Source organism: Panicum virgatum, chromosome 2N (genome assembly GCF_016808335.1).
Source record: "Panicum virgatum strain AP13 chromosome 2N, P.virgatum_v5, whole genome shotgun sequence".
In the NCBI taxonomy this organism is placed as follows: Eukaryota; Viridiplantae; Streptophyta; class Magnoliopsida; order Poales; family Poaceae; genus Panicum; species Panicum virgatum.
The window spans coordinates 9,662,216-9,805,038 of NC_053146.1; the positions used below are offsets into that span (position 1 = coordinate 9,662,216).

General features: G+C 47.6%; 5 protein-coding genes, 1 long non-coding RNA gene and 2 pseudogenes across 12 annotated transcripts; 4 read left to right on the top strand and 4 right to left on the bottom strand.

The window, feature by feature from the left end:
- Window positions 1–15,393: 15,393 nt before the first annotated feature.
- On the top strand, window positions 15,394–19,999 carry LOC120662365. Its single transcript, XM_039941527.1, has 4 exons — window positions 15,394–15,696; window positions 17,911–18,230; window positions 18,937–19,081; window positions 19,185–19,999. Exons 1-4 carry the CDS (start codon window positions 15,394–15,396, stop codon window positions 19,203–19,205), a joined length of 789 nt encoding a protein of 262 aa, XP_039797461.1. The 3' UTR covers window positions 19,206–19,999.
- On the top strand, window positions 19,358–20,001 carry LOC120662366 (annotated as a pseudogene). The gene has a single exon (XR_005670226.1). The product of XR_005670226.1 is annotated as a peroxidase 25-like (transcript).
- Window positions 20,002–45,763: 25,762 nt separating this feature from the next.
- On the top strand, window positions 45,764–48,318 carry LOC120659706 (centrosomal protein of 152 kDa-like). Of its 3 annotated transcripts, none has more exons than XM_039937924.1 (9): window positions 45,764–45,938; window positions 46,082–46,171; window positions 46,612–46,671; window positions 46,844–46,883; window positions 46,952–47,048; window positions 47,345–47,404; window positions 47,685–47,744; window positions 47,816–47,907; window positions 48,035–48,318. In XM_039937924.1, the coding sequence occupies exons 1-9, from the start codon at window positions 45,787–45,789 to the stop codon at window positions 48,122–48,124; spliced, it is 741 nt and encodes a 246-aa protein (XP_039793858.1). In that variant the 5' UTR covers window positions 45,764–45,786; the 3' UTR covers window positions 48,125–48,318. The 3 variants fall into 3 exon arrangements, with proteins under 3 accessions (XP_039793858.1, XP_039793860.1, XP_039793859.1); XM_039937926.1 differs by having other exon boundaries at window positions 48,064–48,318; XM_039937925.1 differs by having other exon boundaries at window positions 46,955–47,048.
- Window positions 48,319–48,668: 350 nt separating this feature from the next.
- On the bottom strand, window positions 48,669–52,268 carry LOC120659707 (annotated as a pseudogene).
- Window positions 52,269–53,598: 1,330 nt separating this feature from the next.
- Window positions 53,599–55,855, bottom strand: LOC120659708 (holotricin-3-like). Of its 2 annotated transcripts, none has more exons than XM_039937928.1 (2): window positions 55,519–55,855; window positions 53,599–54,132 (listed from the first exon to the last, which is right to left on the bottom strand). In XM_039937928.1, exons 1-2 carry the CDS (start codon window positions 55,622–55,624, stop codon window positions 53,879–53,881), a joined length of 360 nt encoding a protein of 119 aa, XP_039793862.1. In that variant the 5' UTR covers window positions 55,625–55,855; the 3' UTR covers window positions 53,599–53,878. The 2 variants fall into 2 exon arrangements, with proteins under 2 accessions (XP_039793862.1, XP_039793863.1); XM_039937929.1 differs by having other exon boundaries at window positions 53,599–54,129; window positions 55,519–55,850.
- Window positions 55,856–71,011: 15,156 nt separating this feature from the next.
- LOC120659709 (probable cellulose synthase A catalytic subunit 6 [UDP-forming]) lies at window positions 71,012–76,478 on the bottom strand. Its single transcript, XM_039937930.1, has 12 exons — window positions 75,972–76,478; window positions 75,749–75,860; window positions 75,482–75,647; window positions 74,602–74,868; window positions 74,169–74,514; window positions 73,939–74,076; window positions 73,666–73,791; window positions 73,359–73,571; window positions 72,990–73,275; window positions 72,592–72,788; window positions 72,158–72,508; window positions 71,012–72,076 (listed from the first exon to the last, which is right to left on the bottom strand). Exons 1-12 carry the CDS (start codon window positions 76,476–76,478, stop codon window positions 71,492–71,494), a joined length of 3,294 nt encoding a protein of 1,097 aa, XP_039793864.1. The 3' UTR covers window positions 71,012–71,491.
- Window positions 76,479–80,755: 4,277 nt separating this feature from the next.
- LOC120659710 lies at window positions 80,756–83,434 on the top strand. Of its 2 annotated transcripts, none has more exons than XR_005669149.1 (2): window positions 80,756–82,944; window positions 83,061–83,434. It is a non-coding gene; the product is annotated as an uncharacterized LOC120659710 (long non-coding RNA). The 2 variants fall into 2 exon arrangements; XR_005669148.1 differs by having other exon boundaries at window positions 83,068–83,434.
- A 12,632-nt stretch (window positions 83,435–96,066) lies between these two features.
- Window positions 96,067–102,444, bottom strand: LOC120659711 (cytochrome P450 87A3-like). 2 transcript variants are annotated; one of them, XM_039937931.1, is made up of 9 exons: window positions 102,201–102,444; window positions 101,427–101,751; window positions 100,674–100,826; window positions 99,840–100,092; window positions 99,243–99,331; window positions 97,283–97,361; window positions 97,003–97,109; window positions 96,521–96,871; window positions 96,067–96,476 (listed from the first exon to the last, which is right to left on the bottom strand). In XM_039937931.1, the coding sequence occupies exons 1-8, from the start codon at window positions 102,416–102,418 to the stop codon at window positions 96,560–96,562; spliced, it is 1,536 nt and encodes a 511-aa protein (XP_039793865.1). In that variant the 5' UTR covers window positions 102,419–102,444; the 3' UTR covers window positions 96,067–96,476; window positions 96,521–96,559. The 2 variants fall into 2 exon arrangements, with proteins under 2 accessions (XP_039793865.1, XP_039793866.1); XM_039937932.1 differs by having other exon boundaries at window positions 96,227–96,448; window positions 96,744–96,871.
- Window positions 102,445–142,823: the final 40,379 nt, after the last annotated feature.

Sequence of the window (142,823 nt, forward strand, 5' to 3'; positions counted from 1 at the left end):
CCGTAGTGGGACTTGTTCAATCGACAAACAAAGTCTGGGTGTGCAGGGTCTTCAAAACCATATTGCTGAACGCAGTATACTGTCTCGGACAAAGTACCATGCAGGAAGGCATTCTTCACATCAAGCTGGTGCACGGGCCACTGCCGAGATAGTGCCAGGGAGAGAACTGTGCGTACCATAGCTGGCTTCACCACAGTACTGAACGGGCCACAGGGGCGTCGAGGCCGCGCGTGGTGCGGGGGAGGACGGCGTCGTGGCCGCGCGTGGCGTAGTGGAAGCCAGCGCGCGCCGTCCAGGTGGGACGTGCAGCGCGGGCACTGGCACAAGGGGCGGCACCACAGGGTCCTCGGGCGCAAGTGTGGAGGCGCCTGTGGTGTCTATCGACGATCCGGAGTCGCCGGGAAGAGTTCCTGCAGGCAAAAGCTTGTGCTGTGGTCCAATAGGATCAGGCATAGTGTCAGAAGCATCAAGAAACTCGAAGGTAGCGGGGGAGCGTGGTCCATCGCGATCAGCAAAGGGAAAGGCAGTTTCATCAAAGATGACATGCCTCGAGATGATGATGCGATTGGAAGAGAGGTCAAGGCAGTTGTAGCGAAAATGGCCTCTCATGTTATATTTCAATATAATGTTTTGGCGATTAATGACACACACAACACTTGGACTTATATGATTGTTAAGATGACCATTCTCAAGCTTTTAGGTTCAAGAGATGACAAAGAGAAGATAGGCGTTAGGCCCGAAGGGCCGCCCCTACGGGGGTTCCGCCTCTTCGGTCCGAAGGATTCGAAGATTGAAGAGACCATGAAGAAACCAAGTCAAAACAATCAAGACAGAGATATTTTAGTAACACCGGTTGAACCGACGCTAAGGAAATTACATACGTCGGTGCATTGACTTGGAGCACGTCTGGAAGTTTTGGTAACACCGGTTGAACTGACGCCAGGAAAGTTGAATACGTCGGTGCAATGAACTCAGCAGCTGAGGCAAAATCTATACACCGGATGAACTGACACTAGATATTGGTGAACGTCGGTGCAGTTGTCTAGAGAGTTAGTTTTTCAGCAACTACACTCACCGGTTAAACCGACGCTGCATTGGTTGATTATGTCGGTCGATTGAGGTAGCTGTTGAAGTATAACGGCTAGTTGGAAAATGCACTCACCGGTTAAACCAGTGATGACAAAAACGAGAGCATCGGTTTAACCAGTGATAGCGCTTTTTGTTAGCCTTTTTCCAACGGCTAGTTTGGGGTGTGTGGGCTATATATATGCCACCCCACGGCTCATTTGAGAGAGCTGGAGACCAAGGAAGTATACAAGAGCCAAAGATCATCTCCAACCACCTTAGAGCTTCATTGTACATCATATAGGAAGGCATGGACGCCTGGAACAGCAGGGAGCGAACAACATTATTAATCGACTGAATGATGCGTTCAGTTTTACCGTTTTGAGGCGAGGTGTAGGGGCAAGACATGCGGAGATGGATGCCCTGGCTGAGAAGGAAGGTGCGGGCACTGGAGTTATCAAACTCGAGCCCGTTGTCGCATTGGATGGCCTTCACATGGGCACCGAACTGAGTAGAGGCGTAGGCGATGAAGTTCGCGAGCATGCTGAAAGTGTCAGATTTAACACGAAGAGGAAAAGCCCACAGATAATGCGTGCAATCGTCAAGAATGATCAAATAATATTTATAACCAGACACACTGACGACTGGAGATGTCCAGAGATCACAATGTATAATTGTTGGACACACGAGAGGCAGACGCATGAAAGGGCAAGCCAACATGGCGCCCTAGCTGACAAGCATGACATAAATCTGAGCAATCCTCTAAATGAATGGAGACACTAGACGCGAGCTTCGACAGAGCTTCATGGCCAGGATGACCGAGACGACGGCGCCACAAGGGGGAGGCGGCCTTGGTGACAAGAGACTGAGCTGGAGGAAGGCGCAAGGGATACAGAGCCCCGGAGCTATTGCACCTGATGATCACATTCCGAGTTTGCAGATCCTTCACAGAACAACCAGCAGGGTCAAACTCAACGGAGCAATTATTATCGATAGTAAATTGGCGTACTGAAATAAGATTCTTAATAATTTGTGGAGACACAAGGATATTATTAAGAAATAAAGAATGAGGTAGTTCAGTAGAGCTGTTGCCAACCACAGGAAGCAGGGAACCATTACCAACGACAATGGATGAGGGGTTAGGATACCGCGGGGAAAAAGTGTGTGAGAGACTGTTGGATGAAGATGTCATGTGGGAAGTCGCACTTGAGTCGAAGTACCACTCGGTGGATGGAGGCTGCTGCAGCGTTGCCATGCTGAATGCAGAAGCCAGCGACTGAGTGTCCCAGGAGGGCAGTCCGGCCATGGGATAGTAGAACCCCGGCGAGGCCCACTGGTCGGCCTCCTCAGTCGGTGCAGAAGGAGCAGGTGCCACAGGTGGCTGCTGCTGAGCGACGAAGGCCTGCTGCGGAGGACGAGGCTGAGGGATCGGCGCTAGTGGAGGACGTGCGCCAGGCCACATGTGGATGGTGCCCGTCCACGGGTTGTAGACCGATGGCCAGGGACCAGCCGGCGGTGCAGCAGGCTTGGCGCCAGGCTGCTGCTGCTGCGCACCACCCTGCTGCCCGCTGCTAGGGCACTGCTGCTGCTGTTGCCCGCTGCCGCCGATGCCGCTGCCACGGTTGCTGCGACACCTGTTGTTCCTGGAGTTGTTCCCGTGGCCAGCCCCCCCCCCCCCGGAGTTGGAGCCGGAGGGCTGTGGGGACTGCTGCGAGGACTTGGTGGCGGCGGCAAGAGCGGCAGCCGGAGAGGGCTGCTGGTTCGCCAGGGTGAGTTCCTCCAGAACAAGGACCTCGCGGACGTCGAGGAAGGAGGGGAAGGGTCAAGAGCGGCGAAGCAAGGCGCTGACGGGAGCGAAGCGCTCGTTGAGGCCGCGGATCACGTTGAGGACGAGGGTGTGGTCGGTGACGACTTCGCCGAGAGCGCCAAGGTCATCGGCCATCTTCTTGAGGTGGCGGCAGTACTCGGCGATGGAGAGGTCGCCCTGGACGAAGTTGCAAAACCTCGTCTCAAGCTGGATGGCGCGCATCTCCCGGTTTCCGAGGAACTGGGACTCGACGGCGAGCCATGTGTCCCGGGCAGTGCCGCCTTGGGAGGAGACGATCTCGGCGAGGTCGTCGGTGAGGGAGCCGAGGATCCAGGACTTGACGACGCAATCCATCCGATCCCAATCTGGGGAGGGAACCAGGGTGTCGAGATGGACATGATCCTGGAGGGAGAACTTGCCGAGGGTCAGCAAGAACTGATCGCGCCATTGGTTGTATTTGCCGGAGTCTGAAAGCATCTAGGCCCCTAATTCGAGTTTTGGTAATTAATGACAACGGTTTATGGATTAACGAATTCATTTGAGATAATGAGTATAGGTTGATCCACGAGTGAAAGAGATTTGGTTGTGAACGTATGGAGTTTTGGAGATGATAAGCAAAGCTCGGACTCAAGGCAAAGGTATAAAATAGGGCTTTTGCGTTTTACCGGTCACAAGGCGTTTAGTGGATGAAAAGTGACCGGATTTGTTGGATAGATAGCCGTACTATCAAGAGGGGTTGTGTACTCATGCTTGACGGGTCTTTAGTGCCATTTTGCTCAAAATGTCTAGTTGCATGCATGAGGGCTAACGGCGTTTTGAAAAGATTTGAAATAGACTAAGTTCGAGAGCTGACTGAGTAACGGCGGACAGTCCGCGCCTGAGGGGCGGACAGTCCGCGCCCGTTCCAGAGAGCTTGCAGAGGCTCTGGTGGGCTGGCGGACAGTCCGGCCCAGAGGGGTGGACAGTCCGCGACCGTTCCAGAGAGCTTGCAGAGGCTCTGGTGGGCTGGCGGACAGTCCAGCCCAGGTGGGCGGACGGTCCGCCACTGTATTTCAAATTTGTACCAGAAAGGGTGTCTAACTGGTGTGGGCTTCAAAGTTGAACGGCGGACAGTCCGGTCATGGTGCGCGGACGGTCCGCCGGCTAATTTCAAACTTGTACCAGAGAGGTTGTTTCTCTGGTTTGGGCTGAAAAGTTAAACTGCGGACGGTCCGCTCCTGAGGCGCGGACGGTCCGCAGGCTAATCTCAAAGTTGTTCCAGAGACGTTGTTAGTCTCTGGTAGGTTGGAACTCTTAACTGCGGACGGTCCGCCACTGGGGCGCGGACGGTCCGCCAGGGCTTAACGGCTAGTTCTGACACGCATTAAATGCACTCTGACTCACTGGTTTATAACGGCGGACATTCCGGTTTTTGAACCGCGGACGGTCCGCGACTTCGCAGAAAAGAGTGTAACGGCTAGTTTTTGAAGGGGTGTCTATATATACCCAATGCCCGGCCATTGGGTGTCTCTCTTGTCCATTTGGATAGCATTCTTGACACATTAGAGCTAAGGCATCCCTCTCTCACACACACTTGCTTAGAGATTGCATTTTTGAGAGTGTGAGAGCTTCCTAGTGCATTGCATCAAGGGTTTGAGCTTTGTGGCATTAGGGATACTTCAAGCAAGCGTCATCAACTTGTTACTCTTGGGAGTTGCCGCTCCCTAGACGGCTTGGAGAAGTGGATTTCGTGGAGCTCCTCCAAGGAGATTGTTGAGGAGCCCCGATTTCGGTTGTGAGAGGTTTTGTGCTCACCTCACCGGAGTGGTGAAGAGCAACTCTAGTGGAATCGAGGTGTGGAGCGGTTCCTTGATTCAAGCCGGCTCAAGATCAAGAGGTTCTTGATAGAGGAGCGGTTGATTCTTGGAATCCACCTCAACGTGGATTAGGGGTGACCGGCAAGTCATCGACACCATGGGATAATTTCTTGTGTCAAGCTTGGTTACTTCTCTTGCTCTCTTTAATACTTACTTTTACATTGAGCAATTTTTCTTTACTAGAGCTTGATTTGTGTCTTGTCACCCTAGGTTGCAAACCCATCTAGAGATAGTAATAGCATGACATAGGGCTTTCCTTTGTTACTAATTAAATTTCTCTAGTGTTATTGGTTTTAGATTTTAAACCGCCTATTCACCCCCCCTCTAGTCGGTGTTCTTGATCCTACAAGTGGTACCAGAGCTAAGTACTCCATTAATTAAGGATTTAACCATCTTGGAGTAGAACAATGACTAGTGATCATGGGATTCATGTTGGGAAGCTACCGTTCTTTGATGGGAACAATTATGATTATTGGAAGACTAGGATGTCGGCTCATCTCAAAGCCATGAGTAGAAAGCTATGGAGAGTAGTAAATGATGGATATGTCATTTTGGACCCAAAGAGTTTGACACCCCTAGATGAGGAAAATGAGACATTAAATGATCAAGGGGTTAATGTGCTCTTTAGTGCTCTTGATGTAAATGAATTTAATAGAGTCAAGAGCCTCACAAATGCAAATGACATATGGAAGAAGCTCATGGAAATTCATGAGGGTACATCAACGGTGAAAGAGGCCAAGCTATACTTGCTTAAAGGAAATTTTAGTGAATTTTCCATGAAGAAGGATGAGAGCATAGCCGAGATGTTCAACCGGCTAAATGACATTGTAAATGATCTCAAGGGACTTGGATTTGAGGTACCGGATGGGGATTTCAACCACAAGTTTCTTAGATGTCTTCCGGAAAGATATGACACAATTGTGACCTTACTTGTAATGTCAAATGTGAAGACCGCAACTCCCACACAAATATTGGGAGAAATTCTCACCCATGACATGTTCAAGAAATCTCAAGATGAAGCTCATGGTGGAGAAATTGATATGAAAAAGAAAAGTGTGGCATTCAAAACTCAAGATAGCAAAAATGAAGAAGAAAGTGGATGCCAAGAAGAAGAATCGGATGAGGAGATGGCTCTCTTTGTCAAGAGATTCAATAGAATGATGAGCAAGAAGAGCTTTGGCAAGAGAGGCCAATCATCAAGAAAAAATCCTTTTGTGGACAAGACTTGCTTCAATTGTGGTGAAGTAGGTCATATCATTGTCAATTGTCCAAACAAGAAAAAGGACAAGAAAAATGATGAAAAGAAGAAGAAGTTCATCAAGAAGAAGAAGAATGGCCAAGCTTATTTTGTTGAATGGGATTCCGATGCAAGCTCCGATGATGATGATGATGATGATGACAAGCCATCCAAGGGAGTTGCCGGGATCGCCATCAAGGAGGCTCCATCACTCTTCTCTACACCACATTGTCTTATGGCAAAGGGTGGTGCAAAGGTACAACAAGATGGTGAACTTGATGAATTTTCATATGATGATCTTGTTGAAATGCTTAATGATGCCGATGAATTCATGACAAAGGAAAAGGCTAAGTTGAAGGACTTGAAGTTGAAGTTTACTTCTCTTCAAGATTCCTATGAGGAGCTAAAGACTTCTCATGAGAATCTCAAAGAAACTCATGAGAAGCTTGAGGAAGCTCACAATACCTTGCTTAGTCATGAAAGAAAAGCAACATTGAGCATTGGTGTTAGTTGTGATTTAATTGATGATAAATCTTGTGGCTCTAGCTCTACTAGTTCTTTGTGCACTAAAATTGATAACCCTTCTTGCAATAAATCTCTCATTATGGAAAATGATTTGTTAAAGAAAGAGGTTACTTGCTTGACTAATGATTTGAGAAAATGCTATGATAGTAGAGCAAAGTTTAATCATTGTTGGGCAAGCCAAAAGTTCACCTTGAACAAGCAAGGGTTTGGATATATTCCTAAGAAAGGGAAGAAGGCTTTTGTGCAAACTAAAACTACTTTTGTGAAGAGTAGTGGCAAGCCATATTGTGAGAAATGCAAGAAGATTGGCCATATTGAGAAGAATTGCACCAACAAGAAAGTCATATCCTTTGATTCAAGTTACATGCTTATGAAAAATTCAAATGGCAATATTAGTGCAAAATTTGTTGGTATACCTATAAATGGTGCTAAAAAGAATGTCATTTGGGTGCCAAAAGTCTTGGTCACTAATGTGGTCACTAACGTTCAAGGACCCAAGAAAGTTTGGGTACCTAAAAGAGTTACTTCCTCTTTGTAGGTGAATTACAAGTCCGGAGGAAGACATTGGGTGCTTGATAGTGGATGCACTCAACACATGACCGGAGATCAAATGATGTTTTCCTCTCTAGATGAGAATGTTGGTGGCTATAGTGACATCATCTTTGGTGACAATAGCCGTGGCAAAGTCAAAGGAGTTGGTACAATTCCTATCTCAAGCAATCATTCTCTCTCAAATGTTTTGTTAGTTGATTCTCTCAAGTTTAATCTCTTAGCGCTCACTCAACTTTGTGATTTTGGATATAAGTGTAGTTTCACTAAAGATGATGTTGTAGTGACTAGCTTGGATGGAAAAGGTCACATCTTTACGGGATTTAGACATGAGGATGTATATCTTGTGGATTTTGCAACTAAAGAGGCAAATTTGTCCACTTGCTTATTCACTCAATCATCCTTGGGTTGGTTATGGCATAGAAGGCTTGGTCATGTTGGCATGAAACAACTCAACCGACTTTTGAAGCATGATTTAGTAGTTGGCTTGAAAAATGTGAAGTTTGATAAAGATAAGCTTTGTAGTGCATGTCAAGCCGGAAAGCAAGTTGCAAATACTCATCCCACTAAGAGTGTCATGTCAACCGAGAGACCATTGGAATTATTGCATATGGATTTATTTGGTCCTACAACATATAGAAGTATTGGTGGAAATTGCTATTGTCTTGTGGTAGTGGATGATTACTCAAGATATACATGGGTTTTCTTTCTTCATGACAAGGCCGATACATATGACACATTCAAGAAATTCTTTACAAGGGCCGAAAATGAATTTGAGCTCAAGGTGAAGAAAGTAAGGAGTGACAATGGAAGTGAGTTTAGAAACACAAGAGTTGAGGAATGGTGTGATGTGAAAGGAATCAAGCATGAATTCTCAACCAAGTACACTCCGGAACAAAGTGGTCTTGTTGAAAGGAAAAATAGAACCTTGATTGATATGGCAAGATCAATGCTCTCCGAGTACAATGTTTCGGATAGCTTTTGGGCCGAAGCAATCAACACGGCTTGTCATGCCTCAAATAGATTGTATTGCCATAGATTTCATAACAAGACCCCATATGAGTTGCTCATTGGAAGGAAGCCAAATATATCATATTTTAGAGTGTTTGGTTGCAAGTGCTATATTCTCAAGAAGGGAACTCGGTTATCAAAGTTTCAAAGCAAATGTGATGAGGGTTTTCTTCTTGGATATTCATCTAATAGCAAGGCTTATCGGGTCTACAACAAAACACATGGCATTGTTGAAGAAGCATATGATGTTGAGTTTGATGAAACAAATGGTTCACATAATGAACAAGAAAATCTTGATGATGTGAGAAGTGATAGTTTGAGAAATGCAATGAAAAACATGTCAATTGGTGATGTTAGACCAAGAGAAGAAGATGAAGATGAAGATGGTCCTTCTATCTCTACAAGAGTTAATCCTTCAACCTCTATCTCAAATGATCAAGCACAACAAATTGTACAAGATTCAAGTAATGATGATTTTCAAATACAAGATCAAGTTGGTTCATCTAGTGCACCTTCTCCATCAACTCAAGAACCCATTGCTCCTCAAAGAATTCATCATGTTCTTGCAAAGGATCATCCGGTGGATCAAATCATGGGTGATATTAGTAAGGGTGTCCAAACTCGATCTCGCATTGCTTCATTTTGTGAACATTATTCTTTTGTATCTTTTCTTGAACCTAACCGTGTAGATGAAGCATTGAGAGATCCGGATTGGGTGAATGCTATGCATGAAGAATTAAATAATTTCACCCGGAATCAAGTTTGGGATTTAGTTGAGAGGCCCAAGAATTATAATGTTATTGGCACTAAATGGGTCTTTAGAAACAAGCAAAATGAAGATGGAATGGTTGTGAGAAACAAGGCAAGATTGGTTGCTCAAGGATTCACTCAAGTCGAAGGTTTGGATTTCGGTGAAACTTTTGCTCCCGTTGCTAGATTAGAAGCTATTAGAATTTTATTAGCTTATGCTTGCTCTCACAACATAAAACTTTTTCAAATGGACGTGAAAAGTGCTTTCTTGAATGGCAAAATTAGTGAACTTGTTTTTGTTGAGCAACCTCCCGGTTTTGAAGATCCCAAGAAGCCAAATCATGTATACAAGCTCTCTAAAGCTCTTTATGGTCTTAAGCAAGCTCCACGAGCTTGGTATGAAAGATTGAGGGATTTTCTTATCTCTAAGGGCTTCAAAATTGGTAAGGTTGACACTACTTCGTTCACTAAAGATATTGGTAAACATTTGTTTGTTTGTCAAATTTATGTTGATGATATTATCTTTGGTTCAACTAACCCAAGTTTTTGTGAGGAATTTGGTGAAATGATGTCTAGGGAATTTGAGATGTCCATGATTGGTGAATTGAGTTTCTTTCTTGGACTTCAAATCAAGCAACTCAAGGAAGGCACCTTTGTGTGTCAATCAAAATATGTAAAGGATATCTTGAAGAAATTTGGTATGGAAGATGCAAAACCAATCAAGACTCCTATGGCCACCAATGGGCATCTCGACCTAGATGAGGGAGGTAACCCGGTTGACCAAAAGCTTTATCGTTCTATGATTGGTAGTTTGCTTTATTTGACCGCATCTAGGCCCGACATCATGTTTAGTGTTTGCATGTGTGCACGATTTCAAGCCGCACCTAGAGAATGTCATTTGACCGCCGTCAAAAGGATCTTGAGATACTTGAAATATTCTCCTAATATTGGTTTATGGTATCCCAAGGGTGCTCATTTTGATTTGGTTGGATTCTCGGATTCGGATTATGCGGGGTGCAAGGTTGATAGGAAGAGCACTTCCGGTGGTTGTCAATTTCTTGGAAGATCTCTTGTATCATGGTCATCAAAGAAGCAAAATTCCGTGGCTCTTTCAACCGCCGAAGCGGAATATATCTCGGCCGGAAGTTGTTGTGCTCAATTGTTATGGATGAAGCAAACTCTTCTAGATTATGGTGTGAAATTTGATGAAATTCTCTTGTTATGTGATAATGAAAGTGCCGTGAAGATTGCCTCTAATCCGGTTCAACATTCAAGAACCAAGTATATTGATATCCGCCATCATTTTCTTAGAGATCATGTGAACAAGGGTGATATCAAGATTGATGGTATTGGCACGGATGATCAATTAGTCGATATCTTTACCAAGCCTTTGAATGAATCTTGGTTTTGCAAGTTAAGAAATGAGTTAAATATCATTGACTTCTCAAATGTGGCTTGAAAACTAGCACATGTGGCATATGGTTCTTTCATGCACTTCTTGTTTCATTTTTATGAATTTTTGAGGTATTTTTGAGCAATTTATGAGTTTTCATGATTCTACTCGATTTATTTTTGAATTCTTGTTGAAACTTGCTCATATAAGTCATTTGAAGGTTTTCATGCAATATTTGAGATTTTTGGATTTTTATATGAGCAATGATCCAAAATTGGAGTTGGAATTGAGAAAATTGGCAGAATTCAGACTTGTCAGATTTTTGGTAGCGCGGACGGTCCGCGGGTAAGGGGCGGACAGTCCGCCGTTCATGGGACTTGTTCACTAGAGGCTCTGCAGAGAAGTTCTTAACCGCAGAAATACACTGCGGACGGTCCGCCAAAGGACCGCGGACGGTCCGCCAGAGGCTGTGCAGAATTCAACAGAGGCAGTGTCAGTCGGGCTGCAGTGTAAAGATTCAAAGGCGGACGGTCCGCCGGGATATCGTGGACAGTCCGCGAATGGACAGAAAGGTGGGGTCGGCCAGACTTGATTTATAAGAGGTGTCCCTCTCACTCTCCCCCACCAAACCACACATATCCTCCAAAAAGCTCTCTCTCTTTCTCTCTCAAGCACGTGGGGGAGACGACAAGGTCAAGCCTTTTTGGAGTGGTTCCCGGACGGTCCGAGCACATCCCCGGACTCTTCTCAAGATAGTGCATCATGTCCTCTCGGTATTTCAATGAATCCCTAACTCTGGTTCTTGGATTTCTTTATTGGAAAGAGTTAGGGTTAGATGCTCCGATCTATTTTCTGACCATGGATTCGTGCAAATACTTGGGGGATCTTATTCCTAGTGATGAGGAGTTGCTAGAGTTAAAATTTGGTTGGTTGATTTGAATCAAAACTCAAAATGTGGATGAATCAAAGATGAGGGCGATTTTGTGTTCCTGTGCAGAACAGATGGGTCGCGGACAGTCCGCCTGCTTGACGCGGACGGTCCGCCGTGGTAGTTCATGAACCGCGGACGGTCCGCGTTCAGAAGTGCGGACGGTCCGCTAGTATCAGATTTTTCAGAACAGTGCTGAATTGAGTTATATCATTAAGGATTGATTCTATGACTTTAGTAATTGTTCTTATGGTTAAATCTTGATCTCAGGCCACCCCGGAAGATCATCAAGGCCACTGCTTCAAAAATTAAGAAGGCAATGACTTCCAAGAGATAAAGGGACAGTGATGACTCGGATGATGTGGACTATGCTCCAAATGTTAGTGAGATGGCTGCTGCATCTTCAGTGGGAGATATTGGTGATGAGTCTTCAGAGGAAGATACTGAGGGGGTTGACAATGATGTTACAGATTTGATGGGGCTAGATCTACCTAGCCGACAGTGGACTGCAGAAAGCTATGCAAATGCAAGAGCAGTGGATCAGTTCAGCTTGCCTCATGACACCAACATTCTCTTCTTCAAAACCGAGGTACAAAAAGATGTTTACTTTGGTCATCTAGTTAAGAAAAATATATTCAAACATCAGACCATTGACCTAGGCTATATGAGACAACATCAAGTCATGTCTGATCTAGTGGATAGATTTCAGCAAATGGGGATAGCTAATTTTCTGCAGCATAGGTGTGATTGGAATGAAACGGTGATACGCCAGTTCTATGCCACTCTAGAGATAAACATGGTTGAGGAAACATTTAGGTGGACAACTGGCAAAAGAACCTATGGTGCTACATTTGCACAATTTGCTGAGGCAAATCAATTGGATTATAATCTCATCAATAGTGAGCAAAGTATGAATGTTGTGTTAGAAAACCCACTAGATGAGAATGACTACCCCATGTTCTATGAGCCTGCACATCTTGGAATTGCTAGAACTTTTGGGGGTACGCAGGGTCTGAGGCATCATCCTGCAGTGATCAATAAAGTTGTCAGAGTCACATTCATGCCTAAGAGTGGCAACAAGGACAAGGTTAGAAGGCACTATTGGAATGTGATATCTCATATCATGAATGGAAATAGAATCAATGTCATTGCTCTTATCATGGATCAGCTTGCAGACTTGAGGCTTAACATGGAGATGAACTTGTACTTTGCTCCATACATTATGTCCATCATCAAGGTTATGACTAGCTTCAGAGGGTTATGTGAAAGCAAGCACACTCCTTTCAGGCCTTTCAAGAATGACAATGCTTTTCTCTTGAGGCCTTTGACTCCCTTCCCTGGAGATGATATGGATGCCGAAGCACAAGGGCAAGATGATAGTGATGATGATGCTCATATGGGAGCAGCTGCAGCTCAGCATGCCATGCCACCACCGCATCCTCCAGCACAGCAGCAGTGGGCCCCTCCAGCTGGCTACTTTGAGCCATACTTTGCATCCATGCAGGAGAGCATGTCCTCTCAGATTGCGGGGTTGGCTAATCAGATGCAGAGTCAAATGAACCTTAACTTTCAGAACATGCAGCAGCAGATGTTCCAGCCTATGATGACTCAGATGCAGGGGTTTCATGATAGTTTACATTCAGATATAGCAGCTCTTGACTCACGTTTTGAGGATTTACCCTCCTCTGAGCAGTTTGAGCAGCTTGAGCAGAGACAGGAGCAGCTAGAGCAGCGCTTTGATGCCTTCAGCACAGCCTTCACAGGGTTTACTGATCATTTCTACTCAGTGTTTCCGGCTCCAGTGCCGCCTCCAGAGTTCTACCCGCACCAGCCGTTCTACCCACCACCACCACCTCCTCCACCAGCCACTTGACCTTATTGGAAATTGATGCCAAAGGGGGAGAAGGAGCTTTGGAGTGTATGATCTAGGCTTTGGAGTGCTTGATCTAGGGGGAGCTCATGGACTTCTAATGGAGATCATTCGTTTTCGGCTTCCGCTTGCCACTCTTGTTTATTTGTGTCTTCCATGAACTCTATTTAAGACTTGTGTTTGGATTTGATCATTTGGTTTGTATTGTGTGATGAACTATGTTAGTTTATGCTACTCTTATCTATTTATGTTCATCTTGTGGTTGTGAGGTTGTGCTAACCATGTTAAAGTTCATATCATATATATCTTCTATCTTGTATGCCTCGATTTCCACTTGTAGGGAAAACTCCGTCAAAAGTTTCAAATATATATATGTGTACTTGGTATTCATGAAAATTAATATGCACATATCAAGGGGGAGTTCTCTCTACTCATCGAACTTGGTGAATTTATTCATACCATATTCTGAAATTTTCAAGAAAATGAGTAAGTTCTTCCAAAGTTCAATTCCAAGTCCACCTTATGCCTAGTGTATAAAGTTGACTTGAAAACTTTTATCACTCCAAAATTTAGTGTTGTCATCAATTACCAAAAAGGGGGAGATTGAAAGCATCTAGGCCCCTAATTCGAGTTTTGGTAATTAATGACAACGGTTTGTGGATTAACGAATTCATTTGAGATAATGAGTATAGGTTGATCCACGAGTGAAAGAGATTTGGTTGTGAACGTATGGAGTTTTGGAGATGATAAGCAAAGCTCGGACTCAAGGCAAAGGTATAAAATAGGGCTTTTGCGTTTTACCGGTCACAAGGCGTTTAGTGGATGAAAAGTGACCGGATTTGTTGGATAGATAGCCGTACTATCAAGAGGGGTTGTGTACTCATGCTTGACGGGTCTTTAGTGCCATTTTGCTCAAAATGTCTAGTTGCATGCATGAGGGCTAACGGCGTTTTGAAAAGATTTGAAATAGACTAAGTTCGAGAGCTGACTGAGTAACGGCGGACAGTCCGTGCCTGAGGGGCGGACAGTCCGCGCCCGTTCCAGAGAGCTTGCAGAGGCTCTGGTGGGCTGGCGGACAGTCCGGCCCAGAGGGGCGGACAGTCCGCGACCATTCCAGAGAGCTTGCAGAGGCTCTGGTGGGCTGGCGGACAGTCCGGCCCAGGTGGGCGGACGGTCCGCCACTGTATTTCAAATTTGTACCAGAAAGGGTGTCTAACTGGTGTGGGCTTCAAAGTTGAACGGCAGACAGTCCGGTCATGGTGCGCGGACGGTCCGCCGGCTAATTTCAAACTTGTACCAGAGAGGTTGTTTCTCTGGTTTGGGCTGAAAAGTTAAACTGCGGACGGTCCGCTCCTGAGGCGCGGATGGTCCGCAGGCTAATCTCAAAGTTGTTCCAGAGACGTTGTTAGTCTCTGGTAGGTTGGAACTCTTAACTGCGGACGGTCCGCCACTGGGGCGCGGACGGTCCGCCAGGGCTTAACGGCTAGTTCTGACACGCATTAAATGCACTCTGACTCACTGGTTTATAACGGCTGACATTCCGGTTTTTGAACCGCGGACGGTCCGCGACTTCGCAGAAAAGAGTGTAACGGCTAGTTTTTGAAGGGGTGTCTATATATACCCAATGCCCGGCCATTGGGTGTCTCTCTTGGCCATTTGGATAGCATTCTTGACACATTAGAGCTAAGGCATCCCTCTCTCACACACACTTGCTTAGAGATTGCATTTTTGAGAGTGTGAGAGCTTCCTAGTCCATTGCATCAAGGGTTTGAGCTTTGTGGCATTAGGGATACTTCAAGCAAGCGTCATCAACTTGTTACTCTTGGGAGTTGCCGCTCCCTAGACGGCTTGGAGAAGTGGATTTCGTGGAGCTCCTCCAAGGAGATTGTTGAGGAGCCCCGATTTCGGTTGTGAGAGGTTTTGTGCTCACCTCACCGGAGTGGTGAAGAGCAACTCTAGTGGAATCGAGGTGTGGAGCGGTTCCTTGATTCAAGCCGGCTCAAGATCAAGAGGTTCTTGATAGAGGAGCGGTTGATTCTTGGAATCCACCTCAACGTGGATTAGGGGTGACCGGAAAGTCATCGACACCACGGGATAATTTCTTGTGTCAAGCTTGGTTACTTCTCTTGCTCTCTTTAATACTTACTTTTACATTGAGCAATTTTTCTTTACTAGAGCTTGATTTGTGTCTTGTCACCCTAGGTTGCAAACCCATCTAGAGATAGTAATAGCATGACATAGGGCTTTCCTTTGTTACTAATTAAATTTCTCTAGTGTTATTGGTTTTAGATTTTAAACCGCCTATTCACCCCCCCTCTAGTCGGTGTTCTTGATCCTACAGAGTCGACGTCGAGGACGATGTGGATGAGACTCCGGATGTTGCTGACGGCAACGGCCTGGGCATGGAGGTTGTGGAGGGCGGCGGCCTCCTGCAGCAGCATGGCGCCATGGAGATCCAGAGGCGCGGATGCAGGGGATTCGCCCTCATGGGGCGAGGGAGTGAGGGCGGCGGCTGCAGCCTTGGCGGCCGCCCGCTCACAATCTGCGCGCGCCAGGGCGGCGTCCCGGGCGCTGGTAGCCTAGGCGGCCTCCTCCTCTGCCTCGGCGAGACGGGCAAGGGCGGCGTTGTAGGTCTTCTGGCGCTCCAAGGCGACGGCGCTGGCCCTTTCCTTGGCCAGGCGGGCGGCAATCTCGGCCTGCTGGAGGTTGGTCGAAGCAGACGGGTCGACGAGATCGCCAGCGGCAGCAGTCGCCTTGTCCTTGCCGGCGTCGCCCTTGGGCGACGGTGGTGGAGTGCCAGGCATCGCGCTGCACGGCAGGAAGGCCGGCGCGCGGGCGCTGCACGGCAAGGGGCCGGCGCGCTAGGTGAGCGGAAGCGAAGAAATACGAGGTGCAACCCGGACTCTTGATACCATGAAAGACTATGGATTGGGAATAATTGTGATTAGATTGATGGGAGCAAAGGCTCGAGTACATATAGGCAGAGATGTTCACGGGAATAGGAAACAGCCCTATCACGGAAGATCTTGCCTATTATAACCAACTAACCAAAACAGGGGAGGCGCACAAGGCAACATGCCTGTGCAGCCGTACCACCCTAAACCCAAGGATCCCAAGGATCACGCCTAAAATAGCTCACGCTGGTCCATGCTATACGGCAATTGGCTTGCTGACAATAGTCTGTGATCCCCATGTTGAGAAGGCAGTAACCAGCATTCATGTTTCTCATGCAAATCTTGCAGATACTGCAGTGTGACCCTTCCTTCTTCAGATCTACTTCGAAGCATCATTCTCTTGTGACAAGTATCAGGGGTAGCTCTAAGATAGATAAATCCATCAGGGATAAGGCCAGGGAGAGATGACAGCACAGGGTCAAACCAAGAGTCATAAATGCTAAGCTCCATCCCATTCAACCAGTTAGCTTCATGAACAGCGCGAACAAACACCTGCAGAAAGGCATGCACAAAAAAATAACTGCATGTGCACAAGATAGAACAGGAAATGAGTAAAGACAAATAGCAAGATTTCTTGCAGAAATAATTTCCGAAGAGAACAGCATTATGCATCTCCATTTCTTTTGAACCATTGATTAGAAGTAATAAAAGATAAACATCACTTTTGAGCTACTCTGAAAGGCTGCTGGTTATAAGTCTACAGAAAATTAAGGAGCCAAAAGAAAAAGGCATACCATTCGATCACTGAAGATGCTCCGTTCCACCAATCTGAGCGGCTTTATTCCTCCACAGGACTCCTTTTCTTGCATGAGCCTTGTTACAAACACATAGTTTTGGAATGTGTAGGCATACCTCTGCGGTTCAGCATAAAAGGCCCCCAAAATGTTGAAATGGTCAGGACCAACATCCTGCCATTTTGAGACTGGCTCAGGTACAATCTCCACAAGATCATGCAGCTCAACTGTCTCATTAGCAATCTTCTGTAAGAAGGTAGACTTCCCCACACTGATGTTTCCCTCAACACAGAAGGTTATTCTCCTGTCCTTGGCCGGTTGCATGACAGGAACCTCACTTTCCTCTTTCAGTTCCCGAACAACATTGTCTTTCACGAAGGATGCTATGCTCTCTGCATGGCTCTTATGAATGATTCCAATAGAACTTTGCAGAAACTGAACCATCTTCTCAGTAGACCCACCCACAAGCTGCAGTGATAAAGAAAATCTGTTAGAGCTCTCAGGAGACAAGCAGAACAAGGAACTTTTCAAAAGGTAACTATTCAGCCAAACATTGTGCCCAAAGCATGATATAACAGATAGGACATACCGAACAGTCGAACACGTCATTCATACAGTTTGATTGTGTTAAGGTCTGGAGCCAACTCCTGAATATTCCTAACTTCCTAATTAAGTGAGCCAATTGGAACTTGAACAAACTCAGTGATCAACATTGGCAATCCCAGCCAATGAAGTGGCAGGATTACACAATGCAACAAATGATCTTTACGCCTTATAGTTGAGATTTTAATTTGCATCTCGGAACAGAGAACGGGCACCAAAACTTGATAGGAGAGAGCAACTCCTGATGTTAGACATTGAGCAACTAAACACTCTTATAACTAACCTTTAAGGCCTAGTTTGGAAGCAGCCTTCCCCGCCAGGATCCCGGCCATTTCCCCGCGCCCGCAGCCCACGCGGGATTCTCCCCCACGGAGTCCACAAGGTCCCTTTGGAAGCCCGTTGCTTGGGGTTTTCCGGCCCGGGTGAGCCCAATTCCCGCGGGGAATAGTTCCCGGCCTGTGGACACCGGGGAGCCCTCCCCGTCTCTCACGACTCGAGGAGTCCAGCGGGAGAGCGCCGCCACCGGCTGCCGATCTCCTCCGGCTGCCGATCTCCTCCGGCGACCTCGTGACGGCAGCGTCTCCTTCGCCGGCGTCTCTACGGCAACCACATCCTTTGCATCAGGTAGTTCCCCCTCCCCTTCCCCTCACCACGCATCTCCCTGTGCCTCCGGTTTCTTTCACCCGCTAGGGCGAGTCGGCGCCGCGGGGGAGCCGTCCGCGTAGCGGAGCTCGCCGGGCACCACCGCCCAGCCGAGCCGGACGCCCGTGAACCCCGCGAACTTGGAGAAGGAGCAGATCTCGATGGCCACCTCCCGGGCGCCGGGCACCTCGTAGATGGACTGCGGCTTGCTGTTGTTGCCGCCGCCGCCGCCTTCAAACTGACCTTGCGCAGGTTCTGCGCTCCGTCCGAGATGAACACCTCAGACTCCTTTATCCCCATGTTTGGGTACACTTTCTCAGCTATGACCTTGCGCAGGTTCTGCACATTTTCGTGAAGCAAATCAGATCGTGGTTCAGTGAACTGAAACATGGCCTTGCTTTAGGTAGCTGTAGCAGGATTAACTACACTTTAGACTTCAGTGTAGAGGGTTCTTTGCATTACCATTTGACCTTGCTCCGGTCCGTAACCCTGTTATCCTTCTGGGCTGGATAGTAATTATTCTACATATATGCAGGAATTAAAGCGTACATGCATTCAGAAAAAAAGATTGCTTTTGCTTATACTCTTTGTACTACATGACTATATTCTTTGCATGTGTAATGAGTAATGGTGCTGGCAACATGCTTGTCGCGGCCTTGCTTGCTTGCCGCTTGCTTGCACTGATTAGTAATGGATTGCCATTGCATCCGGACCTGCAACTCTGCATACTACCTGTAAACCACATCTTTCAGTAGTGCATGATCCACTAGCTACTGCACTACGATCACGAAATGGCTATAGCAATTGGATGATAGAGAGTAGCACAAGCTCAGTGACGCTATATAACGAGCTATCAGATCACAAAGGACTGCCACAATCAGAATTGTTCCCGAGTGATAACTCGCACTGATCAGAGATTCAGAGCTGAGCTGACCATGGCAGCATCAGAAATGGTGGCTCTTCTCTTTCTGTTCACTGCTCTGCTCCTGCTGAGAGGGACCTTTGTTCACAGCCAAGGCCTGCAGATCAGATTCTACGACTCCTACTGTCCTGACGCCGAGGATATCGTGAGGTCGACCGTCGAGCAGTACTACGACAAGGATGCCACTGTTGCCCCAGCCCTGCTCAGACTCCATTTCCATGACTGCTTCGTTCAGGTTAGCTCCATCTGACAGTTGCTCAGGCTGCTGCTGCTTCTGGGTTTTGGGGATTCTTCGGTTCTTCCTGTCTGACAATTGTTAATTGTGATTACTTTTGCAGGGGTGCGATGCTCGATCTTGATCTCTGGAGCGTCCTCTGAAAGGAGTGCGCTGTAGAATTTTGGTCTGAGGGGGTTTGAGGTGATAGATGACGCTAAATCTCAGCTGGAAGCCGTGTGCACTGGGGTGGTGTCCTGCGCTGATATACTGGCTCTCGACGCTGTTGAACGCTAAATCTTCACGGCGACGGGCAACGCGGACCCGACCATCAGCCAGGCGTTCCTGCCGCAGCTCCGGGCGTTGTGCCCGCCCGGCGGCGACACGGGCCGGCGGGTGGTCTGGACAAGGACAGCCCCGGCGCGTTCGACGTGAGCTTCTTCAAGAGCGTCCGGGACGGGAACGCCGTGCTGGAGTCGGTCCAGCAGCTGTGGAGCGACGCCGCGACGCAGAGCGCCGTGCAGAAGTACGCCGGCAATGTGCGGGGCCTGCTCAGGCTCCGGTTCGCGTACGAGTTCCCCAGGGCCATGGTGCGGATGAGCAGCGCCGCGGTGAAGACCGGCGGGCAGGGCGAGGTCAGGAGGAGGTGCTCCAGGATCAACTGATGCGGCGCAGGCGGCAGAGTTCTACCGGCTTGGCCGTGTGCGAACTGGAACCGCTTCGTGTGTTGGCACGTCGTGCTCGGCTGGGGACATGAAACAAATGGTGCCAGCATGCAACGATTCTTTGCTAGTATTGGCTGCGACCTGTGGTGTATGCGTGTGTGGCTTCTTGCCTGTCACTTTCTTGCTCTGTGTCTGAAGGTAACCTGCATAATTCGGCCAACATCTTGTGCCTAATCGCTAGCATTTGAGAATATACGCATGTCCTATTGATTTCCACCACTTGTCTTCCAAATGGCTATAGAGAATTAATCCCAAGCGGGAATTTCTCCCCCATGGAATTGAGGGGGTTCTCAACTGCCAGGAAAATCCCCCTCGGGGGTTCCCATCCCTGGGTAAAATGCCTCTTGCTGCCAAACTAGGCCTAAGTGCTGGGCTCTCCATGGGGATTTACCAAAAGAAGCACTAGGCATCATACCAAGTTAAGGCAATCTGAACTTCACAGTGCAAAATGCCGAAATAAAAGACAAACCCCACCAATAAAGGGATCAATTTTGGATTTCAGTGTATTACACGCTGCGACCACTGATTCGACTATTACCAAACTACTGAGCATGCACACAGGAGATATAGAAGGGAAAATTCCACCTGACTACGTATGTTTTCCTCATTCCCAAATCAACACCTCCAGCCCAAGGACCCCAATCGCAACCTCACATTGTGCGGTTCTTCCTCTTCCCAAGAAACCCGTTCACTAAGCGCCCCATTGTAACACCTCAGGTGTTAATTACTTGTCATTAAGACTAATTACGGTCATTAGCGCCACAAACCACTGGAGGGAAACTTTTTAGCAAATTCTGCCCAGTTCAGCCCGGACCGGTCTGACCGGTCTAGGCTCCGGTCTGATCGGTCGAGTGCGAGTTGGTGGTTTTGGGCCCACAACATTTAAATCTCTCTCTCACTCTCACAACAGCACACCCTCTCTCTCTCTCACGCACGCCCAGCTCTCTCTCTCCCTCACCCTCCCGTGCCCTTCCCCCCTCTTCCTCAAACCCTCACCTCCAAATCCCTCCTCTCCATTGGATTCCAAGGGCGGGGAGAGCCTCAAATCGGTTGAGGACCAACTTCCCCAAGTTCTCCTCCATGGGGTGACGCGGGATCCCAAGTTCTTTGTGGGGGACGAGCTATTCAAGGTAAAAAGGTTAGGGTTGGATCGATCTCTTGTTCTAGAAGATTTTAGGTGGTTTCCTCTTGTCAAATGCATCCACATGAACCCCTAGACTAGATCCTAGAAGGTTTTAGAATTGGTGGACGATTTTCACCGCGTCATGGATTCTAACTTCTGTTCTGGTTGGGGCCGGTCTGACCGGTCGGAGTGACCAGTCTGACCGGTGATGCGGCTGGGTTAGCGTGACCGGACTGACCAGTGGGGGTTGGCTGAGAGGGTGCAAAGTCGGGGTAGTGGGTACAATCGGTTAGAAATTATTTTGGCTATTAGTTGCTAGTAATTTGTATAAGTCATGCACGCATTCTCATGTCATATGCATATGCATACATGTAGCAGCCGCGGCGGATGAGTTCGTATACGAGGTGGTTGCGGAGCCGCAGGGGCAAGCCCTACAGGAGGAGGTTCGCGGGGAGTCAGCCCAAGGCCCAACTCACCCCAGTGTTGAGCAGCAGACGCAAGGCAAGCCCCGGAGCACAACCTATTAATTTAAATTATGACATCTATATATATATATATATATATATATATATATATATATATATATATATATATATATATATATATATATATAATTTGTGCATTACGTATAGAAATTGGTTGAAACCCTAGTTGCGTGGTCTCTAGGTTTCCTTGAGTTTATACTAGTATGATAGGATGATAGTAATGCTATGCTTAAGAGTTCTCGGTAGAAGTCGAGTGACTTCTTGTCACTCGCGAGATATAGGATATATAGAAGTCGAGTAATTTCCAGTTACTCGCGAGACATAGGTTATGTCTACTTATATTACAGTATTGAGTATTGAAATGGATATGGAGATATGAGACCGGGCGGGGATGATGTATAGGTATGGCCGCAGGACAGGGTTCCTAGGTGCCTTAGCCCCGTCTGAGTCGATTAAGGACCGGTCGTTGTCGACAGTGCTGATCGGGGATTGAATTGTACTAACCGCATGCCGGGAGTAGGAGGTAGTCGAAACCAGTAAGCCGAGTACTGCCTTGCTTCGAAAGTACAAAACTTCTACCCACCCCTTAGGGCGAGTCGAGTGGCCGCGGAGAATCGGGATGCATATGTTTACTTTTGGTGGTCTCTCGTAGGGCTCGGCTGACTATATGCAAGTGGGGCGGTTCTGTAGTTCGAGGCAGGGAGGGGAATGGTTGGCATGTATAGTCCGACGGGGCAAATGCGTGCCGTGTTGGTTAGGTCCACCTTGCAAGGTTAAATCGGATCGATTCGCCGTGTCTCGTGGTTATGAGGGCCTTGATTTCTTTGCTGCATCATAGCAAAATGTTAGAATGTGAGTTATGTATATTTATATAAAATATTGAGTACATTGAATTATTTTTGCTTGCACCACCATGATTGTTATAATGGGTCTATGCAAATATTAGATGAGAGTTCATTTATATAGAACATGGAGCTAAAATAATGAAAGTAAGGAAACTACTTTAGTCGCTCTTTCTGCAAAAATAACCACTAGCCAAAAGCCTTGCATGTCTAGTTATGTGGGCTAAGTTATACCCACTGGTCGGGTAAGCCTTGCTGAGTATTAGAATACTCACGGTTTGTTGCCACATTTATTATTACAGGACACCCGGACGTCGACTTCTGCCTCTGTTGTGTCAAGTTCATCCGCCGGGATGCAGAGGGGAGGCAGGTCGAGGAGCGGGACCCTTTGGCTAGGGCTTTGTTGAGTTGTACACTTGGGGCTGAGTGTGCAGCCTTTCTATTTTGCACAGACCGGTCTGACCGGTCTGTGGGACCGGTCTGACCGGTAGGGTCGGCAGGTAGTGCTGATTAGTCCGACTGGTTGGTAGAACCGATCTGACCGGTCTTGAAAGTGCTGAACTGATGGAAGCTAGGGTAGATGTAGGATCTTTTGATTTCGAACTTCAGACCTTCTATTGTAAAGTTTTGTAAATTAATGGCATACATTTGAACTCGGTTTGTAAAACTTATTGTTCATTTTCTTTGAGTTTATATTTTCAAGTAATATGGCGTGCTTGTACCATATGCGCCCACCTTCGCGTGGGACTACCGGTGATGTTTCGATCGGGCCGTGGGTTGAGAAAGGATCGCCAAATTAAGCCGTTAAGCTAGTGTGCCCGATGTGTTCAAATGACGGCCATTACGCTTCATTAGAGTTTTAATTTGGCGGTTCTGTCACAGCTGGTATCAGAGCCGAAACGCACTGGGGATGGTACGAGCATGATTAATTTTTGAATATTACAAACTAAAAATGAAATTCTGACTTAGGGTGAGAAGTAGTTAAGTAGTATGGTTGGGAATTATGCGAAGTAAGCCCTAGATATATATTAAGTGCTAGAGTCATAAGTAGGGTTTCAGTTTTGGTCGAGAGGTTAACGTAGGACGCTCATGCATCATGCATCATGGCATTTAAATTTTTGGTTGGATGTGAAAGTTTGGCACGGGAGTTCATGTATTATATCATGCATCATGGCATCGTGATTTCCAAATTTGCAGAAAATAATTTGAATTATGGGGTTGGTGCACAGTTAGGACTTAGAAGTTTATTTCTGCTGGGGACCGGTCTGACCGGTTGATCTACGTAGAGCCCATGCAGAGCCAAGCAGACCGGTCTGACCGGTCGGTTGCACCGGTCTGACCGGTTGAGCGCAGACAGAGACCCCTAAGTTGTGTTCAAATAATTGATTTTCAGCGATTTCTTCCATGATTCAGATGTTAGCTACAGTCAAGATTTTTCTTAAGTAATCAGAAAAATGTAACTAACCCAATCATGGTTGAATGCAGAATGGGAGAGCCACCAAACCCTCCTGAGTTGGCCCAGGCCATTGCGGCCATGCTCACCGGACGCGATGAGCAGACGGCACTCCTCTGTGAGCTTGTGGCGCAGGACAGAGCGCCGCAGCCTGAACATCACCACCAGACGCCTGCTCCTGGATATCTAGAGTTCCTGGCTACTCAACCACCGCTCTTCCATAAGGCGGATGAACCACTGGAGGCAGACAGCTGGCTTCGGACTATCGAGTCCAAATTCACCCTGCACCCGTACAATGATGGGGACAAGACAGGATTTGCCGCTCAGCAGCTTAGGGGCCCAGCACGCACATGGTGGGACAATTATGTGGCAATATTCCCCGCGGACACCCGGTTCACTTGGGCATAGTTCAAGGAAGCCTTCAGGGCACATCACATTCCAGCGGGGGTGATTAGAAGGAAGCTCACAGAGTTCTTGGCCCTGAAGTAGGGCAATAACAGTGTGCTACAATATTCCCAGGCCTTCAACACTCTATCACAGTATGCCGGGTACCATGTGGACACCGATTAGAAGAAGCAGGCCTGTTTCAGGCAGGGGCTTAGTAGCAAGCTCCAGGATCGCTTGGCAATGGTCAGGTTCGACAGTTTCAGTGAGCTAGTCAATGGGGCTATCATTCAGGAGGACACCCATCTAGCTCACAAGGCGGAGAAAAAGAGAAAGACACCGGCTGTGGGATCTTCTGGCAGCGCTCCTCAGAGGATCCGCCTAGTACAGTCGGGCCCACAGAGAGCCCCTTTTCAGCACCAGCCACAGCAGCAGTGGGGATACAGGCCCCCTCAATACACATCATCACAGGGGACAGCCAGACCTCCTGTTCCTCAGCAGGGTGAGCAGAAAGTATGGGTGCAGCAGCCGGGGATGCGCCCCAATTTATTCCCGTGCTACAACTGTGGGCAGCCTGGACATTTCGCACGCAACTGTCCGATGCCACCGAAGCAGGGCCAGCAGTCCAGCCAGCAGAGTCAGAAGCAGCAAGTGGCTCATTTCAAATCAGGACAAGTGCACTATACCACCTTCGAGGCCATCCCTGAGGGAGCACCAGTGATGTCGGGTACATTCTCTATTAACGGACAACCCGTTACTGTGCTATTTGATTCTGGGGCATCTCACACATTTATTAGCAAAGAATGTATAAGCAGACTGGGGTTAGAAGTGGAGAGCATATTTAGGCCATATAATATTCACTCACCCGGGGGGCACTTGATTACTAATCAACTCGTTAGACAAGTTCCCTTGCAGTTACAGGGGAAAAAATTTGCCACCCAGCTTATAGTGTTGCCAACCCAGAAGATGGATATTATTCTCGGCATGAATTGGATGGGATTTCATGGAGTTATTCTTGACACTGTTTCTTCATCTGTGCACATTAATTCTCCTGTCCATGGTTTGATGACTTTGTCTCTCGCGAGCTCCACCCCGTTGGTCCATACGGTGAATCACGCCGAGGACAAGAAGTTATCAGATATACCCATGGTATGCGAATATCCGAACGTCTTCCCGGAGGATTTGCCGAGAATGCCACCTGATCGCGATGTGGAGTTTGCCATTGAGTTGCAACCGGGAACGGCACCAATTTCCCGAAGACCTTATCGGATGCCACCCAATGAGTTGGCGGAGTTAAAGAAACAATTACAAGAACTACTTGATAAAGGCTATATCCATCCTAGCACGTCACCTTGGGGCTGTCCTGCACTCTTTGTGAAAAAGAAAGATGAAAGCCTCAGGTTGTGTGTGGATTGTAGACTTTTGAATGCCGTCAAAATCAAGAATAAATACCCACTTCCCCGGATTGACGTCCTATTTGATCAGCTATTCGGGGCCCGGGTATTCTCAAAAATTGATCTCCGCTCAGGTTATTATCAGATAAAGATCAGAGCTGAAGATATTCCCAAGACGGCTTTCTCCACCAGATACGGGCTTTATGAATATCTGGTCATGTCTTTCGGGCTAACCAATGCCCCTGCTCATTTTATGTATCTCATGAACTCGGTATTCATGCCTGAGCTAGATAAGTTCGTCGTGATTTTCATTGACGACATTCTGATATTTTCCAAGAATGAGGAAGAACATGCAGAGCATCTCCGCATTGTGCTTCAGCGCCTGCGGGAGCACAAGCTGTACGCCAAATTCAGTAAATGTGATTCCTGACTCAAGGAAGTCCAGTTCTTGGTGTAAGCATCTAGGCCCTCAAGGTATGTTTCGGTGATTAATGACAACCATTATTGTGACTAATGAGTTTGTGCAGCTTAATAGATCATTATCGCTCATTTGGTCATATGTCAAAAGAGGCCCCTAAATTTCTTTATTCAAAAAGGCGATCTCGGTATTCAACTCAATTATATGTCAAGACTAAGGATCTTTCTAGTCCTAAGTGTCATAAGGTTGATAAGGACACTTAGGTTAGTATAGGTTTTATAGTTTTATAGTGATCGCACTATTAAGAGGGGTTAAGGCCAAGTAACTTGAGCATGGACATGGTCATTTGAAAATGGATGCACACTATGGTCACTCAGGTTCCTAGAAGTTCAAATAAGTGGTTTTCAACTTATATCTCAAGAATATTTGGATTTCATTCAAGACTCAAATCAGAAAAGGCAAAATCAGAAAAAGTCTTTAACACCGGTTTAACCGACGCTTTCACTTTTCTATACGTCGGTTAAACGAAGTCAGCAGAGTCTGGACAAGTCAATACACCTGTTAAACCGACGTGTTTGAATTTAACGTCGGTGCATTAGTCCAGAGTTGGTTTTTCCAGGGTGATTCAAGGTTCTATACACCGGTTAAACCGATGCTATTTGAAATGAGATGTCGGTGCAATTGACCAGTGAGATGGTTTTTCCAGGGATTTCTGAAGTAGTACTCACCGGTTAAACCGACGATGGTTTTGAGTTAACGTCGGTGCAGTTATCCAGAGACTTGGTTTTTCAGTTGATCAGTGGACAACTACACTCACAGGTTAAACCAATGATACGTCGGTTAATCTGCCCAAGTTGTAACGGCTAGTTTTCAGAATGGGCAGTTTGCATTCATCGGTTAAACCGACGCTGACTATTGGAGGTACGTCGGATTAACCGGCGCTACGCAGTTTTCTGGCAGCTTTTCTCCAACGGCTCTATTCGTGTGAGCTGCCTATATATACCCCTCCAATGGGTCATTTTGCACTCTCTTGACACCAGGATATATTCATACACTCATACATTGTTGAGAGCCACCTTGAGCTTCATCTTTCAAATACTTGTTCATTCAATCAATCAAGAAGCAAGACTAAGGACTTGAGTAGAGAGAAGCTTGTGTGCATCCGTTCTTGGTGATCGGTTCTTGCTCAAGTGAAGGCCCTAGCTTGTTACTCTTGGTGATTGGCAGCACCTAGGCGATCTTGGTGATTGAAGGTGTTTCTTCCGGAGCTTGCCAACGATTGTGGGAGCCCGAAGAAGTTTGTACGTGGCTTGAGCTCCACCACGCCGGGATGTTGAACGGAGACTCTTAGTGAGCGCCCTCGTCTCGGTGACTTGGGAGGTGACAAGACTCTTAGTGAGTGTCACAATGTGGATTAGGGGTGTGTGGCAACACATCGACACCACGGGAAAAAATCCGGTTGTCTCTTGCCCACTCTTTACTTTCAAGCACTTACTTTCATGCAATTATTCATGTGCTTGACCTTAGAGATCATAGCTTAGCTCTACCTTGCTTAGTTTCTTATCTAGTTGAATCTTTGTAAGCTTGTGTAGTTTTGCTTAACTGGCCGATTGGTGAATTGAGCCTTACTAGTATTGCATAGGTTAAGGTTGCTTTACCTCGTTTTAGAAATTTGAAAAAGGTCCAATTCACCCCCCCTCTTGGTCCATCGATCCTTACAATTGGTATCAGAGCCTCATTGCTCATTTGGATCATTAGGCTTCACCGCCTAGAGCTATGGCCAAGATGGGTGGTTCGCCGCCTCACTTCGAGGGCAAGAACTTTGCCTATTGGAAAGTTCGCATGGCCGCATACCTTGATGCGATTGCCCCCGAAGTGTGGTTGGCAACAAAAACCGGGTTCACCGGAACTCCCACCACGGAACAACTAAAGTGGAATGCAAAGGCTAGAAATGCAATTTTCGAAGCCATTAGTGAGGAAGTCTTTACTAGAGTAAATGACATGGACTTAGTAAGTGATATATGGAAAGAGCTAATTGAAATTCATGATGGCTCTACAAAAGTTCGTGAGCAAAAATATCACTTGTTTAGAGCTAAATATGATTCCTTTAAGATGTTAGCTCATGAAAATTGCAATGATATGTATTCTTGCTTGAATGTCATTGTCAAGGACATTAATGCTCTTGAAGTTTCTAAAATTGACAGTGGCTCCATCAACCGCAAGATTCTCATGCTCCTACCGAAGCCCAAGTATAACATCATCAATGCTATGCTTCAGAAAGAGAATCTTGATACAATGGAAGTGGGAGAGCTTGTGGGCGAAATTCACCCTCATGAAATGGGTATCCTTGGTATGTCCGAAGAGCCAACTACAAGCAAGTCAATTGCTCTCAAAACCAAGGCAAACAAGCACCGCAAGCTCAAGATGGTCAAGCAAGAATCAAGCTCAAGCAATGAAGAAGAAGATCATCATGAGAGCTCATCCAATGAAGAAGATGATGGAGAACTTGCTCTCATGATGAGAAAGTTCACACGCTTGAATGACAAGATCAACAAAAAGGGTTTCAACTTTGACCCTAAAAGAAGAATGTTCCGGCCATCAGGAGATGTCAAGAATAAAAATTGCTACAATTGTGGAGAGAAAGGTCACATTGCTCCAAATTGCCCCAAACCGGACAAAAGAAAGAAGGACAACAAGAGCAAGCATCGCCATGATTCAAGCGATGATGATGAAGATGAGAAGAAGAACAAAAACAAGAAATTTGGGAAGAAGAAGAGCCAAGACAAGAAGACCAAGCTCTTCCCGAAGAAAAAGGGCAACACCAAGAGAAGCTTCTTGGTAGAAAAACAAGAGTGGGTGACCGATGTCTCGTCAAGCGAAGAGTCAAGTGATGAGGAAGAAGATATCGTCACCATCGCCCTCACCAATGAAGAATCATCGCTACCTCCACCTCCCATGTGCCTCATGGCAAAAGGTAAAACAAAGGTATGTGAGGTGGATAGTGACAATGATAGTGATAAAGAGCTTGACCCTTATGAGTTCACTAACCTCATTAATGAGTATACATCCGTTATCAAGAGGGAAAAGGGCAAAGTCAAGATTCTTGAGAGCACTCATGCCAAGTTAGAGCTTGCCCACTCCGATTTCCTTGGCAAGTACAATGACTTGCTCAAAAAGCACAATGAGTCAATTGTACTTGCTAAGCAAGTTGAAGAGAGCCACAAAAAGCTTAAACAAGAGCATAGAGAGTTGGCTCACAAATATCAAGAACTTGAATTTGCCTATGAAACAATTGACCCAAGTCTTGAGAACTTTGTCAATGAAACTATTGAAAAGATCAATGCTTCTACTTCATGTGATGACCTACTCATTAATGCAAATGCCACTAATATTGTGCCCGAGCTTGCTCCTTCAAGGGAAAAGGAATTGATGGATCAAGTGGCAAGCCTCAAGAGTAGTGTGGAGAAGCTCTCAAGAGGAGAATACATCCACAAGGAAATTCTCTTCAACAATGCACGTGACTATGGCAAGAGAGGTCTTGGTTCATTTCCGGAGCCAAATCAAGGCACCACTCCTTCTCCGTAGATCAAGACTACCTTCATCAAGGAAGTTGGTTCATATTGCCAATATTGCCAAGTCACCGGGCACCACACTAGGGAGTGCACCTTACCATCACGCCCTCTTCCCACTTTACCTAAGAATTACTCATCAATGTTTCAAAATAACCATTTTCTCTTGAGTAAAGTGAAGGGCAAGGTGAAGGCCAAATTCATTGGCAAGATTGCTAAGGAGTCAAAGAGGAAGCTCCCCAAGCAACTTTGGGTCCCAAAAGCTCTTGTCACATATGTGCAAGGCCCAAATCTTGTTTGGGTTCCTAAAACTCAAAAATGAATTCTCATGTGTGTAGGTGAACTACAAAGCCGGTGGAAAACATTGGGTACTTGATAGCGGTTGCTCTCAACACATGACCGGCAATGATAGTATGTTCACCTCTCTTGAAGACCCCAGCGATCATGAACATGTCACCTATGGTGATAACTCAAGGGGGAAAGTCTTAGGTTTGGGTAGAATAACTATTTCTAAAGATTTATCTATTTCTAATGTCTTGTTCGTAGAAGCACTTAGCTTTAATCTTATTTCTATTGCTCAATTATGTGATCTTGGACTAACGTGTACCTTTGACAAGAATGGTGTTGTAGTAACTCATGAAGAAGACAAGTCATTGGTATTCACGGGGTTTAGGCATGGCAACATTTACTTGGTGGATTTCTCTTCAAAGCAAACAAGCACCATGACATGCCTCTTCACCAAGTCGTCTCTTGGGTGGCTTTGGCATAGAAGAATTGCTCATATTGGCATGAGCAACCTCAAGAAAGCCCACAAGAGAGGGATGATCACCGGCTTGAAGGACGTTACCTTTGACAAGAACAAATTATGCAAAGCATGTCAAGCCGGGAAGCAAGTTGCAACACATCTTCCCATCAAGACGATGTTGTCTACCTCCAAGCCGCTCGAGCTACTTCACATGGATCTCTTTGGTCCAACTACATACAAGAGCATTGGTGGTAATCTCTATTGCCTAGTAATCGTTGATGATTTTTCACGTTACACTTGGGTCATGTTTCTAGGCGATAAAGGTGAAACTCCGGAAGTCTTCAAGACATTTGCAAGAAGAGCTCAAAGGGAGTACAACTCCCCAATTGTGAAGATCCGGAGTGACAACGGCACCGAGTTCAAGAATATGAAGATTGAAGAATGGTGCGATGAAGAGGGCATCAAGCATGAGTTCTCCGCCACCTACACGCCTCAACAAAATGGAGTGGTGGAAAGAAAGAACAAGACACTCATCACTCTAGCAAGAGCAATGTTGGATGATTATGGCACGTCCGAGAAGTTTTGGGCAGAAGCAATCAATACGGCGTGTCATGCATCCAACCGAGTGTATCCCCACCGACTCCTCAAGAAAACTCCATATGAGCTCATCACCGGGAAGAAACCAAATATATCCTACTTCCGAGTCTTTGGTTGCAAATGCTTCATCTATAAGAAGAAAAGACTCGGTAAGTTTGAGAGTAGATGCGATGCAGGTTTCTTTCTTGGTTATGCATCAAACTCCAAAGCATATAGAGTATTCAATCAAACCTTCGGGTTAGTTGAAGAAACATGTGATGTGGAGTTTGATGAATCTAATGGCTCCCAAGAGGAGGTTATTGGATATGACAATGTAGGTGATGACGAGATTGATGAAGCTTTGAAGAAGATGTCCATTGGGGATATCAAGCCGGAAGAGGTGCATGAAGGCAATGATCAAGGGGGAGGACCTTCCTCATCTACACCAAGCACCTCCACGGCACCCCAAGTGGATGAAGATCAAGACAAAGATGATACACAAGCTCAAGAAGATGTGCCAACGCCAACACCCCAAGTCCAAGAACAAGAAGAGCAAAGTGTTCCACCACAAGCACAAGTCACCCATGATCCACCCCAACAAGCATCCACGCAAGTACCGCTAGTGAAGCATGGTCGCATCTCCAAGGATCATCCAATTGGTCAAATCATTGGTAGTCCTTCCAAGGGAGTAAGAACTCGCTCTAAGCATGCTTCATTTTGCGAATATTACTCGTTTGTTTTTTGTATTGAACCCACTAGCATAGAGGAAGCACTTGAGGACTCGGATTGGGTGATGGCCATGCAAGAAGAATTGAACAACTTCACCCGCAATGAAGTTTGGGTCCTCGAAGCTCCTCCGAAAGACAAGAATATAATTGGCACCAAGTGGGTCTTTCGAAACAAGCAAGATGAACATGGGGTGGTGATACGCAACAAAGCAAGACTTGTGGCAAAAAGGTTTTCTCAAGTTGAAGGTTTGGATTTTGGTGAAACTTTTGCTCCGGTCGCAAGACTTGAAGCTATCCGCATCCTTCTTGCTTACTCTTCACATCATAACATTAAGTTGTACCAAATGGATGTGAAAAGTGCATTCTTAAATGGCGTTATTAACGAACTTGTTTATGTTGAGTAACCTCCCGGGTTTGAAGATCCGAGGAATCCTAATCATGTTTATAGGTTGCACAAGGCACTCTATGGGCTCAAACAAGCTCCAAGGGCTTGGTATGAGAGGCTTCATGACTTCCTAATCATGCAAGGTTTCAAGATCGGGAGGGTGGACACCACGTTGTTCACAAAAGACGTCAACGGGGATCTTTTCATTTGTCAAATTTATATTGACGATATTATCTTTGGCTCAACTAATGATTCACTAAGCCATGAGTTTGCTACCATGATGTCTAGGGAATTCGAGATGTCCATGATTGGCGAATTGACCTTCTTCCTTGGTTTTCAAGTCAAACAATTGAAGGAAGGGACATTCATCCATCAAGAAAAGTATACTAAAGATATCTTGAAGAAGTTCAAGATGGATGAGTGCAAGCCAATCAAGACACCCATGGCAACTAATGGGCATCTCGACTTGGATGTGGACGGTAAATCGGTTGATCAATCCCTTTATCGTTCTATGATAGGGTCTTTGCTTTACCTTACCGCATCTAGGCCCGATATAATGTTTAGTGTGTGCTTGTGTGCCCGCTTTCAAGCTAACCCAAAGGAATCACACCTCTCGGCTGTGAATAGGATCCTTCGGTATCTCAAGCACATCCCAAGCATAGGCTTGTGGTACCCCAAAGGCACTAGCTTAGATCTCTTGGGATACTCGGATTCGGATTTTGCCGGAAGCCGTGTGGATCGCAAGAGTACCTCCGGGGGTTGCCACTTGCTTGGGCGTTCTCTAGTTTCCTAGTCAAGTAAGAAGCAAAATTCCGTGGCTTTGTCCACCGCGGAAGCGGAATATATAGCGGCCGGTGCATGTTGTGCCCAAATCCTATATATGAAGCAAACCCTTTTGGACTTTGGTGTGAAACTAGATAGGATACCACTCCTTTGTGACAATGAAAGTGCCGTAAAAATTGCCAAAAATCCGGTTCAACACTCTCGCACAAAGCACATTGATATTCGTCATCACTTCTTGCGTGATCACGAAGCCAAAGGAGACATATCTCTTCAAGGTGTGAGATCCGAGGAGCAATTGGCAGATATTTTCACAAAACCATTAGACGAGAGTACCTTTGTAAGGCTAAGGAATGAGCTTAACATGCTAGATGCGGCAAACGTCATGTAAGTTGCCATGTCATATAGAAAAATGCATACATATAGGTCACTTGTCTAACCATGGTAAGATAGTGATGAGCAAGGGTTTAGCTAGAGGTGGTGGTCCACTTGTTTTCTTCTAGGCTTGAAGAAAGGCTCATCATGAAGAAGCTTCCCGTGGGTTCAAACTTGACAAGTAGATTGTAAATTCTTGTTATGCATTTCTTGTCATATAGATGTGCACTTCATATTTACTTTTCTTTCGCATGTGGTTGTAGCTTGCATTGCATGCGTAAGGGTCACAAAGGAGATCACTTGATGAAAATGAGACTTGTTTCATATACAAGATCTTAATTCATGAAAAGTGAAAAGAGCAAAGTGTTAGGTGCGTTATTGCCTAGTGAGTCATGTCATGATGAGTTTGAAGCTCTCTATCTTCAATATTCCTATGACAAGGCTCATACATTTTATTTGGCACTTTGTCTCGCTTTTGCGGCTTTTCCTTGTGTTTGAAAAGAAAATTATTTAAGCAAGTGTGCTATTCTATTTATCTTGAGGGGTAAAGTCGCCTATGCAAGTCTATTAACTTGAGTTTATTTGAATTTTATAAGTTTATCGGACTTAGCATAGAAGTGTAAGCTGAGTGAAGGTTTTTGGGTTCACCGGTTAAACCGACGCTTAAAAGGTTTTAACTCATCGGTTTAACCGGTGTTACTAAGTTGTGTCTCAGCTCATTCAGTTTCAGGCGTTCAACCGGCATATGCAAAAGTCAGGACATCAGATCAACCGGTGAACGTAATGAAGTTATGTCCCAGCAATCAACCGGTGTTAGCGGCGTTTAACCGGCGAGTTCAATTTGCATATCATCGGATCAACCGGCGTTCAGATGGATTTTGTGCTGAGTCTCGGGTGAACTGCACCGATGCAATCGACCGGCGTTCTAAACCTAGTCATCGGTTTAACCAGCGTTAAGGAAAATCGCGGGCCCACTTGTCATATATGTGTCTTGCTCATGCCGCCGTTCCCTCTTTCCTCTCTGTTTTCCCCTTCACGCCGCCGCTCCGCACCCGATTCAAGTCGCCGCCGCACTCGTCCCTGCGCCGCCACTACACCTCGCCGCCGCCTGTGCACGCCATCACCAGCGCTCCACGCGCCGCCACGCCCTCGCTCATCCGCAGCAGCCGCCGCTCGCAGACCGTGCCACCACCGCTTCCACTCCGCCCGCGCGCCACCCACCTACGCCGCTCCACATCGCCGCCGCTGCGCGCCGCCCATGCACCACAGCCGCCTGCGCCGCCCACTGCTTGCACGCCGACTCCCACTCATCGCCGCCGCTTGCATTGCCTGTGATCCATTCGCACAGTCACACCACGCATGCCAACTGCTCGACGGTTTGCCCGAGCCGCTCTTCGCACTACTTTCGCGCCGCGTTTGCGTTCCCACACACCCGCGCCGCCGCCAGTCAGTCGAGATGGGTCGTGAGAAGAGGAAGGGGAAGGAGGTTGTGGTGGAGAAGCCCGTCCGCAAGCGGACTCGTGTAGAGAGGGAGGCCGAGAGGGCCGAGATGGTGGCCAAGGCCGCCGAGGAGCAGGCGTCAGGCCGTGCTGGCCCGTTCACGATCAGAGAGCAGCCAGCCAGGGGCAGGGGCAGGGGCAGAGGTTGAGTTATGGGCAGAGTCAGAGGTGACAGGGCCACCAGAGCCACAACCGAGGCAGCAGCAGAGACAGATCACTCAGATTCAGCTGCAGAGTCAGATGCAGATTCAGAGGCAGAGCAGTCTGAGCAGTCTCAGGGGCAGGGCACACAGGAGTCACCGACTCTACGACGTTCTGCTCGCACTCGGCAGACGTCCCCAGCAGGAGAGTCTTCTCCGGCGACCGAGCATCGCACTGGACCGAGGACGCGAGGAGGTCACCAGTCACAGGAGCCTCGCAGGTCCGCAGCAGCAGCAGCAGCTCATAGAGCCGAGACCCTAGAGGCCGAGCGCACAGTGTTCCGTATGGACACTGTTGTGCGTCTGGAGCCAGGTGTGCTGCTCCAGAACTTGACCAAGGCCAATGCGGCGAAGGTCAAGAGGCTCATGTGGAGTGTTCAGGAGGAGGACTGGTTTCCCGTGACCCGTGACAGCAGGGTCGACCGTAGGTTCTGGATGCTTCTTCAGGCCAGTTTCTACGAGACCTACCAGAGGCGGGGCCACAGGATCTTCCCGCACCGAGTGCTTGACTGGGTGTCACTGAGGACAACCGCAGGGGGAGCAGATGTCAGAGAGCACTTCGCTTACTTCAGAGGCCTGCCCAGGTTACTCCAGATAGAGCAGACAGATATATCGAGGACTGGGTCAAAGTTTTCTATGCCACAGCTTGGATAGCTCCAGAGCGCAGAGCAGTACACTTCGTGTTTGGAGGCCAGGTCTTTGGTCTGTCCAGAGCGACTTTAGCAGGGATTCTCGGAGTTGACTTGGTTGACGTCTCCCTGCACGAGATGGTATATGGAGACGAAGATCCACCGCGCAGAGCGATGATTGGTGGGATTGCACCTTCTCACGAGGCGATCTCTCAGTGCTTCCACCAGCCGTTCCCAGCTTCGTACGCCAGAGTCCCCAGCCTGCTGACCCCAGAGGCGTACGCTGTTCACATGGCACTCCGGAGGACTCTGTTACCGAGGAGTGGCTACCCAGAGGGATTCACTGGTTTGCAGCAGCTGTTACTACTTCACATCCTCACTCACGAGCCATTCGATATTGTTGACTTTATTTTGGCTGAGATCGAGGATGTGATCACTGACGGGATGGGGGTTGTGAGGCAGTTTCCGTATGCTCACTGGATCAGCTATATCTGTTCTATGATCGTGCCAGCTGAGTCACTCGTCAGTGCAGTCTACCGTCAGGACGAGGCTCCCCAGTTCCCAGTTTACCGTCCGACAGCACCACAGGACCGGAGGAGAGGCAGATAGGCCGATAGAGCTGCCATGGCAAAGTTGTCACCTGAGGCACAGGCCCGAGTGGCACAGGAGGATGAGGCACTGCTAGCTGCTGAGGCCTAGCTTCCCGGAGGAGATGATGAGATACACTGGTCTGAGCTTGAGTCAGACTCCTCCGAGGACGTCGAGTACTTTCCTGCAGCAGCCCCAGCTAGTCACAACCACGAGGCAGGGGGTCCAGAGAGCCAGCCCCAGAGTCAGCCGCTGCTGCTACAGTTACAGAGTCACAGGTGACTCAGCCGTCCGAGCTTACCTCTCTACTTCAGCAGCTTGTCACTCAGCAGCGAAAGGATCGGATAGCACAGGAGGAGGCCAGGAGAGCCCATGAGGCCCAGCTCGCAGCCATTCAGAGAGAGGCCGCCCGAGACCGTGCTGCAGTGGAGGAGCGGTTTGTCGGGCTTATCGACAGAGTCTCTCAGAGAACAGACGCTCAGTTCCAGCAGATGCAGCAGGGCATGATGGCGATGTTCGGGATGATCACACAGCTGTACACTCACACCGGACTCGCCCCGCAGCAGCCAGGACAGCCAGGCCTTCAGGGCGTTGGAGCACCTCAGCTTGCAGCCACTCCAGCTCCAGCCCCTACTGCAGCTCCAGCGACTACGGCGACACCGGAGACCACGTTCTCGATGTCCGCACTACTTCGGTCTGCCGGTCGTCCACTGTTCTCACCACTGCCAGCGACTTCACTCTTCCAGGACTCTCCTTCGGCAGTCCAGTCAGTCGCCCTCCCTGTCGTACCACAGACACTACCTTCAGGGGCAGGAGGAGAGGGTTCTTTGCTTCAGCAGTCGACACAGCTGGCAGCTTCAGCACTTACTACTTCAGATGTTGACACATCTTCTGCTGAGCCGGTTACCACTTCTACGGACCCTCTACCAGGCAGTGCCAGCACGAGAGCCTCGACGACAGCTACACCCCTAGTTAGTTCAGATCCAGCAGGCAGTTCTGACCAGCAGCTCCCGTCTGTCACTGAGGGTACACCGTCCGACGACGACGACGATGATGACCCGGACCGCTTCCTCGCCGTGCCGCGACAGCCGGATCAGTAGCTCGCCTTTTTGGTGCTTTGATGCCAAAAGGGGAGAGAGTCAGGGGGAGGGTAGAGTTAGAGAGATCTCGTAGTTTCAGGACCTTGATATTTTATTATCATTTGGTGTTAATTCATGGATATGTACATTTGACGCTTGAGTATGCTGTGGTTTGAGACATATCTATGGATTTCGTTCGAGCCATTGAGCTCTTTGGTCCTTTTTCGAGTCTGCTTGTGTTTATCCTGTTTTATCTTTCTCGCTCTCTCGTGTTTTATGTTTGTGTTGTCATCAATCACCAAAAAGGGGGAGATTGTAAGCATCTAGGCCCTCAAGGTATGTTTCGGTGATTAATGACAATCATTATTATGACTAATGAGTTTGTGCAGCTTAATAGATCATTATCGCTCATTTGGTCATATGTCAAAAGAGGCCCCTAAATTTCTTTATTCAAAAAGGCGATCTCGGTATTCAACTCAATTATATGTCAAGACTAAGGATCTTTCTAGTCCTAAGTGTCATAAGGTTGAGAAGGACACTTAGGTTAGTATAGGTTTTATAGTTTTGTAGTGATCGCACTACTAAGAGGGGTTAAGGCCAAGTAACTTGAGCATGGACACGGTCATTTGAAAATGGATGCACACTATGGTCACTCAGGTTCCTAGAAGTTCAAATAAGTGGTTTTCAACTTATATCTCAAGAATATTTGGATTTCATTCAAGACTCAAATCAGAAAAGGCAAAATCAGAAAAAGTCTTTAACACCGGTTTAACCGACGCTTTCACTTTTCTATAAGTTGGTTAAACAAAGTCAGCAGAGTCTGGACAAGTCAATACACCGGTTAAACCAATGTGTTTGAATTTAATGTCGGTGCATTAGTCCAGAGTTGGTTTTTCCAGGGTGATTCAACGTTCTATACACCGGTTAAACCGACGCTATTTGAAATGAGACGTCGGTGCAATTGACCAGTGAGATGGTTTTTCCAGGGATTTCTGAAGTAGTACTCACCGGTTAAACCGACGATGGTTTTGAGTTAACGTCGGTGCAGTTGTCCAAAGACTTGGTTTTTCAGTTGATCAGTGGACAACTACACTCACCGGTTAAACCGATGATACGTCGGTTAATCTGCCCAAGTTGTAACGGCTAGTTTTCAGAATGGGCAGTTTGCATTCATCGGTTAAACCGACGCTGACTATTGGAGGTACGTCGGATTAACCGGCGCTACGCAGTTTTCTGGCAGCTTTTCTCCAACGGCTCTATTCGTGTGAGCTGCCAATATATACCCCTCCAATGGGTCATTTTGCACTCTCTTGACACCAGGATATATTCATACACTCATACATTGTTGAGAGCCACCTTGAGCTTCATCTTTCACATACTTGTTCATTCAATCAATCAAGAAGCAAGACTAAGGACTTGAGTAGAGAGAAGCTTGTGTGCATCCGTTCTTGGTGATCGGTTCTTGCTCAAGTGAAGGCCCTAGCTTGTTACTCTTGGTGATTGGCAGCACTTAGGCGATCTTGGTGATTGAAGGTGTTTCTTCCAGAGCTTGCCAACGATTGTGGGAGCCCGAAGAAGTTTGTACGTGGCTTGAGCTCCACCACGCCGGGATGGTGAACGGAGACTCTTAGTGAGCACCCTCGTCTCGGTGACTTGGGAGGTGACAAGACTCTTAGTGAGTATCACAACGTGGATTAGGGGTGTGTGGCAACACATCGACACCACGGGAAAAAATCCGGTTGTCTCTTGCCCACTTTTTACTTTCAAGCACTTACTTTCATGCAATTATTCATGTGCTTGACCTTAGAGATCATAGCTTAGCTCTACCTTGCTTAGTTTCTTATCTAGTTGAATCTTTGTAAGCTTGTGTAGTTTTGCTTAGCTAGCCGGTTGGTGAATTGAGCCTTACTAGTATTGCATAGGTTAAGGTTGCTTTACCTCGTTTTAGAAATTTGAAAAATGCCCAATTCACCCCCCCCTCTTGGTCCATCGATCCTTACACTTGGGCCACATCATCTCAGACAAGGGGATTTCTGTTGATCCTAGTAAGATTCAGGATGTCCTGAAGTGGAAGACTCCAGAGTCTATTTCAGAGATCCGGAATTTCCTTGGGCTAGCAGGGTATTACCGGCGGTTTGTTCCAGACTTCTCAAAAATTGCTAGACCCATGACTGAACTGCTCAAGAAAGGGGTGAGATTTAATTGGGACGACAAGTGTGAGCAGGCTTTTCAGACTCTGAGAAGAGTTCTGACGTCTGCCCCTGTCCTCGCTCAGCCAGATATTACCCGGCCTTTTGATTTGTACTGTGATGCATCAGGTAAGGGTCTTGGCTCTGTAATCATCCCTGTTTGTCTCCGCCGGATATTAATCGGCCATTAATACTTGTTGTAATGCATCAGGTACGGGCCTAGGCTGCGTCCTTATGCAGGATCAGCGGGTGATTGCCTATGCCTCCAGAGCCCTCAAACGGCACGAAGAAAATTATGCTACTCATGATCTAGAGTTGGCAGCAGTTGTGCATGCATTAAAGATCTGGCGCCATTATCTTCTGGGCAATCCTGTTCATATATACTCAGACCACAAGAGTCTTAAGTATATTTTCACCCAGAGCGAGCTGAATTTGCGCAAGAGACGGTGGTTAGAACTCATCAAGGATTATGACCTGGAAATTCATTATCATCCGGGCAAGGCTAATGTTGTGGCCGATGCATTGAGTCGCAAAGCCAGTTGCAGTTGTATCTCAGCCACAGCGGTGCATGCAACCTTATGTCAAGAAATGGAGAAATTAAATCTGGTCATTGTATCTGAAGGCACACTTGCTAATATTACTCTCACACCTACACTCTGGGATCGAATTGTGGAGGCTCAGAAAAATAATGCGGGTATGGAGAAGATCAGGCAGAGGCTTAGGGAAAATGATCCTAAGGCTTCATGTTTTCACCAGGATGGTGAGGGTGTGTTATGGTTTAACAATCGCCTGGTGGTGCCTAAGGATTTGGAGCTACGGAAGCAGATTCTTGAGGAAGCTCATCTCTCGAGGTATTCAATCCATCCAGGCAGTAATAAAATGTACAAAGATTTGAAGCAGCGTTTCTGGTGGACCAAAATGAAGCGGGAAATTGCCAGATATGTGTCAGAATGTGACACTTGTCAGAGGGTTAAAGCGAGCCATTTGAGATTGGCCGGCCCTTTACAGCTCTTAAGTATTCCATCCTGGAAGTGGGAAGACATCAGTATGGATTTCATTGTCGGCTTACCCAAAACTTCCAAGGGATATGATTCCATATGGGTTATTGTGGATTGCCTTACGAAGTCGGCTCATTTTCTGTCGGTAAAGACAACACATACGGCAAAACAATATGCACAATTGTATATGGACTGTATTGTGAGTCTCCATAGAATTCCAAAGACAATCATTTCGGACTGGGGTACTCAATTCATAGCCCAGTTTTGGGAACATTTTCATACCGCTCTTGGTACACAACTGATCCGCAGTTCAGCCTATCATCCTCAGACAGATGGCCAGATAGAGAGAATCAATCAGATTCTGGAGGATATGCTCAGAGCGTGTGCACTACCTACAGTCAGAAATGGGATGAATGCCTACCTTTAGCCGAGTTCGCTTATAACAATAGCTATCAGGAGAGCATCAGAATGGCTCCATTTGAGGCATTATATGGATGGAAGTGCAGAACGCCATTAAATTGGTCAGAAGCTGGGGAAAGGACTTTCTTTGGGCCGGACATGGTGAACGAAGCAGAAGAACAGGTTCGGGTCATTCAAGAAAATTTAAAGATTACAAAATCCCGACAAAAGAGTTACGCGGATAAGAAACGTCGATCTGTCTTATTTCAAGTGGGAGATCATGTTTACTTACGGGCCTCTCCAATGAAAGGGGTTCAGCGATTCGGCGTAAAAGGAAAACTTGCACCTCGCTACGTTGGGCCTTTTCTTATCATTGAGCAATGTAGGCCGGTAGCGTATCGCCTGGAACTTCCTGCTCAATTATCCGCGGTTCATAATATTTTCCATGTCTCCCAGCTCCGGAAGTGGCTCCGTGTTCCAGAAAAGGTGATTGACATCGAGAAATTGCAACTGGAGCCCGATCTTGTCTATCCGGAGCAACCAATAAAAATTGTTGATTTCAAGACTCGGGTTACTCGGAAGCAAACCAGCAATTTTTATAAGGTTCAGTGGAGCAATCACTCCGAGCGAGAATCCACGTGGGAAACCGAAGAGTTTCTTAAATCCAAATATCCGGAGTTGTTACAAACTTACCAAGGTACCTACCCTTCCATATTTCTTGCAATTTAACACCTCCATTAAATCTCGGGACGAGATTTCTTTTAGGGGGAAGGGTTGTAACACCTCAGGTGTTAATTACCTATCATTAAGGCTAATTACGGTCATTAGCACCACAAACCACTGGAGGGAAACTTTTTAGCAAATTCTGCCCAGTTCAGCCCGGACTGGTCTGACCGGTCTAGGCTACCGGTCTGACCGGTTGAGCGCGAGTTGGTGGTTTTGGGACCACAGTATTTAAATCTCTCTCTCACTCTCACAACAGCACACCCTCTCTCTCTCTCACGCACGCCCAGCTCTCTCTCCCTCACCCACCCGTGCCCTTCCCCCCTCTTCCTCAAACCCTCACCTCCAAATCCCTCCTCTCCATTGGATTCCAAGGGCGGGGAGAGCCTCAAATCGGTTGAGGATCAACTTCCCCAAGTTCTCCTCCATGGGGTGACGCGGGATCCCAAGTTCTTCGTGGGGGAGGAGCTATTCAAGGTAAAAAAGGTTAGGGTTGGATCGATCTCATGTTCTAGAAGGTTTTAGGTGGTTTCCTCTGGTCAAATGCATCCACATGAACCCCTAGACTAGATCCTAGAAGGTTTTAGAATTGGTGGATGATTTTCACCGCGTCATGGATTCTAACTTCTGTTCTGGTTGGGACCGGTCTGACCGGTCGGAGGAACCGGTCTGACTGGTGATGCGGCTGGGTTAGCGTGACCGGTTTGACCGGTCGAAAGGACCGGTCTGACCGGTGGGGGTTGGCTGAGAGGGTGCAAAGTCGGGGTAATGGGTACAATCGGTTATAAATTATTTTGGCTATTAGTTGCTAGTAATTTTTATAAGTCATGCACGCATTCTCATGTCATATGCATATGCATACGTGTAGCAGCCGCGGCAGAGGAGGTCGTATACGAGGTGGTTACGGAGCCACAGGAGCCGCAGGGGCAAGCCCCGCAGGAGGAGGTTCGCGGGGAGTCGGCCCAAGGCCCAACTCACCCCAGTTTTGAGCAGCAGACGCAAGGCAAGCCCCAGAGCACAACCTATTAATTTAAATTATGACATATATATATATATATATATATATATATATATATATATATATATATATATATATATATATATTACTTGTGCATTATGTATAGAAATTGGTTGAAACCCTAGTTGCATGGTCTCTAGGTTTCCTTGAGTTTATACTAGTATGATAGGACGATAGTAATGCTATGCTTAAGAGTTCTCGGTAGAAGTCGAGTGACTTCTTGTCACTCGCGAGATATAGGATATATAGAAGTCGAGTAATTTCCAGTTACTCGCAAGACATAGGTTATGTCTACTTATATTATAGTATTGAGAATTGAAATGGATATGGAGATGTGAGACCGGGCGGGGATGATGTATAGGTATGGCCGCAGGACAGGGTTCCTGGGTGCCTTAGCCCTGTCTGAGTCGATTAAGGACCGGTCGTTGTTGGCAGTGCTGATCGGGGATTGAATTGTACTAACCGCATGCCGGGAGTAGGAGATAATCGAAACCGGTAAGCCGAGTACTACCTTGCTTCGAAAGTACAGAACTTCTACCCACCCCTTAGGGCGAGTCGAGTGGCCGCGGAGAATCGGGATGCATATGTTTACTTTTGGTGGTCTCTCGTAAGGCTCGGCTGACTATATGCAGGTGGGGCGGTTCTGTAGTTCGAGGCAGGGAGGGGAATGGTTGGCATGTATAGTCCGACGGGGCAAATGCGTGCCGTGTTGGTTAGGTCCACCTTGCAAGGTTAAATCGGATCGATTTGCCGTGTCTCGCGGTTATGAGGGCCTTGATCTCTTTGCTGCATCGTAGCAAAATGTTAGAATGTGAGTTATGTATATTTATATAAAATATTGAGTATATTGAATTATTTTTACTTGCACCACCATGATTGCTATAATGGGCCTTTGCAAATATTAGATGAGAGTTCATTTATATAGAATCTGGAGCTAAAATAATGAAAGTAAGGAAACTACTTTAGTCGCTCTTTTTGCAAAAAATAACCACAAGCCAAAAGCCTTGCATGTCTAGTTATGTGGGCTAAGTTATACCCACTGGTCGGGTAAGTCTTGCTGAGTATTAGAATACTCAGGGTTTGTTGCCACATTTATTATTACAGGACGCCCGGACGTCGACTTCTGCCCCTGTGTTTTCAAGTTCATCCGCCGGGATGCAGAGCGGTGGCAGGTCAAGGAGCAGGACCCTTAGGCTAGGGCTTTGTTGAGTTGTACACTTGGGGCTGAGTGTGCAGCCTTTCTGTTTTGCACAGACCGGTCTGACCGGTCCGTGGGACCGATCTGACCGGTAGGGTCTGCAGGTAGTGCTGACCGGTCCGACCGGTTGGTAGAACCGGTCTGACCGGTCTTGAAAGTGCAGAACTGATGGAAGCTAGGGTAGATGTAGGATCTTTTGATTTCGAACTTCAGACCTTCTATTGTAAAGTTTTGTAAATTAATGGCATACATTTGAACTCGGTTTGTAAAACTTATTGTTCGTTTTCTTTGAGTTTATATTTTCAAGTAATATGGTGTGCTTGTACCATCTGCGCCCACCTTCACGTGGGACTACCGGTGATGTTTCGATCGGGCCGTGGGTTGAGAAAGGATCACCAAATTAAGCCGTTAAGCTAATGCGCCCGATGTGTTCAAATGACGGCCATTACGCTTAATTAGAGTTTTAATTTGGCGGTTCTATCACACCCACACAACTCAACAAGGAATGAGGAATTTCGCACAGATGCATATACCATATCCGTGTACAGCTGCTTGAGCCGCGCGAGATCCCTGAACCCGCCGTCGACGAGCTTCCTTAGATTCCGCGGCCTGACCCTGGGGATCCCGAGCAGCTCGGCGCTCTCCCTCGCCGGAAACCCCTCCTCCCTCACGCCGGCGGCCGCCGAAGCTGAGAACCGCTGCCCCCCAAGCCGCAGGGACCCCGCGGCGGCGGGGAAATGGAGGGGCGGGGGCGGGGCGGTGGAGGTGGAGGGGAGGACCGGGCGGAGGGCGGGGGACATCGCGGATGGGTCGGAGGAGCTACGGGCGGGTCGGCAGCGGCGGAGAGGGAGGAGGCAGCGCATCGCCGGCGGCGGCGGGGGGCATGGGGGTTTAGGGTTGTTGGTTTTTGGCGGGAAGGGGGGTGCGGAGGTCGAGGAGACAGAGCTGGGTGCTCGGCCGGAGCAGAGCAGATGGCAGTGGATCGGGTTCGGTGCGAGTACCCGCGTGTTTCGGTTTTTCGGGTTTCGGTTTGGTGTAGGTTTTTCGCTCACGGTTTTCAGGTTCGGGTTTGTGTTTGGTTTCGGGTTCGGTTTCGGATTTTGGTTTCCACCCGTGGGGGATATCCGAAATAAATCATTTAGAATTAAAACTCATGTTTTATAATATGTTAATGATAACTTATTTACTTAGACTATTAAATTTATTGAAAGTTGACTCATGAAAATATTTATTATTTATTGCCTCTTGTTTATATATGTAAATATGTGTATATTTATTCGCGGATTTCGGGTTTCGGGTACCCGCAGGTTTGGTTTTGGTGATGGATTTCCACCCAAATTGGTTTCGGGTTTGGGTTCGGGTTTCGGTTTTGGGTGCACAGAGACTCCACCCGATCCGAACCCGACCCGTTGCCATCCTTAGAGCAAGGGGGACTTCAGCATGGGCTCTGCACTAGAAAACCAGAGGTTTTTTTCACTTTCGCACAAAAACCAACCAAAAGATGGTTTTCACTTTACATGTCTGTTATTTTTCTTAAAGATTAAAGGTACTTTCACGTCTGTATGCCATCATTTAACAGGTTTGCCGAATAAATCAAAGAAATGTTTGACTTCTTTTAGATAAGAAGTATTTATATTAAACTTATTGTTGATGAGGAGCCGGACTAATAGATAAAATCATGTGAACGGAGGTTTTATGTTTCTTATCATAAAAAATACCCTTAAAATTCTTTTCCTCTATAGGTACAATATTTTGTGTTAGAGTAAAAGAAACCGCATTGTCTTTAATTGATACACGGCTTAATGTAGAAGCAAATTGAGGCAGATCCAAAAGTCAAGCATTTAAAAACGAGGGAGACAAGGCTTTTTCTTTTGAGATAGACATGGCTATTTTCTTAGTGAAAACCGAAAACTATTCGACTTCATTCAAAATCGAAGTTCAAAGTTTGGGCTGAGAGCTGACTCCATGTAAAAAGGGTAACAGCCCTCCAATGGTTTTAGACCCAGCGAAATTTTAGTGGGCTTGAAACCCAAGCCAGATGTGGTTTTAGACCCAGCGAAATTTAGTGGGCTTGAAACCCAAGCCAGATTCGGCCCAATGAATCCGCACCATTTTCACGGGCCCCACCGCCCTGGAATTCCGAAATTTGAAATTCCCACCTCCTCACCGCCTTGTCGGCTTTTCGCTCCCACCTACCTCTTTCCCCTCTTCCCTTCCACCAGCGATGCCGCCGGCGACGACTCCCCGCGGCGGTGCAGGGCGGGTGCCCCCCTCCGGCGACGCTCGGAGCCCGGCTAAGCGGCCCCGCGACTCAGACGACTCCGGCTCCGACGGCGACGGCGACTCCGATTCGGACAGCGACGGGGGCCTCGTCAGGTACCGCCTCGGGCCTCGGCGCCTCCCCTCCCACGCAGCCACGCGTTCTGGGATATTCCTTCTTTCTATTCGGCTCGTTGGATGACGGGAGGGCTTGTTCAAGTAACGATTTCTGATGTTTCGTGTCACTGGCGCGGCGGCAGCGACTTGAAGGAGATCGTATGCCTGCTGCGGCTCATCAAGGGCGGAGCCAACAGGGACGGGCAGAGGATGTGCGAGCAGATCATCGCCAGGTGAGTCTCCACCAGTGAGGGCTTCGGATTTCCTCGTCTTGTTGATATTGCAGTGCCACATAGTTTGTGGTCTCAATCTTCTTCCTAGTATTGTTCTTGTGATGGCCTGCTGGATTTTGCTGTTATGAATTTTCCTGTTCCTTCTATGGAAATCAAGATAGCTTTCCTTTTATGCATTCACAACCATTACTATTATCTTCATATTCTCTATTAAAAAAGTAGCACTTCAAAATTGTAGACAACAGGGGTACGAGACAAGATACTTGTAGAGTGTCAGTCGTAAGAGTGAGTTTGTATATGGGATTGATTCATTGATCATATTTTTCCTCATTCTACTCATCTACTGGGTACGCTGACTGCACGACCTGTTCAGATCTGATAATATGCCTTTCATCTGTATGACTAGAGTTTTGTTGTTAAATCATTTTCTTAATCTGTAGTGTCGCAGCAGAGATTCAGACTATGCTAGAAGAAACCCAGCTGAAATTTGAGATGGAAAGGTATTTTACTCGCCACAAAATTTGTGTTCCATAAACTCTACTCTTCTTGGAGTTTTAGAAAGTGACTAATCTTGCAGTTAGTTGGAGCACTGAAACCTGATGGAGAGAGATAAATAAAAATATTCATCTTCACTGAGAACACACTAATTTGTGTTCTTATTTACACAAGCAGGCAGAATTTGTTGAAAGTACTGTCGAACACTTCCAAAGAGGTATTCATACATAGTTGCCTTTTGTGGGTATTATTTTGTACTAAAGTGACATCAGGTTTGTACTTCAGCAGTGCGAGAATTCACTGAATGAAGAGTACAGCAAGTTGCAAGAAACATATGATATGTTTTGTAGAGAAAAGGATGCACACATGCAAACTTTCAGAGGTAGGTCAAATAAGAGCTAACTTCCGTTTGTGATGGTTTCTTCTCACTGATTTCTTCGGTAATGTATCAAGTGAGCCTCCTTTTTCCTTTCTAAAAAACTAGTATGGAGTGGTATCTACTTTTACTCCAGGATGGTTGATTTTGTCATTGTATAATTGAATTTAGAGGACACTTTTGAATGAACCTGTGTGCTTGGTTGCTACTTATCTGGATGAATTTTAATTATGTGCATGTACAGAGCATGATTTGGCAAAAAGATCAGCCTATCAACTGAGATCTGTATATGTTATGTGCAGACCTGTTCTCAGAAGTTGAAGTTGAGAAGAAGAAATTGCTTGAGCAGTACGAACATCATAGTAAGTAATAGGACCATTTGCCGTTTTTGTGCATGGACTGTTGTTTACCTGACTAGCATTCTTTCAAACAGAGAAGACGGAGACCACCATGTTATCAGAACTTCTCAGAGAAAGTAACATATGCAGAGCAATTGTATAATTGAATTTAGAGGACACTTTTGAATGAACCTGTGTGCTTGGTTGCTACTTATCTGGATGAATTTTAATTCTGTGCATGTACAGAGCATGATTTGGCAAAAAGATCAGCCTATCAACTGAGATCTGTATATGTTATGTGCAGACCTGTTCTCAGAAGTTGAAGTTGAGAAGAAGAAATTGCTTGAGCAGTACGAACATCATAGTAAGTAATAGGACCATTTGCCATTTTTGTGCATGGACTGGTGTTTACCTGACTAGCATTCTTTCAAACAGAGAAGACGGAGACCACCATGTTATCAGAACTTGACAAAACATTCTCAGAGAAAGTAACATATGCAGAGCAATCTGTCAGAAGGATGAAGAAGGTACATCTTGCTCATATATGTACATCTTGCTCCTCTTACGCCATATCTTCCTTTGGCAATCCAAATTTCCTGAGTCGGGATTCCAGTAGTGATTGCGCATTTTAATTTTATGGCTTTGTTTACGCAGGATGACAAGTCTTTTATCATCTTACGCAGGATGATGATTTTGACCTTGACGATGAGTGAAGCTAATACTCCAAGAATAGACAGTAAATAAAATGGAATTTCTTCGTTACTTCTTGGCCTTTGATTCTTTTTTCTGTGCAGATTTATTATACTTCAGTAGTATGCAGTTTGTAATCCCATTGTAATAGCTTCTCCAGATGAGCTCGTTGCATCAACCTGATCGTTGAGATTCAGTAAGCCCAGGATAAATCACAATTCTGGATTTGGTCTGGAGCTTGTTGCATATGTACAGATGGTAAATCAGAAATACAATCGTGTTATTTTTCCATTTCAAAGCTGCGGGGCTGCTGCTTCTCAGCCCAACAAAGACTGGGAAACGCTCTGGAAATCCAATCGTTAGCATTTCTAGGACTTGACAGTTAAGACACCATATTATCGCACTTACATGTGCCCTCCAGGGCATGTTTTCTGTTTTGAGCTGCTCAGGACTTAAATCGCCAATCCTGAATCGTCACTGCCACCGGATGAAATGCAAATGCTTAATACTGGTGGGAACAACTCAACCTTTGATTGGAACATAGCAAAGTATTATGTTCCAATGCAAAAACAAAATTATTATTCAACACAAACGAAAGTGACATAAATGTCGAATCAGCCCAGTGAAAACATATAAAATGTACCCAGTAATTTGAGCACCCAACTTCTCCTTTACCCCATCTATACAGCACTGTCAATAGGTTGTTCAATGCTAAATGTAGAGAAAAAACAGGGCAGCTACATCTCCTGCATGTAGTCCACACTGTGAATATGCAGCAAACTATGTAAGATCAACACCAGCAGCTCTACAACACATTAAACAGACTTTAACCAGATCCTAAAATTGCATTCCAAGGTTTACAAAAATCCTCCCAACAAATATGCTCCAAGGTCAAAACAGGTCCATGTACACCTGCCGCCTTCAATAAACTTCATCAAAATTGAGGTTATAAATGCGAGTAAGACGATTAACCCAGCCAGTCATAATGACACTATCTATACTTTCAAGCTTCCTGTAATGACAATTCAGGTTGTCCTGCTGATGCTTTGCAAGCAAGGCTTCCTCATGCAGTTGATTCTACAAGGATTCAAGAAAATAAATAACATAACCACAATGCATAAAGAAAGGAACTAAAAGATACATCACACGCAAGGACTGATGTGATCATGCGACTGAGATAACATTCTTTTATTCAAATCTGTAAAAATTTCTGAAGTATGAATTTTAGGGACATGTTCATATTTATATTCTTCTTTGAGACAGAATTATAGCTATTCAAGTTCATAGAATTTGGAAGGGTCATAGAATTACTGCCAACAAGAACAAGATTTTACCTTGATTAATGCTAAATTTTCCATCTCTTGTCTCTTGGAGATTAACTTAAACCTTCTAACATCATGAAAATCTGGATCTGTAGGGCCCACCCAACAGAATTCTAACTTTTTACCAGGTTTCCGTGGACGGTCATTGAACATTTCTGCTGTGGCTCGCTTCACCCTCACAGGCCTTGGCATCCCAGACATCATGAATGGGAACTCATCTAGCATGTTGACCACATATTCAGAATCCTTCTCAGTTTCCATTTCTACTAATGCAGATTGAGGAATATCAAATGGAACTGTGTAGTTGGTCAGAAAATTGACATTTTTTACATTCCCAAATTGGTTCAAAGCCATCTTTATGACTGCATCTGTAGCTAGGAGGGACAAGTTGTCAAGGTATACAGTTCTCTTAACCTTCTCCTCAAACTCGTTATACTCTTTTGCGGCCTCCAAGAATGCAGCACTGGTACTTTTTTCCACATCCAGGCCAACAGAGGTAGAAAGTTTCATTCCAGAAGGGTTGTGGCTGGTGCCAGTAGCATGTACCGCAGATATGCGCAGTTTTTTGCTAGATTTCTTGTCATTAGCTGGATCAGCTGGTCTTCTGCTTGGGGCACAGTTTATAGCCTCAGTAGACAGCTTCGCAGTAGCAATGTTCTTTCTAGCTTCATCACAAAGGTTATTCCCCATAGAGTTGCCATTTGCCTCCTCACTGTTCACTGCAGATGTTGTCACATTTTTCCTTGAGTTTTTTTTATCTCAGCCTCTATAGTTACCCCCTTCCTTGAAGAATAGCTGTTTGTCTCATAGAGCAGCCTCTTGCTCGGGATGATGCAGCTGGAGTTGTTGTTATTTTCCACTTTACCATGCATGCTAATGATTGACTGGTTCTTGCTTGGGGTATTGTTGATAGCTCCTATGTATGATTCCTTCCTAGGCGTATTGCTGCTGTCCTCAAGAGGCAGCCCCTTGTTTATGATGAATTTGTTTCCCTCTTCACACAGCTCCTTTCTTACAGGGTAACTGAATTCCTCTTTAAACTGCACTTCAGTGGCGGTTGTCAGGTTCAGACTCGAGACAATCAAATTAGGCTCTTCAAGTAGTGTGTGCTGTTTGACATAGGTGTGATCAGACAGTTGCTGTTTGCCTCTTGACACTGTCCTTCTCCTATGTCTTTGCTGCATACCTCCTCAGCCTTCACTTCATTGTCCACAATGGTCGTGCTTGGGGTGTTTTCATCGGTTTGTTCAGATACCCTTTTAGTCAAGTGTTTTTTAGTGTCCTCAGGTACTTCTGTGCTTGCGGTCTGAACACCCTCAGCCAACCTCTTTCTTGGTGGCAGGCGTATACGAATTTTGTTCCTAGGTGGGGCAATTTTCGTGGCACTGGTGTCCTTGCTGACTTCAGCAGCCAGGTTTTTGGAGGTAGCTATTTCCTTGGCACACAACATCCTCCTGCAGTTTGTGAATTGAAATGATATAAATGCTAAATAATGCAAATAGCAACAATATTTTTCAGGCTAGATGCAGAAGACAAGAAGGTCCCTTTTGACTTATCAAATATGACAGGAAGTCTCACAACCTAAACAGCTAGCACACAGCGCACTCTAAGCTGGTCATCGCACACCAGCAAGATATCATCTTCAAACAAAATAACAGTAAGCATCAACAAGAAAGCACATAGATAAGAATTTGCGATGATACCAAAACCAGGTACATTCAAAACAAACGTGATGGTAGCAACACCAGGCTGGTCATACATGTCAGCCAGTCCTATTCTGAACAAAAAACCTATTGGACGATGTGTATCTATATCAGTGTCAATTGCCAACATGGTTGGGACTTGGGAGGGCATCTTTTCCGGTTCTTTGCAATTGAATAATAAGATACTATGATTTGGATTGCTTAGCTGTCGCCCTAAACTACTGAGATAAAACCGTTTTGTGCAACAAACCAGGCTAGGCCTGGTAAAATATTCATCAGAAGCAACCTGCAATACTCTAACTTAATAGCTAAATCAAGAGGGTTTCATAGTGTTAGCAAGGAAAAATAAAATCATGACTGTTAGGTTAGTTAAATATCACTTGTAATCATAATACAGATGAACATTGCAGGAACTGGAATTTTCTAAAGCTGCACAAAACACTTCGTAACTTGGTGAAACTATCATGTGATGGGATCTAATGTGTCCTGCAGAAATTTTGCTAAAGCAAAAAAATATCCAGTCACCTACTCCTAGAGGGAAGAATAAAGCAGTGATGATGAGACATCAGGGACCCGCACCAATTTCACAGCAACAAGTATGTTTGCCACACAAATTTCAGAAGCTACCCTTTTTGTCCATTTCGCAAAATCGAGTACAAATTTCACAAGCTATCGCCCGCTAGAAGTACACCGATCCCCGACACCCACCAGTTCCGCGAAACCCCCGCCAGGCCCGCAGGAGCCCACGGGCGCTGAGATTCTGACGAGCCACCGCTCCCGGGACAGAAATGCAGGTCATCTCATTCTCAGCGGACGCAAAACTCTAAACCCCAATCGGCGCGCACGGGCCGAGAACCGCGCCCCGCCCCCGAGCGGAAGCGTCCGTGGAGCCCCCGGAGAAGCAACCCTACCCCCGATCGTCGCCGCGCCGCACGGAATTGGACGCGGATTGAATGCGCAGCAGGTAGGGGGAAGTGGGCGGCGAGGGCTTACCCTGGAATTGCCGCGGCGGGAGAGGAGGGGAAGTGGTCGCTGCGGGAACGAGACATCTCGGGAGCCGCGGCGGCGGAGGGAGGCAGCCCGTGCTTCCGCCCAGTGGCCACTACTGTGTGCTGCTGCTGCTTGCCCGATCGGAGGAAGTGGGCTGAGGTTGCAGGCAGGTGGGGCCGGGGCCCACAGCGCAGTGACCTAAGGGAAGTGAACGGGAGGGGGAGGCCGCTCGTGCGCGGACACGATTGATCCTCTTTTTTCGACGGACTTCCTTTTTCCGACGGAAATCCAGTTGTAAAATCTTGTCGAATTGAGTTTAGGGTGTGTTTAGTTCATTTTGGCAAAAAATTTTGAAAAAGAATTTTACTAATTTGGAGTATTAAATAAAATATATATACAAAACTTTTTTCACGGATGAATGGTAAATCGCAAGACGAATTTAATGAGCATAATTAATCTATAATTAGCAGATGGTTACTGTAGTATCACTGTTGCAAATTATAGATTAAGCAGACTTGTTAGATTCGTCGCGCGATTTACAACACACCCGTGCAAAATATTTTGTAAATAGACTTCATTTAGTACTCCACTAGTCTATCAATCCGTGCTTCCGCACAGGCTAATTAAAATTAATATAAAAATGAGGTTAATAATTACAATTATGTATCTCACGCTCTTTTTCATCAATTAAATATTCTAACACATACTCTAAAATATATATTTATTATTATTTAGTTACGATAGATTTTATTTTGCATCCCACCTCCACATGTATTCGATATATATATTTAGTTGAACTATTTGTTTGTGAATTGGTAGTCTTATCTCTTCCATCATATATAAATACATGTTGACACATCGTGGGTAGCATTTTATATAAATAATAATATTAGTAATGATAGAAATTGTAATTTAGATTTTTATATTGATACTTTAATATTTTATTATAATTATATAATTTAAATTCAGATTTAGGAGTAATTTAATTTCTAATAATAATATAATTGGATAATTTATATGCAAATTTATGGGGCTATTTGTATTATAATGGCATATTTGGGTAATTTACACGAAGATTAAGGGGTTACTTTAGATTTTTTATAATGGCATAGGTGGGTAATTTAGATACATGTTTAGAGGGTTACTTTAGTCTATTTTCATAATGGCAGAGGTGGGTAATTTATAGGAAAGATAACAGATCCGATGGCTATTATAATTAGAGTTGTTAGATTGATAACTAGATATTTATGATTTTTGTGAGAATTTATAGGATTTCTCTATTTTTTTAGAGTGCCCACCTAGGATTCTAGATGGCTTCATGTGGAGACTTCAAAGGAGCCTCCAATTAGTAATAGTAAGATGCATGTGTCCAAACATTTGATGTGATATTTTTAGAGGGGGAAATTGGGGATCTAAAGTGACCCTTAGTACGAGAAGTAGCATGCATAATTCGGACAAGTTCGTTAAAATTAGTTTTTCTTTTGTTTTTGGCAAACGTTAAAATTAGATGGTATGGCAAATTTAACCAAATTTAAATATTTAAAACCTTATAATGACATGACATGGCAACCCAAAATTTACCATGCCACATCACAAACAAGCCCCTCATCAAGCTTTTGTGCATGAAAAGCCAAAAATTTGAAACTTCACTCTAGGGGGCAGAACTACTTCACATTCACGCGCACATTTCGGTCCCTCCCTCTAGCCTCCATACAAGCAAAACACAAGGGACTAGCGAAGAAACTGCAACACGCACGATACATTGCATTTGCGCTCAGCATTTGTTCAACGTGTCATGGAAGAAGAGCCACGGCAAGGATCGCTCCGACAAGCCCCCAAGCCACCGGAGAAGAGTACCCGAGGCCGGCCCTGCTCGCCGCGCCGCTGCGGTGGTGGCTCCTGGCGTTGAGGTTCCGGGGGTCGACGGACCCCGCGCCGCCCTGCTCCGGCGTGCCGGTGCCGCCGCTCGTGTGCCCACCGCTGTGGCTGCTGCTGTACCCGTGGCCATGGCCTGAGCTCCTCACCGCGACCCGCTCGGCGCCGCCTGCTGCACACACACGTCAGAGCTCACCACTGAGTTTCAGCTGAATTCATGCTGTCCATCACACTCATGGAAAGAAAATGAAACTGGATTCTTTTCTTTTAAAAAAAAACAACCCAAATTGGATTCTTTTTTTCAAGCAATTTTCACTGTTCTTTTGTTGATTGATCAGATCATCAGGTATCAAAGTAGTATATCTTATCTGCGTGAATAGTACAATGATGATGCCGTAAAGAATTGGTGCGCGATCGCTTTCTGATGATAGCACGAGGCGCCAGGAACGAATATGAGTATCCTTAACGTGATGTGCATCCTGTCGAAATGCAGGGAATCATTTCTTTTCCCCCACACATGGACAGGACGGACCGACAGAGCATATGTGATAGGGAAAGGGAAGGGGCCTCCGGATCTGCGGTTGCACACCTCAGTCAGATCAGCCGCAGCGTCCAAGAACTGTTTGTTTTCTTCTTCGTCGTCGGGTTGCTATCCGGAGTTGCACAAAGCCCCATTATTCAGAGCCAGGTTTTTTTTTAGGTTCTGGAAAATCACTATATAGAGTTGTGAGTCTTTCCCCTCTTCAGAAACAATGGGGTGTTTTCTGAAGTAATCAGTATCAGGTGTTGTCTCGATTTCTTTAGTGTATTATTATCGCTGTCCTTAAGATTTAGCTCTTTTAGCTTGATATTCAGACATCATTTAACCGGGATTCTAGCATAGGGTGAAACGAAAATAGTGGGTTAAATGCACATGTATAGCAAAATTCACATGTTTGACTTTCATGGTATAATGCAACAGTTACCGTCCACAGGACAGGACAACATCAGCATTTCATATTATTATTGTTTTCTTCCATAGAACAGACCACCTCACTGCAATACTTGTTAAACAAAGCATGTGTTTTTTTAGACGATGGAATAATAAAACAATACCCAGCCTCTGCATAAAAAAAGAAGAAGCACATGTGGTTGTCCATATCCTTCACTAGCTGCAAGCAATTGCCCAAAGTTGTGGTGTACTGGTGTATAATAGCGTCCTAGTTTACAGTTCAGCTGGAGATATTTTATTAGCAAACATAAGTGCGTTAATTTTCTATATTATGTTGCCACTTTCCTAGGGAAGCCATGCTTTGGGCACAGTCCTGAATAACTGCGGGAAAAAAAGCAATTTAAAGCTTCAGGAGGGAGCAGGGCATTGTCTCTTTGGAACTGTCTACTTATGTTTCTACAAAACCACCTTTGTCAGGTTCACCTGAATGTTTTTTTTTACTTAAATTCAAACCCAAAAACACTGGTACTGTAAATAAATTAATAAAACCACAAGGAAAACATGGAAGACAAGCTAGAATAATTCAGTTCAAATTCTTAGTCTGAGATAAGCCGAACCGCCGCGTACCTGCTGTGTCCCCAGCATCTGCAGGCTGAGCTCCATGGACAGCTGAAACAACGAGCAAGAGGAGGAGAAGGGAGATGAAGAGGGAGGGTTTCTTGGAGCTCGCCATGGCTGCGCTGCAAGGACGACCAACAGACCAAGACCACGAACTGCAGCGAACTCTCTGCACCGCTCACTTATATCCGTCCTGAGAGGGTGGTAGAATAAGTTCCTCAGGGAGCTTTCCACGTGGTCCTTCCAAAGCTTGTCACACCCACCCTATTGTTTATCCCCTTGTTTGTTTGATTACCTTTTGTAACAGCCAGCACTAACAAATGTCTTCCTTGATTTTGAATTGGTTAATGCTATCATTAGTTCTTATTTTTATATAAGCAATAATAATACAACCAAAGTGGGTATTCAATGGTTTTGTTGTTGTATGCACCACATAGTTTAGTTTTTGTAAAAGCATGATGCACATTACAAATGTGGCGTGTAGGCCCAGTTGTTTATGCATCCCATAGTAGGGACATGTAGAGTAGTTTAGTTTGATGCTTCTGTGAAGGGTCCTACATGGTGAACAGACCATAAACAGCCTGCAACATGGCATGCAGAACTTCAGCAATTTGCAACACTGTCCCCCCCCCCCCCCCCCCCCCCCCCGCTGCACATCTGCCCTTGTAGAACAGATTTGTTATGTGAGAACCGCCCAATTTGATACTATTTTAAACGAACCGCCGGTCATTATCATCTAGATGAGAGTTAACACGTGCTTGCCGGAGAGCGTGCCACGTGTTATCCCACATATAGAGACACGAATAACCGACACGTCATTCATCCAAAATAATATCAAACCCGGTAGTCCCGGTATGTGCTCCAACATACGCCCAGAATCAGCATATGCACATACCGTTTACAATCGAATATATCGCCAAAAATCCACAAAGAGCAGTTTTATATTATCAGAGTTCACAACTTAACATTACAAGTTCAATATAGGTGGGTTTCAAACTTCTCTTACAAGCCTTGGGCTCACGAAAGTCATATTAAACAGAAACATAAAGTTTATTATATTTACATGCTCTCACGAAGCTCGATTACGATAAAGACTTACTAAAGTAATGACGCCTTGCTCAAGGACATCATTACAGCCACCACGACCTACTCTTCCCCCGTGTTTGGATCAGCGGGGTAGAAGTGGCCGAACACCACTTCCGGCTCACCTGCAACTAGGTTTAGAAAGCAACCTGAGTACAAAAGGTACTTGCAAGACTTACGCGATTACATAAACAAGGATCATGCAATGGCTCAAGTAAAAGCTTTAAGGTTAAGTAATTATTGCATCAGTATCAGCTCGCTACACTACCACCTATCAGAATTAATTAACATTGCCCAAACCCCCAACAATTTTAGTGTATTAAGGGTATACGAAATACTGAGGCGCAGAGGTGCCATGAACCATTTCCATCATAACCGAAACTTTCTACGAAGAGTTCAACGGACAAAGAGCTTGCTCATAACCGAGAGCGCGGCAATTCGAATTGATTATAATCTTGCAAGGGTGTACTACTTTACCCACACGACGCAAGGACCATGCGACTCACCCAACCCGCTAAAGTTGGATAAGAGGGTACTCGCGTCAACCGTTCCCAACATGGCTCGATCATTGAAATCTTCACACCTAGCTTACGCGTAGAGACTTAGTTTCCACCGGGGACATCTCTAAACATTCCTACTCGTAGGTCCACCCGGGGACACCTCTAAGCCTCTCTGCATAGCCCTTGGCCACGTATCTAGGACTGTACATCAATGATCAAGTCAAGGAAGGTAATTGGCTTATCCGTACCATTATATTGGATATGTGGTAGCACGGAAAGGTGCTCAAAGCCGACGCCATTCTCGAACGGTCCTTCACTAGGCCCTACCATTCCGCTCGAATCTCGATTCTACCAACCTCTTAATAACCCAACCGAAACAGTGCGATCAAGGGTAACCGGTAAAAGTGATCCTCCAAACCATTCCTGTCTAGCGAGCACTGCAAGAATTCTAAGCAGGGCTAAGCATCTAGTCAAGTTAAGTAATTAACTAACTAACTAGTGCCAAGAACAAGGATGACAAATCAAGGAAGGATAATGCACGCAGATAGGTACAAGAATGCAATACATACTTAATATACATAACCCAACATTACCCGGTGAGATAACTAATTAACTCAAGTTAAATAGGAGCAATGATTCATGCTTAGCTGCTTGCCTTGGTTAGTTTTGAACTCGACCACGAACGGGACTCCAGGTTCAGGCTCCACGGACTCGGTGGGCTCCACGGGTTCGTTCTCCGACGGTTCGGTCACTAAAATGCATGAATGCGATGCAAGAATTAAGAAATGAACTAAACAACAAGAATAAATCATGAAATAATTTGAGCGTGCAGAAGACATTGCAAAGAACTCATGAAAATTGGTTTTTCAGCAAAAACATTTTCCTATAATTAACCATAAATATATTAGTTTTCAGCCACTCTAAACAAAGTAAATCAGAAAAGGCATGCAAACTAAACTAAACAAATCCAAGAAAATTATCAAGGAAACTAGGCAGGAACACAAGACTAACAAAACTGGTTTTGCCATTTTATCGCTTTCCAGCAAGAAGTTCTATATTAAACCATTTTCAGATAAAGCATATGAAAACAAGCTAAAACTTTGATAATCAGCAAAGAATCATATAAACAAGTTGCACCACTAAACACTACACCTCACAAGGAGTCTAACAAAATTTGGTTTGACATTTTTCGAGCAGTACATAAATAAATAAGCATTAAACTAACTTTTGCAAGATAAAACTATAGATAAATCTATAGCAAAGTAACATGCAAAACAATATTTTTCCTAAGTAGATCACAGCTAGAGGAATCTAACAAAATAAGTTTCATAATTTTTTGGAGCTATATATGAATTTCTACAAAATTTACAAACTTGCTGCTCAACTAAACACCTAGAAAAACGCTAGATGCACCCCAGCCGACCAGCCCAGCAGCTGACAGGCAGGGCCCACGGGCCAGCGGCCAACCCAGCCGGGTCAAGGCGAGGCCGGCCTTGACCGCGGCGTGGGCGCGGCCACGGCGTCGCGCGGTGCGCGCACGCACGCGCGTGCGCGGCGACGGCGAGCAGCGGCGGCGCGAGGCGGCGCGACGGGGCGGGGCCAGAGCGGGGAAGGGGAGGTGCGCACGGGGATGCGGAGGTGGCGGTGAGGCTCACCAGTGGTGGCGCGGGCAGGGAACGGCGATGAGGGTGCGGCGCGACGAGCGGAGGCGGCGGCGGACCGAGGCTCTCGCCGGCGGCCCTGCAGGGAGGGAGAGGGGCCGGGTTAGGGGCGAAATCGGTCGAGGATGGGGAGGACTAGGTGGCGTGCGTGCTAGATCGGGGAGGACCTCACCGGCGGTGACGAATCGCGGCGGCGACGGAGCTCGGGGGCGGCGGCAATGGGGAGTCGGGGCTAGGGTTTGAGGCGGGGAACGAGGGCCGGCCTCGACGCGGATAAGGAGAGGGGGCGAGGGAAGAGGGAAGGGGCGGCACGGGACGCGAGGATGGCCAGCACGTGGCGCGACTCGCGAGGATGGACGCCGGCGGCGGCGACGCGTGCGTGCGGTGCCGAGCAAAACAGAGGAGGAGAGGGAGAGGGGAGACTGACAGGTGGGCCCGGCATGGGATTTTTATTTTCGTTCTTTTTTTCTCAGGGCTGTGACAACTCTCCCCCCCCCTTAAGAAAATCTTGTCCCGAGATTTAAGTAGACAAGAGGGGAAGGATAAAACTCGGACTAAGCTGAGGCCATACCCACCTAAACAAGATAAACATCTAAGAGATGATGCACAAAGGCAGGGATGATGTGGTGTGAGACATTCCTAAGGTTTTCTTGATGGTGACTGTGTACACATATATAACATCTAGAACTATGAACTTCATCAAGAAAATGTGGTGGGGTAGGGAGAGAACTTACTCATCGGAAAAGAATTCCGGGTAGTCTTGACATAATCGATCTTCACGCTCCCAAGTGGCTTCATCTTCGGTATGATTGCTCCATTGAACCTTTACAAACTTTACCATACTACGCTTCACCTTTCTTTCATCTCGGTCAAGAATGGCAATTGGGTGTTCTTCGTAGGTAAGACCCGGTTGAAGATTAAGTGAATCAAGGTCGACGGCGTCAGCTGGAACGCGATGGCATTTCTTCAACTGAGAGATGTGAAAAACATTATGCACGGCGGAGAGTGATTGAGGAAGTTCCAATTGATAGGCCACTACTCCAACTTTCTTGATAATCCGAAAAGGTCAGACATAGCGTGGCGCTAACTTTCCTCTGACTTGAAAACGACGAGTGCCCTTAAATGGGGAAACCTTGAGATAGACATAATCACCAATCTTGAGATGTAGTTCTCGGCGACGACGATCAGCATAACTCTTTTGACGAGATTGAGCAATGCGAAGATTCTCACGGATAATTCTGACTTGATCCTCAGCATCTTTTACCAAATCCGGACCAAAGAAAGGTCTTTCTCCAGATTCGGACCAGTTGATCGGAGTTCTACACCGTCTTCCATAGAGAGCTTCAAATGGAGACATTTTGATACTTGCTTGATAACTATTGTTGTAAGAAAATTCTGCGAACGGCAAGCAAGTAACCCATTTCTTCTCATAGATTAGAGCACAGGCTCGAAGCATGTCTTCTAAGATTTGATTGACTCTCTCGGCTTGACCGTCGGTTTGAGGATGATAAGCAGTACTATAGGTGAGATCAGTTCCCATGGCTTCATGAAGATTTCTCCAAAAGTGAGCGACAAATTGAGGACCAAGATCAGAGACAATTTTCTTAGGAACACCATGAAGACATACAATCCGAGTGAGATACAACTCCGCATATTGCTTAATTTGATAAGTGGTCTTAACTGGAAGGAAATGAGCCGACTTTGTCAATCGATCTACAATTACCCAGATAGAATCATACCCTTGAGAAGACCTGGGCAACCCGGTGATGAAATCCATTCCAATTTCCTCCCACTTCTATGATGGAATAGGTAAGGGCTGAAGGGTACCGGCAAGTTTGAGATGTTCGGCCTTAACTCTTTCGCAAACATCGCACTCGGCGACATATCGAGCAATTTCTCGCTTCATACGAGTCCACCAAAATCTTTGCTTGAGATCTTGATACATTTTAGTACTACCTGGGTGAATGGAAAATTGAGAACTGTGGGCTTCATCAAGGATAATTCGCCTGAGGTTATGATCCTTTGGCACCACAATTTGCTTCCCAAAGAATAGAACTCCTTAATCATCCGTAGAGAAACATCGAGCTTTGCCCTCATTCATTAACTCCCGAATTCGAGCCATACCCTTATTCTTCTTTTGGACTTCCTTAATTTGATCATAAAGATCGGATCTGACTAAGAGTAGCAAGATAGCCTTCTTTGACCATAGAAATTCCGAGTTTCCGAAGATCATCACAGAGAGTATGCACAGGACGAGCTATGGTCAAGCAGTTGCATTGAGCCTTTCGGCTTAGTGCATCGGCGACGACATTCGCCTTACCGGGATGATAGTGCACTTCAATATCATAATCCTTGATCAGTTCAAGCCATCGACATTGCCTCATATTGAGATCCGATTGAGTGAAAATGTACTTGAGACTCTTGTGATCAGTATAGATGTTGCAATGATTGCCAAGCAGATAATGACGCCATATCTTTAGAGCATGGACAACAGCCGCAAGCTCTAAATCATGGGTAGGATAATTTTCTTCATGTCTCTTGAGTTGACGAGAAGCATAGGCCACCACTCGGCCTTCTTACATAAGAACACAGCCAAGACCGATGCGAGAAGCATCGCAATAAACATCGAAACTCTTGGAAATATCTGGCTGAGCAAGAACTGGAGCAGTAGTGAGGCGATCCTTAAGGGTTTGAAAGGCTTCTTCATAGGCTGGGGACCACTCAAACTTGACCCCATTCTTCAGTAACTCGGTCATAGGCTTCGCAATTTTAGAGAAGTTCTCTATGAACCGACGGTAGTATCCCGCAAGTCCAAGAAAACTCCGGATCTCATGGACATTCTGTGGTTGCTTCCAATCCAGAACATCTTCCACCTTGCTAGGATCCACAGCAATACCATCCTTGGAGAGGACATGACCAAGAAAAGATACTTCTTCAAGCCAAAACTCACATTTGCTGAACTTGGCATAAAGACGATGCTCTCTAAGCTTTTGGAGGACGATATGAATATGATGAGCATGATCTTCTTTGGTCTTGAATAAATAAGAATATCATCGATAAAGATGATCACAAAAACATCAAGTTCTTCCATTAAGATGCTATTCATCAGATACATGAAATAAGCCGGTGCATTGGTGAGGCCGAAGGACATGACAGTGAATTCATAGAGACCATATCTAGTAGAGAAAGCCGTTTTTGGAATGTCTTCAGTTCGAATCTTGATTTGATGATAACCCAACCTTAAATCAATCTTAGAGAAATAACGAGCTCCGAAGAGTTGATCAAACAAGATATCAATCCGTGGAAGAGGGTATTTGTTCTTGATAGTGACTTCATTCAACGGACGATAATCAACACACATCCGTAAACTATCATCTTTCTTTTTTCACAAAGAGAGCCGGGCATCCCCATGGAGAGGAGCTCGGGCGAATAAAACCCTTGTCCAATAAAGTCTTGATTTGTTTCTTCAATTCTTTCAACTCATTGGGAGGCATTCGGTAAGACTGTTTAGAGATAGGAGCAGTCCCGGGCATGAGCTCTATGACGAACTCCACCTCACGATCCGGAGGCATACCCGGTAATTCTTCCGGAAAGACATCTGGATACTCACACACCACGAGAATATCTTCCAACACAGTGGCTTTGGTACTCGGCAAAGCGTATAAACAAGATTCCGCCTTGGCAAGAGAGAGTAGAACTCTATTCCCGGAGGGATGCAAAAGATTGATAGTGCGGGGCCCACATTTGATAACTCCATCATGCTTACCCAACCAATTCATCCCAAGAATCACATCTAAGCCCATCTTGTCTAGGATAAGAAGATTAGCACGAAAAATAGCTCCCTCAATAAGAATTGGAACCTTATCCACAAAGTTTCTAGCAATGATTTCCCCACCTGGTGATTCTATATGATATGGCACTTGTAGTTTTTGCATCTCAAGTTTATTATGCAACACAAATTCCTTGTTGATGAATGAAAGAGTTGCTCCAGAATCGAAAAGAACACTTGCAGGGTGAGAGTTGATTAGGAGCGTACCCATGAGTACTTCAGCATCCTCCGGAACTTCTTCAGCGGTGGTGTAGTTGAGACGACCACGCTTAGGAGCCTGTTGTGGCTTGACTTCCTGACGCGATGCTTGAGGCATAGGAGTATTGGGCCTAGGTGCATTGAAGGCACCGCCACGCCTCGGAGAGGGGCAGTCCCTGGAGATGTGGCCTAGGCCACCACAATTGAAGCACGGACCTTTTGCGGTAACACCTGGATTGTTCCAATAGGCATTGACCAGCCTAGGAGCTTGTCCTTGAGGAGGTTGAGGGTGACGCACAATCCACATAGGACGGGGAGGTTGAGTACCCGGTGCCCGAGGTGGAAAAGGAGAAGGCCCCAGACGTGGACGTGAGGAGCTACCACCCGCAGAGGTAGGAGCAGGACGCTTGTTCTTTGCCTCAAGATTCTTCATCTTGTGCTCAGCTCTGATAGCAATATTCATCAAGTCATTGAAATCTTCAAACTTGGTAGTGGAGAGATTGTCTTGTAACTCTGCGGAGAGCCCATCGTACAGGCGTTCTTGCTTCTTGGCATCGGTGGCCACTTCTTCAGGTGCATATTGGGAGAGGGTGTTGAAGGCATTGACATAGGCTATCACATCACGACTTCCTTGAGTGAGATTCAGAAATTCATTTTTCTTGATGTCCATGATACCCTTGGGAATATGGAAGGAGCGAAAAGCTGTACGGAACTCCTCCCATGTGAAGCGGTGGTTGGCAGGGTGAGATGCCTTGAAGTTCTGCCACCAAACCCCAGGGGCATCATGAAGTTGATGATCAGCAAAAAGAACCTTCTCATGGGGCTCACACTCAATAAGACCAAGCTTCTCTTCAATCACATTGAGCCAGAAATCCGCATCCAGAGGATCTTTGGAGCCACGGAAAATGGGAGGATTGGTACGGAAGAATTCTCCGAACCTGTTCACTGGGGGCTCAGCTCTTGGACCATGGTTGCCGGCATTGCCCATTTGATTGATTATGGTCGCCATAAGTTCAGTTTGTCGGGCCAAGACGTCCGCGAGGTTTGGGTGAACTGGAGGATTAGGAAGGGGATCCTCGTTGTTGCGATTGTTATTGCCACCCGAACCATTGGCACCATCCCTCTCGGTTCCCGAACGCAACACCATCCTATTAATAAATAAAATGGTTAGCAGTCAGGAATGAAAGATGGAGAATGGTACTCAAAGGCAGGGTGGAAAGACAATGTGTAGATAAAAATCTAACACACAATCAACACCATAGTAGCAACTCTAAGAGATAGAGTAGATTTGGTCCACTAAGATTAGCAAGAACGAGCTCAACGAAATCTAGATCACGACACATTAAATTGGTTAAATGCAGATTTGAAAACCAAAAGAGAGTATGCATGCATGCGAGGTATGAATGCACATGATGTCTCCTCACATCGTGAGCACGCCTTAACGTTCTAACACTCACTTACGACCCAAAACAACCGCATTGTCCAGCAGCACTACAACCCTCCTAATAGCGCTCAGGACAATGGGTGATTCCCACCTTCTCAACTACGGTAAAAGGCTCAAAAGGTTTCCAGAGGACGAAAGGGTTTTCCTACGCTCCCGCTACTCATGCAGACAAGAGAGGTTGAGCACTTCTTAATTAAACAAGTGAAGCAATAAGAAGGAATTAGTTCTAAGACCAAGGAAGAAAGGTAGCATTTCACCTTAGGTTCAAATTTTTAACCAAAGTAAATCTTAGTGCAAGTAGTCAAATTTTATTTGACTCTCAACCCACTAAGCCAATTTTAGGTTCACTTCATGAAACCTTGGCTCTGATACCCGTTGTGAGAACCGCCCAATTTGATACTATTTTAAACAAACCGCCGGTCATTATCATCCAGATGAGAGTTAACACGTGCTTGCCGGAGAGCGTGCCACGTGTTATCCCACATCTAGAGACACGAATAACCGACACGTCATTCATCCAAAATAATATCAAACCCGGTAGTCCAGGTATGTGCTCCAACATACGCCCAGAATCAGCATATGCACATACCGTTTACAATCGAATACATCGTCAAAAATCCACAAAGAGCAGTTTTATATTATCAAAGTTCACAACTTAACATTACAAGTTCAATATAGGTGGGTTTCAAACTTCTCTTACAAGCCTTGGGCTCACGAAAGTCATATTAAACAGAAACATAAAGTTTATTATATTTACATGCTCTCACGAAGCTCGATTACGATAAAGACTTACTAAAGTAATGACACCTTGCTCAAGGACATCATTACAGCCACCACGACCTACTCTTCCCCCGTGTTTGGATCAGCGGGGTAGAAGTGGCCGAACACCACTTCCGGCTCACCTGCAACTAGGTTTAGAAAGCAACCTGAGTACAAAAGGTACTCGCAAGACTTACGCGATTATATAAACAAGGATCATGCAATGGCTTAAGTAAAATCTTTAAGGTTAAGTAATTATTGCATCAGCATCAGCTCGCTACACTACCACCTATCAGAATTAATTAACATTGCCCAAACCCCCAACAATTTTAGTATATTAAGGGTATACGAAATACTGAGGCACAGAGGTGCCATGAACCATTTCCATCATAACCGAAACTTTCTACGAAGAGTTCAACGGACAAAGAGCTTGCTCATAACCGAGAGCGCGGCAATTCGAATTGATTATAACCTTGCAAGGGTGTACTACTTTACCCACACGAGGCAAGGACCATGCGACTCACCCAACCCGCTAAAGTTGGAGAAGAGGGTACTCGCGTCAACCGTTCCCAACATGGCTCGATCATTGAAATCTTCACACCTAGCTTACACGTAGAGACTTAGTTTCCACCGGGGACATCTCTAAACTTTCCTACTCGTAGGTCCACCCGGGGACACCTCTAAGCCTCTCTGCATAGCCCTTGGCCACGTATCTAGGACTGTGCATCAATGATCAAGTCAAGGAAGGTAATTGGCTTATCCATACCATTATATTGGATATGTGGTAGCACGGAAAGGTGCTCAAAGCCGACGTCATCCACAAACGGTCCTTCACTAGGCCCTACCATTCCGCTCGAATCTCGATTCTACCAACCTCTTAATAACCCAACCGAAACAGTGCAATCAAGGGTAACCGGTAAAAGTGATCCTCCAAACCATTCCTGTCTAGCGAGCACTGCAAGAATTCTAAGCAGGGCTAAGCATCTAGTCAAGTTAAGTAATTAACTAACTAACTAGTGCCAAGAACAAGGATGACAAATCAAGGAAGGATAATGCACGCAGATAGGTACAAGAATGCAATACATACTTAATATACATAACCCAACATTACCCGGTGAGATAACTAATTAACTCAAGTTAAATAGGAGCAAGGATTCATGCTTAGCTGCTTGCCTTGGTTAGCTTCGGACTCGACCACGAACGGGACTCTAGGTTCAGGCTCCATGAACTCGGCGGGCTCCACGGGTTCGTTCTCCGACGGTTGGGTCACTAAAATGCATGAATGCGATGCAAGAATTAAGAAATGAACTAAACAACAAGAATAAATCATGAAATAATTTGAGCATGCAGAAGACATTGCAAAGAACTCATGAAAATTGGTTTTGCAGCAAAAGCATTTTCTTATAATTAACCATAATTATATTAGTTTTCAGCCACTCTAAACAAAGTAAATCAGAAAAGGCATGCAAAATAAACTAAAGAAATCCAACAAAATTATCAAGGAAACCAAGAAGGAACACAAGGCTAAAAAAACTGGTTTTGCCATTTTATCACTTTCCAGAAAGAAGTTCTATATTAAACCATTTTCAGATAAAGCATATGAAACAAGCTAAAACTTTGATAATCAGCAATTAATCATATCAACAAGTTACACCACTAAAAACTAAAACTCACAAGGAGTCTAAAAAATTTGGTTTGATATTTTTCGAGCAGTACACAAATAAATAAGCATTAAACTCACTTTTGCAATATAAAACTATAGATAAATCTACAGCAAAGTAACATGCAAAACAATATTTTTCCTAAGTAGATCTCAGCAAGAGGAATCCAACAAAACAAGTTTCATAATTTTTTGGAGCTATACATGAATTTCTACAAAATTTGCAAACTTGCGGCTCAACTAAACACCTAGAAAAACGCTAGATGCACCCCAGCCGGCCAGCCCAGCAGCTGACAGGCAGGGCCCACGGGCCAGCGGCCCACCAAGCCGGGTCAAGGCGAGGCCGGCCTTGACCGCGCGCACCGCGCGACGCGCGCGACGCCGAGCAGCGGCAGCGCGAGGCGGCGCGACGGGGCGGGGCCAGAGCGGGGAAGGGGAGGTGCGCACGGGGATGCGGAGGTGGCGGTGAGGCTCACCAGCGGCGGCGCGGGCACGGAACGGCGATGAGGGGGCGGCGCGACGAGCGGAGGCGGCGGCGAACCGAGGCTCTCATCGGCGGCCCTGCAGCGAGGGAGAGGGGGCCGGGTTAGGGGCGAAATCGGTCGAGGATGGGGAGGACTAGGTGGCGTGCGTTCTAGATCGGGGAGGACCTCACCGGCGGCGACGAATCGCGGCGGCGACGGAGCTCGGGGGCGGCGGCAATGGGGAGTCGGGGCTAGGGTTTGAGGCGGGGAACGGGGGCCGGCCTCGACGCGGATAAGGAGAGGGAAGAGGGAAGGGGCGGCACGGGACGCGAGGATGGCCAGCATGTGGCGCGACTCGCGAGGATGGACGCCGGCTGCGGCGACGCGTGCGTGCGGTGCCGAGCAAAACAGAGGAGGAGAGGGAGAGGGGAGACTGACAGGTGGGCCCGGCATGGGATTTTTATTTTCTTTCTTTTTTTTCTCAGGGCTGTGACATGTTATGTCTAGCTCTTCTGCACGAACTTACTTGAGACTTCTTCACAAACTGATACTAGCAATTTACTAGTGGCATTGAGCAAGGTTTTCAGGATTAGGACGCTAGGATCATCTCGCAGGATCGCACGTTGGACAGAGCCTTACACCCTTATTAGTAGAGGCTTAGTAGAGGGGAATAAGTGAAGTTGAAGGTATTTTCTACAAAAGAACGTTTCAGCAGAAGGGAGCAATTTTCAGAGGTAATCAAACACGAAAAATAAGCATGCGTGAATATTGCAGTAAAGTAGGCCACAGCATAACAAATGTTTTTATTTTCTCCATGTTACTCTCGATCCCTAGAGACTAGTGTACTAGCATTTTTTTCTTTGGATAAATAACACTTCTTCTTTTTATTGATTGACCTTTTGTCCGCTACTAATTCTCAAAGGATCTGATCTGACACATAAAAAAACAGGTATTGTCATGAAAACAAATACATGAACACTAACTCATACTAATTTTGCCAAGGAATAGTTATGAAAACAAGGTGCAACATATTCTTTTTTTTTGCAAATTTTCATGTTGGAGACGACGGGATCCACCATCCATCCATGCCCCAGATGAAGCAAAACCGAATAAACTGTTTTTTTCCAAAGTGTTAGCCCTCGTAATTCGTAACACTATAATTTAAAAAATTTAATTTTATAAACTAATGTTTCCAGCGGTGTGCGAGTGCGGATACGCAAAAAAGCCTCTTTGCGCAGGGCGCTGTGAGCTGTCATCTCGTAAAACATCGCTATGTTCCAGCTAGATGCGAAGACGCATGCGCAAAACGTTCCTGGGCCCCACCACCAGAGACTCATCGGCTACGACGCTTAAAAAATTTACATGCACAGGAGTCGACAGAAGAGACTTGCGAACGCTTTGCGGGTTGGAGAGAGAAATCGTAGGAATACGCATTCTCGTGGGCTCTCCGCGTTCGTATGCGGCACCTGTTTGAAGAAGGAATAGTGGCTCCTGGCTCCTGACTCCCTATTTTACGCATGCGAGGTTGGATAGGAGAGCCGCTGGAAACAGCCTAAGTCCGAACCAGCCAGCCAACGGCGGCTGCAACGAGCACGACGCCGGTGGCCGCCTTGGACCCCGGCCGCGGCGGCGCTGCCCCTGCGCTGGAAGCCGGCGGCCCAGGAGAGACGACCCAAGGGTTGGACACCGCCGGCGGCCCCCACGCGTGCCGCCCGTCACGGTGGCCGCCGCCGCCGCCGCCGTGGTGGTGGCCGTGGCGGTGGCAGCCTCCGCCGTCCCCGCTGGCGCCGCGCGTCGTCTCGTTAGTTCCTGCGCGCATACGCATTCAGGCAGCGATGTCAGAAACCGTGCGCTTGTGGCTGCTGATGGGAGCTTGCTAGCTCGAAACTCGGGAGGAATCTGGAGGTGGAGGAAGAAACGAGAGGGCACTTGGCACTTGCCTTCGCCATTGCTGGCATCTGCGGGGGCAGGGGCAGGGGCATGGGCGCCTGAGAAGGCAACGGAGAGAAGGACGACGAGGAGCAGAGGAAGCCATGGCTTCTTCCGTCGTTGCTCCATGGCGATGGTGAGGATCGTCGTACGTCTCGGCGAGTAATAGTGATCTGAATATGATGTCTGCAGGTGGCGTGATGCGTTCGTTTAGCAATGGCAATGGCTTGATTGGATACGGGTTCAGATCTTTCCATGAACACGCAAGAATTACCTTTTTTTTTTGTTCATTCCATGCATGATGCATCGCGTGTCAGAACGAGATTGTTCCTTGTGCTTTCCATCATCGCGGAGACGTGCAACGCAGTATGCGTGAGCAGATCGAACACGAGCCACGCAAGGAAGCGTTCGGCATCCATCGCCGATCTCACCAAAAACTAGAATGGAAATCTGCGATCGATCGAGCGAACAATGCGAGCACTAGCTGCAGGTGACCCATCGAGGTCATCGGAGACGAAGCAGCAGCGCGGCCGCTGCCGCAACGAGCGCGGCCAGCAGCCGGGCAGGGCCCGGCGCCGCGGCGCCGCTGCGGCCGTGGTGGTAGTTGGCGTTGCCGGCGACCGTGCGGGGGTAGAACACGGCCGGCGTCTCCGGCGCGCCGTGCCCGCGGCCACCGCGACCGTGGCCGCGTCCGTGTCCGTGGGCGCCGTGGCCACCGTGCCCGCCGCCGCCTTTCCTGACGGCCGCCGACCACCGCCCGGCTGCCGCCGCGGCGCTCGCCCGCCGCTCGAGCACCCCTGCAGCGCATCCGTGCGTGGGAGCTTGTTATGGCAAACAAAACAAAAGCAGAGAGAGTGAGGCGGGAACGGAGGTACCTATGCGGCGGTGCTGGCTGGCGCTGCCGCCGCCGCCCGCGACGGCGAGGTGGCGGCGGGCTCCTCCGGAGGCTGGAGTCGTCGCCGGAAGCAAGGCCGAGACGAGCGCAGCAAGGAACAGGAGGTGGATGCGTGGCGCCATTGCTCGGACGTCAGTTAAGCCGCCCACTGACGCCGCCGGCGATTAGCCGCGGCTAATGACCCCCTCTAAACAGTAATCGCGGTACGGTGGTCGTCAACGCCGTCTCCTCATCCATTTATTCGCCTTGTCCGGCATGGATTGGAATGTGGAAGAGCCAACGGGAAGAGAAGAATACGTGCGGAGGCGGAGAAGGGAAGGGAAGGGAATGGAATGGAATGGAATAGGCGAGCTGCTAGGCCACCGGGTCCATCGACATGGGACCCCGTCAGGCTCCGATCAGGCATTCAGTGCGACGCGCCAACACGGACACAGCAGCGTGCGGACACCTCGGAGATGGGCATATGGACAACTGGACCAGACTGCAGAGAATGTCGGGCCAGCTGGGCCACTGGGCCGCTCGCTTCAGATTGAGGTGAAGCGATGGCTAGGCCCGCGAGCCATCAGATGGTTCGGGCCACTGGGCCGCTCGCTTCAGATTGAGGAGAATGTCTGGTCCAGCCGAATTCGCGGCAGCTGCAGCAGCCTCCTGGTGCAGTGCAGTGGTGCCCCGCCGTCCCCGTGAGTCCGCTGCACCTGCGACGGCCACGGCCATGCGCCCATGCCCCTGCCGCCGCGTGAACCAGGCGCCTTTTCACGTGCACGCCGCGCCGCCGCCGACGACGCCGGCCCGCAAAACGCGGCTGCTGCCTGCTGCCTGCTGCCTGCTGCTTTCCGTGCTGTGCCCAGCTGGCCGGTCTCGCTTGGCGGCTTGGTCGGCTCGCGGCGCCCATGCCGTGCCGCCAGCGCTGCCTCTGTCGGTGGCCACCAGCGCTGCCTCTGCACCCCCCTCCCCCTCCCCCCTCCAGTCCACATGCCGCCCCACTCCCACTTCAGAAACCACTCCCACGAGCACAGCCCACAGGCAGCCACCGCAAACATGGGAAACAACTCATCCCGGAGCACGACAGCAGATACCACATTTCCAATCTTTGCTTCTTTCAAAACGTCAAGAAACAGCACCAAAAAGTGGGGGAGTTTCTATACGATTCCACGGAAGCAAAAAAAAAAAAAAACACATCGCTGCCCACGCGCCGCGTGTTTCCGGCGAGCGGGCAGGTCTTACAAAGAATCAACTCCTAACCAATCATCTGTTCTTCGCTAATGTGCCAACTGTGGGGGGAATGGAATGTGCATGGTATATAACTTAACTTTAATTTACTCAACAAACAATCGCCGTCATCCTCCTGCTCCGGTGGCCACCAGCGGATCGGTCCGATGCAGGTTCCTCAGAGAAATGGATGGAGAATGTTGAAGAAGAGCTGCACAGGGATGCCACGGCCTCGCCGCCATGGAACAGAAGGAACGCCGGACGGGTGCCAGGATCTGTGTTTCTATCTACAGGAAAGAATTCCAAAAAAATCAGGGCGTAATTCGCCTGCGGCAGGGGGGGTTTTCTTCCTCAGTTGCAGTCCAGGCCGCACTCCTCCAGGAGGGGGCCGTCACTCTTGGCGAGAAACGGGTCGATGCGGACCCACAGGAGCGAGAAGATGGAGGCCAGCAGGATGGACCAGACGATGACGATCGTCGGCGTCCGGTTCTGCCTCCCCACCAGACCCTTGAGGAACGGGTACAGGTGGACGATCACCCAGAACGCGAAGAAGAGCTTCCCGAACAAGGGGCCCCACGACTCGTACCCGTTGTTGATCGCGTTGGAGACCCCAGCCACGACCCCGATGAAGTTCAGCAGGAGCAGCGTCGTCGGGGGGATCAGCAGGGTCGTCCATTTGAAGGTGTACAGCTCCGAGAACTCCTCGTCATCCCCAGCCTTCGATGTCACGGTGAAGCTGGTGTCGATACCGGCAAGGACCTTCAGGAGGCCTTGGAAAACAGCAAAGAGATGTGATGAAACACCTCCAATGACCCAGAACTGCTCGTTTCTCCACCAGTCATCGATGGCCACACCGCTCCATCTCATCTCAAGTATGCCGGTGATAAAGATGCACATGAAAAGCGCCATGAACCAGATACTGGCAGCATTGGTAAGCTGCAATTTGAAATAATGACAGTAAGATTCACGAATAAACCCATACAATTCCATTGTTTTTGTAGGTAGATAGGTTTTTACCTCTGGTGTGATAAATTTCCCCGTGAGCAAGCATATGGCAGGCAATGTACAGTAAGCCAACAACGGAATGGATGTCCAGGGGTATACGATAGAGTTAATATATGAGAACCTCTCCAAAAATTTTAGCCCACCACCATACCCATACCAAAGTGGGCAGTGCTTGCTGAAGAAAATTTCAACAGATCCAAGAGCCCACCGAAGGACCTGGTGAAGACGATCAGAAAGATTCAGAGGTGCAGAACCTTTGAATGCAGGCCTCTTTGGGATGCAATAAATAGACCGCCAACCATGGCAGTGCATCTTAAATCCAGTCAAGATATCTTCTGTAATTGATCCATAAATCCAGCCAATCTGCAAGAGACCATGATCTAGTTAGCAAAATATATCTTCAGTAGAGCAGTCACAGGTCTTTGAATGAGGTTATCTGTATATACCTCTTTCCCCCAGTCAGTCTTGTCTTCATAACCGCAGCTGATAACATGTATAGCTTCCTTCAGTAGCGATGCTGGACTTGCACTCTTCAAGGTCCCACCATTCTCAAGAAGTGTTGATGCAACAAATACAGAAGATTGCCCGAACTTCTTTTCAAGCTTCTGTTGATTTACAATTCCAGCCTTCTCAACGTCAGCACCTGGTGAACAGTGAAATGATATTCACAAGTGTCAAACAGAAATACAAATGTTTTTGTCATTGAAAACAACAGTTAGTCAAGGTATGAAGGTAATATGAAATGGTTGTACAAAAAGCACTATCCTGGTTTTCAAAAATCTAAGGACACGCCTTTGGACTTTAATGGTGCTATCAAAATTAATGTTTGGAAGGTTAGCAATACCTGGAGCACCTTCCTCAATTTCGCCCAGGGCGTATGCAGGAGATGGATTTTCTTCTTTCTTGAAAAATAATATTTTCTTTTTCTTCTCTGTTTTCGGTTTCGTATTCTTATTCTTGTTTCTGCTGCAGCAGCAAGAGAGGCACCACTTGGGCCAGCAATTGCAAGTTCTTGATGGTGGCTTCTTGGTTTTCGGAGCATCATAACCATACAGTGCCTGGCGTCTAAAGACACATCCAGTACCCACATAGATGGGTCCTTGAATACCATCCAAACCTTTCATGTTGATCTGTATGATCCAAATGTTAGAAAACCTACGTGGCGATAATGACAATATGGATAGCTTAATATCTTGGGGAAGCTGAATCTTACATCAAAGAAGACAACGTTCCTGTTAGCGTATCGATCATGCCGGTCAATACCATCAAACCTCTGAGGGAACTGCACGTAGCACACTTTCTTCCCCACCAAAGGATCCATCATGAAACACATAGCCTCTTTTATGGCCTTGCTATTGTTGATGTAGTGATCACAGTCCAAGTTCAATAGGTATGGAGCATTTGATAAGACAGCAGAGACACGAACCTATTGGTTAACAAAATAGAAAGACAACATCAACCATGTGCTGCTATTAGGTTACAAGAAGAATCACAGAAGACATCAAGTTCAGAGCTTTTACCAGTGCATTCATGGCACCAGCCTTCTTATGATGATCATAGCCTGGCCTCTTTTCTCTCGAGACATAAACGAGGCGAGGCAGCTCATTTCCTTCCACATCATGACCACCGCTTTGGCCAAGGAATACCTATTGACACATAATTTTGAGCATTTTGAGGTGAAGTAAGTGAAGCAATCTTTTGGTTCAAAAAGAGAAACAAAGAGAGAAGTAGGACGATGACAATAAAAAACTGTACCAGCATTTATTATAACACCAAGGACTATAAAGGCCTACCTGAATCATTCCAGGATGATCGCGTACGTTGTTTCCAGGCCAGGGGCTTCCATCCTGCATTGTCCATCCTTCCTCGGGAACCTTTTGGGCTTTCGCAACCAAGGCATTGATTCTTACCTTGAATTCCTCATATTCTCTCTGAATGAAAAATTAAGGTCGTGTAAGTAACCTATTCATACAAATTAAGAAATTGCACAGAAAAGCAAAACAACACAGGCTAAACACTGTACCTTCATTGCCCTCCTGTCCCTAACAAAGGATGCGGCAACCTTGTCTTTCAGGTAGTCTATCTTCTGTTGGAAGTACCACTCAGGAGCACGAGGCTCAATATTAAACTTTTTGCAGAAAGGAACCCATTTCTTTGCAAATTCGGAAGTTTCAGACAGTGCTTCAAATGTAAGCATCGCAGCACCATCATCAGAAACATAGCAGGAGACCTTCTCAACTGGATAATCAACAGCAAGGATGGAAAGGACAGTGTTTGCTGTGACTAAGGGAGGCTCCTTTGAGGGATCAACCGTACTGACAAAGAAGTCAACTGGAGCAAGTTGAGAGAGTTGGCCTTCCTTGTCAAATCTGTACAGACAAGCAATGAACCTCTTAGCTTTAGAACTTCAGAAAGAAGATAGGGCAAGCATTTATTTGATTCACCATGGAACCAACCTTAGCGACAAACGGTCCAGGTAAGTCTCTCTCTCAATTGGAAGCCACTTTGGGAACTGATCAAGAATCCAGGACATGGCAAACCAGATTTCACAGATTACAGATATGAGCCATAAAGCAAATGCATCATGCACAGGATGCATCACACGGTAGTGGAAGAAGAACCCCAAAACCACCAACCGGATAACAATAATCATCCTGTAGGGGTTAATTCGGCTTGATGGTATCGGAACTTTTCTGGACAATGGCTGCCGAGCTTCATCCATTCTGGTCAACAAATTTACAGAACACTTCAGTGCCACGGGCTAGTAACGCTCAATGAAAAGGAATGGCAAAGATTTCATTAAGAAATACTACATTGCATATTATGTCTTGGAAGATAAAGTTGAGACACAAAGATATAATGCGAAATTATCTACACCAACATGTAGGTATCTATGAATATACAGCTACCAGGCATGATGGAATGGAGCAAGAATACATTGCACGAATAATTCCATATAGGTGATCTACCATCTTATTCTACAATCATTCCGGATTCTCTCCAGCTATATGGCCGTGCAGAATCTACCAAGTAAATAACAAAACTACAAACTTGCCTGCAGATTTTCAGAAATGTTGTGATTAAAAGCCCTTTACTGCATTATGAAAATGGATATCACATTTATGTGTGTTTAGCTGGAGATTTGCCGATTAATAAAGACAGGCGTTGTGCAGTTAAGTACGACACATTTAGTGCAAGCAGCTACCATCCGCTAACTTCTGTACTACTACTAGTAATAGCAATTCTAGTGCACCGTCAGCGCCGAAAGAAGAGTAATCAAAGCAGCAGGAAGCTACTAGTGGTCAACAGACAAGCGTGGATGAGCACAGCACATACAGCGGCAGATCTGCATCGTCGCCGTCCCAATCATCGCCGCCCTCGCTCCTGGCGTGCTGCAGGCGCTCCTGGTTCTTCTTCCAGCGCTCCATCCGGTCGCTCCAGGCCACGCTGCCGTAGCCGTAGGCGGCCAGATCCTTGGACGGGTCCAAGGATCTCGGTTGCACTGCGACAGCAGCCAAGCAATTGAGGACACAGCTCGCTACGGAGTAGGGACTCTGGTGTCGGCATTGCCAGATTCCAGCACTGGATTGTGGGGTCACGCACCTGGAAGGCTCGGATCTGCGAAGGGGAGCGGGTGGATCCTCTTGCCCCCGCCGCCGCCGCCGCCCATGTAGGACGGCACGAGCGCGTGCTGCTCCGGCGGGATGTCGTCGACCTGTTACGCACGGCGAGCACAACCGGATTCAATTTCGACCGATGATCCAAAGCAATGCGCGCAGCAGAAGCAGCAGCAGCAGGTGAGCAGGAGGAGCCGAATCCGCCGTACCATTTGGCCGTTGGTGAGGAGCGGGACGCCGGGGGCGGCGCCGAAGCCGGCCGCCGGGTGGTGCGCGTCGCCGCGGCCGTAGCTCATGTGCGCCCGCAGCATGGACGCGGCGACGTCCCGGGGGTCATCGCCGTCCCCCTCTCCCCCGCCGTGGCGCAGGCCGAACTCGCCCTCGAGGTCGTCGACGCCGTCCTCGTCCTCGTCGCCGGTGACGCGGGGGCAGCCCTTGAGGCGCCTGTACCGCGTCCGGCACTGCGGGCACGCCTGCGAGCCCTCCCGGCGCTCGTACTCGTAGCAGGCGCGGCAGACGGGGAAGGCGCACTCGTTGCAGGCCACGAAGGGCTCCCCGTCGAAGCCCACCCCGACGTCGTCCCCGCATATCTGGCACGGCGCCTCCGCCGCCGCCCGCCGCGCCGCCGCCCCGGCCCCCCCGCCGGGCTCGCGGCGGATCACCACCAGCTCGTTCCGGTTGTGCGAGCCGGCCACCAGCCCCGCGCTCGCCTCCATCCTCCTTCCCCGCCGGATCTCGTTCCCGGCAGAGAATGCGTGTGCCCCTCGCGGCGCCGGCTCGCTCACATGCGGCGGCGGCGGCTGTGCGCTGGGCTGCTCGGGTGTGAGCTGCCGAGCTGTGGGGAGAGGGAGGGAGGGGGTGGGTGGCGTGGAGGTATAATAATGGGCGCCGCGCCGCGTTGGGTTCGTTGCTTGCCGGGCGAGCAGAGCAGCGCAACCACCGCGTCGCTCGCTCGCTGCTACCAGCTAGCTCGCGCCTGCCTGATTAGCGTGGTGGTGGTGCCCGCCGTGGTTTCCTTTCTTCTTCTTTATTAATTTTTTAATTTTCTTTTGTGTAGAAATTATTAGAAAAGGAGGGGGTTAGTGAGAGAACCAGGAGGTAGGAAGGAGAGAGAAAGAGTCTGTTTAGATCCAACTCTTAAATCCATAAAAACATCACATCAAATATTTAGACATATGTATGGAATATTAAATGAAGTCTATTTATAAATTTTTTTGCACGAATGAGCCGTAAATCGCGAGACGAATCTAATGAGCCAACTTAATCCATAATTTGCAACATTGATGCTACAGTACTATCCGCTAATTATATATTAATTACTATTATTAGATTCGTCTCGTGATTTACAACCTATCTGTGCAAAAAAATTTAGTAAATAAATTTTGTTTAGTAGTTCTAAATGGTAAGATTCCCATCCAAAAAATTTTGGGCGGGGATCTAAACACGGCCAAAGTGTCGGTGTCGGTGCAGAACCAAAACGGCAACTCGACCAACTGTTGGACTGCGAGTGGTATGCATACATGCTAGAGAGAGAGAGCATGGAGAGAGAGAGAGCAGTGATAGGTTGGTGGAATGTCTGATCTGAGCTAACTGTGCTTTGCTGGGCTGGACAGCTATTATGGGCGGGGATTAATGGGAGATGGTAGCAGTGATAGGTACTCCCTCCGTCCCTTTTTAATCCCTTGATCTCTCCAAGCGACAGTTACAACGGATGGAGGGAGTATGTAAAATTGTATGTTGAGTTTAACTCCAACAGGTGGCGAATCTAGAATTTTATGTTAGGGTGGTCCAATAGGAAATTATTTAAAATATTTTAGTGAATAAGTCAATTTAATTTAATAAAGATATTTTTTTCCCTTTTCACCTTCTCAATTTAATTATTAGTTGCTATATACAAGAAAATAATTAATAGCTATTTTTTCTAGTAGTAATATAAGATCAAACATGAAAAATGAAGAGGATGAAGGTCATTGGGCCAAATCTTAGGGTGTGCCAAATCTTAGTGAAAAATAAAAAAATCCACAGAAACAGGACTCATTATTTTCCTTTTTGCAACCAGGCGGACGATTCTAAGAGCATCTCCAAGAGTTTGGCAAATCGAGTTGCCATCTTTGATTTTTGGCAAAAACATTAAAAATACCCCTCCAACAGTTTGGCAAAAGACTTGATAATTTTTGGCAACTTGGGAAAAATCAGCCTCCAGCGCGTAAATATACGCGCGCAACGCGCGGTTGGCATCGTGGTTTCTAGTCAGGTGGGAGGGTGAAAAAAGAAATAAATAACAGAGAAGGGTTCCTGATTTAAGTTTTCAAGAGGTGGAAGGGCATAAATATAATTTTGTTTCTCTCTCAGGGTTCCTGATGTAAGTTAGATCTGGATTTGGCAAGTGAATTATGCCAAACTGTTGGAGATAAACTCTTTTTTTACTTGGCATATCTTTTTAGAAGTTGGCAAAACACAAGATATGCCAAGTAAAATATGACAAACTCTTGGAGATGCTCTAAGGTAAAAGGTGGGTTAGTGGTGTTAGGGAAAAAAAAGTAATGGGAAGCTGCCTTGCAGTGGGTGGGTGACCTTCATACAACAGTACAAGACTCGGTATTTCATTCATAGTTTATGGTGATTACACCCCAAAACTTACAAACACGCTCTTGAAATAAAGAGAAAATACATCCTAGTCTTTGCAAGCGCCCGGTCTCCGTCGCCACCGGTGGTCGGAGAACGCATCTTGAGGCCGACTTCCTCTCCAGCGAAAGGAACAAACTTTTTAATCGCCGTCTTGAGCAGCACATCGAGACCGACGTGCGTTGTTGATGCTGAACGAACCGGCTGAAGAAGCTGCCAGCACATCACCAAACATTAAGTATTCTGTCACCGCAAGGACCACGAACCCCAAATCGCTGGACGACGAAGAACCCCGAAGGGGAATTGAACCACCAAGACTGGTGGGATCAGAGAACCACCCCGATTTTCTTTCGTGTTGGTAAGCAAACCTCCCAAAATCGACACCGAAAAGACAATCTTCATCGGTGAAGACATGGGAGGGACAAAAACTTCCATGCCTGGCACCACGGCCGACCACGCTGGGCACTGCCGCCCCAAGCCTGCTGGGCAAGCACCCGAGCCAGGTAGCACGGGCAGCCACACCGGGCACAACGGCCACAAGCCTGCTGGCCTCAACCTTTGCCGTCGCCGGCAACAGGACGAGCAGGTCGATTCGAGGAGGGCCGGAAGCGAGGGCAAGCAGGGGATTTATTTTATTTCGACTCACCTTTGCTCATGTGTCGCTGGCACCGAGAACGGCTAGGACCACGGCAACGAGAACGACACCAGCGCCTCTGGCGGCCGGCGCTAGGGAGGACTTTCCCAACCAGGAGAACTTCATAGATGTAGAGGCTATAATATTATAGAAGTATACTAGAGACTAGCGGGGTGGCTCCACTCCTTTCCAGTTACTGGCGAAGAACACCGGAGACGGAGAGGAGGGAGCCGGATCTGGGAGGCTCCGGAGGCACCGGTTTGGGACGCGACGACTCGAGAGAGTTCTTGTACAAGACTCAAGAGTGTCGGTCGAGGCGAGGCATATCGCATATGGGCCCGTTTGGTTTGTGCTGTGTTAGTAAATAGTGACATTTTGACCACTAATTACGGTGTCAAACAAAGCCAGTTTACAAAACCAACTTCAGAACCCCGCGCTAGTGATCCTGAAGAATCCAATGAGGCCTTCGAACGCGCGATTAGAGGATAGTTACTGTAGCATTACTGTAGCAATCATCGATTAATTACCGTCGTTAGATTCGTCGTGAAAAGTTACATTCATCCCTGAAAAGATTTTGCAAATAGACTTCATTTAGTATACTATACATGCGAGATTTTTTTTTAGAAAACGTGCGCACTAGAATCGTGGAATGGCCAAACAAGACCATGGACTATGGTGGTGATAGCGATAGTGGGCCGCCGCTGCTGCTCGCGCCAAGTTGGAAAAAAAAAATCAAGGAGACGCGAGGGGTGTCTCGAGGCACATATACAATCACGTACTCGTGCTTTTGCCTTTAGGATCAACCCCCACCGTGTTTAGAAAAGAATCACCCACCTTATTAGGGTTTGACTTGCGAAAAACGAAGCGGCAGGCAGTTAACCCGTCGGGCTCGGTCACCGGAGAGCAGACTGCTCTGGTCAGTGACAGTGAGGCGCTAGCAGCAGCAGGAATGGAAACATGCACACTACTGTAGGAGTAACATGGAAATCGCATGGAAATCGATTGATTGGTTGAGGACTTGAGGTGTTAGAAGAAAGTGATGGGAATCAAGGCATGGGGATGTGGTAGTTCGAGTGTCATTAGGTGCGGCGCATGTGGTGGAGGCTCTAGTTTATTTGGACGCGAAACCGCGCTCTCATGTGGGCTCCGGAGGCGGAGGTGGTGCCAGCGTGGCCGAGAGTGACAATTTTAGGCCTCGTTCGGTTGCTCCCGAAATAGCCCGGAACGGCCTTCAATCCGGCCGGAATGAAGTGGGCTGGTTTGCAATCGGACGTGGGCCGAAATCGTCGTTCGTTTTGGTCGGCTCGGATTGGAAACAGGGCTGGTTCGGCCTCCTTTCACACCCTTCCGGCCTTGTTTCGATCCCCACCCCACACCCTCCAGATCCAATCCGGACATAGCAGCGGCACGCGAGGGCTAGGGTGAGGGCGCGGCTGGCGGCGCGCGAAGGCGAGGGCGACGGCGAGCGAGGCGACGGCAAGGCGGCGCGGTGGCGCATTGACGGCGAGCGTGTTCTTCGCCGCTTTCTCCATCCTCTAAAGCACAGAATTTGTTTTGCTACGACCACCCAGTCCTGCGCCCCCCGCTGAGATGCCCAGCAAGCAGTTCACCAAACAATTTGTACACAGATTCTCGACTCTGTAAAAATCGATGGCTCCAAATACTCTTCAACGCGATCCAACGGCCGAGGTTATATGGATCCGCGTTTCAACTCCACCCCACGCCCACCTCCTCTGCAGCACACCCAGCGCCGCGCGCAGGCATTTTCCTCCAAAAAACGGGCTTCCCTGTTTCCAGTTCTTCTCCCGCGCGCCTCCCTTGAATCGGCAAACCCCGCCCTAAGCCGGCGCCGTTCGAGCGGTCGTAACCCATGGGGCATCTTCGGGCTCCGGAAGCCGCCGGGAACCACGCCGGGTGCGGCCTTCGGCCACCACCGTGCGCAGGGCCGAGTGCGTCCTCCGGCCGCCGCCGTAACGCGCGCCGGCCGCGGCCTCTGGGCGCCGCCGTGAGCAGGGCCGGGTGCGTCCTCCGGGCGCCGCCGTGACTCGCGCCAGCTTAGGGCTGCGACCGCCCCCCCCCCCCCTAAGATCCCTCCAGCTAGGACGAGGAGGCGACGGCCACCAACAAGGCACGTGCAGTATTTCTCTTTCTTGACTTGATTTCTTAAATCAGAGCATTTGGGGAGCTTTTGGTTGCTTTGATTCGTGCAAAGACATGTGTTGATGCTGTGAATTTGATTGAATCAACACGAGCACGAAGAATCGAACCAATTTCGTTTTGGGGAGAAAAACTACATTCCTGCTCGTGATATGAAATTCCCGGTGTTTGAGTTCGAATTGAGACATGACTCTTTCGGGATAGCTTACCAACTCCATGGAGATCACCTGTGCATAGTTTGGGAGCGATTCCTTTTGATTTGGTCAAATTTCGGGTGTTTTCCTCTTTATTTATCCTGTCGTCCTTCTCTTTGCAGCCTGTTCGGTTGAACTGAATGGCCGGGCTGGACTACTGTTCCGACTGACTGTAGCGACTTGTTATTATATATGATTAACAGACGGCGGGGCAACATACTATCGGTACTGTAGCTGCAGTGGTACTGTAGATACAGTACTCCAGACCATCCCATCAAGTGCAACCGAACGGGACGCAGGCTGCGGCAGCGGGTTTCAGGAGGAGCCTCGAAGGGGAGGCGGTGGGGATCAAGGAGCAGGTGCTCACCAGGCAGCGCTGGAGGAGGCCGCCGCCACCACGAAGACCCTGAACGCAAACGGCGCGTGCCGGCGAGGGAAGCTGCTGTGGTTTCCTGAAACGTTAAGTGCAGGATGCTCATCTCTGAAATCTCAGTTTTGGGTAGCTGACTATTCTTGCTATTTCCTGTTTGAGTTGTTATGGTGCATAGCTAGAACCAAATTATGAATTGAACAACCGACACTGCCCCAAATTATTATAGAAATAATAATTGTCTTAATTGAATGTGTTTTCTGGCAACTGTAGCCCATCCAGGTCTACCTTTAGTATTTGATGACCATAAATATGTGTATGCATATTACCTAAACATTTCACTGCTACTGAAAAGCTAAACAGCTCGATATATTTCTATGATTTATGCTCAGAGTTCTACAACTCTTGTGTGTGTCTATACTGAATATTCAGATGCTTCAATTTCATAATGTATGTTTTTTTTACGAACTTCATAATGCATAATTGAGAACTGCATTTATTTACAGTCGAGGTAGAAGGCCCAAGAGGATATGCAGAAAGTGGAAAAGAAACTTGCCTTTTATTTCAAGTTTATTTGCTTTCCATTGTTGTTTTTATTTTCTTGGGTGCCACTTAATTCTCAAGGTCATCCTATCTCAACCATCGAAACTTTTTTTGTGTTCTGTTCTTGCAGGTGTTTTGAGTTGTAGGTCCTGTGTCGAGCAGAGGCCCAAATTAAATCCACAAATCTGGTGTGCTAATTTTGGCAACAGATTTCAAGAGTTATTTGTTCTAATTTCAAAAGTTCCAAAACAAGTTGTGAGAATTTAACCCATCTGAATAAACTTATTTCAATTCACAGGCTACAATTCCATTTTGTTGGGGAAACAGGAGATGTAATCTTTAAGATAAAATAAAAATTCAGAGTTACGTTTGGTTATAATCTACTTTCACTAAATTGATGTTTCACTTCTCATTTCTTGCCGTGTACCCTGATCAGTCGTAACATGTATAGTTCTCTGTTCATCCTGCATTTGAGTTGATGTTGCAGAACCTCTGAACAGCTACAGTTTTTTTTTTTTTTTTGCATTTGGATGCTTCAGACAAGCAGGCTTCACAACTGAAGTTGAACTTCTTGTCATTTGAGCATTCGAAGCCATTGGAATTTTTTTTGACAATGCAAACAACCAATATTTGTGGTGGTTCTCCAGACTTATTGATCAGTAAGCATTACTTGTGCACTAACTTATTTATCATGGTCCATTCTGTAGGCCTCTTACCATTCCTTATATGAATAAATTTTCTTTCAATTTACAATCTGCATTTCTTTTTGTTGGAGAAACAAGAGATGTAATATTTAAGATGAAAAGTAGATGGCATGAAGGCTTTGAAGAAAGGAAAAAAATGCATATGTTGCATGGTCAGGAATGCAATAGTGTTCTCTTTTTTCATTTTTGGTGTAGGCCATTTAATTTGCTCTTCAGTTCCTTGATTCAAATTTTGAATAGTTTCAACATGTCCAACTGAAGATATGAGATTGTATTAGCCTATCATGTCCTAAACTCCCGTGTATGATCTGGTTTGATGATTCTTGTAAGTTACGGATAGGTGATGTTGATCATGGTCTGTGTGTTTCACTTATAGAAAGGGACTAGACTAATTGACTTACATTGCAGTTTTGTTTGTCGTATAGCTTTCAACACATTTCTGCCAGTCGTGGACTCTTGGGTTGTGACGGTTGGATATTTGGAACCCGTGTTTTTTTTGTAATCTGCAAGTTATCCGTGGTGTTAGCACGGGCACCTTACTAGTCACTAGTAAGCCACCGCCTCTCTCCTCCTTCCCCTCTCCGCTGCGCTCGCTTTACCCCGTGCTGCCGCGTCCTGGATCCACGCACTCTCGGATCACTAGTCGGCGTCGAGGACGCGGTAGGAGCCCGAGGGGGGGGGGGGTGCAGCATCAGCGCGCCGTTGATGCAGAAGAGCAGGTCGCGGAGCCCCGCGTGGCCGCACCCGAGGAGCCGGCAGTGGCACGGTGCACGCGCATAGGACGAGCAAGGCGGGCAGCAGCAGGCACGAGCACACGGCGGTGCCATTTTGGTGCAGGTGAAGGTCAGATCTGGGAGTGCCGACAACGGAAGGAACACCTTCTATATCCTTCAGCTCAAAGGTCTTCTTTTCTTTCTCTGTGCCTTTGGGATGTCTGCTTAGACTGACTTCAATAGAGAGTGCAAAAGCATTTTTGCCTCTCCACAGAGTACTGTTCACACGATGCAACTCCTCCAACAGAGGAGGCAAACACGAGAGGCAGATTGCCTTCGAGGAGAGAGGCGTCGCCTCTCTCCTCAAACGCATCCGCAGGGCGCCTCGGGGACCTCCGCGGCCGCCCCGTCCACCGTCCCCGCCGCCATGGCCGCCCTATCTGCCGCTGCTAGACCCGCGCTCGAGGCTGCCGCGGAGCTCGACCGGCGGCGCGCAGATCCGAGCCCGACCTCTGGCGGGTCGAGGCGGCGGGTCTGGCGGCAGCGGGAGCTCCTTCCCCTTCTCTCCCTCCTCTCCGGCGGATCCCGAGCGCGGCCAAGCGAGGTGGGCGGAGCTGCTGCCTGTCCTCCCTCCCCGACCTCCTCTGCCTCTCCAAATCCGGCGCCCTCCCTCCGTGCCCTCCACCCCCTCCATCGCCGGCGCCCTCCCTACGCGGCTCCCTCTGCGCCGCCGTGGTCCGCGGGGGAGCATCCTGGCCGCGCGCTCGCGGTCCCATGGCGCGGCCGCCGCCACGTACGCATCCAGGAACCGCTCCACAAAAGCCGAGGAACCAACCCCTCGACTCCTCCCCGAGTCGCCGCGCTAGCTCGCCCCTCTCCTCCGCGCCTCCTCCCCTCTCCCACTCCGGCGGTGTGGGCGTCGTCGTCAGCGCCGCTGTGGCCGCCGTAGTGCCAGGGCCCGTCCTTGCCTTCCCCTTCGCTGGGGACATCCGTGACTTAGGCGACGGCGACAACTTCGTCGGTGTGGCCGCGGCCGCAGCCGGCTTCGATGACTCATCGACGACCACCACGGCTAGCGGCGAGGAGACAGTGGCGGGGACAGGTTTGAGGGTGTACAGGCCGAAGGCGGACAGGTCAGTGGCAAGAGCGGCACTGACCCATGATGTTGGTCGTCTCTGGCGCTCGGCCGCGACTGCCGCGAGAGAAGGGGACGGCGGCCCCGAGCAGGAGCAGGAGCGGCGGAGGGCGAGCGCGGGCGCGGAGCAGTGGGCCAGTGGAGCTACGGCGGCGGTGGAGGATGGCGAATGCCATTGCTCTGCCTCTCTGTTGGAGCCGGTGGGATGAGAGGGAAACGGAAAATACTGTTCATGCGAGGCAAAGGCCAATTTGCCTTCCAATTTTGCACTTCGTTGTTGGAGTCAGTCTTATACTACTAAAATGTGAATAATAGTAGTGCATATATGAAATGCTATTTTCTGAATAGACATGCTTTTATGGAAAGAAAGCATCCACCTGAAGGTGACACGTTCTTTGGTTGCTAACTGTGATCGTTCTCGAACCAAAGATCATATCTGGATAAACAAATACAATAACCGAGTTCAGTTCTCTATTACTGCACGTCGTTCTGCTTGGATGCATATTTATTTCGGCCAGTACAAGGCTTTATGCTGGTTCAGTTTGCTTGTAGCACAATAGAAGATAACGACATTGTCTACTAACAAAAAATTCAGGATGTTGTTCACCCTTGCATCTAGAACTGATGATTATGTAGTACTTAATGTGAATGAATTTCCTCAGCAACTTAGGATCCAAGAATCCTTAATTATTTATTCATTTCTCGAGTTAAACCTTGAGATAGTGTTCTGTATGGACATATGTAGTTTGCTTGGTAGCAGATTGCATTAAGACCCCAGTGTCGTTGCATGAAGATGACTGCATTGTAAACTAATGGGGCTGTAAACTAATGGGGCTTTGATCAGACTTGCTAATTTTCTCGAATTGGCGCCCAACTCCAAGGATTGGTTCCTACATCTTATTCTCGGTGTGGTGTGCAAAACCATATTTACCATGCTTCCACTTTCAGGTGCTAACCACTTTCCTGATTTGTCACTAACTCTCTAAAAGGAAACTAATGCTTAGCTGGTCTATAGGTTCTAATGACTACTCCTCTGCTATACTGCTAATAAGTTGATACTGTTATTTTTATGATGTTTATAGTGTTCAGTTAAGGACAGTCTAGGCATAAGTGAATTTCAGAAGACCAAGATTGGACTGCACAAGCTGTTTGACACAAGCCATTTTCAGGTTTTGACTACTAGTGTGTCAGGTTTTGACATAAACCTTTATTAAGCTGCTAGGGAATAAGTGTTAACATTCTGCAAGCCTTAACATTTTCACCGTGTTCGGCTGGTGCACCAGCCTCCAGCCCTATAGTATTTCTCTCTCACATCGCTCCAGCACTAGCCTCCAGCCACCAGTTAGGTAACAGTGTTTTTCTCTCACACCACTCCAGCTCCAGCCTGCCGAACGCAGTGAATTGCATTCTGAGGAGCAGCAGTAGTAGTGTAGTCTCTAAATTTTACTTCTATTAAAGACTTTGCTCTCTTGATGTAGGTTCTTCTTGGGTAGTACTTCCTCTCATCTGCACAAGGCTACTTCCACACCTGCAACTTAGAGTATTACTAGAACACCACCATGAAGAATGATGTCTGTGATGCCATGTGTCCGTGTTGCCATAATGTGCTATTTCTGTGTTGCCATAATGTTTGTAGTTGGCCACAATGACGCTACAATGCATTTGCGGTGCTATTTCTATGTTCTTGATATTGATTATGTGTTGTTCCTTGCTGTTAATTATGTGTTGTTCATTGGTTTCTGTCAAGTGCAGCTCTTCTATCCCCTGTTTTCTATCCTCTCCAGCCGAACACGGTTTTTTGAATTCATGGTTTAGATCATGATCAGGAATGATCACTGACCTGGTTTGAGTGACACATCTGGAACCACTCTATCCTGTCCAGGATCAAAACCAGGACTGTAACCAAACCTGGGCTGCCGAACGAGCCCTTAGGGGTAGTGGGCGGGGGTACTGGACCGACACGCTGACAAGAGATCATACAACATTAATTCTCTGACAGAAGAGTGTAAAAATGAGGCCGGATCTGCACAGGACTGTAACACGTTGATTGGGGGCGGCGCTTCGTGGGTCACGATCAACCCTGTTCTACTCCAACAGCCTCCAAGCCAACCAATAGTGTTTTCCTCTCATACCACTCCAGCAGCAGACTCCAGCCACCAGCAAGCCAACAGTGTTTTTCTCTCACACCACTCCAGCAGCAGCCTCCAGCACCAGCACAGCGAAAAGGGGGCACATTGCTGTATCAGGAAAATATAATGGTTCCGACAGTTCTTAGAGGGTATTTGAATCTTAAACACTAGTAGATGCTAACTTTCATCATCGTCCAAACAGATCTGGTACTTAGAGATGACCGACGCCGGAACTACGCATCCTGACCAGAATTCCGTGCGAAGGTTTGGCTCGAATGGTTGCGAGCGAGAGCTTGATGGTTCGAGCTGGATACATGATGATACTACAGGAGAGAAAAAGATCCGGGGCAGAAATACACGGCAGCGAGAACGGGGATCCCGTGTGCCCGCGGGACACGCACGGCGTGACGAAGCGCCGCAAGCCGTACGATGACACGTCCCTGTCCGCAGGGCAGGAGGAGGCCCCACACCGCCACCGGCCAGTAGTCTAGCCTCCACTCCACGCGGTTTCCTTTTCTTTTGTGGTTTTGGGCCCTCCCTTTTCCCGGCCCGCGCGCGCACATGTGTGGCGTTTTCGGGGTGTGTTTAGCCGGTGAATTTTTTTGAATTTTAGTACTGTAGCATATTTTATTGTTGTTTATTTGATAAATAATATTTAATTATGAATTAATTAATTTTAAAAGATTCATCTCGTGCTAATCAGTTAGACTATATAATTAGTTATTTTTTCAACTACATTTAATACTCCATGTATGTGTCAAAAATTTAATGTAATAGCTACTGTGTAAAATTTTTAGAGAACTAAACAGGACCGGCCTCATGTGGCCATTCAGGCGAGAGCCGAGAGCCCCAGAGGCAGCCAGCAAGGCCGCCGACACTTCTCTGTGCTCTCTCTCTGTGTGGGGGCCAGGTAACGAGGCCCGAGGCCACGCCAACACCCGAAGCATCGCACGCGAGGGTTCCAGCTTTGTTTAGACGGCGGGCTGGGTTAGCTACTTAGATAGGTCCCGTTTAGTTTTAATTTTTTTCTATAGAATTCATCACTTCAAATCTATGAACACATGCATAAAACATTAAATATAATTAAAAAAATAATTAATTATACAATTTAACTGATTAGTATGAGATAAATCTTTTAAAGCTAATTAGTCCATGATTGAATATTATTTGTTAAGTAACAACGAAAAATACTATAGTACCAAAATTCAAACCTTTTCACCAACTAAACACACCCTTAGCTAAGGCTTTGTTTAGTTCGCCAAAAAATTGAGTTTTGGTACTGTAGCACATTTTGTTGTTATTTAACAATTAATATCTAATGATAGACTAATCTCTACTCTTCTATATCTATATATATTATTATTTATATACTATACTATACTACTAAAAAGAACGATTGGGAGAAAAAACCTTGGTGTGACCCTAACCTCCGTCCCGTGGTGGCTCTGCCGTACCATCATCTGGACCGTTCGATTAAAATGCCGCTCTTCCGTACGTCCATCGCCCACGTTCTGCCTCCATCCCATGCGCACGCGAAATCCCTCCCCCGTCCCACGCTCTCGCGATCCCCTTCCCCGATGAATCCGCTCGACCTCGCCTCCACCTCGACACCACCTCCCTTGAACCCTCGCAATCGCCGTCGCGTCCTCCTCTTCCGAGCCGGCGGCCTCCCGACACCGCCCTCGCCGTTGCGTCATCCTCCTCCGAGCCGGCGGCCTCCGGACGCCGCCGGCGCATCATCCTCCTCCGAGCTGGCGGCCTCCCGACGCTGCCCTCGCCATCGCCCGCGCGAGCCGACGCCTCCTCCCCGACGAGGCGATCCGATCCGATCCTGCCCTGCCGGGCCTCGCCGCCCGTCGCTCGCCCCGGAGCACCTCCGTCAGACGAAGTGCAGGCCGTTCCTGTCGCCTGTCAGAGCTTGTCGCCGAGCGCCAACCAAAATCCAGTCGGAGCTTCGTCCCCGTGCCTGGTGAGGACACAAACGAGATCCCCTGGCTCTCCTCTTCCTGTCCCCCTCCTCATCCAGGCTCCTACATGGCAAGACCGCCGTGGATACAGATACAGATCTCCCGTCCACCATGAACACAAAACATCAAGGTATTTTGTATTGTAGATTAAAGCCTTGTTTGCGTTTATTGCTTCACGTAAACCTCGAAGCTAATATATATGATGGTGAACTTTTGCTTCACGGTTCCTGGAACTAATCCAGGCGAAGTGAAGGCAGGGGCAGTCGTACATGCAGTCGCACTCACTCTCCAGGTAAGCTAATTACTGACAGTTTGGTCTCTAGCAATATTTCCAAATAGATTGGTCTTTGGCATTTCAAAACTGATAGATTCACACATTTGTGCATTCAGTATGTGATGGTCGTGGGTGTGGCATGTATTCTCGAACTGTCAGCAATCACTCTTCTTTCATATTAGCATAAAGTTTATAAATTTATGTTGATTCTATGAAGTGTGAAAAATAGCAAATGGCTTTGGGATTCAGTTGTGTTGTAAAATAAAGAAAGATATTTTTATTAAAGTTACAGTCCTGTTAATTTTCTTGATTGTCTTAAATATTATGAAGTCTTTGTGTTCTATCATGTAGATTTGCCTTATTGGCCCACTCTCTGACCTAAATGAAACTGGCTAACTGATCCAAAGGAATAGGATATATAGTCTTCAAATGGAAAGTTTTGATTTCCACTGGCCTTTAGATTGCTTGGCTTATGTCTTATTTCAGAAAAAAAAGAGCCAGTGCTTGTCATTAATCCGTATGTTTGCGTTCGCTTGTTTGGTTGTAGGAAGCTGACAAACTACAATGTTACTGCCACTCTACAGGTGATTTTCTTGATTTTTCAGTAACAAAGCATACATGTGAATTTCTTTTTTCATTAAGTCATCACAATAGCCTTTCATCAAATGACATAAGAAATCTAATGAAGGTCAACACAAGAACGACCATTTTGATCTACTCGTGAAAGATCCTTTCTTAGATATCTGAAAATAAGATCCCCGGTCCATCTGCATTGCGTCAGGGCCAAAAATTCAAACAGTTTACCAACGTCAGGTTTGTCACATACTCACAGATTGCATGCTTTGGATTTCCATCATTCCCCAAAACACTGGTTCATCCTTGAGCGTTTGCACCTGATTCATAGCGTCTGCCCCTTTGCACTCAGTTAAGTTTAGCTGCATCCAGATTCCAGCTCCAGCCACCATGAAGTTCTTTCACTACTACAAAATAGGCCTTTCTTCCAGGCCATTTGTCCCGGTTACCTTTGGGCCCGGGACAAAAGGTGGCTTTTGTCCCGGGTCCAACGGCTAGCCGGGCCAATGTGGGGGACAGGGGCTTTTTGTCCCGGGTGGAGCCACCAACCCGGACAAAAGGCCCCCCTTTTGTCCCGTTTGGTGGCTCCACCCGGGACAAAAAGGCCAACCCTTTTATCCCGGGTGGTGTTATCAACCCGGACAAAAGGCCTCTCCACGTGATAGTTCAAAAGGAAGTTATTCTATACTGAGTCACGTGTACTACTTAGGTGAATTGGCAAGGAAACCATGCGTTGGGCAAGAGGTCTTGGGATCGAATCCCGTGGTGTGCAAAATTTTTTTTAACGTCAGGCACCTTTTGTCCCGGTTCTTCCACCCGGGACAAAAGCCTCGAGAGGCTTTTGTCCCGGAAGCCTTGTCCCGGTTCCAAAACCGGGACAAAAGCCAGTTTGGAACCGGGACAAAAGGCTAAATCTGTAGTAGTGTTTGCCATGCCTTTCAATTACTATTGTCTCTGAACATGGATAGCTACAATGTCCCCCAGTAGCTATCTCTGGCTATAGCGGTAGCCGTGGTAGGCGGAGATTTAAAACCTTGATTGTTACTAGAATTTGAATGCTTGAGTAGTTGAAAAATTTCCAGTGTTCAGGGTCTGTACAGGGAATGTCACTAGAGGTTAGAAGATGTGAAAGATGGTGTAACATCCTGGGGTTTGAAAAATTGAAATTGAAAGTTAAAATGTGGTTAACTCGGAAAAACCGGCACCACCGGTTTTTAAAAACCGGTACCACTGGATTTACTTTGCTCCGGCGAGCAGAGCACGCATCGCGGCGTGCCACGCGTCACTGCCGGCGAGCTGCGCCGAGGATGCGCCACGTCGCCTTATCCTCGCCTTCCTTATCCCCTCGCGTTGCCGTCCTCAATTTCTCCTCCTCTTCTTCTTTCTCCTCCCATGCCCTAGCCTGAGCAGAGCCGTCGCCGCCGCCGCTCCGACCATCTCCACCCGCCGTTCGTTGATTCCTCCTACCAGCACCTGCCTAGCCTCGTCCTCCACCCATCCACGAGCTCATTTGAGTGGTTCCCCGTCCTAAATCGCTTCTCCACCGCCGTGACCGCTTGAAGCTCTGCCTCGTGCGTCGACCCCCATTCTCCCGCTTTTCTCCACGCAACCTGAGCGCATGGTGAGCTTCACAACACCCTTCTCGACCTCCCCAAGCCCATTTAGCCTTCTTTTCCGGTGTGCCGCACGCCATGGACATGAACAGCCGAAACTGGTCTCACCGGTTTTGAAAACCGGTACCACCGGTTTTAGGCCACCAGTGTACCCGGTTTGGAAAACCGGTACCACCGGTTTTGTAATCCGGTATCACCTGTTTTCTTAAGATTTCAACTTTGGCTGAAACTTGTAAATTTCATAGAAAATGTTAGAAAATTGGGAAAAATGTAAAATTAAGTTTGATAGATTCATATTTTTATGCTCTGTAGGATAGAACTATAAAATGTATTGTTTATCAACTTTTACTATGTAATTTCTAATTATGTTAGATAAAATGCTTTTGTAGCTTGTATGTGCATAATTAGAGCTAGGAGAATACTAAAAATATAAAACCAGTTGGGTTAACTTTGTTTAGACTCGTACAAGGTTTAGTTGACCTCTGCTTATGTAGTTGTTCATGTTTAGGTAATAGTGATCTTGCGCTTGTATTGCTGCACTTTTTATTGCATCATCCGTGCATTTATACATATGCATTGTTGCACCTCATTTAGGTACACTAGATGTACACGTGTGGATGTGAAGTACGCGGTGTTGGAGCTAAACCACAAGACGATGTTCGGTGGACATCTCCAGAAGATGGAAGGACGAGCTGGCGCAACCGAAGACCTGGCCCAAGGTCGGAAGGGCCCAAGGCCTTGATAGTATGAACACTAGCTTAGTGTTACTCCCAGCCAAGCCCCGGTGCATAATCTATTATTTTAAATTATGAAACATTATATATCTATTACTTGTGCATTACATTTCAGGAATTGTGTGAAACCTTAGTTGCATGATCCCTAGGTTTCCTTGGGTCTTATACTAGTATGTGTAGGTTGTTAGCACTGCTATGCTTAATAGGTCTCGGTAGAAGTCGAGTGATTTCCTATCACTCGCGAGATATAGGATATTTTAGAAGTCGAGTAATTCCCAGTTACTCGCGAGATATAGGATATTTTTATACTCCATTATATGAGTTATTATATTCAAGATGGAATGAATAGAAAATTGAGACCAGACGGGGAATGATGATGAGATGTTGGTATGCAACAGGACATGGTTCCTGGTGTCTTAGCCCCGTCTGTGTCGATTAAGGACCGTACCATTATGGGCAGTGCTGATTGGGGATTGACCTATACTAATCGCATGCCGGGAGTAGGAGGTAGTCGAAACCGGTAAGCCTAGTACTACCTCACTTCGAAAGTACAGAACTTGTACCCACCCCTTAGGGCAGTCGAGTGGCCACGGAGAATTGGGATGCATATGTTTACTTTTAGTGGTCTCTCGTAGGGCTCGTCTGACTATACGCAGGTGGGGCGGTTCTGTTGTTAGAGGCGGGGAGGGGAATGGTTGGTGCGTGTGGTCCGACGGGACATATGCGTGCCGTGTTGGTTAGGTCCACCTTGCAAGATTAAATTGAATCGATTCACCGTGTCTCGCGGATATGAGGGCATTGATCTCTTTGTCGCATCGTAGTAATGAGATGGAATATGAATGATATATTATAATAATTACTTTGAATTGTTATTTAATGCTCCACCATGTTTGCTCTAGTTGTTACGCAAATATTAGTTGATGGTTAGGCTAAAAAGAATCTTGAGCTAAAATATTGAAAGTAAGGACCCACTATTAGATGCTTTTCTGCAAAACAAACTATCAGCCAAAAAATCTTGCATGTCTAGATAAGTGGGCTAAGTATACCCATTAGTCGGGTAAGTCTTGCTGAGTATTAGTTACTCAGGGTTTGTTATTTATCCTATTTCAGGTATAGGAGCTAACCCGGATTCACATCGGTGGGCTCGATGTGACGTCCTCACGTCTTGGTAATTATCATTTTATTTCTTTTTATTTCATTTGGTTTCTTATGAAATTTTTTTTCTCAGGTTAGACTCTCTTCCACTGCTATTATTTATTATGTGAACTTCAATTTGGAAAAGTCATTTTGTAAATACTTTAATATTATTTACTACTTTTGTGAAATTGTATCATGCTGGTACCGTCTGCGCTCGCCATCGTTCAAGACTTCTGGTGTGTTTCGATCGGCCTGTGGGTTGGAAACAGGCTGTTAAGTTACACTTAATTAAGCTAATATACCTGATGCGTTCAAATGATGGCGGTTATGCTTAATTAAGCTGTTTAACTTGGCGGTTCTGTCACAGCTGGCATGGCATTGCTGCATGTAAGCAGGTCTAAGCTGGTATTTATAGATCATGTATTAGTAACCATAAAGAATACAACGCATTGTCTAGATTATAATTGGAAAATATGGACCTCATTTAGAGTAAATATAGATTTTTACTTCTTGAGGTTTGCCTTGATGCACAAGGATTAGTTGGTGACATGCCTTTTGAAGTTGTTTATTTGGATGTCAGTTCAGCTTCTTGTTGAGTTGATTATGCTCCTCAATATGTTCAGTCCCATTGCCCTTTCTTGACATCTGTTTCTTAAATAAAGTGTCTTAGCACAGATTTCTCATGTTTGGTGAGGAAGAATATGTGCCGTCTCTGATCTTAATGTGGATTCAAAATTGAGACTCTAATGATTGCCGTGCAGGTAGGTACATGGAGCCTGTGTTGTAGAGAATTCTGATGATTGTGGATAGGGGAACATTTAGATAGAGGAGCAGATTCACAACAAGGAAAATCTTTTAAATGATATGAAGCTGAATCATGATAGTTATAACCTACATACTTCCACCTTAAAGCCAACTTTAAATGCTAGAAGTAACAAAGCAAACATTGTTGTTCAGACCTTTTCATCTGTTCCCATTTGATTGTTCCAATATGTTGGCCTGCTCCATGATATATATTTTTCCTTGGTTGTTGTATATAGTTCAAAAGATTATGGTTGCTCATCTCTTAAAATTTGCATGATTGTTGTATATAATAATTTGGTTTTTAGTCATCTACCTGTGTTGCACCACAGGTTTGTGGTCCAATTGTGTTCAGTGATGGTAAAATAATACTTTTTTTCATTCTCCACTTATTATACTATATAAAATTTTAAGGTCTATAAATTATAATCTTTTTAAACAAACATTATGTGCCTTGTGCTATAAATATTTTGCTGACCATAGCAACGCACGGGCACAAACCTAGTTATGCTTAAAATATTTATCTCGTATGAAACAGTTATACTGTGTAATTAGTTATTTTTTAGCTGCATTTAATGCTCCATGCATGTGTCTAAAGATTCGATGTGATGGATACTGTAGAAAATTTTTTGAGAACTAAACAAGGCCTCAGCAGTACTCCCTCCGTCCAGCGTATTTTGTTTTATTCTAAATTAAAATAATTTAAATATGATTAAATTTACAGAGAAAAATGCTAGACACATTAAATAAGTAAATTATGAAAATATATTTTATATTACATCTAACTATTCTAATTTGATATTTAAAATGTTATTACTATTATTTATAAATTTGATCAAATTTAGAACAATTTAACTTAGAAAAAATTAAAGTGACATACATTTCAAAGCAGAGGGAGCAATTACTAAACTGATTGATTGGGGTCGTAGGCAGCTGCTGGCCTAACAAATAAATTACTATACATTTCAAATAACAACTGACTGATTGTTTACTCCATTAGGCCATCCTCACCTACAGTGTCTATAGGTGATGTCTAAAGAAAAAAAGAGAGAGTAAAAAACTATTTAGAGACACTACCTTTCCAATGCATAGTTTCTATGATAAATAAACAAAATAAATCTCATCCAATTCTCTCTCTCTCCTCTCTCCTTGCCTCATCCTATCATTCTTTTTCATTTCTTGGTTATTACGTAGATATGGTGTCTTGCATGGGAAATCATATCTATTTTTTCCTCATTATCTTTTTTACTATGTTACCAAATTATTTACGTGACACCCTTATTAATTTTATAAACATCATGAGGATTGGAACTAGTCTAAGCTGCTTACGCCCGGAGTTACCGATGCAGCTACCAAGCGGCGGCGTCGCCGGTGCCGGTAAGACTCTTCTCCCCCTTGCCTTTACCAACTCTTTTTTTTCTTGAAAATTATTATCTACCGACTCTTTTCACCGCCGGTCGGTACATCAGGTTCTCGGTAGTCAGTTCGGAGTTAATCAGAGATTTCGTTGTTTTTCTTGAGGAGAAATGGTTCCAAGCACGTGCTCGACCTATCCCGTCGACTAACACTCGTCGGCGTCTGGTGGGCTTGATTGTTCCCTCACTCGCCTTTCCACTTGTTCACGCGTCAAAACCAGGCCTAGCCCATGCAGCTGGCTCAGGCATCGCGGCCTTGTTTGGGCTTTTGTATGTTGTGTGGGTGGGTGGGCCGGGTACCCACACATGGGCCGTGCTCTAGCTCTGGATTTATCAAATCGGACTTCCCATATGGATTTTTCGTTGATTATTGTTTAAAAAAATAGATTTTTCGTTGATGAAAACGGACCAAAATGGGGGTAACTAGGCTAGTTGACTGTTGCAGGTAAAAGAAAGGAAAACAAGCAAAGTATCTTTTGAAACACCAAGCGAGATGAAACAGGGAAGACAAAAAAAAAAAGACTTTCAGAAAAGGAGTGTAATGGTACATAATTAACTTGACTATATAGCATTCGTTCAACTTTCATTTTCAAAGAAGCTGATACAGTTCTATAGTCTATAGATGTTTACATAATGACCAATCTTATTGCTACAGTGCCTCTAAACCCTAGGAGACGGATGGTGATATTATTTTCTCACACAAGTAGTAGGTCATACGCACATGCACATTTATTCAAGAAAGCACATAGCACACCTGTTATTATTCAAACCACAATATAAGCATACTCTTCCACTGATAGCACACCTTGCATTATTACATTTGCCCAAGAGAAGTTATGTGGAGCGCACAACATACTCCTCACTTCGATTCAAATGATGAGGGCCTCGGGAAGAGCTTAATGTGATAGGGTTGCGGGAATACAAGGTCCGAAACACGGAACATTTGACCTCCTTTGATCTCCTTCCACCTACGAGCTCCAGAAAAGAACATGTATAGATATAACGACGCACAAATATAAGAGAAGTGAATGGAATGGTTATGCACATGCATGATGCATAAGCAAGTCCCATGTGAGTTTTTATAATGCACGCATATATATGACATAGTGCTTGATATATATAATGGTTGCACTGTCTTTTGTCAACGGCGGCATAAATGGGTTCTGTATCCATCTTATTGTACGACCCATTTCGTTCAGCTTCACCAAATAGTAGCTTTGTAAGAAATGTAAATGCATGGTGTGGACTCGATCAGTATGTAACCTGTATTTGGTCACCAAAGCGTGAAGGAACATAGCAATCTGAAGCTTAGTGAAGTCGGCACCAAGGCAGTGCCTTGCACCATCTCCAAATGGTATGAAATTCTTCATTAAAGAGGTCCCATGGGTTCCCTGCAGATTTTAGTAGAACATTAATGCACGCTCAAATTGATGCAAAAGTGAAAATAATTGCTAGGTGGCTAGTTATTTATATTCTGTTCATAGTTTGACATATATTTCTGATCAGTGCAAAATGATCTTACCTGCCATCTCCATGGATTAAAGGTGAGTGGATCTTCAAAAATCAAAGGATTTAAATGCACTGCCATGGGGCTGACCAAGACCAACCATCCCTCTGGAATCGTATAGCCTGAATCATGAATATATTAACAATCAGATGATTTATGTAAATTCATACTGGTGTTATATATACTACTACTCGCAGCAGTCCCATCGGAAAAACAGTCATCTTGGAAAATGATTTCTTTTGGTAATGATAATAACGAATTAATAATGTCTATGCATGTAAGATAAGAAAAATACCATTTACATGAACATCCTTCAACGTCTTTCTAAAAATCCCGGGACCATGGCTACTTACGCGAGCCATCTCATTAATAACCTTCACGTGGAAGAAATTATCAGATTAAGTTAAAGAAGATGCAAACAAAGTGTTTTGCTGAATAGCCCAATGTGAAATTGCGAAAGTTAGAAAATATGGAGAAAAATAACTGAGCGTAGCTATTGTGCATAAGTGTTTCGACACATGTAAGTATTAAAGCTCACTAGTGGCTTGCACGTAAGTGCCCCTGTGCACGTATGAGCACTGCTATTATGTATGATACTCTAAGCACACAGACTTGTATGTGGGTTACTATTGCAGGGTACTATATATGCACCTTTGATATATCTATGCACATGTTGAAGCATTGAAATGACATGTAACAATCGTGATTTATACATAAGGGTTGATAATAGTATATGTCGCATAACATGGGTCATTCGCACTGCATGTACGGACTCTACTTCGTCTTAATTTGCATGGCATTTTGGTACAAAGGACTTGAGTGTAGAATTGTTGTTGGGAGCGGATCATTGCCACTTCTATATAAATGATATAGATGGGACAAGTATGGTATAGTGAAATAGATCAATGAGAGCTACACAACGCTAGATTGGTAAATGACACGATGTTAGATGGAAGGTAGGGCGATGCCAGACGTAAGGTAGGAAGATATAGGGAACAATGACCTAGTGAGGGCGTCCCATAAGAAAATAGGATGTTGTGACACTCGATCCATTTTAAATGTGACTCGGTTGTGGCTATGAGTGCTGCGTGCACATATTTAAGCAAGGGTGTAGCTGACATATTAGGCAACATATGCTATGCAAACCACCTTCGTATGCAAACTATGGAAACTCCAATCTGGGTCATCAGATCAACATCCAAGGGGAGGGGCGTAGGGGCATGGGAGGGGGGATTTGCAAAAGTGTGATTACCCAATCCAAGAGCGAGTCTAGATTGTAAAATTATCCTATCCTCCATGCCCCTTGGATGTTGATCTGATGGCTCAGATTGGAGTTTTCATAGTTTGCATACGAAGGTGGTTTGCATAGCATACGTTGCCGAGATTTTAAGGGTGTAGCTAACTTGTAACCTTTGTCCTTCAGCTATAGCATATTTAGTTTACCCTTTTTACTGAAACGAGAACGAAAGTGTACATAGGGTGCTACGTGTGTGCGGTCCTATCCCTCAGGAGAGCTGGTTAGTGCGACTTTAGAGGATGGGGTGTTATAGTCTACAGATGTATGTGAGATAGGTAGAGGTAGCTACCGGAGCGTCCTTTTATAAAAAGCAAGGTTGGTAGACTGTATTAATTTGCTAGGAGAATGAGGTTCTATTCAGAAATTACATCCGTAAAAGTTGAAGCTCAGGTTGACTCAAGGGAATACTAGGCCTATTTGTATAAGCACAAACTGTTGTTTGATTTTATAGAAGCTCGATTGCCATTTTGCAGAATTACCGAGACCTATGGATTCCACTACTGGTCATCGAGCCACACGGCTTTCTTGTATTAAATTAGAAAACCTCATAAGTTTCAAGGTGCCACTATATCATAAGTTTCAATGAGTCACTGTTACTTTGACAATTAAAGCTTGCTCTTTGCCATCGGTGCAATCTAGTTTTTTCGGAGAGCATGGAAGCATTACTGTTTTCATTCCTTATTGATCCTACATAAAGATCTGTAAAATACCAATATGGAAAAAATATTGATGCTTTTCAGTGGCTTAATCTGATCCAAATCGGTACTCCTCAGGTCCATGTTTGTATGAGTACATTTCTCATTCTAATAGATAATACTAACTTATTAACCTCAAAAAAGAAAGTTGTTAGTTTATGGACCTGTATGTAATGTGATAAAATATCCCAGGAGCATCTAGCTGAACATAATTATGTTAACTGCTGTCATCAGAATATTAAATACATTCATGATAAAATTACCCGATTAGTGAATTTCATATACTTGAACTCCTCCCATGTGATTCTTGAATTCAGCTCTTGTTGTTTTTTCAGTATTGCGTCATGCTCCTATAAAAGGGAACTCTTTACATTCTAATAGTCTGCACTAAGTCAATTTACTGATGCACCCTAGGTACTGAATGGTAATTGGATCCTAGATAAAAATTAAAACTAGAAGAGAAAACTGAGATATTTGCACTTTTAATACAAAATAAATTGTTAAATACTTCCTCCGTCTAAAAATCAGTGCACTTCTAGTCTTGTCTTAATCCAAACTATGTTAACTTTGACGGGGTTATGGACAAGAGTATCAGCATTTTTGACACCAAATATGTAAACTATAAAAAATATATTTCATGATGAATCTAATGACACTTATTTGTTATCATACATATTGGAATAATTTTGTATAAATTTGATCAAACGTAGAATGATTTTTTTTTGACTTAGGACATAGATAAAGCCTAAAGGTGTACTTATTTGGGGACAAAGGGAGTGGGGACCAATCAATGGAAATAATAGAATGAAAGTACGGTAAGACTGATGAAGTGTATGCTTTACTTCGGGTAGGAACACGAACCGTAAGTGCTTCCACTACATTTGGGCTGTTTGTGAGGAACTTCATGCCTATGGTGAGTGTTGTTGGTGTTAATGCAATGCCAGCGAATATGAGCCCACAAACTAAATCCACCATGAAATCTTCATCCACCAATGCCTCTTCACTTTGCAATTCTTCAACAACTATGTCCAAAAAGTCCCCATATCGTTTTTGCGGTGTACTAATCCGTCGTTTCAGCAAATCTTTCATCAACTTTTGCACATATTTCCTTGCCTGTATATCAAGGGCAATAGTTATACCATCCAATATACAAAGAAATTTGATAGTAATGTCTACATATATATGTTTTGGTCTCAAAACTAGTGTAAATGCGATGAAGTCCCACACTACTTAATGTATTATAGGGAAAGGATTGAGAATCGCAGGCTTCTCAAGATTTGCATTAAGAAGCTTCTTTATTTGCAATGAGCCCATGTAAGTGTGCTTACAACAAATTTACATATAAGCTTGAGGTTTGAGTATTAGTTTTACCCTCTCATGTTTTCTAAAAAAATAACAAGCTGAAATGAAGCTTTTTTTTCTGCCCATTTCCAAAATCAAAAAGTTATGAGATGACCCAAGTAGAGCAATGCTCTTTGCAAGCCTTACCACTGAGGCTGGCTTTTGTGGTGAGATCATGTATGATTCATCCATTTTCTTTATAAACTATGATTCAACCATTCTAAAGATGTTTGTCTATATACAGATAACTATTTCCTTATAAAAATGAAAAAAGTATGGAGAACTATTTATAGTTAAATAATAATAATTTTCTTATCTGCTAGTAATCCAAGTATGCGAGCAAGTGCAAACACCTGCATGCTTTGATAAAATTTTGTCCCTGGAATATAAATTGGGAAGGATAATAAGCCTTGGAAGAACAATTCGAATTTTTTTCTCAATTCCTTTGTGCTTGGGCTCTCGGACTCAATGCCAATAACCTTCTTGATTGTAATACGAAACAACATCTGCAAGAAGGCAAAACAACTTAAATTGATAGGGGGCACATTTTATATAAAGTAAAAATTAAGATTTAGAACAATCACTAAGATAACTAGTTAAATGAATGCCAATGAGCTAGAGTGCATAATAACATCCCAGTCATAAAAAGAGCATACACACAATTACATTAAGGTCAATTGGTAGCTCTTAGTTAGATGGCTTAAATGGTGTTTTGGCTCATAAAAGGGGCCAATTTTGCCATTGTTCGCTTCGCTTATTTTTTCACCTCATGCCTACCTTCCATGTCAAATTAAAAGAAAATGTAACGGATTATGTTTCAGAACAAAGATGTATGTGATATATTTTATTGTCACAAGCTCCTTTTGTATCTCTATAAGGTATGCATGAAAATTTAGATGTTTATGAAAATTAGGTTTTGTAACATATCTCTGTAAGCTATATTTCGAACTGCAAGTATTATAAGCTGGCCTTCACCTCCTAAACTTCTAGGCTGGTACTAAACTCACCAACTACAACCATTTAGATTGCATGGGCCAATAACACAACCACTACAATGGTATATTGGACTGGGTAATTATAGTATTATATAAAAATAGTTAACTTACATCAGTCATGGCCTCCTTCACCTCGATGTTTGGATTAGCAGCCCATGTTCTAAGGGACTCTGTGATGATGCTCTCCATTTCAGATACGAACGCTTCCTTAAGGTTTTTTGGTGCATAGAGTGGAGCAGCGAAGCTTCGGAAGTATTTGTGAATGGAACCGTAGCAAGCGGAGATGCTCTTCTTGCCAAATATACTATTTATCGTGTCAGGGTACCATAATTGGAACAGCTTGTCGTTATGACGAAACATAAAACGGTTGAACTCCATGTCCATCGAAACAACCACAGGCTTCCCCACAAAGCTGGTCTTGAAGAGATGGCCATACCTAAGAAAAGAGATAACGACTTAGATAATATCCCGCCGGATCATTATTTGCTTGATCTTGTGTACGTAGTTGTAGATTGGCACAACAAGAATGCAAAAAGGTTAAGAATGTCTTAGTTAGGAACACAATGATGCTTTTAGAGGTTTACTTTATTTTAGGCATGTGATTGGAGGCGTACTTGCAGTGTGGTACGTGCGTGATTGCGTCTGTGTGTGGTGGTGTGTACATATATATGTGTTGCTCTTGTGATAATGGCAAAAACAATGACTGCGGTAGATGATAATTGTTATAGCTAGATTAGCCTACCCGTTTCCCATTAAGCTCGCCCATGGTGAGCCTATTGTATATCAGTTGTACACTGCATTCTCTTCAAATTAATGGCATGTCTGGGAATTAATTATTTCTATCATGTATATAAGCAAGAGTGAGTTGAAGTTAACGTATCACACCTTTTCAGCCTCAGCTTGTAGAAGTCTGGAATGTCCAATGAAGAGCTTGACTTCAAGAGTTGGAGTGTCTCGCCAACAATAGGTAAGCCCATGGAGCCAGGAGGAAGCCTCCCATTGCACGCAGGGTTCGCCCTCCGGTAGATAAAGTGAAGAAGCCACCCTAGAACGAGTGTAAAGACGCCATATAGAACAACATCCGGCACTTGCAGCTCCATCATCTCTATGATGATCAAATTCAGTTGTGCTTAACTGGCGGATGAAGAACGAAGCCACTTGGACCCATATATATAGTTGCTGAAATGTTGTAAAACCATTGCACCAAATTAAATGATTCGGTTGGGAGACCTACACCAACACTCCTTGTCGTGAGTTTGAAGGGTGGATACTATATACGGTACGTGAAAAATGCGTGACTTTTGACGCGTAAACAGTAACGCACAGCCGTTAGATAGCTCGGGAGTGGCCATTGGGGTCTAGAAAAAATATTTTTATTATTTTCATTTGCAAACTCTTGTTCTAACTAGGCCAGCACATGTTGTCACTTTGGTCTTAACTACAAGTATTAGTTTTCTAATCTTGATCAAACTTGGGTGTGCCAAATTACATCACTTGTGCTTTCCGGATGCAAGGAGCTAACAACCATCACTGCTATTGGCATATTATATATTAGTAGTAGCTATCGTTAGAGCATATCCGGACAACTGTGGGGTTTAGGTGTGCAACAGTGCAATTTGGCGAGCAAGTCCTTTCTTACGCTATTGTCGTTACATCTTCACATTCCGTTAGCTACTTATTATTACAATTTTCTGACGGGATCATGAGAAATTTGTGTATTTAGGACTCCAAACATCACGCTTCGTAGTTTTGTCATTTCTAACATTGACTTCGCGAATATGGGCCTCCAAAATATATGCCACTTGATTTCCTTGCCATTAGATGTATTTTCTCTCTTTTCTAGTATTTCTCCCTGTATTTTTTATATGTATGGACAATTTTACCCTTCTATTTTGCATGACGTCCGAAACGTTCCGTCTCCCGATGGACTCTTCTCCTTGATCTAGGACCCGGCGCCATGGATTTCCAACCGCCTGTCGAGCTCCCCTGCGCGCGCCATCCCGTCCTTGCATACAGCGCACCCCTGCGCGGCCTCCTCCCCGCCCGCCGCCGCGTCCGCGAGGTGCCCCGGCAGCACCTCGAAGTCGTCCTCGTCGAGCGGCACCAGGAGCTAGCAGCTCCCACCCGACGCCGCTCCGGAAGATGCCGTCGAGCTCCGCGTCGCCGTCGCCGAAGTCGAACAGTGGCTGTGGGAGAAGATCGAGTCGTCGTCCCCGCTGTCGATCCCCCTCCAGGCGATACAATGTCTGGATGGACAAAAATCAAATTCGGATGGAAACTGCGAAGCACGAAATGAGGAGATTTCTTACTTGACGACCGAATACACAGGATTGTCTTGGAGGGGATTCGGGAAAGTCGTCAGATCGACAACACCAATAAAATCAGTAATCAGTGAACATAAAGCTAAAAGTTTATATGCTATTTCAGTCTTTCAGATGCTGAATCCCCTATGCCGGCTGCAAACTCCATCAGAATTCAGAAGAACTAATCACTTTTACTGATTTCATTGGTGTTTGATTGCATCGCCTGGATGCAGCTCTGCGTTTCCTGGCCATAAAGCGACCGGGCCTGCAGCTTGAGCTGCATAGACCGGAGACAGAGGGAGAGAGGTCTCCCGGGCGGCAGCGGCCGGCCGGCCGGCCCGTCCAGGTGGCGGCGGTGGCCAGCCAGCCTGTCCAGGGCTTGCAGCAAGATGGCGAGACGGGCCACGGGAGAGAAGAGATGCGATGCGAACGGGAGATAGAAGAGAAACACGATCAGGAGATTCAGGAGACACTTTCTGGTGAAAAAAAATAGAAGGGTAAAATGGTCCATACATGTGAGAAATACAAGGATAAAATACTAGAAAAGAGGGAAAATACACCTAATGGCAAGGAAATCAAGTGGTATATGTTTGAAGGCCTATTTTATGTTAGGAACGGCAAAACTAGGAAGTGTGATGTTTGGAGTCCCAAATATACAATTTTCTCATCATTTCCTTTGTGGAAGAAAGAAACCGTATCCTTTTGCATCATTTGTGTTATGAGCATTCAAAGCTCATTTGCACAAAACCATAAGGCACAAATAATCTAATATAAGGACTTTGTTACTAGCATATATACACAAAGGGTCATCACCCACGGTTCGTTCCACAGCCGCGAGAAAAACTGCTTCATAGATGCGGTCATTTCTTTTACCGTGGATGAAAATCCAAGATACAAAACTGCGATGGGTACTTTGTCACTCACTCATATCTGAAAAACTTAAGAAAACCTTTATCGGCATTAATAGAAAGTTATAAGTTTCATTTGGCCTAGGCAGACTGGTCCAACGGTTAGAATTATTAGTTTTTGAATCTTGATCGAACTCTCTTTTCTCTCCCGTGCGTGGTCACCGTGGCCAAATTGACCACGGCGCCGCTCGCTCGCGCCGAGTGCCGCTTGTTCTAGCCCATGGCTGTGCGTTCTGCCTACGCTGCTGCCGCGGCGCCGTCACTGCCATGGCCGGCCCTGCACGCCGCGACCCCCCCCTCCGGACCATCTTCCTCAAATCGACCGCAACCGAAGCTCCTTCATCACCGTAGCTTCCCCCCCGACTCGTCCTTGCCAAGCTCCGGCCCTCCATCGCAGGGAATCGAGGTGGAACAGAGCCGTCAGCCCCTTTTTCCGCCCCCAAATCCACCCACCGTCGAACTCCATCGTCGGACCACCATTTCCGGCCTCTAAAGGCTCGAACCGAACCTAGGTGAGCCCCCGAAGCTCATGCTCTCCTCGTTCCATCGCGTTCCGCGAGTTTCCGCGCTCGTTCTCGACCACGCCGCCGCCAACCGAGCTGTTCACCGCCGCCGCATGCTACGCGTCCCGCTCGCGCCGCCCCCCGCCACGCTAGCGCGAGCATCGGCGCCGCACGGCCACACTGGTGCTCACCCCACGTCGCACCGCCGCCGTTTGGCCCCACCGCCGCCGGCACGCGCCGCGCCGCTGCTCCCCTGCCCTAGCGCCACCGCCGTCGCGCAGTCGCACCGCCGCCAACGCCTCTGCGCCACCCCCCGCGTCGCGCCACCACCGCGGGCCTGGGCGCGCGAGCCAAGGGCCCCGCCGCCGCCCTGCTCGCCGTCGGCCGGCGCCGCCGCCGCGGCCTCTCCTCCCCTGCGCCCGAGCCGCGCGCGCCCTGGCGCGCCTGGCCGCACCGCCCCCTCTCTGTTTTTGTCCCACTGACCAGTGGGGCCCACTGGTCAGGGGGGAGTTAGGGGATTTATCTTTTATTTTGTGTTCAATTTCGGCTGTAGCTTGTAAATTCCATATAAAATCAAGGAAAAATATGAAATAAATTTTGTTGGATTTGTTAGAGTAAGATCTATGGAGGAAAAATATCCACAGTGGCAAAATGACCTTTTTACCCCTGCAAAAATTTAAAATGTGTTTAGCCTTGCTTAATTAGTTTCTATAGATCTGTTAATCTAAAAATTATGAAATTTTTGCAGTAGCTTACTTTAAGCATGATTGATCCACCATAAAATTTTCATACTCATAGGACCTAGTTTAGTATATGAATATAAAATGTAACCAAACTTAAATATGTGTATATGAATAATAATATTTTTTACATGTAAATTTTTATACAAATTATAAGAGGCAAATAATAATGTCTTTGCTAGTCATATTTTATTTTATTGTAAATCATGCTCTAATTGATAATTTGGCCTCTAATTGTTTCTAGCACTAGGGTTAAAGTTAATTATCACCATACCTGTGTCATTTTATGTAAATTGTTAATTTGTTAATGTTTATCTTCTAATGGCAAATTCATGATGGCATTTACTCATTGTCTCATATGCATGGCATTTACTCATTGTCTCATATGCATGCATATAGAAACCGCGACCGAGGAAGTCGTGTACGAGGTGATCGCGGAGCCGTAGGAGCAGACGGAGCCAGCCCCGCAGGAGTTTCGTGACGACCCGGCCCAAGGCCCAGTGGACGCTAACATTGAGCAGCAGCCCACAGGCAAGCCCCGGAGCATAACCTAATATTTTAACTTATGAAATGTTTATATATGTTTACTTGATTATGCATTAAGTTTCTAGGCGTTGGATGAAACCCTAGTTGCATGATTCCTAGGTTCCATTAGTCGGAATACTAGTATGTGTATGTCGTTATCCTTGCCATGCTAAAAATGGGATTCGGTAGAAGTCGAGTAATTTCCTGTTACTCGCGAGATATAGGTTGTCTTTATGATTTGATTATGGAATATTGGAATACGGAGGAAAGGAAAGAAACTGGAGACCGGCGGGAATTGTCTAGCCCCGTCTGTGTCGGTTAAGGACCGTACCGTTGTCGGCCCTGCTGATCATGTTTGAATTGTACTAACCGTATACCGGGAGTAGGAGGTAGTCGAAACCGGTAAGCCGAGTACTACCTTGTTTCGAAAGTACAGAACTTCTACCCACCCCTTAGGGCAGTCGAGTGGCCGCGGAGAATTGGGATGCATATGTTTACTTTTGGTGGTCTCTCGTAGGGCTCGGTTGACTATATGCAGGTGGGGCGGTTCTGTAGTTCGAGGCGGGGAGGGGAATGGTTGGTTTGTATTGTCCGACGGGGCAAATACGTGTCGTGTTGGTTAGGTCCACCTTGCAAGGTTAAATCGGATCGATTCGCCGTCAGTCGCTCTCGGATATGAGCACCTTGATCTCCGAGTCACATCGTAGTAAGGAAATGAAACTAAATGATATGATACATGTTGATGTTTGTGGTGGTGCTGCAAACCACGGCCGGGTGGCGGAAGGCACCCGCCCTAGCCCAGAGGGTGTGTACTCGGGGGTTAGCTAGTCCCAGATGGATCTTATTCAAGAGCACGATGAACACAGCAAGATTTAGAGTGGTTCGGGCCGCTGAAGCGTAATACCCTACGTCCACTGTGTGTTGTATTGCCTTCCCACGAGAGTGAGAGAGGATTCGAGAGCTTGTGTCCGGAGCGAGCGCCCCCTTTTATATCTCAAGGGAGGCGCGTACATGGCTGTTGGGTCCCTGACAAGTGGGTCCAACGGTGTAGTATAAAATAACGTACTGTTCATACATCATGGCGTCGCAGGCAACGGGGATCTCTCTCCTGGAATCCCTTGCCTGCTCCTGGAGTCCCTCAATCAGCATGTCCAGGCGCTGTCTTGTCGGGACGATGCCAGACGTAGCTAGTGGCGTCGCCTGCCACGTAGCTGAACGGGCTGTGTAGCTTGCGGCGTAGGCGGCATGATGGAAAAGTGCCGTGCTGTCGTATCCATTTAATGCTGCAGATGGGCTCTGCGCGGGTGCGGCACAGGCGGCTGCACTGTGTACCTTGGTAATACGCGGTGCACAGTGAGGCCTGACAAAGGCTGTCCCTCGTGCCGCGGCGATGGAGCACGCCTCAACCACCCGCATTAAATGCGGTGGGTGGGCGAGTCTCCTTGCGGTGGACTCGCGCTCGAGCCCGCGCCCGTGCCTCCGGGACACGTGGCGGCTCCGGACCACCCACGCGGTAAGGGGGGTCCGGATGGGCGCAGGAGGTCCCTGACCCCTATGGGGGGTCCGAGGCCTCGGCTGTCAGCTCGGAGCTTCCCTTCCTTAGAGACACGTGGCGTCTCCGGACCCATCCCCAGGCGGGGAACGGGTCCGGGGCCGTTGGCCTGGTAGGAAAGAGCCTGACCGGTGGGGCCTGGCTACTCCGTCCTTGCGCGTAGTTACGGATAACTACGCGGGTCCTGCCTTGCTGCAGTAAGAGTGGGTATCCCTGCCACAGGGTACCGACAGTGGCCCCCGGGCCCACCTTGGGGGAGGTACAAACCCGCAGGTGGGGCCACTACTACGATTTGGCTCTGCATAGCTTGAAGCTTCTTGCTGCAGAGGTCTTGACCGGCTTTGACCATCCATCGGGTTGTTTGCTGCCTCATCACATCGCAACGGCTTATTGACTCATGGCCCCCACGCACAGTGGTACACCTAGTCACGCGCGCGATGCTCGGCATTCTTGCGGCCGGAGTAAACGGATCATTTACCACCGGCGCAATTCGAAAAGCTCGGCCATGCCAGCGCTTAATACGCGCACGTCAGCTCAGCTTCCGCCTCGCTCCCCGCGCGCGCGGGCGACGGTTCAGATCTTGTTTTTTCGCACCCTTGCTGGTTACCCGCTCACCCCGCCAGGTGGGCCCGGGCCCCCATGTCAAGGACTGGGCGGTTAACGCCAGGCGCGGGCGTCGCTTGGGTTCCGGCGACGGTTCCGGGGTGCGCCGGTTGAGTCAGGCTTTATAATGGGGCGTACCGCATTCCGCGGTACTTTCCCGCATTCGCCTTCTTCCTCCTAGCCTTTGCACCCCTTTGCCTTCGAGCTTCCCTTGCCCTTCCCTCCCCTACGCAGGCTGCTCCTCATTCCACCAAGAGATGGCATCCCTTGTTCATCCCCGCCGCTACCAGACCGAGGGAGAGTTGAACACAGTGCGCCGCCTGCTTGGGTGGAGTGCTCAGGAGACCGGCTGGGGGCTGCGAGCAGGCTCGGTTCCCCTTGGCAACCTCCGCGCTGGGGAGTTTGTGCTATTCACCTCGCACATCTCCACCGGCGTGGGACTGCCGATTTCTTCGTTCCTGCTGCTGCTGCTGGAAGACTTCGGCCTCCAACTTCAGCATCTAACGCCCCACTCCCTCCTCCTGACGTCCATCTTCGTGCACTTATGCGAGATGTTCGTGGGAGTGCGGCCCTGCGTCATCCTCTTCCGCTACTTCTTCATTCTGGTGAGGTCCGGAAGGAGCAAGGACGAGGTGGGGGGGGGGTACTACTTCCAGGTGAGGAGTGACCTGGCGACTCCTTACATTCCCGGCCTTGCTGGCGGAAAGTGGGAGGAGTAGCGCAGGGATTGGGTGATCACCACCACCGAAGCCAACGAGCGCCTCGCCCTGCCGACCGAGGGGCCCGCCTCCGACAAGGCATCCTGGAGGGCCAAGCTGTCGCTGCAGCCGGAGTTCGACTCCGTACTGGACAAGATCAGGTCGCTGGCGGAGAGCGGCCTCACCTCGTGGCACGTGCTCGGAGACTTCGTGAAGTGCCGGATCGCTCCCCTAAAGCAGCGGCCGCGTCCTGCGTGGAACTTCACCGGCCTCAACGACTGCAGCAGGACCCAACGCGGAGAGGGGAGCGACCTGACCCAGGAGGCCTTGGAGGTTCTGGTGCGGAACGTGACGGGGGACGCCTTCATCCCAGAGAACCTGATCCTCCCGCAGAGCATAGTCCCCCTCTGCGAGGACCCCGCGAGGGTGGCGGTGCTGGCTACCCTTCCAACTCTGGACGACGGGGGACTGGCCCCATGCCAGACCGGAGGCGACCCGAACCGTGGGCTCCGGATCCCTGGCGCGTCCGGGGATCAAGCTACGCTGAGCGCTGCGGGGTCCGGCGCCACCACGAAGGGGAAGCAGGCCGCGGCTAGCAGCGCGGCCGCAGCCGGTTCCAGCCGGGCACAGAGCAGCTCCGGTGCATCGTCGGGAGACGCAGGCCGGCGCAGGCAACTCAGGGGCGACGGGACCCTGGTCTCGGAGCCCGCCGCGAAGCGCCAGAGGTCTTCTGAGGGCGCGGGCCAGGGTAGCTCCCGGGCTGCCGGCCCCACGCATCCTCTGGGGCGGCTACACCACCACCATCGCCGCCGAGGAATTCCTCCCGCCAGCAGCAACAGCAGTAGCAACAGCAGCAGCCGCAAGAGCAGCGGCAACAGGCGCGAGGGCGGCAACAGCAGCAACAGGTGCAACTCCGGGTCGCGCCCGGGCTGCAGCCACGGGGACAGCAGCAGCAGGAACAAGCCCGGGTTGCGCCTGCATCGCAGCTGCAGGGGCAGCAGCAGCAACAGCAGCAGCCGCAGGAGAAGAGGCCGGGGCTCCGAGGACGCTGGGTACCCGGTACCTCTGGGTTAGTGTTGTCCTGCTTTCTTCCCTTACGCCGGTGCTCTGCTTTTTTCCTAAAGGCCTCTCCGCTTTGTTACCAGGGCTCCTCGCCCCAGCGGTTCTTCTACCATCGCCGGCTCGTCGGCTGGTGCCTAGGCGGCCGCGGCCTCGGTGTTGACAGCAACGGCGACAGTGGGTGCGGGACCCTCAGGTACAGCGACCTATTCCAGCCCAGTGGTGTGTGACCTGGTGCTGACAGGCGAGTCATTTACAGGCTCAGCGGCGCACAACGCTGTGGCGGCGGGGGCGCCGGTGCTGGGTGCAGCAGGGCCTGACGCGACGACGGCGGAGGCGCCGGTACTGAATGCAGCCGCACCTGACACGGCGGCGGCGGAAGCGCCGGTGTTGGGTGCTGCCGCACCCGACGCCGCGGCAGCTGAGATGCCGGCTCTGGGAGCCGCTGCCCCTGATGCTGCGGCGGCGGAGGCGCCAGTGCTGGGCGCAGCCGTGCCCAACGCGGCGGCGGCGGAGGCGGCGCCGGTGCTGGGCGCAGCCGCACCCGACGCGGCGGCGGTGGAGGCGGCGCCGGTGCTGGGCGCAGCCGCACCCGACGCGGCGGCGGCGGCGGCGGCGGCGCCGGTGCTGGGCGCAGCCGCACCCGACGTGGGGCGGCGGAGGCGGCGCCGGTGCAGGGCGCAGCCGCACCCGACGCGGCGGCGGCGGAGACGGCGTCGGTGCTGGGCGCAGCCACACCCGACGCGGCGGCGGCGGAGGCGGCGCCGGCAAGTGCTGCAGCAGAAGCCCCCACCTCCAGCTCCGGTCCTGTTGCAGAGGAGGAGCTGGAGGTGGTCTTTGGCAGGTGGCTCCTGCAGCTCCAACTCCCGGAGGAGGATGTGACTCCCCTCCCCCAGGTGCTGTTTTAGGTCCGGCGGTCGATCGAAGAGGCAACCTCCTCTGCCGAGACGGCCTTCCGGCGGGAGTGGTCTGCTCTGGAGAGCGAGCGCCAGCGCCTCTCCGACTGGCACACCCGCCTGGAAGCGCAGACGAAGGCTGAAGCCTCCCACGCCGCAAAAACTCGGTCGAAGCTCAAGGCGGACCAAGAGGCCTACCGAGCGAACCTCAAGAAGGTGTTTGACCGGGAGTTCGCAGTGTCGAACCGAGAGAAATCCCTGGCGCAGCGGGAGCAGGATTTCACCCTGGAGGTTGTTGGCTTCGCGGCTCAGCGGTCCGACCTCGAGACTCGTCTCGCGGCTCAGCAGTCCGAGCTGGAGACTCGCAGCCAGGATCTCGAGGTCCGGATGCAGGAGCTCGATGTCATCTCTGCGACTCTGTATGGATGGCGTGAACAACTGCAGGAGAGAGCCCGCCAGCTGACTGCCGACGAGGCGGTTTTGGAGGAGGGCCGGAAATCCCTCGCCATGCGGGAGGCCCACGCCACCGGCATAGAGAAGGAACTCGGGCGCCAGCGAGACTCGCTCAAGAAGTTGAAGGACCGGGCGGAGGAGAGGGAGGCCGAGCTCGAGGAGAGGTCCCGCGGGCTCGAGGAAAGGTCCCGCGAGGTGGAGGTGGCCAAAGCGGCTCTGGACACCCGGGTGCGAGAGGCGGTCCAGGAGGCGGTCCGGAAGCACCAGGAAGACCAGCGCGCGGGAGCCTAGCGGATCGCTGACTGGGCGGCCGAAGCGAGCCTCGCACTGGTGCCATTTGGGATGAGCCCAATCCAGGTGGCGGAGCCGCCAGCTTCGATAGCTGACGCCCTCCCAGTGCTGAGTTCTGCTTCGGATAGGCTCCATCATCTGGAGCCAGTCCTCGCTGGTCAGCTTGAAGCCGAGGGTTGCGAGCTGATCCGGATGGTGGCAGAGCACATCCTGACCTGCCTCCGGAGCCATGACCCGGCCATGTCGCTGGCGCTCGTGGTCAATGGCCCTGTAGCGGAGACGGAGGCCGCCGCTCGAGACCGCGTGCGAGAGGTCGTCGACTTCGTTGCCGCCTACTTCAAACGGGAAGCTGCGGACCCTTGAGCTGGGCATTGTATCTTTTTCTTTTTGCACTATGTAACAAACACTGTATTAGTTGAAATTTTTGAAATAGAAGAAACTTCAACTTAGCTGTTTGTCAGTTGTTGATTTGCGGTATGCAGCACCCCGGCGCCCTAGCCCCCTGGCTGATAGGTTCACTTGCTTGGACCTGTCTGCCACCTGAGCCGTAGAAGATATTCCGGACCTCCTTCGGCATAGGGCTGCATAGTTTGTAAGACGAGCAAGCACCTTGTTCCCTGTGTAGCATATAGAACTACAGGGAGAAGAATCAAGTTCACTTATATAGTAGCAATGATACTGCAACTTAGCTGTTTGACGCATGCAGAATCCGTTCATGATGTGTGGGACAAAGCGGATGCTCCGGGCCCCCGGGAGATAGACTCAGTTGTTTTGAGTCTGTCTACCATTGAGACCGGACCTTGATCTGCATGAAGGCTTTGAAGCGGATGCTAGGACCCCCTGGTAGGTAGGCTCAATGGTTTGAGGCTGGCTACCACCAGTCCGGACTTAACCTGTGTACCACTTCAAATTTACAGCTTAGTAGCAGGCCCGTGGGACTTATCCCTGACTAGCGCCAGGCTGGTACTAGGTCTGGGGCTCTAGATGCGCAGGTCCAGGTTGCTCAGTGCTTGTTACAGAGTGGTGGAGTGTGTAGGCTTAGGGTACGGGACCAGGCTAAGGCGCTACACAGGGCTCCGGACCATTCCAGGAAACAGCACGATCTTTCCGGACCTGGCTTCATCGACCCAGGCCTCTCGCAGCAGTGGGCAAGGTCACTTTGTTGTACTGGATCCTTTGAGATATAGGACTGGACATGCCGTATTGGACTTAGGGAACCAACTCTTGAGCTGGAACGGGGTCCGGGCCCTTAATTACCCAGCTCCAGGTACTAGAGTACTCGTTACAGGGTGGTGGAGTGTGTAGGCTTTTGGGTACGGAACCAGCTAAGCGGCTACACAGGACTCCGGACCACCCCAGGAAACAAGCACCCGCTCTCCAGAGTAGGTCCTTAGGGGTCTGGACTCCTCTCCAGCAGCAAGAGGGTCCGGATCTGTACGGCAGTCCAGCAACTCAATTCAGATCTTAGTTGTAGCAACAAGGGTAGAGGTCTCCGCGGGGGTTAGAGAAGTAAAAACTTGAGAATCGGAATGTGAATTTAAATTTTGACACAAAGACAGAACTGGGAGAAATTATTTCCTTTGCAATCTTGATGTACATGGCTTGCGCGATGGATGCCAAAGGCCAGGTTTACCAGGTCGGACCTCTACCGTTCTGAGCCGCGCGTTAGCCGACGGTGCGATGGATGCTAGAGGTCGGGTTTACGAGGGTGGCCCCCAACCGCTCTGGGCCGCACGGTAACTCTATCTTATTACAAAGAAAAAAGTTTATTTTCCGGCTCTGCCTAGGTGTAAAACTTACGCAGATGCTCTATGTTCCATGGGTTGGGCAGCGGCACTCCATCTTCTGTGGCGAGGCGAACGCATCCGGGCCGGCATACCTCTGTAACCCTGAAGGGCCCCTCCCAGCTGGGAGAAAGTTTGTGGAGCCCTGCTCGGCTCAGGATCCGTCTGAGGACGAGGTCACCAGCCCGGAGCTCCCTACTGTGCACGAACCGTTGATGATAGCGCCGGAGTGCCTGGTTGTAGCGTGCATTTCGGATTGCTGCTCGCCACCTTCGCTCATCAACGAAGTCCACGTCGTCACGCCGCAGCTGTTCCTGCATGGATTCGTCAAAGGCCTGGACCCGTGGTGAGCCCAGGTGAATTTCTGGGGGAAGGCATGCTTCAGCCCCGTAGACCAGGAAGAACGGAGTCTCCCCGGTGGCTCGGCTGGGTGTGGTCCGGTTGCCCCATAGTACGCATGGAAGCTCGTCAACCCATTTGGCACCATGCTTCTTCAAGCAGTTGTAGGTGCGGGTCTTGAGTCCCCTGAGGATCTCTGCATTCGCTCTCTCAACCTGTCCATTGCTGCGGGGGTGTGCTACGGACGCAAAGCATAGCTGGATGCCGATGTCCTCACAGTACTCTTGGAAGAGTCTACTTTTGAATTGGGTCCCGTTATCCGCGATGATGCGGTTTGGGATGCCAAATCTGCACACAATGGACCTGAGGAATGCGACTGCTGATTTCTTAGTGATATTCACCACAGGGGTAACTTCCGGCCATTTGGTGAACTTGTCGATGGCGACATAGAGGAACCGGTACCCACCGACAGCCCGGGGGAATGGCCCCAGGATATCCACACCCCACACAGCGAATGGCCATGAGGGCGGAAACATCTGCAGAGCTTGAGCCGGGGTGTGTATTTGCTTTGCATGGAATTGGCATGCTTTGCAGGACCTTACCAGCTCAGCCGCATCCTGGAGTGCTGTTGGCCAGTAGAAGCCATGCCGAAAGGCCTTGCCAACAAGCGTGCGAGAGGAGGAATGACTTCCGCACTCGCCTCCATGGATCTCCGCGAGCAACTCGCGGCCCTCTCCCTGGGAAATGCACCGCATGAGGACACCGTTGGTGCCACGGCGGTAGAGATCCCCTTCTACCACCGCGTAGCGTTTAGCCAATCGGACTATGCGCTCAGCGGACACATCGTCATCAGGGAGGATGTTATCTTTCAGGTAGTCCCGGATCTCGGAGATCCATGCATCGGGAGCTCCCTGAGTAGGTGGGGGTGGCTCTGTGAGGTCACTAGGATCCTCAATAGGGCACACGGCCAGGTCGGGCACCATAGGTGGAGTGCTGCCGGAACTGCTGGCTTCGAGGTGCTTGCTTGATCCCCTTCACCCAGCTCGGGAGGCTGGGCGGTAGGTCTCAGCAGCCGTCTTTCAAAGACACCCTCGGGCACGGATGCCCAGGTAGATGCTCTCGCAGAGAGATCATCTGCTACTGAGTTGTGCTCGCGGGGAACGTGTTGCAGTTCCAAGGCGTCGAAGTCCTTCTCGAGCTTCCTCACGTGTATGAGGTATGCCGCGAGCTGGGGATTGTTGCAGTTGCAATCCCCTCGGACCTGCTTGACGATTAGCTGGGAGTCCCCCTTCACCAGAAGCTGCCGGACCCCCAATGAGAGGGCTTGCGTCAGGCCAAAGATTAGAGCTTCATACTCCGCCATGTTGTTGGTGGCCTTGAACTCAAGGTGCACCATGTACTTCAGCTGATCTCCGTTTGGGTCGATGAGGACCACACCAGCTCCGGCCCACTTTTCGCGGGCGGACCCGTCGAAGAAGAGTGTCCAGTGGGGCTCGGTGAAGACTGGTGCCCTGATTTCCAGCTCCGGGGGTCCAGCGTTGACGACCGGACCCCCAGAATTGCTTGGGGAAGGATTCCACTCCGCTATGAAATCAGCCAGGATCTAGCTCTTAACTGCATGGCGTGGCTGGAAGTCCAGTTGGAACTCAGCCAGCTCTGCCGCCCACTTGGCGATATTGCTTGTGGCGTTGGAGTTGTGCAGGATCGCTCTTAACGGGTAAGAGGTCACTACGACAACTCGGTGTGCCTGAAAGTAGTGGCGCAGTTTCCTGGACGCAATAAGTATTGCATAGATAAGCTTATGCGTCTCAAGGTACCTGGCCTTCGCATCGTGGAGGACTTCACTGACGTAGTAAACTGGCTTTTGGACAGTCCGGACCCTGGTTACCAGGTCCGGCTCGCCCTTATCCACCACATCAGGTCCTTGGGCCCCCAGCGGCTCTGGGTTCCCACTGGCACAAGGCTCATCCGGACCCCCTTGTGCGGGGTCCGGGGCTTCAGGCAGAGGTGAGGCTGACGGGCCCCCGTGTCCGGGGTCCGGCTCACTATCTTTGGCCAGGGAGACCCTGGTGTCCCCCTGGCGAGCTTGCTCCATTCTTTCGGCGACCAGCACCATGCTGACTGCTTCCGCAGACGCAGCAAGATACAGAAACAACGGCTCACCGGGCTCTGGAGCCACCAATACTGGCAGCGAGGTAAGGTGCCGCTTCAGTTCCTGGAAGGCCTGTTCAGCCTCTTCGGTCCAAGAAAATGGACCGGACCTCCTCAATAGTTTGAAGAAGGGGAGGGCCCTCTCAGCTAGCCTCGATATGAAGCGGCTAAGAGCAGCGAGAGATCCAGTAAGCTTCTGGACGTCCTTGATGCGGCCAGGAGGCCTCATCGCTTCGATCGCCTTGATCTTGGCTGGGTTTGCCTCGATGCCTCGATGGGAGACAAGGAAACCCAGCAGCTTCCCTACAGAGACGCCGAAGATGCACTTCTCTGGGTTCAGCTTCGTGTGCGTGGCGCGGAGCCGGTCGAAGACGAGGGACAGGTCCTCCACTAGTGTCAACCCTACCTTAGTCTTGACCACAATGTCATCGACATAAACCTCAACAATATCTCTAATAAGATTACAGAAGGTTTTGTTCATAGCTCGTACAAACGTGGGTAAGGCATTCCTTAGACCATATGGCATGACAATGTAGCAATAAAGCCCATCTACTGTTACAAAGGCAGTATGCTTCCTATCCTCTCTAGACATCTGAATCTGGTGGAAACCAGAGTATGCATCTAGGAAAGACAAAAGGTCACACCCAGAGGTGGAGTCCACGATCTGATCGATGCGCGGAAGAGGATAGGGGTCTGTAGGACATGCCTTGTTGAGGCTGGTGTAGTCAATGCACATCCGAAGCTTCCCGTTGGCCTTTGGGACGACGACCGGATTGGCCAACCACTCGGGGTGGTGGACCTCCTCGATGAAGCCGGCGTGTAGGAGCTTATGGACTTCTTCGCGGATGAAGTTCTGTCGCTCCACGGACTGCTTCTGAGGCTTCTGGCGCACCGGCGTGGCGTCGGGGTAGATCCTCAGATTGTGCTCAATCACCTCCCTGGGGATCCCGGGCATTTGTGACGGTTCCCAGGCGAACACGTCGACATTTTCCCGGAGGAAAGCGATGAGCACGTCTTCCTATTTCTCCTCCAGGTTCCCCGCGATGTGGGTGGTCCTGGTGGAGTCCGCTCCAATCTGCACCGTCTTCACGGGAACATGGTCCGGATCGGACGGTTGGACCTTGGGAGCCTTTGCAGGCGCCTTGGGTTGCGAGGTGGACGGATCCTCCTCGGAACATGCAGCCTCTGCCGCCAGAGCATGCAGTCTCTCAACTGCAGCGATGGCAGCGGTGCGGTCGCCCTGCACGGTGAGGACTCCGGCAGGGGAAGGCATCTTCAAGACCAAATACCCATAATGAGCAATGGCCATGAAGCGGTAGAGCGCCGGCCGGCCAATGATGGCGTTGAACGGGAGGTTCACTTCCGCAACATCGAACAGAACGCTCTCTGTGCGGAAGTTCTCCTCGGTCCCGAACATGACCGGCAATGTGATGCTCCCCAGAGGGAACACCGGGTGTGGGCCCACTCCAGAGAATGGGCGAGAGGGAGTCAGCTTGGACTCCGGAATCTGCAGCTGCTTGAACGCCGCATAGCTGATGACATTGAGGCCAGCCCCACGTCAATCAGCACGTGATAGAGCCTTACATTGGATATGACAGGGGCGGTGACTAGAGGTAGTACACCTGCTCCGGCCATATTCTCCGGGCAGTCGGATGGCCCGAAGGAGATGGTGGTGTTCATCCACCTCTGGTGCGGCGCCGCCTTCGGGACCCTCGGCTTCACCGAAAGGACCTCCCGGTGAAGAGTCTTCACGTCCCATCGGGAGACAAGCTCCCAGCTTCCGCCGTACATTATGTACAGCTTCTTGCGGCGGTCCGCTGCTGCTGCAACGACTGCTGCAACGCAATACAGAACCTCTGCAAATGATATTGGATGAAATAATTGAATCATTTTTCACATCCAAAGAGTAACTGCGTGAATTATTTTTTCCAGCCATGGGCTCATCACTACCTGGCGCGCCAAATGTGGTGGTGCTACAAACCACGGCCGGGTGGCGGAAGGCACCCGCCCTAGCCCAGACGGAGTGTACTCGGGGGTTAACTAGTCCCAGATGGATCTTACTCAAGAGCACAATGAACACAGCAAGATTTAGAGTGGTTCGGGCCGCCGAAGCGTAATACCCTATGTCCACTGTGTGTTGTATTGCCTTCCGACGAGAGTGAGAGCGGATTCGAGAGCTTGTGTCCGGAGCGAGCGCCCCCCTTTTATATCTCAAGGGAGGCGCGTATATGGCTGTTGGGTCCCCGACAAGTGGGCCCAACGGTATAGTATAAAATAACGTACTGTTCATACATCATGGCGTCGCAGGCAACGGGGATCTCTCTCCTGGAATCCCTTGCCTGCTCCTGGAGTCCCTCATTCATCATGTCCAGGCGCTGTCTTGTCGGGACGATGCCAGACGTAGCTAGTGGCGTCGCCTGCCACGTAGCTGAACGGGCTGTGTAGCTTGCGGCGTAGGCAGCATGATGGAAAAGTGCCGTGCTGTCATATCCATTTAATGCTGCAGATGGGCTCTGCGCGGGTGCGGCACAGGCGGCTGCACTGTGTACCTTGGTAATACGCGGTGCACAGTGAGGCCTGACAAAGGCTGTCCCTCGTGCCGCGACGATGGAGCACGCCTCAACCACCCGCATTAAATGCGGTGGGTGGGCGAGTCTCCTTGCGGAGGACTCGCGCTCGAGCCCGCGCCCGTGCCTCCGGGACACGTGGCGGCTCCGGACCACCCACGCGGTAAGGGGGGTCCGGATGGGCGCAGGAGGTCCCTGACCCCTATGGGGGGTCCGAGGCCTCGGCTGTCAGCTCGGAGCTTCCCTTCCTTAGAGACACGTGGCGTCTCCGGACCCATCCCCAGGCGGGGAACGGGTCCGGGGCCGTTGGCCTGGTGAGGAAAGAGCCTGACCGGTGGGGCCTGGCTACTCCGTCCTTGCGCGTAGTTACGGATAACTACGCGGGTCCTGCCTTGCTGCAGTAAGAGTGGGTATCCCTGCCACAGGGTACCGACAATGTTATTTAATCAATTATATTTTCACATTGATTGTTATGGATCTGCAAATCATAGATGTGTAACTTTATAACTATAATGTGGAGCTAAAATTTTGAAATTAAGGATCTACCTTTAGATGCTTTTCTGCAAATAAATCCACCAGCCAGAAAGTTTTGCATGTCTAGATATGTGGGCTAAGTATACCCAAAAGTCGGGTAAGTCTTGCTGAGTATTAGTATACTCAGGGTTTGTTGTTTACCCTGTTTCAGGTATAGAAGCTAACCAGGATTCGCATCAGTGGGCTCGATGTGACGTCCTCACGTGTTCATAGTTATCGTTTTGTTTTATTGGTTCTCAATAAAATTTACTTCTCTCAGGTCATATTCTCTTCCGCTGCTGTCATTTATTTTATGTAAATTCTAAATTTAAAGTTGTTTTGTAAATATTTATGTTATTATCTATTTTTGTGAAATTATATTATGCTGGTACCATCTGTGCTCGCTGTCGCGCGAGACTTCTGGTCTGTTTCGATCGGCCTGTGGGTTGGAAACAGACTATCAGATTACACTTAATTAAGCTAATGCGCCTGATGCGTTCAAATGATGGTCATTACACTTAATTAAGCCATTTAACTTGGCGGTTCTGTCACAGCCTGCAGCTTGAGCTGCATAGACCAGAGACAGCCCGGCCGGCTGGCCGGTCCAGGTGGCGGCGGTGGCCAGCCAGCCTGTACAGGGCTTGCAGCAAGATGGCGAGACGGCCACGGGAGAGAAGAGATGCGATGCGAACGGGAGATAGAAGAGAAACACGATCAGGAGATTCAGGAGACACTTTCTGGTGAAAAAAATAGAAGGGTAAAATGGTCCATACATGTGAGAAATACAAGGATAAAATACTAGAAAAGAGAGAAAATACACCTAATGGCAAGGAAATCAAGTGGTATATGTTTGAAGGCCTATTTTATGTTAGGAACGGCAAAACTACGAAGTGTGATGTTTGGAGTCCCAAATATACAATTTTCTCATCATTTCCTTTGTGGAAGAAAGAAACCGTATCCTTTTGCATCATTTGTGTTATGAGCATTCAAAGCTCATTTGCACAAAACCATAAGGCACAAATAATCTAATATAAGGACTTTGTTACTAGCATATATACACAAAGGGTCATCACCCACGGTTCGTTCCACAGCCGCGAGAAAAACTGCTTCATAGATGCGGTCATTTCTTTTACCGTGGATGAAAATCCAAGATACAAAACCGCGATGGGTACTTTGTCACTCACTCATATCTGAAAAACTTAAGAAAACCTTTATCGGCATTAATAAAAAGTTATAAGTTTCATTTGGCCTAGGCAGACTGGTCCAACGGTTTGAATTATTAGTTTTTGAATCTTGATCGAACTCTCTGGTGTGTCACATTATATATATATATACATTATATATATATATATATCAATTAAACTTTCCGGATGTAACCATCACTACTATTGGCATATTATTGGCAGGAATATAATGTGCTGGCACACTATGTGTGCAACAATGACATATATTATGCAATTAGGTAAACAGCCCTTTCAGACACTTCATATTCACGGACCATACCATAGCTACTTATTCTGATGGACCTGTTACAAAGACTTTGTTTCTCATATTGAAAATAACTTATTAAAAATACTACTAAACAGCAATATAATAAAAATTTCATGAGGCCTAGGACTCGGGCAATACAATAAAATTCTTGCTACAAATCAAATGGAGCGCAAGGCTGGTGGAACCCCGAGGCCGCTAGGTCCCAAAGAAGGATGCAGACTGACCTAGCTAGCATGTATTGTGTGGCGAGATGTAAAAAAATATTCCTTTTTACCTTTTTTTAAACGTATTGTTCCAAGGGCTAAGCTAATATTTCAGTGCTGAATATTAGATTAAAAAAGTCACTTATACCTTTTTTTCCTAACTATGCCACTATGCCTAACTAATAATTTTACAGAAAATATTGTCATCTAGATCTAACTAAACAAGAGTTTGGACGACGCCTACTCCCCCAACTAATGGTCATCATCTAGATCTCTTACACGAATTCATGTCCTGGATCTAACTATCTAAGGCTTTGTCGCCACTAGGCTCAATTGATAACCTAATAAAAAGGGTTAATTGGATCTGTGCCATTATAATTTCACCGTTTTTGAAGCCGGTCATTACTTCTCGAGAAACTATCCGTATGCCCCCCAGTGGATAAGCCCTCCGGTGCTCCTCTGACCTCTGCCGTATCCATTCGCGCTCGCCCATGGCCGGCGCCGGCAGCGAGGCGGGAGTCGACGGCGGCGGCAGGAAAGGCGAGGAGCCGGCCCACGAGATCCCCGACGAGATCACGGACGAGATCGTGCTCCGCCTGCCCTCCCGCTCCGCGCTGGTGCGCGCAGCAGCCGGCCAGCAGCAGCTTCCGCGCGCTCGTCTCATCCCCGCGCTTCCTCCGCCACCACCGCGCGATGCACCTGGACCCCGGAGTGCTCCTCAGGGTCTTTACCTTCTCCCTCAGCTGCGACGTAGGAGGAGGAGTGTGTGGCTGTCGTGAACTCGGCGTTCGCCCTGGCCGCGGGCTTCCCGAGCCTCCGTGAGGCCACCGCGGGCGCCATCGGTAGCTCACGCTCTCGGAGTTGGACGACGACGGCACCGGGGTCCGTGGTGGCGGTGGGTTCGACGACGACGGCCACCGCGGGCGCCCGGTAGGGGCGTGGATCTCTGTCTTCTCCATCTCCGGCGGTGGTGGCGCAGTAGCTGTAACACCCCTGTGTTAATTGTGCTTGCTAATCACGAGTTAACTCGCTAATCGTGGACTCAAGTTTGTCGTTAGCGCTAATCGAGTTCGTATAGTAACGTTCGACTTAGCTACGATTGACCCTATTTTTCTCACCGATCCGAGCCTCAAATCAATTTTCGCCCAAAACGAAAGTTGTAGCTCTTCTTTTGCTCTACAACATCTATTTTGACCAAATTGCAAGTTTCTATATGAAATTTGGAGTTTCAATTGGTCAAATTCGAGCCAAAATCATTCAAACGAGTAAGCAGTGCTCCTCCTGTTCGACACTGTGCGTGCCCGACGCCCATACCACCGCTGTGGCCGCCGGCGAGCTCGTCCACGCGTCGGCAATCGTGCTCTACCTCGGCGTCTGAGCGCCGCTCCTATCCTCGCGGACGCCTCGAAGCCTCCCGTCCCGTTCCTCCTTTCTCCTTCCTCGGAGCATGGCGAGCCGAAACGAGCAGAGCTCATTGCGCCGGTCGCTCCTCGCCGCTGCAGCTCGATTCCTCGCACCCCAAGCCGTCTCACCTCGCCCCGAACCCACTCCACCCCTCCACGAACTCGGCCGTGCCTTACGCCAGCCGAAATCAGGCCCCAGACCGCCGTCGCCATCGTCGTTCGTCCCGGAGCTTCGCCCTCTCCGTCGTCGACCCACCTCCGGTCCTTCCCCGCCCAAAACGAACCCCCGGTGAGCTTCCCCGCGGCCTACTCGTGCTTCTTGACCTTTTATCCACTCGATTCCGCGGCCGCCGTCGCCGATTTGCCGCCGCACCGCCGTGACCGCGCGCCCCCCACTGCGCGCATCGCCGGACCTCCCTGTGCGGGGCCGCGCGCCGCCGTCGCGCGCCCCAGGTCCGCATGGACCCCCTGGCCGTCGCCCGCCCCGCCTCCGCCGCTGGCCGGCCCTGACCGGGTCGGAACGCCGCCGCCGCCATTGCCCTGCCCCTGCGCTGCCGCTAGCCGCGCTGCGCGCGTGTCCCCCTGCGCCGCCGCGGGCGCCGGCCCCGCTGGGCTGCCTGGGCCGCGGGCGGGCCAGGCCGCGCCGCCGCCGAGCCGCTGCCCGGCCAAGACTCGCCGCCGCCGCGGTGCCTGGCCGCCACGCCGGCCACGGCCCTGGCACGCGGGGCAGAGCAGAGGAGGGGGGGAGCAGCTGGGCCGGCGCCCACTGCCATGTGGGGCCCGGCTGTCAGCACCCCCCCTTTATCTTTTATGTTTTCAATTTTATTTCTTTATTTTCGGCTGAAATTTCTTAATTGCATAGTAAATGGCAGGAAATCCTAAAAATACAAACCCAATTTTGTTAGGTTTCTAAAATCAAAAGCTTCTGAGGAAAAATATTTGTGCCTGTGAATTGTCACTTTTGCCCCTGCTAAAAATTTGATTTGTGCTTGAGCTAGTTTATTTTGTACCGGTTGTTTCGCTACTCTAAAAATTATGAAATTTATCCAGTAAATTACTCTTTGTATGTGTAGTCCACTGGAAAATTTTCAGGTGTATAGCCCTTGTGCATGTTTGTGGATCTGTTATTGTTTGTTTTCCTTTCTAGGGCTAAAAGAAATACTTTTCAATATCAACAATTGTTGGTAATTTATTTATGCACTCCTTATCAGTAGTTTTTCATGATATCAAAGTTGTGCTAATAGATCTATGTGGCGTGTTAAGTTTTGATCTTTAATTAGTTCCTAACTTCAATTTTATCCTTTATCCTTGTTGTTAGTTAATTACTTTCATGCATGTGTAACCTCAACAAAGCTAGTTTCTGTCTCACTCCGTGCTACCCTAAGCAAGTTTAGTATTTGGGGTTTTGAAGGAAACACTTCAGGCTAAATCGAGTTGAACTTCTGAACCGCCTGGCATTGCATCGTTTTGAAATGCATCGCATCTTGAGCACTCATGCGTCGCACTGTGTCCTAACTGTTGCATGGCATATTTTTATTCGTGTAGACGCCGCGAACGAAGCCGCCTACGAGCTGATCGCCGAGCCGATCCAGGAGCCGCAGGCGGCAGAGCAGCAGGAAGGCGCAGGCGAACCCACTTGCGAAGAAGTTGCTGACCCCCGCTGACCTGCAAGGCAAGCCCCGGAGCATAACCATAATTTTAATTATTCAATGTTTATTCAAGTATTTGTGCATTTAAGTTTTAGGAGTTGTATGAAACCCTAGTATGCATGTTCTCCCTAGGTACTTGTGAGTCCATACTAGTGTGCAGGTATCGTTAGCAATGCTTTGCTAAGTAGGATCTCGGTAAAAGTCAAGTGATTACTGTCACTCGCGAGTTTTAGGATTTTGATTCCTTAGTTTTGGCTTTGAAATGAGTCGTTGAGTAAAGAGAAATGGAGACCGGACGGAAATGAGTTGGATTATTGGTATGGAATGGATGAAAAGAAATCTCCGCCTGTGTCGATTGAGGACCGTACCGTTGTTGGTACTGTTGGTCGAGGATTGAACAGTACTAACCACATACCGGAAGTATGAGGTAGTCGAAACCGGTAAGCTGTGTACCGCTTTACAATGATAGTTTGAATTTTGACCTGCTACACTGGGCGTGGAAGTTGGCGGGTGTTGGATAGGATGCCGCCTCCGGGTTCTCCGGGAGTTCACCGGGAGGGGCCCATCACCTGGGTTTTAGCAGGCGTGGTTCAGATGTCGTGGTAATGATGGAAACAGTTGACGTGCGTGGCCCGACGGGGCTTACACGTGTCGTGTGAGTTAGGTCCACCTTGCAAGGTTAAATCGGATCGATTCGCCGTGACTCGCGGATATGAGAGCCTTGGTCACTTTGTCACATCGTAGTAAGAAAGTGGAATGAAAACGGAATGGAAAAGGTTGGATTGTGAATTATTTAAGAATAATTTGATCCACCATGTGTGCTCTAGATGTTTAGGCGAATTTCAGCTAATACTCGCTGTACTAAATGGAGCTAAAATATTGAAAGTAAGGATTCACTTCTAGTAGCCTTTCAGCAAAAGAGCTCCAGAGCCAAAAAGCTTTGCATGTCTAAGTAATGGGCTAAGTATACCAAAAGTCGGGTAAGCCTTGCTGAGTATTAGTATACTCAGGGTTGTTGTTGAACCCTTCTAAGCAGGTTGTGTCCCCGCTGACTTCGAGGAGGTATGTGCGTCCTAGATTGGACAACCGCTTCCTCCTGGGTGGACCGTCGAGTGGGCCCCGTCTTCCCCGTGAAGATCGGGCAGGTTGGCATCACATCGGTGGGCAGGATGTGGAGCTCACCTTATATCATCGTCGTGGTTATAGTATTGTAATTCGAACTCAGTTTTAAACTTTCACTGTGTTTTGAACTCTGTCGTTTGTAAATAAAAGCTTTTATGTAAAACCTGTGGTGTAAATTAATTTGAAGATTCCTGTATGCTGGTATCACCTGTGCTCGTCTTCGTACGGGTCTACTAGTGCAATTGTGATCCTAGAGTACAGTAGTTTAATCGGGATTTACCCGACAGCCTGTCAGATTACACTGTTTTAAGTGCACAGTAACTTGATTAAGTATTAAGATGATGGTTAGCGCACTTAAGCCGGTTTAATTTGGGCGGTGCTGCTACAGCTGGCATCAGAGCTCTAAATTGCACTGGGGTGATTACTGGCGTGCTTAATTACGTTAAGTAACTCTTACGTTGCAACGATTTCGGGTTTTTCGAAAAGTTGACGCTAGATGCGCTAAGGAATAGGATAGATAATTCGTATGCCCTAAATATGTTACATAAGTTAGGTGGCAACTAAGTATCTATTTTATTCCAACACTTCCAGCTTTTACTTTTTGCTAAACCTTACTTTGGTAACGACGCACCAACGCTAAGGTAAGCAAGGTAAGCATTCTTGGTAGTCCTTTAGAATAGCCCACGTGTTTCATATGTGCGCGGGTCCCGTATGATGAGCATACGAGGAGGTGATAAGGCTCAATTCAAACGAGCCTGTCGCTATCTGCCGCCTAATATGGAGTGCGGATTTTCTACCGTGTGATTGTGATCACGGTCATTTCGTAAGGCAATGTTACGAGATGTAAACCTGTCATGCGGTTGGCCATGACCGTGACCCTTGGGACACGTCTACCCTTGGATGTCCCGTAAGGCGAGTGTACGGGAAGTGAATACGTTGTTAGGACGTATGCAGCGCTGCCCATTCAGCGTCGAACGTCTGGGTGCCATCTCTATAGTGGATGGTAATGTATGTGTGAATATGTGGGAAACTGCATATGCGCTACCCGTGTGGCGTAGGACACATGGGGGCCGTTCGTGAGTGCTGGCACGAAGGGTCCAGAAGTGGTTATATATCTGTCTCTGTGTTCTTCTGCAGGAAACTAACCACGTTAAGCGCGTTATAAAATCCTTGATCGTAGGAACGACTAGTCTTTATATAGGGAGAGTACATAAATGTGCCACCGATTGTCCTCGTATACCATATTTGGTACTTGTTTGGGTGAGAAACGCTAGAACGTGCATGCATCTTGCATCTTGCATACCCGAGTTTGTTGATTGTTTTGTTGCTTACGGTTGCGCTTCATAAAAATTTATTTGGACCGCTATGTTTTTACTATGCGTTCTTCAAAAATTTATTTATGTTGTGTTGCCCAGTTTAAATCTGTTCTTTTAAAAAAAATATGTGGCTTACGTTAGCGCTATGTGTTCTTACAGATGGCTAGCTTCACGCACGTGATCGTGGACGCTGAGGGTTGGGCGCACTCCAATGCCCTCCACACCGGCCACTTTCCTCGTCTGCTGTGGCAGATGCTCAGGGCGTTTGACTACACTGAGCCCCCACAGTACTCAGGACACGAGTTTAGCTTGCTGGGCACCGAGCGCTGTCAGATGATTGTGAAGATTCCTGCGTGCCCCGCTCGCTTGGAATGGGACTCGTGGCAGCTCACAGTGTATGGAAGGAAGCTGGCAGACTCCTGGGAGATTGCAGCTAGGAAGGCCATTGAGGAGTTCTCAGAGAAGCACAGTGCTGAGATCATGGATACTCCTTACAATGTGTTTCCTCTGAAGGATGAGACCACTCAGGCCTATGCAGATCGGGTGAACCGCAACATGAACTACATGATGCCCGACTACAATGTCAGGACAGCCCTCTCGTTCAGCTACTCTTCAGCCTTGATAAACATGTACGAGCAACTTCGCGAGGAAAATGCGATATGCCGGAGCAAGGCTCGAGAGGCTCACCTCCATGAGCAGCACATGATTGGTACTCAAGACAAGATCAAGACCCTGAAGGCCAAGTCCAGAGCTAGAAAGATAAGGATTCAGGAGTTGCAGGAGGAGCTGGAGAACAGGACTCAGATGGTGCAGCACCTGGAGGGGCAGCTTCAGCAGGCCCAGGAGTGGATGGAGGACGTCCAGGCTCAGGTGCAGGCAGCAGCAGACATGGAGGCTGAGGCAGACGAGGAGGAGCCAGAAGAAGAGGAAGAAGAAGACCCTGAGGAGATCGAGGGAGTGTCTGGAGTCGAGTCGGGACCTGGGACTCTGTGAGGACGTAGCTGGATAGTGTTGATTCTCCCCTTGCAGTGTAGCCTAACTGTTGGATAGTTGGGTAGGATGACCAACATAGTGCTCTAGGCTAACCTTGGGTTGAGAATTCTTTTGTGGCTCGGTAGTTTGAGTCATGTAGGATAACCCTTCGCTAATGTGGTGTGTAGCCGGGTCGTGTAAGACCCCTCTTTTCATAGTGGTGTGTTGTCGGGTCGTTTGTGAACCCTTCTCTAGTGTTAGTTTGTTTTTCGCAGCAGGGCTTTGGTAATGTAATGAACCTTGTTCCAAATTAAGCAGCGTGGCTGCATAATGTAAATTGCTTATGTTAATGATCTTCCTGGTTGCTGCTTTAGTTCGTTAGTGCCGATAGTGTGATATTTCACCGATGAGCTGTGTTTTGGTTGTTTTCGAAATTGAAATCTTGTGAGGCGGTTTCAACCAAAGCAAGTTAGTTTATCTTCCCTTGGTGAACCATATCGCGGGGGAAATGATTCATGCCGTGTGTTCATATTATATATGCACATTCTTTAATTGCATGGATTAGTCCTGATAGCGAATTGGCTAACCAGGGAAAAGGTTATTTTGCAGATGGGTGATAATCATGACAATGAGAATCACGAAGCACTGCCTCAACCACCTCCCTCTTTGGTTCAAGCTGTTGCGGCTCTTGTCGCGGACCGCAACGAGCAGACGGAGTTGATAAGGCAACTGGTGCAAGCTCAAGTCAATGCCGGCAGAGGTCGACATGCTCCCCCACCACCACTAGCAGAAACTGACTATGTCGGTTTTCTGGCCACCCAGCCACCGTTGTTCCATAAGGCCGATGATCCCCTTGAGGCAGATGCCTGGGTTCGCACCATTGAGGATAAATTTAGCATCCTCAATTGCGCAGAAATGGATAAAGCCGCCTTTGCAGCTCAACAGCTGAGAGGACCTGCAAAAATATGGTGGGTCAATCACAAGGCTCTACTTCCCGCCAATACGCGTCTCACCTGGGATGAGTTTGTGGCAGCTTTCAAAGCCCACCACATCCCTACAAGTTTGATGAGGAGAAAGATGGCAGAGTTCCTAGCCCTGAAGCAAGGAAACAACACTGTTCTCCAGTATGCTCAAACCTTCAATCAGTTATCCCAGTATGGCGGTTTTCATGTGGATACTGAGGAGAAGAAACAGGATTGCTTCAGGAGGGGACTTAGCACAAAGCTTTAGGACAAGCTAGCTCTCACCACACGCAACAACTTTACCGAGCTGGTTAATAAGGCCATCACTCAGGAAGATGCCACGCTGGCGCACAAAGCTGACAAAAAGAGAAAGGCACCTGCTAGATCCTCCAGCAATGCACCCCAGAAGTATAAGCTGGTTCAGACAGGGAATCAGCAGACTTCAAACCGTCCCCCACAGCAGGGCCGTTGGGTCGCTAGACCACCACAGCAACCGCAGCAGTGGGCACCCCGTTTCCCGACACAACAGCAGAGGCCTCTAATGCTACAAGCTCTACGCCCCAACAACTACCCCTGTTACAATTGTGGTAACCTGGGGCACTTTGCACGTGACTGTCGTCTGCCACCTCGGCAGAATTACTACAAGACTCCTATGCTGAGTCAAGGTTCCAGCCAGAAGGATCAAAAAAAGAAGATTGTACCTGCCAAGACTGGTCGCGTGAACTACACCACCCTGGAAGAAGTTCCGGAGGGCACCCAAGTGATGGCGGGTACATTCTCCGTTAATCACTGCCCTGTTACTGTGTTATTTGATTTGGGAGCATCTAATACCTTTATCAGTGAAGCATGTGGGGCACGGCTTCACTTACAAGTAACATGCCTAGAGAGACCCTACATTATTCAGACACCTGGCACCCGGTTAAATGTTGGCCAAGTAGTTCGAAATGTTCCCCTTAATTTGGGTGGGAAAAATTTTCCGCTCACTCCCATTGTCCTTCCAGGTCAAGGGATAGATATCATACTTGGAATGAATTGGATGAAGAAGCATTGCGTTATCATCAATACTTCTTCTCGTATCCTTCAGTTCAACTCTTCCATGTATGGTTCTATGGATATTCATCTTTCCCAGCATGAAATTCTAGCCACTGTCATATACCATCTTGAGGGGAAAATTCTAGAAGTAATTCCGGTGGTTTGTGAATACCCCGATGTGTTTCCGGAGGACTTGCCAGGCATGCCTCCCGATCGAGATATTGAGTTTGTCATTGAGTTACAGCCTGGCACAGCGCCTATATCTCGAAGGCCATATAGAATGACTCCAAGTGAGTTAGCTGAATTAAAAGTTCAATTGCAAGAGTTGCTACATAAAGGTTTTATTCGATCGAGCACCTCACCTTGGGGTTGCCCGGCTCTGTTCGTAAAGAAGAAAGATCACGGGCTGAGGCTATGTGTGGATTACCGACCTCTGAATGCAATCACAATCAAAAAACAAATATCCACTTCCTCGTATTGATATTCTTTTTGATCAACTAGCCGGAGCTAAGATATTCTCAAAAATAGATCTACGATCTGGTTATCATCAAATCAAAATCAGATCGGCTGATATACCAAAAACGGCATTCTCTACTCGTTATGGTCTCTACGAGTATTTGGTGATGTCCTTTGGATTAACCAATGCTCCCGCTTACTTTATGTACCTCATGAATTCAGTATTCATGCCGGAGTTAGATAAGTTCGTCGTGGTCTTCATTGATGATATCTTGATCTACTCCAAGAATGAGGAAGAACATGCTCATCATCTTCACATAGTACTTCAGCGTCTGAGAGAGCATCAGCTATATGCCAAATTCAGCAAGTGTGACTTCTGGCTGAAGGAAGTACCATTCCTCGGCCATGTCATATCTGTTGAGGGCATCTCTGTGGATCCCAGTAAAGTATAGGATGTACTCGATTGGGAAGCTCCAACTTCAGTTCATGAAATCCGCAGTTTCTTGGGTTTAGCTGGGTATTATCGTCGGTTCATCCCAGAATTCTCCAGAATTGCGAAGCCGATGACTGAACTTCTTAAGAAGGGTGTCAAATTCTATTGGAGTGCCCAATGTGAGGATGCTTTCCAGAAGTTGAAAACACTTCTCACTTCAGCCCCAATCCTGGCCCAGCCCGACACTACAAAACCTTTTGATGTTTACTGTGATGCCTCGGGCACAGGACTCGGTTGTGTTTTGATGCAGGAGAACCGAGTGATTGCTTATGCATCTCGATCACTCAAGCGTCATGAAGAAAACTATCCCACTCATGATCTTGAATTAGCAGCTGTGGTGTATGCTTTAAAGATTTGGCGACACTATCTTCTGGGTACATTGTGCAACATCTATACTGATCACAATAGTCTCAAATACCTTTTCACTCAAGATGATTTGAACATGCGTCAAAGGAGATGGCTTGAGTTGATTAAAGATTATGACCTCGAAGTGCATTATCATCCAGGCAAGGCAAATGTGGTTGCCGATGCGCTAAGTCGCAAAGTTCATTGTCATTGCATTTCAGCTATACCATTAAGCGAGTCTCTTTGCTTTGAAATGGAAAAGCTGAACTTAAGTATTGTACCACATGGCACATTGGCTCATCTAGAGCTTACTCCTACTCTTCGTGATCTCATCATCACGGCACAAAAGCAAGATAAAGGGGTGAAGGAAATTCAGAGAAGACTATCAGAAGGAGACCCTAAAGTGAATTGCTTCCACCAGGATACTGAGAATGTGTTATGGTTCAAGAACCGATTAGTGGTGCCTAAGAATTTTGAGCTCAGAAAACAAATTCTTGACGAAGCCCATACTTCACGGTTATCAATCCATCCGGGTAGCAACAAGATGTACCAAGACCTCAAACAACAATTTTGGTGGACTCGGATGAAAAGAGAAATAGCCAAATATGTTTCAGAGTGTGATATCTGCCAGAGAGTCAAGGCTAGTCATCTCAGACCAGCTGGAACTCTCCAGCCCTTGAATATTCCAGAATGGAAATGGGAAGATATAAGTATGGATTTCATCGTCGGCTTACCTCGAACTCAAAAGGGTTACGACTCTATTTGGGTTGTAGTGGATAGATTGACCAAGTCGGCACATTTCCTCCCAGTTAAGACGACATACTTGACCAAGCATTATGCGAAATTGTACATTAATCGCATACTTTGTTTGCATGGTGTGCCAAAGACCATCATTTCTGATCGTGGAACTCAATTCATTGCTCGTTTTTGGGAGCAATTACATGCTTGCTTGGGAACTCATCTTATTCGTAGCTCTGCATATCACCCTCAGACAGACGGCCAAACTGAGAGGATAAATCAAATTTTGGAGGATATGCTCCGTGCCTGCGTCTTGACTTATCCCCAGAAATGGGATCAATGTTTGCCATTAGCTGAATTTTCTTATAACAATAGTTATCAAGAAAGCGTCAAAATGGCACCATTTGAAGCATTATACGGTCGGCGATGCCGTACACCTCTCAATTGGTCTGAAACCGGGGAAAGAACTATTTTTGGACCCGACATGGTTCAAGAGGCCGAAGAACAAGTTCGTCTTATCCAAGCCAACTTAAAGATTGCACAATCTCGACAGAAGAGCTATGCAGATAAAAGAAGAGATCCACTCGTCTTTAAGGTCGGTGACCATGTCTATTTAAAAGTATCACCTTGGAAAGGCGTGCAAAGATTTGGAATAAAAGGTAAGTTAGCTCCCCGCTACATCGGTCCATATCCAATTGTGGAACGATGCGGTCCTGTGGCTTACCGATTGAATCTTCCAGCGAATCTTTCTGTAGTTCATAACATTTTTTCATGTATCACAACTCAGAAAGTGCCTTAGAGTTCCGACTGAAGTTGTGGAAAGTGACTCGATTCAATTAGAGTCCGATCTTACTTATTCTGAGCATCCTATCAAGATTATTGATCGCAAGGATCGAGTTACTCGTCGCACCACCAACCGATTCTACAAAGTTCAATGGAGCAATCACTCCGAAGAAGAAGCTACTTGGGAGAAAGAGGAATTTCTGAGATCCAAGTATCCGGACTTTTTAAACGCTCATCCAGGTACTTCATCTTTGAACCTTCTCGCCTTTTATATTCTCTCGTGCCAGAATCTCGGGACGAGATTCTTTTAAGGGGGGAAGGCTGTAACACCCCTGTGTTAATTGTGCTCGCTAATCACGAGTTAACTCGCTAATCATGGACTCAAGTTTGTCGTTAGCGCTAATCGAGTTCCTATAGTTACGTTCGACTTAGCTACGATTGACCCTGTTTTTCTCACCGATCCGAGCCTCAAATCAATTTTCGCCCAAAACGAAAGTTGTAGCTCTTCTTTTGCTCTACAACTTCTATTTTGACCAAATTGCAAGTTTCTATATGAAATTTGGAGTTTCAATTGGTCAAATTCGAGCCAAAATCATTCAAACGAGTAAGCAATGCTCCTCTTGTTCGACAGTGTGCGTGCCGGACGCCCATACCGCCGCTGAGGCCGCCGGCGAGCTCGTCCACGCGTCGGCAATCGCGCTCGACCTCGGCGTCTGAGCACCGCTCCTATCCTCGCGGACGCCTCGAAGCTTCCCGTCCCGTCCCGTCCCATCCCGTTCCTCCTTTCTCCTTCCTCGGAGCATGGCGAGCCGAAGCGAGCAGAGCTCGTCGCGCCGGTCGCTCCTCGCCGTTGCAGCTCGATTCATCGTGCCCCAAGCCGCCTCACATCGCCCCGAACCCACTCCGCCCCTCCACGAGCTCGGCCGTGCCCTACGCCAGCCGAAATCAGGCCCCAGACCGCCGTCGCCATCGTCGTTCGTCCCAGAGCTTCGCCCTCTCCATCGACGACCCACCTCCGGTCCTTCCCCGCCCAAAATGAACCCTCGGTGAGTTTCCCCGCGGCCTACTTGTGCTTCTTGACCTTTTCCCCACTCTATTCCGCGGCCGCCGTCGCCGATTTGCCGCCGCGCCGCCGTGACCATACGCCGCCCCCACTGCGCGCGTCGCCGGGCCTCCCTATGCGGGGCCGCGCGCTGCCGTCGCGCGCCCCAGGTCCGCCAGGACCCCCTGGCCGTCGCGCGCCCTAGGTCCGCCTAGACCCCCTGGCCGTCGGTCGCCCCGCCTCCGCCGCTGGCCGGCCCTGACCGGGCCGGAACACCGCCGCCACCGTTGCCCTGCCCCTGCGCCGCTGCTAGCCGCGTTGCGCGCGTGTCCGCTTGCGACGCCGCGGGCGCCGGCCCCGCCGGGCTGCCTGGGCCGCGGGCGGGCTAGGCCGCGCCGCCGGCAAGCCGCTGCCCGGCCAGGACGCGCCGCCGCCGCGGTGCCTGGCCGCCACGCCGGCCACGGCCCTGGCACGCGGGGTAGAGCAGAGGAGGGGGGAAGCAGCTGGGCCGGCGCCCACTGCCATGTGGGGCCCGGCTGTCAGCGCCCCCCTTTATCTTTTATGTTTTCAATTTTATTTCTTTATTTTCAGCTGAAATTTCTTAATTGCATAGTAAATCGCAGGAAAATCCTAAAAATACAAACCCAATTTTGTTAGGTTTCTAAAATCAAAATCTTCAGAGGCAAAATATTTGTGCCTGTGAATTGTCACTTTTGCCCCTACTAAAAATTTGATTTGTGCTTGAGCTAATTTCTCGAGAAGTAATGGCGCGCTTCAAAAACGCTGAAGTTATAATGGCACAAATCTAATTAACTCTAATAAAAAATGCCTATCAACATACATAAGGCATGTCATGCAAGGCTCATTATTGAGCTACTCATACTCGTCCGTAACGACCCACGTGCCGCTCCTTGACTACTTGTGCCAGAGCTTTTGTCCCGGGTGGTAGAACCGGAACAAAATGTCCCTCACGCTAAAAAGTTTTTGCGCCCTGCGGGATTCGAACCCAAGACCTATTGCCTGGCGCATGGTTTCCTTACCAACTCACCTAAGTAGTACATGTGACTCAGTAAAAAATAACTTCATTTTGAACTATCACGTGGAGGGGCCTTTTGTCCGGGTTGGTAACACCAACCGAGACAAAATGGTCCTTTAGTCCGGGTTGGTGCCACCAACCGGGACAAAAGGATCACCCTTTAGTCCGGGTTGGTGTTACCAACCGGGACAAAAGAGTTGGACCTTTTATCCCGGATGAAGCCACCAACCGGGACAAAAGGGGTCCTTTTGTCCCGGTTGGTGCCTCCAACCGGGACAAAAGACCTCTGTCCCCCCGCTGGCCCGGCTAGCCGTTGGACCCGGGACAAAAGCCACCTTTTGTCCCGGGCCCAAAGGCAGCCATGACAAATGGCTTAGAACAAAGGACTGTTCTGTACTAGTGGTGTGACCACCCACGTGCGTGCCATCCTCACAGCATGCATGACCACGACTGCATTGTGCATGTAGCGCCATGCATCGACCATTGCACACGCCTATGGCAACTTCAACAGGAATTATTATTGAGCTATATATAGGTTTTGTAAGAATTGTGCCATTAATTTTTTTATCCAAATATACCTTCGTATATTCATGATTCTTCAAAAATAGTAAAATTATTATATAAGCGGAATTTGCTGGCTGCTGACCTTGCCAAGACAAATGGTACTTGTGCAAAATAGCTAGATAGATGGATTAGTACTCATGCCACTCATGTATACTGATAGCCTGTTTGACAAAGTGAGTTCCAAGAATTTGTAGCTATGAACCATGAGATATATCAAGGTTTTTTTTGTTACCTTTAACATATACTAATAAGATATTTAACTACTTTGTTTTAGCCTACAAATTTTAATGCTTGCAGGTCACCTGTCTATCCGTACGTAGCTTAGCACTTTGACATGACACCTAGTCTGAGCTGCCAACTACCAACAACTATACTGTTAGTATGGACTTTTTGCTTGATACTAATTAGGATACGTTTACTGTAGCATCACATGGGTATAGACTTTTTGGCCTAATAGATACGTCTCACGAATTAGTCTAGGAGTTATGCAATTAGTTTGATCATTAGTCTACATTTAATATTTCTAATTAGCAACTAAACATCTAATGTGACAAGGCTAAAGTTTAGCCCTGCCCGATCCAAAAAGAGCCTTAGAAGTGCAGCGTGTCATGACTCATGAGGAGGGGGGCTCCACTAGACACCTACAAATAATGGAGCCCCCTTCCATTTTTGAGGTGAAAGGAGGAAGAAGACGAGGAAGAAAAAGGAAAGGGAGAGAAAGAAGAAAGTCAGCCCCTCTTAATCCATTTCTGGATCTGCCACTGGACGTACATAGGTCTATTTGGAACTGCTTCACTTCACGAATTCTAACTCCACTCCTAAATTTTCGTGCCAAACACTGGCAGCTCCACAACGTTGGCTCCGAACAAAATATGGAGCTAGAGGTTAGCTCCATAAATTTTGTAGAGCTCTTCAAGTTGTGCTCCAAAAAACTCTATTTTTATACCTCCTTGTAAAGTTGTGGGGTAATTACCAAGCATTGCCAGCGATTATGCATGCAGTTTGGTTGAGAAAAAAAAAGAATGACACTCTTATGTTTCTGGCGCCCCCTCCCCTTCGTCGTCGAGCGACGAGCGGCACATCTCCCGCCGCCCCACACTAGGCGCTGCCGCTGCCCTCGAGTTCTCGCGCTACCGACCCTCGATCGATTTCCCACTACCCCGAGCTAGGGTTTAATTTTTCGGCGAAATTTCGCCGAAAATTTCGTTTCCGCTAGTAGCCGGGAAGTGAAATTTCGGTATTTTTCGCCATTTTTCGTTTTGAAATTTAAAAATTCAAAAATATTTATAAAAAATTCAGAAAAAATATGATAAAAAACTAGGTGTTCTTCTGAGCAAATAGGACTAGAACACACTCAAATCTAAGATCATTTGCTAGGCTAAAATTGCATTTTAGTTGAAAAACAAGGTTATTTGTAGTCTAATGAGGTAGAATTTGAGTTGGCATGAGAGTTAACGAAGTAGGAAAGCACACCTTTCAGAATGCTTTAACAATTCTCTATACAAATTGAATCCAAAAAAAAATTTCAAACAATGTCACATGAATTGATAACCAATTCAAATCATGTTTGTCCCGGATTTAAAACAACTTTCAATTAGATCAATCAATATCTCTGAAATTTTATAGGCATATCCACAATAATAAGAATAATAAAAGTCTAGTTGAGGCCTAAGAGAGAAAATGGAAGTTGTCACATGAAATGACAAGATTTTTAATTGGTAGTTTTTGAAATAATTAAATAACTTTCAAACCATTGCTCAAATGAAAAAGTTTCTGAAACAAAAGTTGTAGATCTCGAAAAAATGAACAAAGTTGGTATTCAAAAGTTTTTCATTTGACCTCGGGAACAGTAGGAAAATCACAACTGACATCATTTTCCGGTCGGAAATCACCGAATTTCGGTCGGAATTCACCGAAATTTCGTTTTTTGAATTTGAATTCTCTTTCCGTTTGGAATTAGCGAATTTCGGCGAAATTTCGTCCGAAATTTCGTTTCCGGCAGTTGGCGGGATTCGGTAAAAAAACGAAAAGGTGAACCCTGCCCCGAGCTAGGCTACCGGCCTCGGCGCGCCAGCCAAGCCAGGCCGCAGGTCCCGGACACACCCAACAGCCGGCCTTGGCCCCTTGGCATGGACATGATGGAGGTACACATCTCTTCCAATATATTCACGCATGCTTCCCATTCATAGCTTCCATACCCAGCCGCCAAATCCAACCGACTGCTAGCACTCGCCAGTCAGGGTGGCAGAAATCCCTGTGGAGGCGGATCCCCGCGGGGACCAGCCCCGTTACCAGTGGGGTCGGGGGGAGTTTTTGCCCCACGAGGAGACCGGGGTGGGGCTAGGGTGGGTGGGCCCCGAAATGAAGCGGGTGGGGACGGGGTGGGATTTTGACTCGTGGGGATCTGTGACCTGAAAACTAAAAACTAAAACAACTGGGACACAACCCATGTATTAGCCAGCACTGCTACTCCAGGAGCTCCGCCGCCACACCCTGGATTCGCCATCGCCGCTCCAGAGCACAACCGCCCGAGTCCCAATGCTGTGCCTCACCCAGTCGACCTCAACTCCTCATCCTCCTCCCTGTTAAGAGCTTGACCCGCCCGGCGTCGTGCCTCGTTCCCAGCTCCTCATCCCTGCGGGGCCAACTCGGGGATCGGGGCTATCCGCAGGGAACGGATCCAGAGGGCAATTTGCCCCGTTATGCATTTCGGGGCTGGGGTGGGGAATGCAATTCGGGGATCGGGTGGGGCAAGGGGATCGTTCCCCCGATCCCGCCCCGCCCCGTTGCCAACTTTGTCCGCCAGCAGCCCCTTCCTCTGATCCTCTCTTCGTCTTGGCGCTCGACTTCTACTTTTTCCTCTTTCTCTTCCCCTATATCCTGGTCTTGGAGTTATATACAGGAGTGTATGCAGCCACATCCTGACATAGTAAAACTATTTTATTCATATATTCATGATTCGGTGTGGGTCACGTGATTCGTGTGATGGAGGTGTGTTGTGTGGTTATGGTCCCCTAGAAAGCATCCTAAAAACTGTTCATAAATTTCATAAAAAAACTGTTCATAAATTTTTTTTTTAAGATTACACGGCACAACTCAGACACTCACAACGCACGCACACTCACACTCTTATGAACACACGTACGCAAACCCTACCCCTATGAGCATTTTCGAAGAACGAGCCGGCAAATCATCGAGATTGACGAAGTCACCACTAGCGCCTCGCCGTCGACGGGACGCCGCCTACCACTGAATATTCGCTCCCAAGGGGAGTCGAACCCAAGACCTCAGGTGCTACCGGAGCTTTTATAACCACTAGGCTACATGTCCTTTCGCATTCATAAAATTAAATGAGAAATCCATGTGGAGAGGGGCGGATATGGGCTACGGCCGGCCCTAGACGTGGCCCAAAACAATTTTCCATAGCTCAGCGAAGAAGGTTTATATCAAATGGCCCTAGTCTCAGCCGGCCCAAATTCTTTCACAGCCCAGCAACTCGTCCTGGAGGCCCCTGTCTCTGCATCGAACGCTTGCCCATAGCGCCGTGCAGGCCCCTTAGTCGCGTGTGCGAGGTAAGCGACGTTTTCGTTGACAACGAGGTGCCATTAGGACTTCGGAAATCTCTAGATCTACCGGCCCAGTCCTTCGGAGGTGCTCATAGGGATAGGGTTTACGTGCGTGTATTCATAGGAGTGAGTGTGCGTGTGTGTTCTGAGTGTCTATGTTGTACTTAAAAAAAGTCGCGGGCGGCGGCAGGCGAGGGGCGAGGCTGCCGATCGCTCAGGCAAAGTCCAAAACAAGGATCTGCTGGACGAGAAGAGCAAGGAACCTCTGCAAGATACCAGTAACATGGGAGTTTAACGTCTTGCTAGTGGTTGTTGTCTGGAGACCATTTAACGAATCTCCTTACTCTTATATCTTGTGGATCATTCCTATCTTTCTTGCATTAACACGCCAGTTAAGCACTTCTTTGTTGGTGTTACATCGAAACCAAAACAAAATTATTTTAGCAAGTTGTTGATACATTAAAAGGATCTGAGCACCATATAAATGTGGCTGTCAAAGACCCTTTGAGCATATAAGCAAGCAAAGTAATTGATTCATCAAGTTTTTAACTCCTGATGGAGATGGAGGTTCGACTCCGAGCAGAAGCGAAAGCGCACTACTAGAAAACGGGCCAAAGATCCTGGCCAAAGGTACCAGTTGCTGTTGCAACCGGTACTAATGCCACACATCAGTACTGGCTGCAAAAGCAGCTGGTACCTTTAGCCAGCGGTGATCAAAGGTAAGGGGTTTGGTACCGGGTTAAAGCATCACCCGGTACCAAAACCCCAGTATAGGCACCGGCTACCGGTTGGTGGCACCAACCGGTGCCTAAAGGACAGACAATGGCACCGGGTTTTGCCATGACCCGGTGCCGCCACGTGCCCACCACAAAGGCACCGGTTGGTAACTTCAACCGGTGCCTATGCCTATTGTTTGGCACCGGTTGTTGAGCACCAACCGGTGCCTTTGGCCCACGCCTATAAATACCCCAACCCCTCTCCCCTCCAAGCTGTCGTGAACTCACTATTCATGGCAGCTGAGTGAGGGGAGGGGAGACGAATTTTTGTTTCTTTTTAAAAAAAGTTAGTTATTTTTCTCCATAATTTAGCAATTGATTTTTAGAAGCAGTTATCACTTAATTTAGTTTATACATGTGGTAATTATTTTTAGTTGTAGCATCTTATTGTAGTTATATGCGTTATCAATTTATTTGATATGTGAATACTATCAAATTATTGTATTTATATGTTTTATCAATTTATTTGATAAGTGAATAGTATCTATTTATTATAGTTATATGCATTATCAATTATATATTTGAATTTAAATTTTGTATGGAAATATTATCAATTACATATGCATGGTGCGCCAATTCGAGACCCGCAGCTCAGCCCAGTTAGTTATAAATTGGTAGTATGAATGAACTATTTGTACACTACAATGATGTATATAAATGTATTGTGGACCCAGATGAGTCGGCAATGGATGTACATGGCCGACCGGCGTTCAAAGGAGTTCATTGATGGCGTGCATAAATTCATAGAAGCAGCCGAGAAATATAAGTATGACGGTTTCGTTCGTTGTCCATGCAAATTCTGTAAGAATGAGAAGGATTACTCATCATCAAGAACCATCCACAGTCACTTGTTCAATAGTGGTTTTATGCCGAACTACTATGTTTGGACCAAGCATGGAGAAAAGTGGAATTATGCTGGATAATAATGTAGAAGAAGAGGACATGATTTCTGACTTTGTAGCCAATTATGATGCTTTCTTTCAATGACACTGCAATAGGTGAGCCTGAACAAGATACTGAAGGATACGTTGTAGAAGATGATTTTGGTCAGATGCTGCGCAAAACTGAGGAAGGTTGCGAAACAGAAAAAGAATCGAGAGATCTGAAGCGTATGTTGGAGGACTACAGGACATTGTTGTACCCTGATTGCAAACAAGGCCAAAAAAAGTTGGGTACCATATTGGAATTGTTGCAATGGAAGGCATCAAATGGTTTGTCTGACAAGGGATTCGAGGAGTTACTGAAACTTATAAAAAACTTACTCCCTGAGGGTAACACCTTGCCGGCGACAACATACGATGCAAAAAAGTTGTTTGTCCTTTAGGATTAGAGGCACAGAAGATACATGCTTGTCCTAATGACTGCATCCTGTATCGAGGTGAGTATGAAAATTTGGATTCATGCCCTGTATGCAATGCATGCCGGTATAAGATCCCTTGAGATGATCCAGGCGACGTTGAGGGGATGCGTGTCAAGAAGAGGGTGCCTGCCAAGGTGATGTGGTATTTCCCTCTAATACCAAGTCTGAAATATTTGTTCATGAACAAAACGAATGCTAAATTGATGCGATGGCACAAAGAAGAACGTAACCAAGACAATATGTTGAGACACCCCACTGATGGGTCGCAGTGGAGAAAAGTGGACATAACATTCCCAACATTTGCAAATGATGTGAGAAATATAAGATTCAGCTTAAGTACGGATGGCATGAATCTTTTCGGTGAGCAGAGCAGTGGCCATAGTACCTGGTCTGTGACACTCTGTATATACAACATTCCTCACTGGTTGTGTATGAAGCGGAAATTCATTATGATGCCGGTGGTTATCCCCGGCCCGAAGCAACCCGATAACGATATAGATGTGTATCTGAAACCACTGATTGAGGATTTTCTATTGTTGTGGAAAGAGCAGGGTGTTCATATGTGGGATACGTATGCAGAGGAACATTTTAACCTTCGTGCATTGCTTTTCATAACCACCAACGATTGGCTAGCACTAAGCAACCTCTCTGGACAATCCAATAAGGGTTATAGGGCATGCACCCCTTGTTTAGAAGAAACCGACAGCACGTACCTCAAGCACTGTAGGAAGATCGTGTATATGGGTCATCGTCGATTTCTTCCGATCAAGCACCCATTAAGGAGGAGGCATGCTCACTATGATGGAAAGGCAGATCATCGTACCAAGCCTAGGCACCGTTGTGGGAAAATAGTGTTTGAAATGGTCAAAAGATATAAAAGTAGTATTTGGAAAAGGACCCGGCAGCAGATCAGTGTAGAGTGATGACGGACGTGCACCTATGTGGAAGAAGAAGAGTATTTTTGGGAGTTACCTTATTGGGAAGTCTTAGATGTCCGCCACGCAATTGATGTGATGCACCTAACAAAGAATCTTTGTGTGAACCTTCTAGGCTTCCTTGGTGTATACGGTAAGCCAAATGATACATTAGAAGCGCGGCAAGATCTTCAACGTATGAAACAACGGACCACCCTACATCCAGAAAAAAGGGATAAAGGACGTCATTACCTAGGTCCTGCGTGCTACACTCTTAGTAAGGAAGAGAAGCAAAGTATGTTCGACTGTTTGAACAATATTAAGGTCCCATCAGACTACTCTTCGAATATAAAAAGAATTAGTAGACAAATAGAGAGAATTAGAGAATTAAAAAGAATTAGTTAGAGAATTTAGTTATTTTATTTATATACATTAGTTAGAGAATTTAGTTAGACAAGGAAATGGAGAGAATTTAGTTAGAGAGAATGTAGTCATTATTTTTTTGCCATTATTTGATATTATCTAGAATTTAGTTATTTCATATATAGAAGGAAATGAAGAGAATTTAGAGAGAGAATTTAGAGAGAATTTAGTTATTTCTATTATTATGTCTTATGTAGTGTATAATTGTGTCATTTAAAGATTTTATTTAATCATGTATTTAATGGTTAGACGACGACATGTATTGCACTCTGTAATGTAATGACGACGACAAAGAGTAATGACGACGAGGAGTAATGACGAGTAACGATGACGAGTAATAATTTTATGTACAATTCTTGATTACATGTATTGCATTTGTAATTTAGATTGATTTAAATTAATTCTCGAGCTCGAACCCGTTCGTATTCGCTCTCTAACTCACTCACGCATTCGCCGTCCCTCGACCCTCGACCCCGACTCTCAACCCCGTCCCTCGACTCTCGACCTCGACCCTCAACCCTAGACCTCAACTCTCAACCCCGTTCCTCGACCGGTTCCTCGACCCCGTTCCACGACACACACACACTGTCTAATACACTCTAACACACACACACTAACACACACACAAACACACCCTAACACACTCTAACACATTTATATAAAGTATCGACCCTCGACCCTTGACACACACACACTGACTCACACACACACTAACTCTCTCTCTCTTTCTTTGTCCCACTAACACACAAACACATAGACACACACACCCACGCACACACTGACTCTCACACACACTCTCACTAACTCTCTCTATCTTTCTCTGTCCCTCTAACATACACACACTCTCTCTCTCTCAAACACGCATATTCGTTCAAAGAATTGAATTCTCCTGCTTCATTTAAGGATGGACACATACTCTAACACATTTTTACGGTTTTAGTTAAGGATGGACCCCTTCGGTGATGACGAGGTCGCCA

Bases quoted from the DNA above. Each gene is read 5' to 3' on its own strand.
- LOC120659711 (XM_039937931.1), bottom strand. From the start codon at position 102,418: ATGATGGAGCTGCAAGTGCCGGATGTTGTTCTATATGGCGTCTTTACA. The intron at 99,332-99,839 runs TTCGTGTTCCTA...GTTCCCTTTTAT, and splicing joins TGTAGTGGAAGCACTTACGG to AGGAGCATGACGCAATACTG. The intron at 97,110-97,282 runs GTATTTTTCTTA...TTCATGATTCAG, and splicing joins GAAGGATGTTCATGTAAATG to GCTATACGATTCCAGAGGGA.
- LOC120659706 (XM_039937924.1), top strand. From the start codon at position 45,787: ATGCCGCCGGCGACGACTCCCCGCGGCGGTGCAGGGCGGGTGCCCCCC. The intron at 45,939-46,081 runs GTACCGCCTCGG...GCGCGGCGGCAG, and splicing joins AGCGACGGGGGCCTCGTCAG to CGACTTGAAGGAGATCGTAT. The intron at 47,405-47,684 runs GTAAGTAATAGG...TGTTATGTGCAG, and splicing joins TGAGCAGTACGAACATCATA to ACCTGTTCTCAGAAGTTGAA.
- LOC120662365 (XM_039941527.1), top strand. From the start codon at position 15,394: ATGGAGGTTGTGGAGGGCGGCGGCCTCCTGCAGCAGCATGGCGCCATG. The intron at 15,697-17,910 runs GTTGGTCGAAGC...TGCATCAGGTAG, and splicing joins GCAATCTCGGCCTGCTGGAG to TTCCCCCTCCCCTTCCCCTC. The intron at 18,231-18,936 runs GTACACTTTCTC...CTTTGTTCACAG, and splicing joins TCCTTTATCCCCATGTTTGG to CCAAGGCCTGCAGATCAGAT.
- LOC120659708 (XM_039937928.1), bottom strand. From the start codon at position 55,624: ATGGCGAGCTCCAAGAAACCCTCCCTCTTCATCTCCCTTCTCCTCCTC. The intron at 54,133-55,518 runs GTACGCGGCGGT...GTGTGTGTGCAG, and splicing joins AGATGCTGGGGACACAGCAG to CAGGCGGCGCCGAGCGGGTC.
- LOC120659709 (XM_039937930.1), bottom strand. From the start codon at position 76,478: ATGGAGGCGAGCGCGGGGCTGGTGGCCGGCTCGCACAACCGGAACGAG. The intron at 74,515-74,601 runs GTTGGTTCCATG...TTGTCTGTACAG, and splicing joins CTGGACCGTTTGTCGCTAAG to ATTTGACAAGGAAGGCCAAC. The intron at 73,572-73,665 runs GTAAAAGCTCTG...GTTAACCAATAG, and splicing joins CTGGTGCCATGAATGCACTG to GTTCGTGTCTCTGCTGTCTT.